Below are 144,179 nucleotides of genomic sequence, written 5' to 3' on the forward strand. Positions count from 1 at the left end.
GAAAAATGAGCACAAACAGAACTGGACAGACAGGAAAAGCCGCGAAAACATAGTGTATAACACTCTGTTTTTCGAGGGAATTCTTGAACTCTCAAGGGCAATTTGGCTCTTAAATCTTTGTCTAATGTGTAGATGGATGTTTTATGGTTAATTTGGAACAAGAAACTCGAATTTTGATGGAGGTTTGAAGGGAGAACGAAAGGTTTCAAAGAGGACACACAAACTGATTCTCAGTTTGTAAGTCGGTTTTGTCGAGGGTTTTTGAGAGGCAATTAGGGTTTGTTTCTGGAGTTTAAAGCTTGTGAATGACGGTTGTATGTATGGAGAACTTAGAGGAATCAATGTATGGTGAAGAGAGGGTATTTATAAGGAGTTAAGGTAGGGTTTTAGAGGGGAGAGGCAGACGGGCTCAGTTTGCACATAGCTGCTGTCCAGCAGCTTTTGTGAGGGTTTGAGAGGTTTTGTGAGGGGTTTTCTTGGTGGTTAAGCTAAGGTAATATGGGTAGGATACTAGGTTATGGGTTAGGGTTAATGGGCACGGGTTTTGGTGGTATTTGGAGCGGGTTTTGGGCTCGGGATTGAGCACGCAAAACAGGGGGGCTGCTTTGTGTATTCGGGCTGTTTGGGGAGTGTTTGGGACGGGATTTGGGCCGTGGTTAAGGGGGTTCGAACTGGGGTTTGATGGGTAGAGGCTTAGGTTGGTTAGTGTACTCGAGATTCGTGCCAACTCGTAAAGAAAACGGGCTCAAAAACCGAGCTATAATCGAGCTCCAAAACGCGTGTTTAAAACGAGTTTTTTTCGATTTTTAAATCGATTTTTCAAATCGATTAACACATTAAAATAAATGATTTTTCAAATCAAATACACTCATAAAATGATTTTTCAAATCAAATATTTATTTTATTTTTAATAAAATAAACTTGAGAAAATAAATTAAAAATAAAGTAAAATGAATTCACCTTAAAAAAGCTTTAATTTAAATATCATTTAAATTAATAAAATACTCCGTCGACAACGCTCATTCTACATCGTAAAACGAACCCAAATAATGACTATGACAACTAATAAATACATGTGTCCTATCATCATCGGGTGTTTGTCGGGTTCTCTATAAATTCCAATATCGACGGACACGGGTATCTACAGAGCCTCCACTTTGACTGAGTCTTGGACAAGGCGAAAGTCAAAGTACACCCCAGGTCCCTCTCGACCTGAGGATTCTGCGGGTCGTTTATAGTCCATTAGACTTGCGTATATAAGCTCGCCAGCCATAAGAAGAGATCATACCTGAAACTTCGCTGGGGATTGACTCTTGCTTTTGTTGTGTCAAAATATCGTTATTGGTCGTCGACCCATAAAGTGCATATGTGGTGGATTGAGCCTTATCCTTAGGCGCCTACGTATCCGTTTCTGACGGAATCAAACCCGCGTCGTAGTTCGGCAACTGCTGACACATGCCCAAAGTTTATCATCTACTGGCGTATGTCCAAAATTCATCATCTGCCGACATTTGCCCAAAATTTATCATCTCTTGGCGCTTGTCCGAATGGGACGGGACTTTCCAAGGAGGTTGCCGCCGCTTTCATCATTTGCTTTCAGCTACGGAATTCTTCCATTTCATACTCTTGTATTGAATTGAATTCTGAGTGGATGTCATCCTTTTCATCTTGATAATGGTCTCTGAAGCCAACGGCAGAGCCCCGATTTTATAATGGCTCTAAAGTCGAAGACTTTAGAGCCTCCAGTTGAAGCATATCCTACTACATTTGAAACACAAAAACGTACTAGCAATAATCATCACATAAGCACATTTGGATCATCGATCCTAAAATTAGATCATTTGAAAGATTGGGTCATCGACCCGAAAATTGAATTTGAAAATTTCGAATAATTGGGTCATCGACCCAAATTTTGAATTTGACATCACTTGGAATGTTTGGGTCATCGACCCGAAATTTGAGTTTGAAAGACTGGGTCATCGACCCGAAATTTGAACATGTTGAAAATTTTGAATAATTGGGCTATCGACCCAAATTTTGAATTTGAAATGAATCACTTGGATGTTGGGTCGTCGACCCAAAATTTGATTTTGAACTTTGAGATTTGAACCTTGACTTGAAATTCGCAAAAAGTTTTTGATTGGATCATCTATCCCATAATTCGCAAAAAGTTTTTGATTGGATCATCTATCCCATAATTCGCAAAAAGTTTTTGAAATTTCGGAATTCTGAAATCTTTGGCATTTTGAAATCGAACCTTGACGGGTGAGCAGGAAATACGACTCAGACACTCTCTATGACCCGTAAACAAACGTGGGCGTAGCCCGCTACCGTAAAACAAAAAAGGAAAATAAAACCGTAAGTGTGCACGAGTTTAAATTCAATTATTGACTTGTTGGGGGTAGAAATGTAAATTGGCCATTCTGGCACCAAAAGATGGCAAATGGGAATCACAAGGCCATCGAACTTGAGACAGAGATATCGTATGGCATGGGCGTGATCCCAAGGGCACATGGGAATCAAGATCATTTGGCATTGACAAGGTGGATTAAACTCACGGAGCAACAATGTTGGCTTCGCCCAAACACTAAACACAAACTGATTTTATGAGAACACTTAGACATCACACATCACTCTTGTTGGGAACATTTTGTCACTCTTCTCCTCGCCTCCTTTCTTTTTAGCAAGTTTTCATCATTTTTTGCCACCGCCTTCTTTCTTTTCAGCGGGCTTTTACTAATTTTCTTCCACGCCTTCTTTCTTTTCAGCGGGTTTTTCATATTTTCTGTTCCCAACACAAACCTACATCTATATGACTGAGCATCTTTGCCTACACCGTTAGATAAAGCTCATTCCGAGACTTGACACTACTCATCTGAACTTATATCCTTATCCTAGCCTACATCGAGTGCTAAGACCGACCGACTCAAAAAAGGTGGCTTCATTTGGACTTGGTTAAGACCCGTAATAAACCGACAAGACGACAACTTGGTTGATGAGTGGATTGAATCCGTTATTCTGAAGGACTGCCTACGTATTCGCGTGGAGCGAAATCAAATCCGACGTAGTTCGATCATGGTGCATAAACATGGCATTTTGATTGTGTGTACACACTCGAAGGTTTCACCTAAGGTATCATGTCATATCCCATTCTAGCCTGTAAAGTACCGTTAAATCCCGTGTTTGGGGTTAGGTGTAAAAGGCTTGGATCTTTTGGGATGTGGAGCTTGGTAAAAATAGGTTTGCAAGGTAAACCGTCATTCTTGAAGGTTTGTTTTGTGGTGCTAAGGCCAAGGGCTATGGCTTATAACGTGGTTGGAAATGGTGTCTCAGGTTTGATGAACCTGAGTGCAAATGGGTCGGGAATCGATGTGGGTTCAAATTTCCATGTCTGGATCCTAAAGGCTTGGGTGTACTAACACAAACTGATTGATTCTCAGAATCCCTAACTATTCCCTCGTAAATGCCTCGGGACGGACTTAGGAGTATGGATAACTGCTGATGGTACTACTTGACCATTTTGACTTCGCCTTTGAACTTCGATCAACATTTTGACATTTCTTTTTCTTTTTTCTTTTCTTTTCTTCTTCTTTTCTTTTTTCATTTTTTTCTTTTGCTTTTTTTTCGTCCTTTTTTTTTCCTCATCTTTTCATTCTTTTTCATCTTTTTTTTTCTTCTCTTCTTGAAAATGGTCTTCTATTCATTCCCTTAGTCACAAATGGATACACCTTAAAAACTGGGCTTCGCCAACTAAATTGGGTTAGAATTAACAATTCCTTCTTAGAACGGGTTGATATCTTCTCTCTTCGAGAGGGGATGATTCTGTGGAAAAAGGCTTGCCTTCCATCATCGATATGGAAAACAAGGAGCTAGTCCGGGTTCGTCCTAGAATCATCTAAAAGCCTGTCATAAGCCTAGTTTTGATGGAGGTTTTCTACCGCCAGACATGGAATAGGTAAAGGAATCAAACACGGGATCCTAGTGTACCTTACATTTTGAAACGGGACATATTTCTACCCCAGGGATGCCTTTGAGTGTGTTGTGCATTTTATCGTGTTTTCGGAATGATTGAGGATTGGAAAAAAGACATATTTGGAAACGAAACTGCAACTTTTATTGGAATGAGAAATGCTTAACAGACTCGAAGGAACGATTCCTAGGACACACCCTAGGTCATCGCGGAACAAACGACTCGACTTCAGGAAAAGAAAGTCCTAGACTCGACTCGACTAAGATAAGAAAACAGATCCCGACTCATAATTTCAAATCTGGTCATGAGCTTTCCCTTGTTCAGCTATCAGCTTAGATGCTCGGCTCTGATCCTTGATCCCTTTGATAGTCTGCCTCCATCCCGAGGTTGTCCTCTGAGGATCTACACCTGTGATGAAGTTTGGTGAATCGAATTGTCTTTTATTAACTTCGTTAACGAGAGGAGTACATTCTAGAGCAAGACTCCCGACTTGAATTTCATTCTTCGGGTTTGGCAAGAATTCAAAGCAATCCACAAATATTTTCCCGATAAACACCCCTTTCAAGTGACATGGGCGGATAAGATGGGAATAATCGACATTGTCTTCGACAGAAACAAAGTTGGTGTGATCGCCAAATGGATTGGTGATGTTATTGGGTTTAACAGTTGGGATCGGGAGTGTTCCATTCTCAATCAAGTCTTGGATTTCGTGCTTCAGTCGATAGCACCTTTCAGTATCATGGCCTTTCCCTTGATGAAAGGCACAATAGGCATTTGGTTTATACCATTTACCTTGTTGCTCAGCGGGTGGGTCCGGAGTTGGACCAATAGGCTTCAGCTTTCCTTGGGCTATGAGCCTTTGGAGAGCGTATGTATAAGTGCATCCGATATCGGTGAATGCCCTAGGTGTTTGGCGCCGCGACTTCTTCGATTGCCCTTTCTAAGAGATTGATGGCTTCATCAATATGGGTCATTGTTGGGGCCTTACCCTTAGACGATGAGGCCCCTTGGTACCCTTTCGGCTTTTCAGCCTCTGCCCTTATGACATCATCTTCTACCTTTATCCCGATTCTTATCAATTCTTTGAAAGAGCCAAAATTCTGGTATTTCAGAGAATTGCGGTAAATAGGTCGTAGATTCTTTACGAACTTATCTACCATTTCAACTTCATCAGGCTTCTTGGCTAATTTCACGCTTTCAGCGCGCCATCTTGCGAGGAATTCAGTAAAGCCCTCTTTTTCCTTCTGTGTCATTACCTCCAAAGTCCTTATGTTGGTTTGAATCTCGACATTGTCAGCATAGTGCTTACAGAACTCCACCGTAATATCTTCGAAAGTGGGGAAGTTCTTAAGGTCAATATTATAGAACCACGCCTTCGGGTGTTCATCCAGAGATTGGGCAAAAATTTCAGAGAGCATGTCAGCAGGTACTCCCTTCAGTGCTAAGTACACTTTATAGGCCTTAACATGGTGGACTGGATCTTCTGTGCCCTTAAACTTTGGGATATCAGTGAGTACCATGTTCGCGGGCAACTTATCCTGAATTGGGGCATAGGCCCTAGCATTTTCGTAATGGATGTTCTTCCCCTGAGAGAGTTTCAGACGGTCCTCAATGAACTTGAACCGTTTCTCTAGATCAGTCAAAGGTGGGGTAGATGAAGAGGAATCTTCACCCAGCTTGGATTCGATCACATCCATTCTGGCCATCATGAGGTTCACGGCCTCAGTGAGTTTGTTAACAGCATCTTCCATTGCTTGACGTCGGGTTTTTGGCGGCCTTTCTACAAGAAAACCCCGAACCGAGTCAATATTTAAAAGTAAGAGCCCCTGCACACTTAAGGACACGACACCAACTTGACTCAAGTCAAGACTCGACTTAAGACTGATTAACCAAAAGGTTCGACTCACGGTTGGATTTAGACCTCGATTTATTTCAGACTCGACAAGACGACATGACTCAAGTTGTCATAGCTCGATTCTAAACTGGACTCGGTGTGACTAAACCCGTGATTGGACTAACATAGCCCATAGGTTTAAGTGAAACGTCCTAAATGGCCTAGCTTGGACGTTTCTGTGGACTATCCTAGACCAATTGGTCGACCCACATGACTCGAAGCCCAAGAGGTGAGCTTGGGTGACCCAACAAGGTCGTGTTCTAGACTCTCGGGGCAAAACACGCCTAGCCTAACACGGCCAGGACCCGGACACAACTCGACGCATTTTATGCTTGGTTAAGGTTCGAGAAATATTTTGGATTGAATTTGAAAAAAAAACGAATAATTGATTTGAAAATGAGATTTGAAATGGGCAGCATGCCGGCTATAAAAGCTTATTTTTGGCCGAAATTTCTAGTCCTATTTGGGCAGCATTCCGCGTTTTTAAAACCATGCTACTTTGAAAGTAAGTTGTCCAAAAGTTCGGTTTTGAAATTGATATGGAAATTTTGAAAAGACTCGGAAAAAAACACCTTGCACATTGTCATTCTCATGTTATAAGGATGTATGCTCCTAGACATCTCTAAGTCTCGGCAAGTCTTCTACAAGACGGTCTATGCCCTCCATCCTTTTTGGGTCTTATAGAGCAAGGGCCTTTAGGTAGAGTACCTAGAAGAGCATCCCCACCATCAAGAACCACGACGAGGAGGAGCGGAAGCAAGCAATGTGCAAGTTCCTGGCATAGTGGGACGTCGCCCCCCACGCATCACAAAGAAACGCTGGGACGGCCCGGGAAAGTCCTTAAGGGTTTATGCATGAATCGTAGGACTATGAGTAATGTTTTACTTTCCAATACTTTCTTTTCAAGTTTCACCACGGAGGAAAAGACCCTAGAAACAAAGTGTAACTAGTACTCTTTTCCCCAGCGGAGTCGCCAAACTGTGGACAAGGCCCTCGGGAAATGCGTCCGCGGGATCCACACCAGGCATAATCGACTCGAGGATCTTTCGAATCGAATTAAGACAAATTAGAGTCGCCACCATGTTTTTTGGGAACTTGGAACCGTTCAAATCAGCTTTACACCTTTCATCGAAAAGCATAAAGCCAATCGACTACGAGTGATTAAAGATAAAGACTTGTACCCTATATCACTCGATTTGAATGACTCTCGTAATCCAATGGTATTTAGACGGATCCACAAACCATAGATCTTGAGTAAGGGGTAAGGGTACGTGTTAGGAAGCCCATAAGGACACCTAACCTCGCCCGTCAATAACGGCCTCTACTAAGTCAAGTATCGGATTTCAAACAAGATCATAGCTACTACCATATATGATATGCAAACATCGTTTTCAAAACCCTAGCATGTGAAGTTTCTATGTCGATTTAGATGCAACTAAACTAACTTTGTCAAAGTTGTAATTTAGCATGTGGGTTGATTGATCTAACAACATACAAAACAAAGCAAACAAGGCTTAGGGGGAATGGGGGAGCCGTTGGGATCTACCCTATTACAACCTAGGCATTTCATGCCGACACAACGATAAATTAAAGATATAACTCGATCTAACATACAACTCTATACACAAAACCAAACACGACACATTACACGGCCAATTCGGCCTAGGGAAACGTGCACAAGGGGGGGTGGCCCACGACTTACATGACTCACGGCCTTGGGTCACTCCTCGTGATGCGTGCTTTCGCTTAATCTTATCGAATTAGACATAGGGCTACGCACCAAAGCATGCATTAGCATAAATCGGGCCATGTTGCTTTAAACAACATGCGATTTACTACGCTCTCACATGCATTGGGGCTCAACCATCTAACCAAACAAGACTAAGGTTTTTTGAAGAAGTTTTGACTCGATAAAAGTAAAACAAACTTGAAAATTACAACTCGATGAACAAACTGTAAATTACAAGCTACGAAACGACAAAGAACAAATGATATAAAACAAACGAAACAAGAAGAGTCACGGCCACCCTCACGGCCTAAAGCCACGTCCACCCTAGTTCCTAGGTCAGATTCATTAGGTTAGATAGATTGCAAAGCGGTGCGGGATGTACATTAGAAAACGATGACAAAAGAGGTCAAAAAGCTTTGCCTAAAACCGGGTGCCCTACACGGCCTAAGGGGTCGAATTAGGTCACGTTCGCTAATTAATTTAACTCATCGAGTGTTAATAAAACGGTGCTAATCACGCACTCTTATTCTAGCGAGAAATTAGGTGAAAGAGAGAGATGCATTCAATTAAGTTACAGAATCGTTAGTTGATTTTAATGCTTGTGTCGAAGTCACCTAACGTGTCTAATTAGGTTATTAAATTGATCTAATGTCATCTAAATGAGTCATATGTTAACAATCAGAGGTCGAACTAATATGTGAATGGTCCTAGGGTATGTCGAATTGGACGAAACAAGAAAGGGGTCAAAAGCGAAGAGCGAAGTTAGAATTCGTTTTATTAATGCCCTACCTTGAACACGAGGATATGTAAATGAGACGGGGGTTACGACCGACTGATGTAGCGGATTTCTTTCCCATCTCAAGTCAACGCGGGTGTTCGTGGTGGTACTTTAACTCATACTCGGACTAAACTAGTTTCATAGTTAACGATAACGAACGATAAACAAAATAAAACGAAACAATAAAAAACAAACATAAAAAAACGAAATAAAAGGGAGAAAGAGGAGGATTTGATGCACCCTCAACCTAAATGTATCGTTGACACCGTCTTGGGTCGTAATCGATGGTAGATTTTATCTCGAGAGGCCGTCGTCGATGAAGAAACAAAGCAAACAACACGTTTTTTGCAAATCTGGAAAGCAAATTTCAAAATGCGATTTCTCTCTCGTTTCACGGTGAAAATTCGATTTAAAAGATGTTTTGAAAACTAGAAAGAGAGGAGAACAGAGATCTTAAAACAACCCTGCTCGTTTTGAGTTATTGGGCACGAAAAACGAGCACAAATAGAACTGGACAAACAGGAAAAGCCGCGAAAACAGAGTGTATAACACTCTGTTTTTCGAGGGAATTCGTGTACTCTCAAGGGCAATTTGGCTCCTAAATCTTTGTCTAATGTGTAGATGGATGTTGTATGGTTAATTTTGAACAAGAAACTCGAATTTTGATGGAGATTTGAAGGGAGAACGAAAGGTTTCAAAGAGGACACACAAACTGATTCTCAGTTTGTAAGTCGGTTTTGTCGAGGGTTTTTGAGAGGCAATTAGGGTTTGTTTCTGGAGTTTAAAGCTTGTGAATGACGGTTGTATGTATGAAGAACTTAGAGGAATCAATGTAGGGTGAAGAGAGGGTATTTATAAGGAGTTAAGGTAGGGTTTTAGAGGGGAGAGGCAGACGGGCTCAGTTTGCACATAGCTGCTGTCCAGCAGCTTTTGTGAGGGTTTGAGAGGTTTTGTGAGGGGTTTTCTTGGTGGTTAAGCTAAGGTAATATGGGTAGGATACTAGGGTATGGGTTAGGGTTAATGGGCATGGGTTTTGGTGGTATTTGGAGCGGGTTTTGGGCTCGGGATTGAGCACGCAAAACAGGGGGGCTGCTTTGTGTATGCGGGCTGTTTGGGGAGTGTTTGGGACGGGATTTGGGCCATGGTTAAGGGGGTTCGAACTGGGGTTGGATGGGTAGAGGCTTAGGTTGGTTAGTGTACTCGAGATTCGTGCCAACTCGTAAAGAAAACGGGCTCAAAAACCGAGCTATAATCGAGCTCCAAAACGCGTGTTTAAAACGAGTTTTTTTCGATTTTTAAATCGATTTTTCAAATCGATTAACACATTAAAATAAATGATTTTTCAAATCAAATACACTCATAAAATGATTTTTCAAATCAAATATTTATTTTATTTTCAATAAAATAAACTTGAGAAAATAAATTCAAAATAAAGTAAAATGAATTCACCTTAAAAAAGCTTTAATTTAAATATCATTTAAATTAATAAAATACTCCGTCGACAACGCTCATTCTACATCGTAAAACGAACCCAAATAATGACAATGACAACTAATAAATACATGTGTCCTATCATCATCGGGTGTTTGTCGGGTTCTCTATAAATTCCAATATCGACGGATACGGGTATCTACAGTGTGCCGAATAAATTGACGTATAAGAACTGTTTTTAATTAAGAGAGACTTGAAAATAGAAATGATGGTAGGCGGTTAGCTTTGACATGCGGTGGTGATGAGGATAATGAGAAGATATAGCTAAGGATCAAGTTTTAGTGAGTTACGAGGATGTAACATTTATTTTAAGAGGAGTAAGATGCGATAAAGAGAGTTTGATGGTTGTGCATGTTGTAGTAAATTGGAAGTAGAGTGTTGGTGTAGCAGAAAGAATGGATGTTTGTTGTTAAAAGGTCATGGCCGTGCTTGTAGTAGATCGATGTTTAGGAATGGAAGAATACTACGATAGTGTTGACAGTTGGATGATGATGTTTATGAGTTTGATAGTGTTGATAGTTGGATGATGATGTTTATCAGGGTGAGTAAACTTCGAGGACGAAGTTTCTTTTAAGGGTGGTAGAATGTAACATTCCGTTTGATGTTTTTGAGTGTCTTGATATTGGATTTTCTAGTGGATGATATGCTACGGAGCTAGCAACGTTTGTGGATGGTAGTTGGTAGTGTATGGAGTTACTGTCGAGAGAGACTATAATGTAGTTGATACGTTATCGTGAGCCGTGTTTTGGAGGTAGGCACAATTGGTGGAGTTGGTGTTAAGAGTTCATGTTTTATAGGTTGAGGTTTTGTTTTGAGTTCTTAGTTGCGTTGTTGTGTCTTAATCGAGTTAGCATGTTTGTTTTGAGTATGGGTTGAACTTCGGGGACGAAGTTCTTTTTTTAAGGAGGGAAGACTGTAATACTACGGTTTTCTATGTGTATGGGTACTCTATCGAGTGGGGCTTACTCTGTCGAGTAAGTATGTTTTTACGCAAAACAGTAGCTGACCTGATGGGTACTGGATCGAGTAAGTGTGACACTCGATCGAGTAAGGGGCACTCGATTGAGTAAGTGACTTACTCGATCGAGTAAGTGTGTCTTACAGGATTGTTTAGTCGGGTTTTGTTAATAATGCGAGAGTAATATAAAAAGTATTCCGTCACTTTGCTTAATCACCTTTAACATTCTAAAACCTTTCAAAGAGAAGAATAACAGTTACATACATCGTATCCATCGCATTGTTAACAAATACCAAGGCTAGGATCGTCGGATTATCTTGTTCTATATACCGTTGTGATCGGTGTGTTAAGGGTGAGCTTCTTGTATAATTTTTATATCGTTTCATTGATTTTAGTTGAAACTCTAATTGGGTAAATTGGGGGTTTTGGGAGTATTGTTCATGTTAGATTGTGATTGTATGATTGTGTGTTTATAGGAGGTGATTTCGTTGAAGAACGATTATGATTAGCTGATTGTGACGATCTTGGTGATTGCCTTTTCAGGTAGGGTTTCCCTACTCAATTCTGGCTACATAATATGTTGGTGATTGTTGTTGTGATTGTTGATTAATTATAATGTTGGATTGGTTTTGGTGATTGTTGATAGTATATTGTTGATTGGTTGTGTAACCGTCTGTGATCTTCGAAGTGCGTCCCTGGCTGAGTGGAGTCACTTGCGGGAGTAGCTTCACGCCCTTGATTCGCCCCTTGTGGTTCCCGTCACAAGGGGGATGTGCACATTAATGAACATGGGTTTATCGCTCGGATGAGATGAGCGGGGCTTGGGTTGGAACGGCTGCGGTTCCCCACTGGCGGCAAGGATTACCGGTTGCGATGGGTAATCTAGCAGGGCTACACACTCCAGTGTGTAGTCAGGTGTGTGGTTATGTGATGGAGTTTGGGTTGATTGAATTGGTTGTGGTATTGGTTTTTTGCAACTGTTTGTTTTTGTTTAATCAGTACTGACCCCGTTTAAATGTTTTAAAAACTGTGGTGATCCATTTGGGGGTGGTGAGCAGTTGTCTAGCAGGTATACTATGGATGCGCCCGGGATTAGCTGGGGATGGAGTTGCCACGAGTCTGATAGTAGTCTTCCGCTGTGTTGTCTTTATACTTTTGTTACCTCAGTTGTAGTTTGGTTGTAGAACAGTTGTACTTTACTTTACAGTTGGTTTTCTTATGTAATCACTTAAACATATTTATTAAAGTACGTTTTTTTATGGTCTATTTGATATACATTACCTCGGGTAACCGAGATGGTAGCATTCTCATGCTTTAAGGGGTCCTGGTAAGGCACTTGGAGTGTGGGGGTGTTACAAAGTCATTCTCGCCTAAACTCATACAAACATCCCGTCTTATATTCTAACCACCACTCAAACCACCACCACCACTAGCTTCCCACAACCACCACGAACCACCAGTTTCAACCCCTGCCCAAGTTGTGGTCTAGACAAGTCACAATAGGAGTCTAAAATCCTAGCTACACATCGTTTAGCACAACAATACAACCCTCGCGTTTTTCCGGCAGCCACTGCGCAAAACACCACCTCCGACCACCCATCCCCACCCATGGTGGTCGACTAATCACCCAGGTACCACCCTTACTAAGCCTAGGTCAGTCACGACTCAAATAGGGGTTTATAAACCATATAAAACATGTTAACTAACCACCCACAACAACCCTTTTATAGTCGGTCAAACACCCAACCCTGGCAGTCAACGACGGTAAAAACGGAGGTCCGGTCAAACCCTGGTGATCCACGGTCATGATGACGGTCTTCGTTCATTAAACGGTGGTCTAGTTTACGAGTTATAATAATTACAAAATAAATACATTATATTATAAGACGGTCTTACCTTTTATCGCTAATTGCTCTTCCGTCTTCTAAATCTCCTTCCTCTACTTTTATGAATTACTTTAAAGATTAATTATGTATTTATAGTCTAGGTTTAGGGAGTATATGAGGCCAATTAGGAAATTATTGCCTTATTCCGATTATTTTTAGGAATTACCATTTTATTATTATACTTATTATTTTATTATTAAATCCCGCTTCAAATCCCGGCTACTACTCATACTAAGCCTAATACGATCAGCCCATATCTATTTCAACGGTCCAAGGCTTAATTGGCTTTAAATTAAATTTTCGACTCGTTTTCTTACTTTATTATTTAATTAACGTCTTATTTGTATTTATTATTAGAAATGCCATTAATTAATTACTTAAATTACATACATTATTCTTATAAATTACTATTAAATTATGGGGTATTACAGAGTACCAGTCACTCGACCGAGTGGACCAGTTTTCAAAAACTTGAAATTTTTTGGAAGTGAGTCACTCGACCGAGTGGAGAGGGCACTCGACCGAGTGCCAATTTATGGGCTGTAAAATTTGTTAGAATTGTATTATTACTTAATTTTATCCCTTAAATTGGCTAATTTCACCATGTAAGTTATATTTTCTTTTCCTCTTATATTTCCCTATTTGATTTTGTTTAAATCTACGTTAATTCCTCCAATTTTGTCAATTAATTGCATGTTTTATTTGATTCATGATATTACTCATCTTTGTACATCATTTATGATGTAATATGAAATTTTTATGTATAATTTTACCCTATTTTTTTATGAACTCGAAAATATATGCCCTTGAGTCAATAATTTGAGTTTGTATTTGTTGCTTGCTTAATGGTTTAACTAGGGCTAAAGTTTGGTTGTTATTGTCAACCTTGTCGTACATTTGAAAATTTGTCTTGAAAATTTGATTCCAAGATCTTTAAAACTTTAATGTTCATTCCTAAATTTTGATTTTCCTGTTTGAAATTTGGTTTAATTAACTAAGGAGGCTACTATCCGGGTTGGTAAAGAAACATATCATCTTGAATCAAGATTTCATTTTAAAGATGTTGCCCAAAACCTTTTGAAATTTCATCTCAAATGAATAATTTTGATTTTGCTCTTAAATATGGATTAATTATTTCTCGGTACATAGTTCTTATTGATGTAGTATTGTGTTGATTCAAATGTTGTCTGACAATGTTAGCTATGGTCTTCAAATTTGAAAATTTTATTTTTAAGTTTTCTTAATTTAATTGAGTAATAAGACTTCAATTTTGTTAATAATGCTAAGCCTTAATTTGAGAATTTTATCTTAAAATTTTGTCAATTTTTTTAATATATATCATAGGTGTGTATGATTAAATTTTAAATCTTCGTACTTAAAACATGGTTTCCTTGTTTCGTAGTATTGCAATCTTTGTTAATAAAGACATGTGTTGTTTTGGTTATATATGTGTTAATGCTTAGTTTGCCTTGTGGGTTATATAGCCGTGATAAGTAAAGACGCGTAGGTATATATGGTTGTGTTGGAGAGGATGTAAACTGAGCGTGAGTCGATGGGCTATGAGGATAAAGAGTGCTAATAATGTGTGATGAGTGAGTGTTGTATCTTTAGATTTATGAATGGGAAACACGTGTTTTATTGGGATTAAGGCCAATTTGATTAATTGAGGTAAGTTTGAGTAAGTAGAGAGGTACATATACGATGTCGTGAGTAGTAACTCACGTGATGAATGAGAATGCTATTGATTGAAACCTTGAATGATGTGTTAGAGATTGAATTGGGTGTGTTTAAGTAGTAGTGTAAGTATTGCGAGTGAAGGAATAGTGAATGAAAATGAGTTGTTTATGAGTATATGTTGATAATGTAGAGTATAAAACTTAGAGAAATAAGGGCGTGACATGGTTATTGGCTTTAGAGGAAGGAATCGTTCATCCTAGGGAATGAGATTATACGATCAAAGAAGTATTAGTTTGATGATCCAAAGTTATTGCTGTGTTTAGTGGGTTGAAAAGAAAAGTTGGGGTGTGACTTTGTGTATAATTTGTGTTGGAAATTGAGAGTATAAGAAAGCAACATTAGCTTGCGTGAGGTGTCTTGAATTGAGTAAAATGATTTGGTGAAGTAAATTCTGGATAATGAGTGATGTGTAATCTAGGTTGAATGTTTGAACTTATGGATATTGAACGAGGTATGAGTTGCGTGTTGAGAGATATTTTTGTTGGACATGACTTGGAAACTTTGGTGGATAGATAAATGAGATATATGATGATGATGGTTTAGTATTACCAAGTTTGGTTTTCGCAGTCATGAGAGTAAGAGTGTGATACTTAAGGATTCAATCATATTGTGAAGTATTTGATCATACGTGTTATAGAGTGTAATCGTTTAATTTTAGTAGGTGTATTATAAGTGTGAAGGTGATTGTGTGGGAATCTGACCCTATGAGTGGTAATAGATATGTTGTTGTAAAGTTGCCTCCCAATCGTAAAGTAAAGCGTCCGTGGTATACATCACGATCTTGTCGTAGTGTCCATTTGGGTTTTGATGTTGATATTCCTTGAGAGTAATGAGTGGTTAGGGCCATGTCCATGAGATAGTATAAGTGTCTGGCTACCGATGTCACTATTGTGGTTGTTGGTGATGGTATTGTGATACCGTCACCGGGTATAGGGGGATACAATGCTTGTGAAACGGATTTTTAAATGTTATGTTGTATCATGTTTTGTTTTAGTTGGGTTATAATAATGGCCATAAGGTCGTGAGTTGTTCTAACATGTTTGTTTAAAGGTGTATTAATCACCATCGGAGTCTATTAGCATTTGTGTGCTGAAATAGGAAAGTTTGGAAACAAGTTGAGAATAAAAATATTCTGTCCCAGTTGACTGTGGACACGGGGGGCCCACGGGGTCGCTTGGGAAGACAAGCGTTTGCATTTGTGGAGTCGCCATTAATTTATTGTGGAAAATTGGAAACCGTTCGTAACCTTCGCATCATGTCAAGACACAAAGTAGTGACATAGACACTAAAAACTAGTTACCCTTAGCGTTCTATGTCTAGAATGACACTCGTGGATGCAAATGAACACGGATGTTCACACGGATCTGGAGTAAGGGGTGAGGGTACGTATTAGGAAGTTCTTTTGATCGAACACCTAATCCCGCTCGCCTCGATAGCGGCCTCTACTAATGATTAGTGAAATTATCTATACTCGCTATGCTGTCGATTATATGCATGCAATGCAATATCCAATAAATTAGTCCTAGCATGTGAGAATTAACGAAGTTGGTGAACATGTAATTTAGCATACATTAGGTCAAAGTAGGGATTTAAGGTGGATTACATGCGAAAGCAAACCAACGATAATAAAGAGCACAATAAACAACATACGATAATTAAAATTACAATAATTACATTGGCTTAATGATTGACGTTGAAAATACGTTTAGAACGGATAATTTGAGAAAAGAAAAGAAAAAAAATTAGAGTTAGACAAACGGAGAGGTTAGTGGTGATATTACGATTAATAGTCGATTAATCTGTAACACTAATAAAATAGGTCAAAGCAAGAACGGAAGTTTAGAGACAGAAATCACTCCGGAACAGGGGCAGCAGTGTTGCGTCCCTTGGAAGAGGCGCAGTGGTCACTGCGTCTGTTCCTGAGGTGAGTTCTGGCTGTGAAGCCGAAACTGCATATTGTTAATGTTCATTTGGTGATTTTAATGATCGATTATTAATAATGACTCAAGTAGAAGCGATTTAACAGATTATTTACATGTGAATTGGTCATAAAAGCAATAAAGAAACGAGTTTAAACGAACTTAAATTAATTTGAACGAATTAAAGTGAATTATAAACTAATTACAAAGTAAATAGGTTTATTCATTCAAATTAATGAGGTTAGATGATGATAAATAGATGAAATATACAAAAGTCGAATTCCAGAGACTTGATATGAACGAATCGAATCTCTAAAATACGGGTTTTTTTTAATGACGAAAACCCGCAAATATTGACTACTTGGGATTTAAGTCGGAAATTAAAGGCTGATAAATTATTAAGAACATGTTAGAATTATTATATATGGATACAATACGAATAAAATATGAAAAGACGAATAAACGAGATGAATCAACAAAGAACAAAGTAAGAAGAAGAAAGGCAGAAACTACGGCAGCCTCAGGAAGAGGCGCAGCCGATGCTGCGACTCTTCGAAGGGGCATAGCAGTTGTTGCGTTTCTTCTCGACGTCTGTCCACTGTTAGTTCGTGAAAATAGGTTTGATAAACGGGTTTTATAAATCGGTTTTAAACATGTTTTCGACGTAAATCTTTGAATAATTTATACAATAATAAAACATGATATTTACACCCTCAGACTTACATGTTTGACGAAACGAGATTAACTAAGTTAACGATTAGTGATTCCTCGACTCGAATGTATGATGAAAGTGTCCTCGTAAGAGGAATTAAATTAAATTGATTTGATTAATGGAAGTGGAGTTGATCAAATTGGTCGGTCATGCAAAACGAGACTGGTACTCAGAAGGATCCGAGCTTACGTGGTCAAAAGTTCAAGCACGTAGACGTCAATAAGCAAAGAGCGCGGTCTTAAAATGCAAAGGGAGAAGAGAAGGGCGGACACTCGCGTGAGAAATATGAGGAACGAAGGTCCCTATTTATACTAATCACACGGAGGAATTAGGGTTACGGTAAAACTTTGGAAAAAAATCTCGAAAAGATTTGAAAATGAAGACGGGTTTTGACCCGGACTCCAAATGAACTCTAATTACTGTCAAAACGACCGAAATGGTGCGTAGATGACGACCAAGGGGTAGACATAAGTATTTGAGCTATCACATGACGATAAACTTACGAATTGTCATAAATCGTTCAGTGTACCTAACATGCGGCCCAATCATCACCGGGTGGTTTGCGGGAGGTGCAGAAATGAGGTATCTACAGAGCCCCCACTTTTACTGAGGCTTGGACAAGGCGAAATTCAAAGTATAGCCATCAGGTCAATCGAAGATTACAACCTGACGGGACTATGGCGACACGAGGCGAGGCGGCTCAAGGGGTCTAAGTCAAGGACCTGTCATCGGGAACATTTTAGAGTATGTCGACTATCGAGGAGGGTCTTTTAAAGTCCATTAGACTACGTGAGGAAGCTCGCCAGCCATAAGAAGAAATCATACCTGAGACTTCTTTCTGTGTCGAACTCTGAGGGGAAATACGTAATATTGAGGGGTAGCAGGACGCCGGTAGAAACTGCTGGGTGAAATCTGCTTGCGTCGTCTCAAGCGAAATACGGCAAAGAAAACTTGAGGTTGAATCTGCTTGCATCGGTCTCAAGCGAACACCATATCTCGAGAAGAACAATTGGCTGTCATGAACTCTCGTTTGGAAAATAATCGAGGCGTGTCAAAACACCGTCAGAGAAAACCCGCTCGTTGTTACTAGCAAAGTCTTGATAAAGTACTGTAACAATTCACAGTCTGCTCGATGGTAAGGTACTGCGACAATTGACAGTCTTCTCGAAGGTACGGGTCCGGACAAAGAATAAATATCAAACGGACCAAATGCACGATATATGGTGTTGGAGAAGAGGCGCACCAAAGATGGGCCCACGAATAACGAACTTGTAACGAATTTTTGAAAATTGAACTGGAGGTAAGCTGAGGAAGAGGCGCAGCAAGAGCTGCGACTCTTGGAAGAGGCGCAGCACCTGTTGCGTCCTTTCCTGGGTTCGTCTCTGTTTGAGTAAAAACTCGACAGAACCCGTGTTTATTCAATATAATAAAACACAAATTCTCTTAAATCTCTCTCAAATTCCAACGACATTACGCCAAAACTTAATCAAAATCTTGCATTAATCATGACTAATCGAGGTATGTGTCTCATTCTTGCTTAAACATCCGTATTTTGCTTAATTTGGACTGAAAAAATTAGGGTTTTCAACCCAATTAATTCGAAAATTTGGGGAATTTCCCCCAAATGGATTTGCCTTGTGAAATTGATATTAGAAATGGATAATTGGTAGTTTAAGGAATGTAACCATGTATTCTTTTTGAATTTTCATTGAGCATTGAGCATTTGAGTAGAATTGAGACAGTTTCTCAGCTGTTTCGAAAATTTCTTCGAAAATAGCCTTAGGATTGTCCATTTGTGATGAAATTTTGTATTTGGGATCCTTGTGTGATGGGTAAACTTCCTACCATCTCGGATTTTTGATTTGTAACGGCCTTTTCAGGACACTTTTCTAGGGCATAATCGCCGTTATAGCGAAATGCTGCCGAAATTTCGACTCAAACCCATTACTAGGCTCAAACTTAGACTTAAATTGACCCATTTTACCATATGAGCGATCGGGTTTCGAAAGAAATGGCCAAATATGGCGGGAAAAGACCATATTCGGAGCTTGAAAGGCTTGGAATTCACTTTGACCGAGGCTCGCCGACATTTGACGAGGCCTAATTTGCTCTAATTTTGCAGGTGACGTTACTTCTACGTCAAGGAGGGCTCCCATGGACGTGGACACCAACTTCGACCCTTCTCTTACTTTTGAGGAGGTGTTTGAGGAGGCGTTTGCTGAGCAGGCTGCTGATGAGGAGGCTGCTGAGGAGGAGGTCCCGAGGCAGGCCAATGTCGGACGAGGCGGTTAGCAGCTAGCGAGGGCACCTTAGTGGGCAGAGAAATGGGATGGTCACCATCTTATTTGGGCAGCGGAGAGTCACATGTCTTACAGGACAGTGAAGAGTTTGGTAAGTCACGAGCTTGTCATTCTCTCATCGTCTTTCTTTATTCATTTCTCGTTTTATTTCTCTTTCGCTTTGAGCTAAAGATAGCTTTGCATATAATCAATACAGAAGGTCGGGAACTTGAGGTCTTTCTTTGGCTACACGACGATGATGGAGGCCTATGGGAAGCCGTCGGAGGAGGAGTAGGCCATCATCGAGCTTGGAGCTTTCGGAGCCTTGGTGGGAGCGTGGAGGGAGATCAAGGAAAGGAAGCTTCAGGCTAACCTTTGCCTGATACGAGCTTTCCTTGATCGGTACTGGGACACGACCTCGACCTTTCACATGCTTTTTGGCGAGGTCAGGGTCACGTTGGAGGACTACGACATGATTTCTGGTCTGCCGTGTGGAGAGGAGGTTGTGGTGTGGTCGTCGATGGCCATGAGGGTGGACTCGTCTGAGGCCAGGAGGCTAATTGGTTGGAACTTGGTGGCGAGTGCTGCTACGGTTCCCGGGTTAATGCCGAGCACTTATGTCAGGGATTATTTTGCGGGTAAGACCCCGGCGTTGGTGACGATGGATGGGATGGAGGTGGCTCCTCCTCCATGTACTGCGGAGCAGAGAGCCTGCATGTGGCTCTGGTCATTTTTGTCTTCACTCTACCTTGAAGACAAGAGGGAGAGGCTGTCGACGAAGCTTCTTCCTTTCCTTTCTGACTTGAGTGACCTAGGTCGTTGGGACTGGGTCAGTCCTGGCTTTGCGGTCCTCACACGCTACATGAGGGCTATGGTTCGTCCTGTGCTGCTGGAGAAGGAGACTTCTCCTGCTACTGTCGGCCCTGGACTGTTGTCGGAGGTATGAACCTTCATTTTATATCATGAAAATTTTTTCTTCTTCTTTTTATCGAATCGTGAAAGATCGCCATCGATTGTCTTGCTTTGCAGGCGTGGGTGTACTCCTACTTTCTGGGTTTCGTGACCAACAGGAAGGAGCCTGGACCGAGGGCTTACCCAGTTGTGCGGGACTGGGTGATGTGTCGTAAGAAGAGCCAACGTTCTTCTTACGATGTCTGTCGACGGGGTGTGAATGCATTGAAACTGAGTGACGTAAGTATTTTTGACGACTTTTTATTCATTTGTTTATTCATTGCTTCTTAGAAGCGATCATAAGAATGACCTCTTACTCGCTTGTCTTACTGGGTGCCCAGGCGTTAGGTGGACTACCCCGACGCCCCTCCTTTTCTGGCTGAGCTCCTTTGACCTAGGAGTTCGAGTTGGTTGCTACTGAGGACGTCTCTGGGTCCAGTGTGGTATCTGGGTGAGCGTTTGACTCGTCAGTGCTCTCGTGATGCCTTCACGGTTCCCAGCGATCCTCCTCAGACGATGTTTAGGGAGCCTTCTGACGCTAAGAGGGAGGCTGACCTGGCAGACGTCGGTGACAGTGCTCTTCTCCTTCCTATTGAGGAGTACTCTCTGTTTGTTCGCTAGAGGTTGGCGTACTGGCCGATCATGGTAAGTGCTTCATTTTCCCTTTTTGAATTGACTTGACAACATGATAAACGATCATCGAATAAAGACTTCATTTGAATTATGCAGGATGTTGAGGAGGCGGGCGTCGAGCCCTCGGCATACCCCGAAACCCTTGAGTACACTGACGCGGCGGGGATGACGACGATCTCCGAGCTCCGTGACTTCGGCGAGGCGGTGACAGATGCTGGCCTGGAGGAGTGGCAGCATTTGGTTCGGAGGGTAAGCCCCGGATTCAGTTTAGCTTTTGTTGTTTTATAAGAATACATTTGTCCATTTCATTGAAAATCTTTGTTTATTGAAATGCAGGTGGCTCTGTCTCGGCATGTGGCGTTATGGAGGATGGCCAACCGGCTGCAGGTGTAGGGAAATATCCGTAAAATTCCCTTAAATTTTAGGACTATAACGCAATTTTAACATGTGATTATTGTCATAAACGAAAAATACAAGAGAAACGATAAAGGTATAAGAATCAACCTTGGGTCCTTTGAATTTCGGCCTAAGAACAGAAATCAAAATAGATTTCCTCCTAATCGTTGCACCCAAGATCGTCTGAGACTATGCCCCTTGTGCTAGAAATTACTCTCTAATTGCCTTGCAATATTGAGAGAGTTTTTGTGAGGTTTTCGATGAGATAGAATTTCAGAGAAAATTGCCCCGAAACCCTATTTTTTGTGCAAATGACAAAAAAATTAGGTTAAAAAGGAGAGAAGCTCTCCTTTTGTTCCTCTCGGTTGGCCGTGGGTTTGCTTAGGGAGGGAGTGGGCTTTCCACTTCCTCCTTATTAAACTCGTGGTCCGACTCGTGTCGCTAAAATGTATATGACGGGTTTTAATTATAAATCGTCATCCGTCATCGGATATTAAAATATCAACTAGTAACATGACTCAGTCGATATATTAATACTTGTCCGACAATGACAATATTGTATAATTAATTAATTCAATATACATTAATTAAATATAACCGTTTAAATTTAATTTATAAATTAACCGCTTAATTCGCCTTAGCCATTATTATTTAATCCGTATTAAATAAATATCTCAACATCGCGTTTGACTAATTATTAGTCAATAACTCCGACTAACTGTTTAGTCAAATTAGGCATCAACATGACTGTATTTTCATACCGTCACATCTCTCAAACGTATCCTATAGGTGTGACTTTTAGGGACCAGTTGATCACCGCCATCAGTATGACAATAACGTCAAACTTATCTAGCAAGCCAACCGTTATTGATAAACGTGGACCAACTGATAAAAATACAAAAGTATACCCTTTGATCCTTTTAGAGATTTATATGTCATTGCACTAACTGTGGAGGACACCAGCCCCAACAAGCTCCCACTTGTCCGTACAAGTGTACGTGCAATAACGTTATCCGCACTAACTGGAGGACACCGGCTCCAACAAACTCCCACTTGTCCGTACAAGTGTATGTGCGATAACCGATTCTCATATCCATTTAAAATTTCTCCCACTCAATGTAAAACAATTTGCAGATCCGGATCCGCAAAGGTCGTATTTTACAATCGATCTGTATCAAGAGTGGTTTCCCCGACTAGAGAGTAACTTAACTGATAAAACGAATTCGTATTCGAGCATGGCCATGCATTTCGATTCTGACTCCTCGAGTGGCCCTTAGAAATATCGAGTACCTGATAAAGGCTGAATATTTCCTTCAACTCGACTCCTGCCGATCTAAGCACAGCATGAAATGACCCAGAAAAAAACTACTTGGCCCCCTGTTACGGATGACCGTGAGAAACAAACCAAAGTCACCCAAATACTGCCTTAATCTCAAGAGACAGTCGATAGTCAAAAGAATCGACTCTTAGGATCACCATGGAGGTCCTATCCACGACCTGGCACCGAATGTTATAAAACATTTAGGACTCCACGTCGTTGTCACAATTGTGTCCTACGAGATATCCGTATAACTCGCCTCTGTGATTGGTCAGTCAACCGTTTGACTTATGGCTCGTTGAACCCACCATCAACCAACGTCACAAAATAATTGCCAGAGTTATCAGCTCACGTGGGCAATTAAGGACCAAAAAAAAAATATAATGTTTGTTCAGTTCACTTTGTGGTGTTCAAAATTGTCGTACAAATCCACATGAAAAACAAAATATATAAATATCAAAACGATGATGTCGTATAGAGTACACAAGAAAATGAATCTAATACATAAAAGAGTACTACAACTCAGGAACACGTTTAATTCCCATGGAATTAACATGCCCTTCATGCTTATCTTGTCGTAATGGTTTAGTGAGAGGATCTGCTATGTTATCATCTGTAGCAATCTTTTCTATCACTACCTCGTTTTGCTCCACGTAATCTCGGATGAGATGAGCTTTCCGTTGTACATGTCTAGACTTGTTGTAACACCCCCATTTATTTAAGGGCCTGAACTAGGACTCCTCAGATAAATGACGGTGTTACCATCTCGGAAACCCGAGGCAGTAGATAACAAAGGAAAGAAACACAGTACTTTATTAAAATGTTTATAGTGAGATTACAACTGGAATTAAAACAAAGCTTCCAAAAATATGACCAAAAGATAAGTCTGACAAAACTCTTAATAAGACTAAGGTGGACTAGGCACTAAGTCAGTCATCCAAGCTCTCTCCTCCCGGCCAGCTCCCATCAGTCTCTGAAATACCTGTCAATCTGCTCCCCAATAATTGGATCATCACAGGCGTACACGAATACACAGGGTCAGCCGCGAAGCTGAGTAGGGAAAACAATGCAACAATAAAATATGATATGCATGCTCCTCCGTCACCTCCATCTCCATCTCAACTCATATCTCATATCTCATATCTCATACCCCGGACAACCCAGCCATACCGATCCCCGGTAGACTATATATATCGACCGTAGCGCGATCCGCCGGCAACTTGTTGAGGACACCAGGGCAAGTCTGCAGAACCCGCCCCGGGCCTTATCACAACTCCCATCGTATCTCAACATCGTCACTCCTACACCATCCTCCAACTCCAATGCATATGAAATGCTCAACAGTAATAATGCAACATAATATGTATATTAATGAATGAAATCATGCCAGCTACCGAATGTTGTGATAACATACTCAACACGATCAATTCAGTCAATCACCTTCCCGTATATGAATCATAACGTAAATCAACAATCCACGAATCAAGTCAACACAATTCAACAACAACGATAATAGGTCAAGTGTATTTCCCTACCTCAAAGTGCCAGCAAATCCAATTAAGTAGTTCAAGCAGTCCAGAAAATAGAGCAACGAATCTGATTATCGATCCTTCACGAATCCGTCACCTAAAACAATTATAATATTTATAATTACTACCTACTAAATATAGAAATCTCCCAAATAGAAGCTTCCCCGAAATACAATCCCGACACCAAACTTATGCCCATCTGATAACTAAAATAACCCGATTAGTATCTGACCCAACTTCCCAAAATAGAAGGTTACTAAAGTAGAATTTCTTAAAATGGAAACTTTCCCGATATAGTAACTTTTCTCCTTTAACAAACCCGACTCAAAACCCGACTTGAATTATTTTAAAAGACTCGGGAATTTAAATTAAATAACTAATATGACAAATAAGATATTGAACGAATTAAACGTTTTAAGAAAACCCGAATCAAACATTTGAACAACTCACAACCCGACTTAAACTCGTCTTTAATTATTTAAATAACTCGGAAACAAATTAATTAATTAAGAATACGATAACTTAAATAATAAAGAAACGAATCAAACCCGCTAAGTAACACGCCCCAACCACGGTTTCCAACCCGTTTCCCGACTCCACACGCCACCTAACCACCGTGACAACCACCAGCCATGTCCCCCACTTCGACCCAGCCACCAACAACCACCACCAGCCTGGTCGACTGCCGCCGGCGAGTCGAACCAGGGCTGTCATTGCCGCCTTAGCAGGTGTTACCGCCACTAACAGCCCCCTTTTTCAACCCCATAGCCGCCACTGTTATCAACCGAACACTATTCTATCCCCACCATTCTTCCCGCCGCCAACCCACGCACACAGACACCATAGCACCACCGTTTCGACCTCCCCCTAGTCCACGGTGGCGCCACCCCAAAACTACCCGTCTAAATCTGCCTGAAACCCGTATATAAAAACCCGATTGACTACCCTTGTCGCTGCCGCCTTTCACAGCCACCATCACCACCCAAAACCTCCCTAACCACCACCACTACACTCGTCCCTTTCCACCCAATTCCCTTACCCCATCAACAACCACCAGCCTCACCTCTCTAAGACACGAAACAACCAACAAAACTGACAGAAAGTGAAAATCGAGAAGAAGGGTTGTGTTCTTACCTTTTTCTGCCACCACTACCGCCGCCAGAGCCGCCTATGAGCGTCGACAAACGCCCCTATCTCTTCCCTGCTGTGCCGTTAATGCCCACGCCCTCTCTCTCTCTCTCTCTCGAATTGCGTGAAGATTGGGATTGATGTTGCTGAAATGAGGGTGGCGGGTGAGGGAGTAGGGTTTTCTAGAGTTAGGGTAAACTTAGGTTAGAATTAGATTAAATGGTAAATGGGTCTAGTAAATGGGTCATGGGTAACTTGATTGGGTAAGCTAACGTGACCTCGTTCAGATAAACCCGTCTCAACAAATTTACGACTCGATCTTACGATATCATCACGACTAAACAATTAACTGGACTCAACAATTAACCCAACTTAATAGTAATATAAAATGTATAATAACTAATATATAATAATATTCGTTTAATCGATTATATAAAATACGGGGTATTACACTTGTTGCTAGACTTAGGCTCCTTAGCCTGAAGATGGCACCTCTATTGTCGCAATAGATGGTGATCGGGTCATTCGAACTAGGCACAACAGATAGTCCTTGTAAGAATTGACGCATCCATATCGCTTCCTTTGCAGCTTCAGACGCGGCATAGTACTCGGACTCAGTCGTAGAATCTGCTGTAACACTTTGTTTGGAACTCTTCCGGTGATCGCAGCGCCATTAAGAGTAAAAACGAATCCAGACTGAGATTTCGAGTCATCTCGATCCGTTTGGAAGCTAGCATCTGCGTAACCGGTTGCGCATAGCTTTTGATCGCCTCCATAAGTCAATGCCCAATCTTTAGTCCTCCGTAGGTACTTAAGAATGTTTTTTTGACCATCCAATGTGATTCACCCGGATCTTTGTTGGAATCGACTTGTCATACTCAATGCATATGCCACGTCCGGACGTGTGCATATCATGGCATACATGATTGATCCTATAGCCGAGGCATAAGGAATCCGTGTCATGCGCTCTTTCTCTTCCGGTGTCTCTGGTGCCCGAGACTTGCTCAAATGCACCCCTGGAGCCATAGGAAGAAACCCCTTTTTGGAGTTAGTCATGCTAAATCTCTCTAGAATCTTGTCTATATAAGACTCCTGACTGAGAGATAACATCCGACGTGATCTATCTCGATAGATAAGGATGCCCAAAATTCTTTGTGCCTCACCCAGATCTTTCATCTGGAAATGGTTCTTCAACCATACTTTTACCGAAGTTAAGAGAGGTATGGCATTCCCAATCAGGAGTATGTCATCGACATACAATATTAGGAAGACAATCTTGATCCCACTCGACTTGATATATAGATATGGTTCCTCGACCGATCGAGTAAATCCATCTTCTTTTATCACTTGGTCGAAACGATGATTCCAACTCCGAGAAGCTTGCTTAAGTCCATAAATGGAACGCTTAAGCTTGCACACTTTCTTAGGATGTTCAGGATCGATGAAACCTTCGGGTTGTACCATGTACAACTCTTCCTCCAAATAACCGTTTAAGAAGGCGGTTTTCACATCCATCTGCCAAATTTCATAGTCATGAAAAGCGGCAATCGCTAAGATAATCCGAATGGAACGCAGCATGACTACGGGTGCAAAAATTTCATCGTAGTGCAAGCCTGGCACTTGGGTGAAACCTTTAGCAACTAGTCGTGCTTTATAGATATCTTGTTGACCTTACATAGAATGCTTTATCTTGTAAAGCCATTTGCATTGAAGGGGACAAACCTTAGCAGGTAAGTCAACAAGATCTCATACGTTGTTCTCATACATGGAGTCCATCTCGGATTGCATGGCCTCAAGCCATAGCTTTGAGTCGGAACTAGTCATGGCACCTTTATAGGTTGAGGGTTCACTACTCGTTAAGAGCAGAATGTCATCTATGTCATGTTCCTCGACCATACCAATGTATCTGTCCGGAGGAATAGAGACTCTTCCCGACCTCCTAGGTTCCTCAGGAATATTAACCGCAGCCGGGATTGAAGGAACTGGTTCCTCCAATGGTTGCTCGGTATTTGGTTCTGGAATCTCCGATAGCTCGAAGGTTCTATTACTCTTCGCGTTCTCGAGAAATTCCTTCGCTAAGAATGTCGTACTAGCCGCAACAAATACACGTTGTTCGGTCGGCGAATAGAAGTAATGACCAAGTGTTCCTTTAGGATAACCTATAAAGTATGTCTTGACCGATCGCGGGCCGAGCTTATCCTCGTGTCTCCACTTGACATAAGCCTCACAGCCCCAAACCCGTATAAAGGACAAGTTAGGGACCGTTCCCTTCCATATTTCATATGGAGTCTTGTCAACATGACTTTAGACGGACTTGTTAAGTATTAGAGCAAAGCGGTGACGAGAAGAGCATAACCCCATAATGAATCAGGCAACACGGTGTGACTCATCATGGATCGAACCATATCAAGTAGTGTTCGATTTCTCCGTTCGGACACACCATTCAACTGAAGTGTTCCAGGTGGAGTTAACTGTGTAAGACAATCCCACAGTCCTTAAGGTGTTGATCAAACTCGTGTGAAAGATACTCGCCACCAAGGTCTGATCGTAGTGTTTTAATCTTTCTACCCAGTTGGTTCTGTACCCGATTCTGGTATTCTTTGAATTTCTCAAAGGACTCACTTTTATGCTTCATCAAGTAGACATAGCCATATCTACTTAAATCGTCCGTGAAAGTGATGAAATACCTATAGCCTTCTCGTGCGGTGATTGACATAGGTCCACACACATCCGTATGTATGAGTCCTAATAGGTCAGCAGCGCGCATTCCAACACCTTTGAAGGAAATTCGAGTCATCTTACCGATGAGACATGATTCACACGTGCCAAATGATTGAAAATCAAAGGCCGAGATAGCTCCATTCTGTATGAGCTGTTTAACGCGTTTCTCATTAATGTGTCCCATACGGCAGGGCCATAGATACGTTTGATCTTTGTCACCAACCTTTAACTTCTTATTCATTACGTGCAATATTTCGGTGGTCTGATCTAAAACATAAATTCCGTTCATGGAGACTGCCTTGCCATAAATCATATCGTGTAATGAGAAAATGCAACTATTATTCTCTATTACAAATGAAAAACCAAGTTTGTCAAGTGCGAAACGAAATAATGTTTTTAGAAAGACTGGTACATAATAGCGATTATATAAAAATAACTCAAATCCGCTAGGAAGTCTGGATCACATATGTTCCCCTCGAGACGACAGCGACCACTCGTGCTCCATTCCCGACACGCAGGTCCACCTCACCCTTTACGAGGGGTTCGATGTTTCGGAGGCCCTACACATGATTGCACAGATGAGAACCACAACCAGTATCTAGTACCCAAGTTCCGTAACTTGCGTGGTTAATCTCAATCATATGAATAAAAGAAGAAGAAGAAGAAGACATACCAACAGGATTAACGCGACCTGCTTTTATGTCCTCATGGTATACAGGACATGTACGCCTCCAATGCCCAGTCTTGTGGCAATGATGACATTCCATGTTACCAGTCTTGCTCTTTGTCGCGCCTGATGAGGTGCTCGACTCACCAGGCCCACTCTTACCTGATCCCGACTTCTTAAACTTCGGTTTACCTCCGCTAGGTCCGCTCGAGCTTTGCCCTTACCCTTGCCCTTGTTTGACACAACGAGAACATCTTGTTTGTGCTCCCACTAAACTTCATGTCCTTCTCGGTGCATACGAGAAGGGAGTGTAGTGCGTGAGGACTTTTCTTCAAATCATTCATATAGTAATTGGCTCTAAAGAGCGCAAAACCATCGTGGAGTGAATGAAGCATGCGGTCAATCACGATGTTCTCACTGATCTTACAATCAAGTGCCTCCCGTTTCTCGACATTCTCAATCATCGAGAATGTGTGGGCTAATGAGTTGGCCCTTCTCGGAGTTTCGCCTCAAAGAAGCGACGGGTATGCTCATAGGTCACGATTCTCGGTGCTTTCGAGAATTCCTTAGTGAGCGTGGTGAAAATCTTGTTCGCACCTTGGGCTATGAAGCGTTTCTGCAAATTGGATTCCATTGCAAAAATGAGTACGTTTTTAATCGCACCCGCTTCCATGACGAAATCGCTATACGTGGCGATCTCGTTAGCTCGGCCGTGGGGCCTGGGTTTGGCTGGATGGGCTCGGTCATTTTCGAGCTTCCCGTCGCAATGGCAAGCATTCCGTAATGCCGCGTCCCGATCCGCGAAGTTTGATCCATCATTCTTCAGTCGAGTAGACTGATTCATCTGATTCATGAAGATCCGAAGCCAGGACTCACGGTCCAATGTGGCACTTGGCATTGGGTCGTCAGCACGGCCAACCATTATGTTATAAGCAGTTTAAATGATCGTGATCTACACTGAAAAAGAAAGGAAAAACAAAACGAAATAAGCAACTCATCGTGGTGATTTAAGTCTATTTAAAATTCATTTTTAACGTGTAGACTCATTGCACTTCTATAATCGATCTACCTCAAGAATTATACAAATGATCCCAAGACTCAATTTCCGTAAATTGATAAGCCAACTGTTTAGCTAGTTCTACCGTTAGAACTCTTGGTCGATAGATTTCCGTAAATCCTATCTATAGTCCACCATAATCACAGGATCGTACGAGTGACCATAGTGTTGAGATAAAATAGGTCAATCAGTTCCAACTTACTCGACGTAGAAGGGGTCATATTATGCCTACCGACGAAGAAAGGATTCATTGGAGTTTGACCTATAAAGACTATTCTCAATTTTTGGTTATACGAGGAAGATCCCATCAACTTAGTTTCAATTCATTTTAAGTGAACGAAAACTAGCATTACGTGAATGAATTAATTTAGGTGATGGCTTATAATAACGTTTGACATCTGTATGTCATAGAAAACTAACGCGTGACCTCTAAATAAGTCAGTTTTCATGCAAATATTAGGTGGTTTGGTTTTAGGCGGAAAATGATGCAAACTATCGTTACGATAAAATAAATAAAAGAATGCAAAACGTAAATAAAAGTCCTAGTGTGGCCTATCCTAGTAAAAAGAACATAATACAACTTTGGAATCCACCGTTGGACCCGAGAAGTTTGTCTTGATGTTCCATCTTTGTCCATGCAGCGGGAGTGAGCATCCGATCTCCATCTTTGGTCTTCTCAAAATTGCAATTTAAAATTTACAAAATATAAACCTATTTACATTCTAAATTAAAACTGTAATTACAAAGAAAAATCAAAACGGAGATGCGAGATCTCAAAATACAACCAAGACCGTGTTCCATCATTACGGTAACACGTTCTACTAAGGCCACACTAAGTTACAACCGTTTGTAAAATTAAATACGAAATAAAAACATTCATGGCATTCAAAAATAACGATAAATAAAAATGCATCAACTAAAACAAATTTATTCGTGACATAATTCCGTAATTATGTTAAATTTATCCAAACCACCTTTTAACGATTAAAATTATGTGACAAAACCGCTTCTATCAACTTAATTTTAATCCCTTACAATCCGTTACTTTAAATTGCTTTAAAATAACTAAATGGAACGTGAGTGAACCGTTTCACTATCAAGCGAATGTACAAAATCCGTATTATGCACATGATATGGCCGAAAAAAAATAAAACACGAAAATTTGTTTTTTTTCTTCTTTCATGGCTGAACCGTGACAAAACATCAAAAATTTTTTTTTTTTTTTTCAGCTGCTCAAAACCGTGAGCATCAACAATCAACCAAAATCAATTTGATAGAAAAAACCAATTGCAATTTAAACCTAATCCGTATAGAATTGAATCTACAATTGATAAAACTTTAACATATTGCAATGAAAAATCGATTACAAAAACAATATGCAAAGACAAAACGAAAGCAAAGCGAGACTATCGTCTGATCAGCAGTAAGCCGTGTGGCACGGCTTCCAATGCAAAAAAATAAAAACAGCCGTGTAAAATAAATTCGGCCGCACGGTTTTTTAATGCAAAATTACATCGATTCAAATCGTTTTATGAAAATCACAATGAAAAATTTACGTGGCCTCGCTCTAATACCACTTGTAGGGAAATATCCGTAAAATTCCCTTAAATTTTAGGACTATAAAGCAATTTTAACATGTGATTATTGTCATAAACGAAAAATACAAGAGAAACGATAAAGGTATAAGAATCAACCTTGGGTCCTTTAAATTTTGGCCTAAGAACAGAAATCAAAATAGATTTCCTCCTAATCGTTGCACCCAAGATCGTCTGAGACTATGCCTCTTGTGCTAGAAATTACTCTCTAATTGCCTTGCAATATTGAGAGAGTTTTTGTGAGGTTTTCGATGAGAGATCTAGAATTTCAGAGAAAATGGCCCCGAAACCCTAATTTTTGTGCAAATGACAAAAAAATTAGGTCAAAAAGGAGAGAAGCTCTCCTTTTGTTCCTCTCGGTTGGCCGTGGGTTTGCTTAGGGAGGGAGTGGGCTTTCCACTTCCTCCTTATTAAACACGTGGTCCGACTCGTGTCGCTAAAATGTATATGACGGGTTTTAATTATAAATCGTCATCCGTCATCGGATATTAAAATATCAACTAGTAACATGACTCAGTCGATATATTAATACTTGTCCGACAATGACAATATTGTATAATTAATTAATTCAATATACATTAATTAAATATAACCGTTTAAATTTAATTTACGAATTAACCGCTTAATTCGCCTTAGCCATTATTATTTAATTCGTATTAAATAAATATCTCAACATCGCGTTTGACTAATTATTAGTCAATAACTCCGACTAACTGTTTAGTCAAATTAGGCATCAACATGACTGTATTTTCATACCGTCACATCTCTCAAACGTATCCTATAGGTGTGAGTTTTAGGGACCAGTTGATCACCGCCATCAGTATGACAATAACGTCAAACTTATCTAGCAAGCCAACCGTTATTGATAAACGTGGACCAACTGATAAAAAAACAAAAGTATACCCTTTGATCCTTTTAGAGATTTATATGTCATTGCACTAACTGTGGAGGACACCAGCCCCAACAAACTCCCACTTGTCCGTACAAGTGTACGTGCAATAACGTTATCCGCACTAACTGGAGGACACAGGCTCCAAAAGCAGGTTACTGCCATCAAGGCACTTGCCGGCGGCCGAGGACGATAGGTATGAACCTTTCATTTACTTTACTTCGAATTTTGTTGTAATTTTCTCACATTTTGTTTGTAATGATTGAAATGAGGCATTTCTTTGTCACTTGCAAAGGGAACGCGATCTGGAGTGGGAGCTGGCACAGTCCCTAGAGGAGACGGCTCACCTGTTGAGGGAGTTGGAGGTCAAGGACGCTGAGATCGCTGCTCTCGAGGCTAGGGTCACCGAGCAAGGTGGCGACCAAGAGTAGTCGTTTTTGTTTTTTGTTGTCGTCGGCGGTGTTGTATATATTTGGTACATTTAGGACTTCATTTTGTTTTTTTCGACTTGTTTTAGGCAATAACCCCGAGTTGCATGTACATATAGCATTTTGATTGTATATATAATGGCCTGAGTGCCTTTGCTGCTGGGTTGTCTGTTTGTTCCTGCAAGTTAGCTTAGAACAGGTTTGGTAGATGACGGTTTACGCCGTCATACTGCCGAAATTTACATAGAATTACACATAAACACATATTGTACATATGGCTTAAATTAGCGCAAAACGAGGAAAAGACCTAAGAAATGCAAAAAACTACCCAAAAATGAGCGGGAAGTGATGAAAACGCCAAAAAAATGATCGAACGGTAGGGAGGGCTACCCCCTAAAAAAATGAAAAAAGAAATGTATAAGTTTGGAATGGAATGTGAAACGGGGAGTGAAATGATTCCCCAAAAAAATAAAATAATATGAAATGGGTAAGTGTGCTTATGTGGCAAAAATGTTGATTTCGTCTCGACAAGCGTGCCCGAAAAATTAGGAAACATAAAATATGGCAATTTGACGGAGTTACCAAAATAATATCCTATAGGAATAGGAAATAATAAGCAAAAGGAATTAGGAGAGATCCTACGCGGAAAAATCACAGAGATCCTCTGAGGAAGAGGTGTAGCACGAGCTGCGATCCTTCGAAGAGGCGCATCAGGTGTTTCGCCATTTCCCCCGTGTCTTTAGTTCTGACAGAATTTAGGAAACAACTTTTAGTATAAATATAGACGTCGAGGGAGCTTTTATTCACATAATTCCTCTAACCTTCTTCCATCTATTATATAAAACCCTCCTATATTCATAGAAGAAAATTCACAAATTATGGATGCCTTTGAAAACCGTCTCAAAGATTGGACAAATGAATTTACAAACGTTGAGAAGCATGACATGGGTGCTTTTAATTTAGGGTCGATTTTGAGTCTCAAATTGGTGAAGGTTTTGAAACCATTCTTGGATGCTTGTCTCGAATATTGGGACCCTAATTTCCACGTGTTTTCCTTCCCTGGAGGTGATATCTGTCCTTTTCCCGAGGAAATTGCTGCAATTGGAGGATGGGATCCAGAAAATATGCCTGCCATACCCTCTAGCTCTCAAGGGTATAAAAGCAAGTTTAGAGATTTGCTTGGACTGACTAAAGCTGAGGTTGACCGTCTTGTGACCTCAAAAGGAGTCCGTATGCTCGATTTATAAACAGGGAAGACCCTTTTATCTCTTACATGGCGAGGCATAGGGCATTCGGGTTTTGCCTACTTCATGGTTATGTCCTCCAAGGGCATGTTGATAAGGAAATGAGAGGAGATCCTCGTTACTTGAACTTGGTGGAACAGATGGAGCTGGGCAGGAGCCCTGCGTGTCTGTGCTTAGGAGAGACCATTTTGGGGCTGGATAATAGGAAAGCCAACCGCGAGCTCCCTTACTTGGGAAGTCCTACCATTTTGCAGGTAAGAACCTTTTTCTCTTTTTTTTTCGATTTTTTTTTTTTTTTTTTTTTTTTTTTATATTAATTCCCGTCCTTCTGGTAGGTTTGGCTCATGGAGCGTCTACGATTGATCGAGCCCCCAGTTAACGTGGCAGGATATCATGCTCGGTCGATTGCAATGAGGACCAGGCTCTACATGGTGGACTTCGCTCGGGTTTGCAACTATTGGGAGAACAAGTTGAAGAACAAAGGTGGTCCTTTGATCAGATGGGTTGTGCCATGGTGGAATCTCAAGTCAGTCACTGGAGTGTCAACCTTAGATCCTACTCGGTCAGTTCGCATTCCCGGCTTGGAATTCATGATATGCATCTTCCCGGAGAGATTGATGAGGCAGGAGGGCTTGAAACAGAAGATTCCTAAGCTTGATACTGTTCCTCAGATTGCATTGGCACATACTACTGAGAGTAGTAGAGAGTGGGCTCTCAAGTGGGCTCAGAGGAACATGTGGTTAATACATCCTTCTGTTGAGCCCGTTGACTACAAGATTCCTGATGTAGCAAAGGAGAACCAAAAGTATTTGACTGAGGGGGAGGAAGAGGTTGGATTCTGAGTCGCTCACCCATCGAAGAATCCGAAGACTGCTCATGGTGCAGAGATGGTGGTTGATCCAAATGGTAAGGCTAGACCGCGAGAGAGACCTTTGATGATCAGGTCTGAGATAGCACAGGAGCGCCCGACTCGTGGTCGAGATAAGAAGTATGATAAAAATGACAAAGGCAAAGGAAAGATGGAAGAGTAGCCTAAGTCGTAGTATTATTATTTATTATTATTGTTTGTAGTAAGTGGTGGGGTTTTTTGAATCCTAGCCTATTCGTTTTTTCAGCATTTTTATATTATGTGGCGTACTATTGATATTTATGGAAGAAATGAATAAAAGATTAATTAGTTATGAAACTATTGTGATTTTCCCTTATTATTCTTGTCGAATTTCAAATGAAATGCAAATGTCCTTCTATTTACATTTAAAATAGTGGGTTGTATCCTGTGAAGATTGCCTGCTTATTCATTAAAAAAATGAAATCAAACCCTTGCGCGTAGTTCAAGTAAATGTAAAAGAATAATTATTCTAAGCAAGAGCTTGTAGCGAACTAGGAAATGAGCAAGAGCTTTACTTACTCGTAAAATGCAATCTAATTTATTTGATGATATGAGGATGACGAATTGTCAGAATGGAAGAGTAACGTGACATAAGCTTTATTTCAGCAGGCCATGGGCCGTTTTATTTCGTGTCACATGAGCGGCACGTGGGTCTTACGCGAGGCGCATTTCTGTCCTATTCTAGGCATAATATCGTTTTAGTTGGTCGAGGTTAGTTGGGTTGTCAAACTCATTGCCATCTAGGTTTATGATCCTAACCGCACCCCCGGGAGTATGGACTTGACCAAGAATGGTCCGGCCCTGTTGGGTTTGAACTTTCCTCGCGGGTCGACAGGTAGAAGAGCTCTAACTGACTTGAGGACTAGGTCTCCTTCTTTGATGTTTCTAGGCTTAACCCTTTTGTTGAAGGCTTGTTTGATACGTACCTGATATGTTTGCACATTATGTAATGGACGAAATCTACGTTCATCTAAGAGGATGAGTTCTTCATACCTATCTTTCTTCCAATCGGCTTCTAGAATTTGGCTTTCGAGCAGAATGCGTAAGGATGGGATCTCTAGTTTAACTGGTTGTACAACTTCTATGCCGTAAGTCAAATAGGAAGGAGTAGCCTCAGTGGGCGTCCTAACGGATATGCGATAATCCCATGAGGCGAATGGTATCTTACTGGGCCAATCGCGATAATTATCGATCATTTTTTTTAGGATTGTGACGACATTCTTATTGGTTGCCTCCACCGCGCCAAAAGTTTGTGGTCTGTATGGCGAAGAATTGTGGTGTTTGATTTTGTACTTGGCTAGAAATTGTTCAGTCTCAGCCTGGAAATATGATCCATTGTCACTGATGATCTCATGTGGGAAACCATATCGACAGATGAAATTGGTTTGTATGAACTTTGCCACGTTTTTGGCTGTGAGACTAGTGTAAGATGCCGCTTCTACCCATTTGGTGAAATAGTTGATCGCCACCAAAATGAAACAGTGACCTCCTGTTCCGGTTGGGGTGATATTCCTGATGATGTCGATTGCCCAAGCAGAAAATGGCCAAGGAGATGTCACGGTGTAGAGTAGTGAAGGAGGGACATGTTGCACATTCCCGAAGATTTGCCAATTGTGACAATGTCTGACATATTTGATGCAATCGAGTTCCATTGTGGTCCAGTAATATCCCTGACGTGCGATTTTCTTTGCCATCATTGGTCCACTCATGTGAGGGCCACATTCTCCATCATGAACTTATTCCATCACTTTTTGAGCCTGTGAATGATCAAGGATACGTAAAACTACACCAAGAGGTGTTCTTTTGTACAACTCTTCTTTCATGAGGAGATATTGAGAGGCGAGTAGGCGTATAGCACGTTGTCCTCTCTTATCCATATCCGGTGGATATGTACCATTGAGCATAAAGTTTAGAATGGCCTGAAACCAAGGCTCCCCTAGGTTTTCCTCCCCATCTGTAATTTGGTGCACGTATGCTGGTTCTGACCATCGTTCGATGCAAAAAGGCATTTCTACCATATTGTCTGGCATGTTAATCAGTGATGCAAGTTTTGCAAGAGCGTCTGCAAACTAATTTTCTTCTCGAGGTAGATGTAGGTAGGTCACTTGATCGAAGAATTGGACAACCTGATCTATCCTAGCCTGATAGGGTACTAGACTTTCACTTCGAATTTTCCAAGATCCCGTAATTTGGTTGATGATCAAGGATGAATCTCCGTGAACTCAAAGATTTTTGATGTCTAAACCTACTGCTGCTTGTAGCCCAATGAGGTAAGCTTCATATCCTGCTGCGTTATTTGTCACCTACGGGAGAAATGAGCAATACTCCTATCCCAAATCCTCTTAGGTTCGATGCTCCATCAAAATAAAGGTCCCAAGAGTCTACATTGGCTTGTAGTATATCTTCGTCTGGGAATGACCATGTGTCTACTGTTTGGGCGTCGTTGATGGGATTATCAGCGAAGAACTCGGCGACGGCGTGCCCCTTTATAACCTTCAGAGGTACGTATTTGAGATCGAACTCTGAGAGCATTAAGGTCCATCTAGCCAACCGTCCATTGAAAACGGGTTTTTCGAAGAGGTATTTCACAGGATCCATTTTGGAGTTTCGATATGAATCGACTTATGTATGTTTTCTTTAGCTTTTTGAAGATGGGTTCACAGATCATGGTAAGTTTTGATATGAATCGACTTATGTATTGCACCTTGCCTAAAAATCCCCTAACCTCCTTCTCTATCTGAGGTTGTGGCATTTCTATGAGAGCTTTGATTTTGGATGGGTTGATTTCTATTCCCCGTTGACTGACGACGTATCCCAGAAGCTTGCCTGACGTTACTCCGAATGCGCATTTCTAAGGATTGAGCCTCATGTTGTACTTTCGTAGTCTTAGGAAGAACTTGCGAAGGTTTTCAATGTGCCCCTTCCTATCTTTGGACTTAACAATCATATCTTCCACGTACACCTCTACTTCTTTATGCATCATGTCATGTAGGAGTCTAGTCGAAGTGCGTTGATACGTAGCTCCAGCATTGATTAACCCGAATGGCATAAAAGTATAATAATAGGTGCCCCCATTGAGTAACAAAGGCAGTCTTATGCATGTCTTCTATGGCCATTTTGATCTGATTATATCCTGCATATCCATCCATGAAGGATAACAACGCGTGATCTGCTGTATTGTCTACCAATATGTCGATATGTGGTAGAGGAAAATCGTCCTTGGGATTCGCTTTGTTTAATTCTCTGAAATCAACACAAACTCGGATTCTTCCATCCTTTTTAGGTACGGGTACTATGTTGGCCACCCAATCTGAATACTCGGAAACTTTGATGAACCCGGCTTTGAATTGTTTATTGACTTCTTCTTTGATCTTAAGAGCCCATTCGGTCCTCATCCAATGAAGCTTTTGCTTTACAGGTTTAAAACCTGGTTTGATTGGAATTCTGTGTTCTGCAATATCCCTATCGATCCGTGGCATGTCTTTGTAGGACCAAGCAAAAACGTCTTTGAACTCGTGTAGGAGGTCTATGAAACTGACCCTTTCGGTTGGGCTTAAGGTTGTCCCTATCCTAAATTCTTGGGGTTCTAGTTCATTTCCTACATTGATGGGTTCAGTGTTCTCTATAACTGGTGCCCCTTCCCTCTCTTGTAATATTTCTTTAGCTATATAGGGAGGTAGTCCGATTGAGTCTGGGTCAGGATCAACCTCATTATTATCGTAAATAGAATTGCATTCCGAATAACACAAAGAGTAAGCAGAATCTGATTTATTCATATTAAATTTTGAAAATAGTTGAAACAAAGAAGCCACCTGTTCAGTAGTGAGTGGCGGTAAAGGTATAGCTGTTGGGACATTTTCCAAGCTACTGTTACTACTTGATACTATGCTAGGAGAAACAAGGGGATTGGGAGTTACGACAGGAGGAGACTCTCTAGGGACTTCTCTAGACTCCGACTTTAATTCCGACTCCGACTCCGACTCTGACTCGAATTCGTTATCTTCGGATTCTCCTTTGAACATCTCTCCTTCTCTAGTGGTGAGTTTGAAGAGTTTTCCATGGTTGTTTGTCCATTTGATCGACTTTCTCCATCCTTTTTGTTGATTCGAACTGGTTTCGGTGATTAACGTGTAGATACCTTATCTCTGCACCTCTCGCAAACCACCCGGTGATGATTGGACCGCATGTTTGGTACGCGGAACGATTTGTGACAGTTCGTAAGTTTATCGTCAAGTGATTGCTCAAATATTAATGTCTACCTCTTAGTTGTCGTCTACGTGCCGATACGGTCGTTTTGACAGTAATTAGAGTACATTTGGAGTCCGGGCCTAAGACCGTCTTCATTTTCTGATAACAGTTAAATCCCGAGTCAGAATGTTCTGGAATGTTCCGGATATTTCTATTCCATATTTTTATAAATATTTCACAATCTTTATCCTTTGGTAAACAATTTCCCGTAATATTCATACAAGATATTAAGGAAAACCAAAATATTCCGTCCTACCATAACTTAAACACGGAAATCTTTCTTCCGCAGGAGGAAACCCCTTGGGAACAGACGCAGCAGGTGCTGCGCCTCTTCCAAGAGACGCAGTGACTGCTACGCCTCTTCCAAGAGACGCAGTGACTGCAGCGCCTCTTCCCAGGTCCTTTTCTGCGTGTTTTTCGTATCTTTTTTTTATATCTTTCCGAGATTCACTTCCAAAGACTCTTCAAAACCCTAATTCCTTCACGTGATTAGTATAAATAGGAGCCTTCGCTCCTCAAATTTCTCACGCGAGTGTCCGCTCTTCTCTTCTCCCTTTGCATTCTAGACCTTTGTTTTTACTTTTTGGCGTCTACGTGCTTGAACATTCGACCACGTAAGCTCGGATCCTTCTGAGTACCAGCCTCGTTTGCATGACCGACCAATTTGACCAACTCCACAATCAATCAACTTAATTAATCTAATCGTTTTCCTCTTACGAGGGCACTTTCATATTTGCATTATAGTTCGAGTCGAGCATCGCTAATCGATAACTTAGTCCTTCTCGTTTCGTCAAACATGTAAGTCTGAGGGTGTATAATCTCTTTTTTATTATTGTTCTTTACTTTTGTATCATCATTAATGTAAGGTTTATGTCGAAAATACTTATTGAAACCGATTTCTAAAACCGTGATTTAAAACCTCTTTTTACGGATTTCCAGAAGACAAACCGTCGAGAAAGGACGCAGCAATTGTTGTGCCTCTTCGAAGGAGCGCAGTTCCTGCTTCTTTCTTCTTCCTTCGTCCTCTGTAATTCGTTCGTCAAAATTTGTTTCGTTTGTTTCCTGTTAATTCTTTAACATAATAGCTTATCATCTCACATGTATATTATTTATCATTCATTCACATGTTTAATTCGTTATTAAATTCAAATTAAATCCCTTATAATCCGATATTTGCGGGTTTTCGTCATTAAATTCAATCCGGGTTGTAGGAATTCGATTTGTTCATGTCGGGTTTCTGGAATTCGATCCTTGATATATTTTCCATCTGTTATTCATGATATTCGTCATTAATTCATCATGTTTAGTCTATTTTGTTCACCTATGTCACTAATCAATCATTCTTCCATGTAAATAATTCGTTTGCATCCGTCTCATCCGTGTTTATTGCTTTTATGACCATCAATCACATGTAAATAACCTGATAATCACTTCTATCCGAGTATATATTATAAATCAATCATTAAATTAACCCACGAACATTAACGACTTGCAGTTCCGGCTTCACAGCCAGAACTCACCCTTGGAACAGACGCAGCATCTGCTGCGCCTCTTCCAAAGGGCGCAGTCCTGCTGCGCCTGTTCTAGGTTGAGTTCTGTATCTGAACTCCGTTGTTGCTTGACTTAGTTTAATTAGCTTATGTATTAATGGACTATTATCCGTATTGTCGCCTTAATTTCTGTTCGTTAATTCTTTCTTCTTTCTTTTCCCAAATTATCCGTTTTAAAGGTATTTTCGACATAAATCGCCAATCCCGATGTAATTATTGTAATTTATTATTATTGTAATTTTATTCCTTGTATTTTGTATCCTTTGTATGTTTTCACATGTAATTGAGCATTAAATCCTACTTTGACTCAATTGATTGTTAAGCTATGTGTCAACCGACTTAGTTAAAATCACATGCTAGGATTAAAACTTGGATGTTGCATTGCATGCATATAATCGACAATATATCAAGTATAGACAATTTCCCTAATCATTAGTAGAGGCCGCTATCGAGGCGGGCGGGATTAGGTGTTCGATCAAAAGAGCTTCCTAATAAGTACCCTCACCCCTTACTCCAGATCTCTGTGAACATCCGTGTTCATTGGCATCCACGAGAGTTATTCTAGACATAGAATGCTAAGGGTAACGATTTCTTAGTGTTCATTTCTCTACTTTGTGTCTTGATATGACACGAGGTATTCGAATGGTTCCAATTTCCCATAAAAATTGGTGGCTACTCCAACAAATGCAAACGCTTGTTCTCTCTCTCCCAAGCGCCCCCGTGTGCCCCCGCTATCCACAGTTTGGCGACTCCGCTGGGGATAATACACTTACGTGTAGCCAAGGGTGAAACTTGAACAAGGTTAGGGAATAGTTTGTACAAGACAATTGTCGGTTTTCATAACTCGGTCTTCCTAGACCGTTTCATTCGGCCTTCCTAGGCCCAACCCAACCCATTCGACCAATCGTCCCGTCTAAACGGTCCTAATTCTTATTTGGGCCTAAGGATGGATAGCGATTGACGTCATCCATACCATGATGCTCACTCTTGTTTGTATCAAGGGCCTTCACTACTTGAGGAAATGGACTAGGAATCGGCCTTACTCTTGTTTGGTACGAGCCTCTCCACAGACTTCGGGTTTGATGGTTCGGTATGGCAACACACCCTTTAAACCAAAACCCTTTTAAAAAGCACTCAGCATCCCGTTATAATGCTTTTATAAATGTTTGTACCTTACGTGATCACCATTTCTAAACGAAACCATGACGATTTTTGCAAAAATCAAAACCCTTTTTTAATCAAAATTTCGAAAAAGGCCATTCGATTAGCGCAAAACCCAGTCGAAACTCTGTCCGTTTTTCGAGTCAAAATTCGGGCCACAAGCCCATTTCAAAACCTCACTTTGAGTCCACTCCTACGACTACACTACAGTTGACTAGGATACACATTTTCCAACACTTTGTCCTTTCTTCAAAGCTCACTCAACACAAGTGGCACACACCCACTTCACGAGTCAAAACATTTCCACTTTTAGCAAGTGTGTTAGAATAATCGATCGTGTTTTGATTCGTCATCGATCTCTTATCCAGTTTCAAGATGCCTGGAACTAGCGACACGAACCTCAACCAACTTCATGATGGTAATGATCGAATCCTAGCCGCGCTAGCCCAAATCCAAGTTACTCAGGACCAAGTGTATGATCGCCTTGACACCATCGAGGGTCGGATCTACGCCGTAGAGGGGAGATTGCCTCCTCACGAAAGTGAAGTAGTAGGTGACTTCGCGAGTGAATCCAAGGACGAAAATCCTCCCATGGGACTAACTGTAGCTGAGAAAAGACTCCAATACTTAGAGAAGCAATTGATGTACCTTAAAGGGGATGAAATTTATAGGGAGAAAAATCGCAAGTATGAGGCCGTCAACTCCAAATTGCCAACCAACTTCAATATGACGGATATCCCTAAATTCAAGGGGCACGAAAACCCTTTGAACCACATTTGTGCCTTCAAGGATTACATGTCTATCAAAGGCATCAAACCCAAGATGTTCTTAAGGATCTTTCCTTCATCTCTTGACACCATCCCAAAACAATGGTTCTACTCTTTAGAACACAAGAAGATCGCTACTTGGGAAGATGCCACGATCGAATTTGCTAAGCAATACGCGGATAATGTTGAGATCCAAGTTAACATGCGCACTTGATGTGACCATAATTAGCGCACATTTAGTCCCCTAATTGAGCCTATTTTGCATACTATTATAGCATTTCATGGCCATTTTATCCGTCAAAACCTTCCTATTTGCTTTTCTATCGCATTTCATATGTTTTGTAGAAAAGGAGATAATAAGGCGGAAATTCCCGTCTTTCGTGCATATTTGGAAGCTTTTTGATGATATTGGATGGACTAGTATGAAGAGGAGGCAAGAATGATGGCCAAGTATGTAGGAATAAAGAGTTTATAGAAGGCTCATAAGGGTTAAAAGCAAGGATGACGAGAAGGAAGGCATTGCATGAAGAAATCGCTCGAAAACCGAACCAAGGGTTGCTCCTTTGGCTCTGAAAGTATGCTAGATGGAACGGCATCGAAAAATCAAGTGATCTAGGCTTTTGAATCACTCCAATAGGAGTCCGGATGAGAAAATAACGTCCGTTTTACGATCCGAGGTCAAACAAAGAAGCTGTTCGGGAATCCGCGCGTCCCGAGACAGAATCCGCTCGTCTCCTACAATCCGCTCGGATTGTCCACAATCCGCCCGTCTTCTGGCTAGGAAAAACAAGAAATTTCACTGTAAGAGAATCCGCCCGGATTCCCTACAATCCGCCCGGATTCCCCCTCACCAATCCGAGCGTCTTGCCCAAGGATCCGCTCGGATTCTTCAGCCCAAATCCGGCCGTCCCGACTCTAATCCGCTCGGATTCCTTTCCAGAGATTTTCGTGTTCTTCAAGCTCAAAGAAAGACGCCCTTCTCTCCAAAAATACCGGAGTCTCCTTGCTCAAATCTAAAAAGTGTAATTACTTATTTAGCCCTTAGTTAACCCTAATGCATCCCACCTAATTTCCACTATAAATACCCCATCTTTGTAATTAATCAAGCATGAACTTTTAGGGTAGAAAATCCTTCTTTAGATTAGATTAGGAGTAGATTAGAATAGATTACTCTTTAATCTTTCCACAAATTACACATTAATCTCTCTTTAATTATTGTTCAAGCTTATTATTCAAGTTTATTATTGGGTAATTGAAGATTATTGGGTTATTATTGGGAGATTGACAACCTTCCATCAATCAATCAAGTTTCTTCTATTATTCTTGCTTTATTATTTGGATCATCTTAAGTTGGTATAATTCCTTTACTCTTTAATCTTTATTGTTCATTTCTTCATTCTATTATCATGTTTATACTTGTTGTGATGATTGACACCATTAATGACATGTTTCCCATGATAATGAGTGAGTAGTTACTTAGCTAGGATTAGTGGGTAATTGGGGGAACCAAACATGGGATTGATTCATGCTTAATCTAACATGTTCACATGATTAAATTGCTTGCTTGTTGTGATGTCAACTTTATGCACATGTTGTGTTTGATGAAATGCCAAGCCTATGAATCCTTGCATTTACAACCATCTCTTATCTACTCAACTTGACTTGTAAGATATAAACCAACTCGAGTCTTGTTAGACCATGCATAGAATTTGATTAGGAGGAAAGTAGGTCGACTTGTAGGTGTTGTACAATCTAATCGATTCGGCTCCGGGACCCAACTCTTCCTAAGAACCGTAAGACATAACCCAACTCGGTTCCTCCACAACATTAATTGCTTGCAACCTTGTAAACATGTTTGTATGATCAACACCATGAATTCCCCCATGACCCCATGATATCCTAGCACTTTTAATCATTTGTTTACACCCTTCTTTTATTGTTTGCTTTACTTTGTTGCTTGCATTAGTCTAGAATACAACTACAAACCCAAACAAATCGTGACACTAGCATAAATTGAGATAGATAGACTAAGAACCCAAAGCACACCGTCCCATGGATCGACCTCGACTTACCGCTAACTAGTTGTATGTTGAGTATTATAAATGTGTTTGATTGGATGAGTGACGACATCGTTCCACGTCAAAATGGCGCCGTTGCCGGGGACGGTGCTATGTGATTAAGTTCTTACTTGTTTGTCTATTTTGATTTTGCTTTAACCTTGAGGAACTTGTTCCTCAAGGAATGTTTTTACCGTTTTCTTGTAGTTTCCTTGTTTGTAGTTATATCTTTGTCCTAGTTATGATGATGACCGAAGGCTTGGCACATGGAGTATGTGGTGGATCTTTTGAGTATGACTACCATGGGTATGGGGAGTTTTTGGAGCAAGTTGAAACAAACCTACCTTACAACTCATACAATGAAAGTCCTAACCACTACCCCAACTTTTCTTACCAAAGCCCCCACATCCAACATCCACAACAACCACCCTCCCAAAACCCACTTTACAATCAATGCCAAATGTCATCCTACAATGAACACCCATACCACCAAATTCCCATGTACCCACAACAAGAGAATGAGCATAATCTTGACATGCAAAGTGTGGTTCTCCAAATGTTAAGGTGCCAACAAAATCTCTTCATGAAAATGCTAGAAGAGAGCGAGCTAGGGACAATGTTCTCAAAAACATTGTTACTAATGGTGAGAAGTTGGCAAATCAAATTGCCCAAATGGAAGCCACCCAAATGCTAAATGAAGAAGAAGGGGAAAATAATGAGGGTGAAGAAGAATTTGGATGGCATTATGAAGCTACTCTTGTGAATCCCCCACCACCTCCTAAATTCATAAGTATTGAACACCCCATATTCCAACTTGTACCCAACTTTACAAACATTCATGATAGATGTGAATATGAAGATGTTACTTTTGAGGAAGGGGAGTGCTTGATTGATTATGGACCAAGAGTGGATGATGAATTGAAGCATGATGAAGTTGGGGTGGAGAGCAATGATGAATGTGAGTTGAAGGCCAATTATGAGACAAGCACTTTGTCTAAATTGTCTAATGAATCTAGCTCACACACTAGCCTTGCTTCTCCAATTTGGGATACCTATGATGATGATGAGGAAGACCTCCCACCACAATTTCCCTCTATGACCCATGTAGAGGAAGTGTGCTCCCTTGGCACTTATGGGAGTGAAGGTAAAACTTGGAAAGAAGAGGTTGATGAATTTGAACTTGCTATCTTTGGAGAATTGAGAGGCCAAGAGGAAGACTATGATGTTGGCACCTTTGATCATAGTTTGGAAGAAATTGAAGCTCTTTTCTTTGGAAATGGTTCAAGTTCTAAGGAGGGTCAAGAAGAAAGTGAAGAAAATGAGAGCATGAATGACCTCAATGATGAGAAGTTGACTCCTCCACATCTTATCCCTCAACTATCCCCTCATCAAAGAAATGAGAACTCTCCTTCTACTATTGAAGGATTGATGAATAAATGCTCTATCATCATAGAATTTGAAAGAGATGGTAAAAAGTGGAAGCCTCCGGATGAGAATGGGCAATACTTCATACATTGTATTGACAAGAATCATGGGCTTGTTGGTTTGAAGCATTGTAAGAAGCCAAGTGCCAAGGGCAAAACAAATGGGAGAGTATTTGGCAAGTTCTATTCCAAGCCAAGATGGGTAAACTACGTTTTGACATCACCAATCTCCTATTTATGCTTACATGAAGCCCATTCAAAAGCCTTTGACCGGTTGTTGAGAGCATTAAGCAACATGGACCACATCAATAATCATGGCAACAAGGAATGAGTTTGGTGGAGTCCTCCCTCAAACCACCATTTGTAAGATATCCTTTCCTTTCACTTTGCATTACATTTACACTTGTATTTAGTTATATACATATACATTTAGCTTGCATTTGTATTATATTTCATATTGCATTTACATTAGTTAGTTCATAGTATAGTTGCATTGTAATATAATTCATATAGATAATTGCATGTAGACTAGAATTCATGCATTGTCACTAATGGCCAAACCTATTCATTTCTACACTAGAAATAGTGTTTAAATCGGTTTGGGGAGGTTTGATCATAGGTGACCATAATTTACTAGAAATCATGCATCATATAGTATAGTTTAGATTGCATTCATTTGTTATATATGTCATATAGAATTGCATTTAGTTAGAGCATGCATTCATTCATATAATATCATTGCATTTGTACTTCAATTTCCATAAAATCAAAATTCCAAAAACATGTATTTCCTTTTTATTCCTACTCCTACATGTACATTGAGGACAATGTCCAAAATAAAGTGGGGGATGGGAATTTATATTCCAAAAATTCATAAAAATTGAAAAATTTCCAAAAATTCCAAAAATATGTTCTTTTAATTTCATAAAAACAAAACCCATAAAAATTTGAAAAATTTAAAAATCCAAAAACAAGTTCATTTCCTTTGTAGTGTAGACTTGTATATATTGTTTTGTATATATATTGTGTTTGTTCTATCCTTGTTCACATTGATTGACTACGCCACATCTGAGACATGAGGATATTGAAGACCGCATGGTATGATCTTTCCAATCTCCTTTTTCCTCTTTATGTTAATGACTATGTGGCTTTATTTTGATTGATGCGGTAAAAACAATGTGAACTTAGGACTTGCATTTAGTTTATATGGCATATTAGTTGGTAGAATCATTTGCATTAGGATGTATATATGTTAGTTGCATCATATGTTAGTTGCATCATATATGTTAGTTTCACAAATGCAACTAACATATATACATCCTAATGCAAATGATTCTACCAACTAATATGCCATATAAACTAAATGCAAGTCCTAAGTTCACATTGTTTTTACCGCATCAATCAAAATAAAGCCACATAGTCATTAACATAAAGAGGAAAAAGGAGATTGGAAAGATCATACCATGCGGTCTTCAATATCCTCATGTCTCAGATGTGGCGTAGTCAATCAATGTGAACAAGGATAGAACAAACACAATATATATACAAAACAATATATACAAGTCTACACTACAAAGGAAATGAACTTGTTTTTGGATTTTTAAATTTTTCAAATTTTTATGGGTTTTGTTTTTATGAAATTAAAAGAACATATTTTTGGAATTTTTGGAAATTTTTCAATTTTTATGAATTTTTGGAATATAAATTCCCATCCCCCACTTTATTTTGGACATTGTCCTCAATGTACATGTAGGAGTAGGAATAAAAAGGAAATACATGTTTTTGGAATTTTGATTTTATGGAAATTGAAGTACAAATGCAATGATATTATATGAATGAATGCATGCTCTAACTAAACGCAATTCTATATGACATATATAACAAATGAATGCAATCTAAACTATACTATATGATGCATGATTTCTAGTAAATTATGGTCACCTATGATCAAACCTCCCCAAACCGATTTAAACACTATTTCTAGTGTAGAAATGAATAGGTTTGGCCATTAGTGACAATGCATGAATTCTAGTCTACATGCAATTATCTATATGAATTATATTACAATGCAACTATACTATGAACTAACTAATGTAAATGCAATATGAAATATAATACAAATGCAAGCTAAATGTATATGTATATAACTAAATACAAGTGTAAATGTAATGCAAAGTGAAAGGAAAGGATATCTTACAAATGGTGGTTTGAGGGAGGACTCCACCAAACTCATTCCTTGTTGCCATGATTATTGATGTGGTCCATGTTGCTTAATGCTCTCAACAACCGGTCAAAGGCTTTTGAATGGGCTTCATGTAAGCATAAATAGGAGATTGGTGATGTCAAAACGTAGTTTACCCATCTTGGCTTGGAATAGAACTTGCCAAATACTCTCCCATTTGTTTTGCCCTTGGCACTTGGCTTCTTACAATGCTTCAAACCAACAAGCCCATGATTCTTGTCAATACAATGTATGAAGTATTGCCCATTCTCATCCGGAGGCTTCCACTTTTTACCATCTCTTTCAAATTCTATGATGATAGAGCATTTATTCATCAATCCTTCAATAGTAGAAGGAGAGTTCTCATTTCTTTGATGAGGGGATAGTTGAGGGATAAGATGTGGAGGAGTCAACTTCTCATCATTGAGGTCATTCATGCTCTCATTTTCTTCACTTTCTTCTTGACCCTCCTTAGAACTTGAACCATTTCCAAAGAAAAGAGCTTCAATTTCTTCCAAACTATGATCAAAGGTGCCAACATCATAGTCTTCCTCTTGGCCTCTCAATTCTCCAAAGATAGCAAGTTCAAATTCATCAACCTCTTCTTTCCAAGTTTTACCTTCACTCCCATAAGTGCCAGGGGAGCACACTTCCTCTACATGGGTCATAGAGGGAAATTGTGGTGGGAGGTCTTCCTCATCATCATCATAGGTATCCCAAATTGGAGAAGCAAGGCTAGTGTGTGAGCTAGATTCATTAGACAATTTAGACAAAGTGCTTGTCTCATAATTGGCCTTCAACTCACATTCATCATTGCTTTCCACCCCAACTTCATCATGCTTCAATTCATCATCCACTCTTGGTCCATAATCAATCAAGCACTCCCCTTCCTCAAAAGTAACATCTTCATATTCACATCTATCATGAATGTTTGTAAAGTTGGGTACAAGTTGGAATATGGGGTGTTCAATACTTATGAATTTAGGAGGTGGTGGGGAATTCACAAGAGTAGCTTCATAATGCCATCCAAATTCTTCTTCACCCTCATTATTTTCCCCTTCTTCTTCATTTAGCATTTGGGTGGCTTCCATTTGGGCAATTTGATTTGCCAACTTCTCACCATTAGTAACAATGTTTTTGAGAACATTGTCCCTAGCTCGCTCTCTTCTAGCATTTTCATGAAGAGATTTTGTTGGCACCTTAACATTTGGAGAACCACACTTTGCATGTCAAGATTATGCTCATTCTCTTGTTGTGGGTACATGGGAATTTGGTGGTATGGGTGTTCATTGTAGGATGACATTTGGCATTGATTGTAAAGTGGGTTTTGGGAGGGTGGTTGTTGTGGATGTTGGATGTGGGGGCTTTGGTAAGAAAAGTTGGGGTAGTGGTTAGGACTTTCATTGTATGAGTTGTAAGGTAGGTTTGTTTCAACTTGCTCCAAAAACTCCCCATACCCATGGTAGTCATACTCAAAAGATCCACCACATACTCCATGTGCCAAGCCTTCGGTCATCATCATAACTAGGACAAAGATATAACTACAAACAAGGAAACTACAAGAAAACGGTAAAAACAATCCTTGAGGAACAAGTTCCTCAAGGTTAAAGCAAAATCAAAATAGACAAACAAGTAAGAACTTAATCACATAGCAAACGGCGCCATTTTGACGTGGAACGATGTCGTCACTCATCCAATCAAACACATTTATAATACTCAACATACAACTAGTTAGCGGTAAGTCGAGGTCGATCCATGGGACGGTGTGCTTTGGGTTCTAAGTCTATCTATCTCAATTTATGCTAGTGTCACGATTTGTTTGGGTTTGTAGTTGTATTCTAGACTAATGCAAGCAACAAAGTAAAGCAAACAATAAAAGAAGGGTGTAAACAAATGATTAAAAGTGCTAGGATATCATGGGGTCATGGGGGAATTCATGGTGTTGATCATACAAACATGTTTACAAGGTTGCAAGCAATTAATGTTGTGGAGGAACCGAGTTGGGTTATGTCTTACGGTTCTTAGGAAGAGTTGGGTCCCGGAGCCGAATCGATTAGATTGTACAACACCTACAAGTCGACCTACTTTCCTCCTAATCAAATTCTATGCATGGTCTAACAAGACTCGAGTTGGTTTATATCTTACAAGTCAAGTTGAGTAGATAAGAGATGGTTGTAAATGCAAGGATTCATAGGCTTGGCATTTCATCAAACACAACATGTGCATAAAGTTGACATCACAACAAGCAAGCAATTTAATCATGTGAACATGTTAGATTAAGCATGAATCAATCCCATGTTTGGTTCCCCCAATTACCCACTAATCCTAGCTAAGTAACTACTCACTCATTATCATGGGAAACATGTCATTAATGGTGTCAATCAGCACTCTAGAGGTTCTTACCCAAAATGACAAAGAAGGATTCACCGAATTCCTAAGTAGATGGAGGAAGACTAGTACCCAACTAGTTGAACGCCCGGATGAGGCTACCCTCGTGGAGAAGTTCGTGGATAATCTCAAACCAATCTATGCCAATCATTTTGAGATACCAAAACATCAAGACTTTCAAAGACTTAACCGTACTAGGGACAAGGATTGAAGATGACATCCGTAAAGGGCTCTTGTCCAAAACGGTAGGTCGAGGATACTAAGGCTCAACAAGTCGTTCTTACGGCTCCACTAGCAAGACTGATGAAGTTAACCTTCTCGAGCCATCCAAGAAAAGTATCCCACCAAGGAAATTCACAAATCTTGGGGACACTTACTCCAACGCTCTAAAAAGGTTAATGAAACAAGGCAAACTCCAACCCATTGGACCTACTCCCGAACCCGAAAAGAAATCCAAATTCGGGACGAGAACTCATCGTGAGTACCATAGGGGCAAGGGCATGACACAGAAAAATGCTACAAATTGAAAAATGTGCTTCAAGACATGATTGAAGATGGTCGACTACCAATACCGCCGGGAGGTAAACCCAACAACACTCAGAACCCTCTTGGGATTCTAGTGATTACAAGTGACGAATCTACCTTAGATTGTTCACACCTCATTTCTCCAATTGAAGATGAGATCCATGCAATCGAGAGTGAGGGGTTCTACTCTACTATCTCCACTACCATTTCCGACTTCATCACATGGGCAAGGAGTGTGGATAGACAAGTTTGGAAATTAGAAAACGTGGTGACAACTTTACATAATCTCAATGCAACATCAAAGGAGCATGTGCCACTAATCTTCTCTCAAAACGCTACTATGCAAGAAATAATCACCGTGGTTGATAAACTAGTCTACCAAATCACACGACTAGAAGACGAAATCATGAGAATGAGGGAACTAACTACGATCAATGGAGTATGGGCCGATGATGATGAGGACGAGTACCTCATTGAAAACTCCCTAGCCAAGGAAATAGTCCAAAATGGTGAAGACCAAGATGTGGACCACCTAACTCGTTCAGGGCGTCCATTTCAAAGTACTACTCAAAATGGTCCAACCAACGTTGTCACACCAAATGATAACGAAGATGACTCCACTGACCATTTGCTCAAGCAATTACAGAAGACAAAGGCTGATCTTTCAGTCTGGCAATTAGTAGCAAGCTCATTCCCACATCGCCAAGCTTTACTGCAAGCTTTGGCCAAGCTAAATGTAGCACATAACTCGACGCCCGAAGATGTAGTCAACTTGGTCTTCCAAGAATCACCGAAGCTAAGTAATCCTATTACTTTCTCAGACGAAGATTTGCCACCTTTTGGCACTAGTCACAACTTGGCTCTTTACATCACTGTCATTTGTCTAAAGAAGAATGTGCCAATGACCTTGGTAGATGATGGCTCTGTAGTCAACGTCATACCCCTCAAAACAGTATACAAATTAGGCATGAAAGAGTCGGATTGGACCCCTACCAATCAAGTTGTTCGCGCATACGATGGTACACGACGAAAGGTAGTAGGACTTGTTAACCTAACCATAGCCACAGGGCCAATTGAGCGAAAGGTTAACTTCCAAATAGTGGACATTGAAGCTTCCTTCAACATACTCCTAGGAAGACCTTGGATTCACGCTTCCAAAGCGTTGACATCCACCCTTCATCAAAAGATCAAGATCCCACTAAATGGCAAAGTGGTGATGATCACTTCGTCATCCATCAAGGCAATAATCGAAAAGAAGTCGAACAATCAAGTCCTTGTAGACCCAGTGTATGAACTTGGGGGCTTCCAAAGGATAAGTGTCATAGAAAGCGAATTGACACCCTTATACTATGATCCCTACTCCAACTTGGTGGTCAACCACATACTCAAATCCCAGGCATACTTCCCGGGAATGCCTTTGAACCCTATTCGAAGAAACACCTTCGCACCATACAAGGAAGGCAACTCAAAGAGGATACCACTCGGACTAGGGTACAAACCCACTAAAGAAGAGGTTCTCGAGATGCTCGCTCAAGTTCAAAACCGTAAGTACGTAGGAGTCCAAATGCGACCCTATCTCCCTACCCTAAATGGGTACTTTCTTAAGGAAGGAAGTCTATAACTCTTTCACGGGTTTCCCGAGCCTTGGCATTATCTCAAGAGGAAGCTAGCCGAAATCAAGATCTTTCACGATTGCTACTTCATCCCTCCAGAAACGGTTCCTACCGTCAAAACCCGTCAATCACCTTGCTTAGACGAACAAGCTGTTAGTCTATTGTTCGGAGAAGATTGATTTGTTAGAGCCGCGCAGGATGAGATCATTACCATGATAGTTCAGGACGATCACTTCAACCGTACCGCGTTAATCACAGAAACCAACGCAAGTCAGCAGAAAGGGTGGAGAAAGTCAATCAAGTGGACCAACAATCAGGGAAGACTCTTCAAGCTCACCACTGGAGAAGGAGAGATGTTCAAAGGAGAACTAGAAGACGATGAATTCGAGTCGGAGTCGGAGTCAGAGTCGGAGTCTAGAGAGGTCACTAAGGAGTCACCTCCTGTCGTCATCCTCACTCCCTTTGTTTCTCCTAGTTTAGCCTCGAGTACTAACAGTAGTTCGGGAAATGTCCCAACCACTGTCCCTTTGCCGCCACTGACCGCAGATCAGATGGCTTCTTTGTTTCAACTTTTCTATAACTTTAATATGAATAAATCAGGTTCTGCTTACTCTTTGTGTTATCTTGAGTGCAATTCTGTTTACGATGATACTGAGGATGACCAAGACCCAGACTCAATCGAAATACCTCCCTACATAGCCAAAGAAATACTACAGGAAGGGGAAGAGGAACCAGTAATAGAGGACACCGAACCCATCAATATAGGAACCGAACTAGAACCCCAAGAACTTAGGATAGGGATTACCTTGAGCTCTACCGAAAGGGCAGATTTCATAGACCTCTTAAACGAGTTCAAAGATGTTTTCGCTTGGTCCTACAAAGATATGCCAGGGATCGACATGGATATTGCCGAACATAGAATCCCGATTAAGCCAGGTTTCAAACCTGTAAAACAGAAGCTTCGACGAATGAGAACGGAATGGGCTCTCAAGATTAAGGAAGAAGTTGATAAGCAATTCAAAGCCGGGTTCATCGAAGTTTCCGAGTATTCTGACTGGGTAGCCAACATAGTACCTGTACCCAAAATGGATGGGAGAATCCGTGTTTGTGTTGATTTTAGGGACTTAAACAAAGCAAGTCCTAAAGATGACTTCCCTCTACCACACATCGATATATTGGTGAACAATATTGCAGACCACGCATTACTATCCTTCATGGATGGATATGCGGGCTATAACCAAATCAAAATGGCCATAGAAGACATGCATAAGACAGCCTTCGTCACTCAATGGGGAACCTATTGTTATACGGTCATGCCGTTTGGATTGATCAACGCTGGAGCTACATATCAACGCACCGCAACTAAACTCTTATATGACATGATGCACAAAGAAGTTGAGGTATACGTAGACGACATGATTGTCAAGTCCAAGGATAGAGAGGGACATATTGCGAACCTTCGCAAATTTTTCGCAAGACTACGAAAGTACAACATGAGACTCAATCCTCAGAAGTGCGCATTCGGAGTAACGTCTGGCAAACTCCTGGGATACGTCGTTAGCCAACGAGGTATAGAGATAGACCCTTCCAAAATCAAGGCTCTGATCGAAATGCCGCAACCTCAAACAGAAAAAGAAGTCAGAGGATTCCTAGGGAAAGTGCAGTATATAAGTCGATTCATATCGAAACTCACCATGATTTGCGAGCCTATCTTCAAGAAGCTCAAGAAAACATACCACACCATGTGGGATGATGATTGTCAAAATGCGTTTGACCGAATCAAAGAGATGTTGGCTAAACCACCAGTGCTCATGCCACCTCAACGAGATCAACCTCTTGGTTTATACCTCACAGTAACTGAAACAGCCATGGGGGCCATGCTAGCTCAAACTGTAGGAAGTGAAGAAAGGGCTATCTACTACCTTAGTAAGAAGTTCTTGGAGTACGAGTTTAAATACTCACAACTTGAAAAGACATGCCTCACTCTTGTGTGGGCAATGAAGAAGCTACGCCATTACATGCTTAGCTACTCCGTCAAAATATACTCCAAAATGGATCCAGTCAAATACCTCTTCGAGAAACCCGTCCTCAATAGACGCCTAGCAAGATGGATTTTAATGATCTCAGAATTCGACCTCAAATACATGCCTCTGAAAGTTATAAAAGGTCGCGCCGTCGCCGAATTCTTCGCAGAAAATCCCATCAATGACGCACAAGCAATAAATACTTGGTCATTTCCGGACGAGGATATACTCCAAATTGACGTAGACTCCTGGGACCTTTACTTTGACGGAGCATCAAACTTAAGAGGATTTGGAATAGAAGTGTTGCTCATTTCTCCTGAAGGCGAGCATACACCAATCGCTGTCAAACTCGACTTCGAGGTAACAAATAACGCTGCAGAATACGAAGCTTGTCTCATTGGACTACAAGCGGCAGTGAGCTTAGGCATTAAAAACCTCCGAGTACATGGGGACTCATCCCTAATCATCAATCAAATTACAGGATCTTGGAAAACCGAAGCGAAAGCCTAGCGCCATATCAAGCTAAAATAGACCAAGTTGCCCAAGATCACGTGACATATCTACACCTACCTCGGGAAGAAAATCAATTTGCAGATGCTCTTGCAAAACTCGCATCTTTGATTAATATGCCAGATGACATGGTGGAAATGCCTTTGTGCATCGAACGACGGTCAGAGCCAGCTTATGTCCACCAATGCCTTTGTGCATCGAACCCTGGTTCCAAGCAATCCTGAATTTCAAGCTCAATGGTACCTATCCACCTAATATGGACAAGAGGGGACAACGTGCTATACGCCTACTAGCTTCCCAATACGTTCTCATGCAAGGAGAGTTATACAAAAGAACACCTTTTGGTGTAATCCTACGTTGCCTTGATCATTCACAGGCACGAAAAGTGATGGAAGAAGTCCACGATGGAGAATGTGGTCCTCACATGAGTGGGCCCATGATGGCAAAGAAAATCACACGTTTGGGGTATTATTGGACCACAATGGAATCTGATTGCATCAAATACATAAGACATTGCCACAATTTCCAAATCTTCGGGAATGTACAACACGTCCCTGTTGGAGTAGTGTCCTCCACAATGAGTGCGTTTACATAATAAATCTCGTAAAAGGAATATCAGGGATTTATTTATTTATTGTCAGCTGGTCATCGTTAATCGGTAATGATTGGCTGACTAGAGTTTGACATTACTGTCGTGTGACGGTGGTGATCAGCTGATCCCTTTAGGTCACACCTATAGGATGACGCCCAAATAGTATAAATTAATTGTTTGTATGAGATACGAGATAATTAATTCCTTGTATTATTTGACTCTTAGTTAATCACATAAATGTATTATTTGATGACGGGTTACGAACTCGGGACAAAGAGATTTATTATTTAATTATGAGATATTTAAATAATAAATGATTAGAATTTATTAATTAATTGTTAATTAATTAATTTTATACGATATGTGTATATGTTTTGAGGAAGAATCAATTAGCTATTATATTTTACAAGAGGTTGTAAAATTAGCTAAATGGGTTAATATTGACACATTGTATGTTGATAAAATAGTCTTATGATTACTTAATGGTTAAGTAGTTATTGGTAGTTAATTTGTATTATTTAAGTGTTAAATAATTAAATTAATATTTAATTATGTAAGATAATTAAATATAAGACTTATAAGCATTTGTGGGGCAAATGACGAAAACCGAAATGGACCAAATACAGTCCAATTGTTCCGGGTTTTTTAGAGGACTACATGTGTCCATGAAGTGGCAAATTCCACTTACTTTAGTTCGCCATAATAGGCTATAAATACCAATGTTATTCCACTAACTATGGGGTTGAAAACTTGTAGGAAAAACTTGGTTTTTGTTGTTTCGCATTTGACCGAATCCCTCCACTACCATAGACCATTTTTTTCGTTCTTATTTTTCTTCATCAACTTATATAAAACACATATAAATACCTACTAATAATATTACCAAAGTAATAATATTAATTAGTACATCAAATATACAAAAACAAGGTTACTACTACATTTACCTAGTTAGTATTTTTAGTAGTATTTTGGGTTAATCTTGGGTGCCACCAAAGGAGATTACCTATTTTGGTAATTGGTGTTGTTGGAGGATCATCCTTATTGCATTAATCACAAGAACAACATCAAGGAAGGAGTCCTTGAGTTGTGCCCATTTTGCCTTATAACAATGTAAGGAACTGTTGTCTTAAGCTGGTTTAAAACCATCTTTTATACATTTTATTTGCATGCATGTAGATTTAGACCACATTATATTAATTTGTAATTTTAATATCATAAGATGAGTATTAACATGGTCTAAATAACTAACAAGTGGTATCAGAGCATTGTTAAGTACATGCATGTTATCTTAAGACGATTTTAGTAATTTATGAGATAAATTAGTAAAATTGATATTATGTTACTAAAATTCGTTTTATCACATAATATAGTCTTGCATGTAAATAATCTGGTCATAGAATGATATGGGACGAAAATTTGATTTTTGTTAAATTTTTCCACTTTTTATTACTTTAATTGGCATAAAATTGAGTAAAAATGCATTAAAATTAATTAAGAGTGAATTAAATTGGGTTGCATGTTAATTTTATGCATATTTATTTATAAATAACCACATTCATGTTCTATTTATGAGAAAAATAGAAACTTTAAATTAATGTGATTAATTTAGGTTGTTTATTAATTTTTATTTGATAAAAATGGGTAAATAATGGTTATTTTGTAAATAAATATTGATTTAATTTTAGGGCTCGAAATTTCTGAATTTTTAGCTCCTGGAAATTGTTCCAAAATGTATAAAATTTTATTTTAAGTCATTTCAATTTTTATGGTTTGATTTAGAATTAAATCGTAAAAATTATCGCTTTACCGATTAAATTGTGAAATCTTTTTAAATAAATTTTAAAAACAAAAATTTTTACTTGCATGGCATTTTTGGTGTAAGACCAGAATGTTCATGGTTTTGAAATTTATTTTTCCAAGAATTTTATATTAAATGGAATTTTTGTATGATAATTGTGAATTATTATATCATTTTTTGTCACAATTGTGTTTTAATTCCCATATAAATTCAAGATAATTGTTGAGAATAATTATTTTGATATTAGACCAGATTAGTATGATGAGTAAGTCTTAAAATTGTTTTAAGAATTGATTATGAATTTTTATTGGTAAAAATTCCGTCAAAGCATGCTCAAATGATCGTTGTTGGTAAGTTAGACGATTTGGCATGTCATTTTCCATAATGCATTTTATTATTCATTTAGATGAATGGTTTTTAGAATTATAATTATGTAATTTTTCTTAATATGGCCATAGGTAGAAGTTGGTATTTCCCGAAATGTAAAGGAATATCGACTTGTTTTGTAATTAATTGCGATTTCGTATCGCCTAATTTGTAATTAATTAATAGTTTTTATTTTAATTTTATTAAAAGTTGTATAATAGGTTATTGTCATGTAATTTAATTATTAGTAATTAGATGAAGCATCTAAAGACGGAGTTTTCATGAAGACGGTGTTTTCGGAAAGGCGTTCCGAAATCCTAAAGAAGGAGGCCTATTTATGAAGACTCAAGGGACCAAGGAGTTGGTTTCCGAAGTGTAATAATTTTAGTTAATTAGATTAACTAGGTGGCCATATTAGGACTTGTTTGTTTTAATTCTTTTATGCATTCATGCCAAATCGTCACTACATGTTTTCTTTTTGTTGTTATCAATTTAATCGTCTAGCATTCACTAATTTTGTTCACTTAAAAGTGATAGACAATTAAATTGATAAGATCTCTCACATTTGTTTAAAATTGAGATTAAGCCTTACCAAATAATAGCACCTATGAATCCCTTCTTCATTAGAGGTAGGTTCGGATCACCGAGGTACACTCTTTTTACGTTGGGTAAGTAGGGTAATAAAAGTTATTACGCGTGAAAATTGGTTGGACTCAACGGGATAAATATGGGTTGAATCGGTCCACCGTGCCCATATTTATTCTGGGGCTAAAAGATAGATTTTAAGAAAATCCGTCAACCAAGAGTTCTAGTAGTAGAATCAGTCAAAGATATTGATTCACCAAATTTATATAAATATGGGTTGAATCGGTCCACCGTGCCCGTGTTTATATAAAATTGGATCTTGGAATCATTTATATAATTCAGTGGGAGATCATTATATAAATGGGAACTTGTTAAATAGTTTCACAAGTTAAATATATCTAGACGATAAATGTTAATCTTTCCTTTATTTCCTTTGTAGTAATCACGATGGCTTCTACTAGTGAAACCGCCACCATAGCTACGTTCTTTTTTATGGACAAATATGTATTAAAAGCCGACGGTAGTAATTTTGAAGATTGGGAAGAACAACTTCGATTAGCTGCCGCAGGTGATGGCAAATTACGTTACCTTGTCGATCCCTCTCCCCCTTCACCTAGTACTAGGGCCACTGCCGATGTAAGGGAAGCTTTTTCAAATTATCAAGAGGAATCCGCTGCAATAAAAAAATGTTTTGATTTTTTCAATGGATCCTGCTTTACAAAGGCTATGTGTCAAGTTTCGTGATGCACATGAAGTATTCTCGAGGCTTTCAACTATGTTTTCTCAAGCCCCGAGAATAATTCAGTATGCCACCGCTGTTCGTTTCTTTGAGGCTAACCTCAAAGATGGTCAACCTGTAAGTTCACACGTACTTAAAATGATTGAGTACGTGGATACTTTAGAGGGGTTGGGATGCAAGATCCCCGACGAACTTGTGGTGGACCGAGTGCTCCACTCTCTCTCGCACGTCAAGGGATTTACCCAATTTAGGGTAAATTACAATATGACGAACATGAGAAAGAGTTTACATGAGCTCCATTCTCTGCTTGTGCAAGCAGAGAAGGACATGGGATTGAGTGGGAGTACAAGGAAAGATGTGCTTGCGATTAATGTGAAGGGGAAGAAGCAGTTTAAGAGGAATGCAGGTAAGAAGCCCGTTCAGGTGGAGGGCAAAGGTAAAGCAATTGCGAATTGCTCTACCAAGCCAAAATCCATAAAGGGTAATCCTCTTAAAGATACTTGTAATTATTGTAATAACAAGGGACATTGGAGACGTAATTGTACAAAGTACCTGGATGACATAAAAGCTGGCATTGTGAAGCCAACATGTAATTTCTCAACCGAATCTTTTATGATAGACATAAATTATGCTTCAAATACAACTTGGGTATTAGATACTGGTTGTGGTTCTCATTTGTGCAATCATTTGCAGGGCCTAAAAAGCATAAGAAAGCTAAACAAAGGTGATGTCGATCTCCGAATGGGAAACGGGTCTAAAGTAGCTGCCGTCTCTGTAGGAACTTATGTATTTAGTTTAGCTTCGGGGTTGGAGTTACATCTTAATAATTGTTATTTTGTACCAACGCTATCTAGAAATATAATATCCGTATCTGTGTTAGACACAGAAGGGTTTTCCTTTGTAATTAAAGACAAGTGTTGTACTTTTTCCCTTAATGGGATTGTATATAGTCAAGCTATTTCAATCAATGGTATTTATATTCTAGATACTAGCAACGATGTTTATCATTTAGATATCAAAAGACTCAAAACAGGTGATCCCGATCAATCTTATTTATGGCATTGTCGCTTAGGACACATTAACGAGAAGCGCATTAAAAGACTAGTGTTGACTGGTGTAATTAAACCTTTTGATTTCGAATCATTTGGTACATGCGAATCTTGTCTTCTTGGCAAGATGACTCGTTCACCTTTTCTAGGAAAAGGATCTCGAGCTAGTGAGTTATTGGGTTTAATACATACCGATGTTTGTGGCCCAATGACAGTCACAGCTAGAGGTAATTATGACTATTTCATTACTTTTACCGATGACATGAGTAGATATGGATATATCTACTTAATGAGGTATAAAAGTGAAGCTTTTGATAAGTTCAAAGAGTTTCAGAATGAAGTAGAAAACCAATTAAATAAGAAGATTAAAGCATTACGATCAGATCGTGGTGGGGAATATTTAAGCAATGACTTTAAAGATCACCTTATAAACTACGGTATTGTATCTCAGTTAACTCCTCCTGGCACACCACAAATAAATGGTGTGGCTGAAAGGAGGAATCGAACTTTATTAGATATGGTTCGATCGATGATGAGTCAAACAGAGTTACCTAAGTCATTCTGGGGTTTTGCCATTTTATCTGTTGTACAATCACTTAATAAAAGTCCCACTAAAGCAACTGACAAAACTCCATATGAGATATGGAAAGGGAAAGTCCCGAATCTGCGATACATGAAAGTATGGGGTTGTGATGCTTATGTCAAGAGCAAGTCTAACGATAAGCTGCACCTCGTTCGAAAAGTGTATTTTTGTAGGCTACCCTAAGGAAACTTGTGGATATTACTTCTACAATAGTAACGAGAACAAAGTGTTTGTGGCTCGTGAAGCTGTCTTTCTAGAAAAAGAGTTTATTTCTAGAAGACAGAGTGGGAGAAAATTTGAACTTGACGAAGTTCAAGAGCCACAAACCGATATGACAATACATGAAGTCGTTCCTTCTACGTCCGAATCGGTTATTGTTCCTTCCGAACCTAGGAGGTCGAAAGGGTTACTCGCCACTGATAGATACCTTGGTATTATCGAGGAAGATGGTGACTATAAGGTTTTACTTTTAGAAAGTGATGAACCCAAGACCTATAAAGCGGCTATTATGAGTTCTGACTCTAAGCTATGGCTCGAAGCCATGCAATCCGAAATGGATTCCATGTACGATAATCAGGTATGGGACCTGGTTGACTTACCTAAAGATGTTCGACCTCTTCAGTGTAAGTGGATATTCAAGATTAAAATCGGCATGGATGGACATAAAGATGTCTACAAAGCTAGATTGGTTGCAAAAGGTTTCACTCAGGTTCATGGTTTACACTATGATGAAACTTTTGCACCATTAGCTATGCTTAGATCTGTTTTCGGACAATGTTAGCGATTGCGCATTTCATGATTATGAGATATGGCAAATGGATGTCAAAACCGCTTTCGAACGGGTTTCGGAAGAGGAAGTGTTCATGACATAACCCGAGGGTTTTGTGGATCCTAAAAATCCTAACAAAGTATGCAAACTTAAGAGATCCATTTATGGTCTTAAGCAAGCGTCAAGGAGTTGGAATCATCATTTTGATCATGTTATTAAACAGAATGGTTTTACTCGAAGTGTTGAGGAACCATGTTTATACATGAAGTTTAGTGGGAGTAAAGTTGTTTTCTTACTTCTTTATGTGGACGACATATTACTCATTGGGAATGATCTTGATATGCTTGCTTCGTTAAGAAGTGGTTGGGAAATCACTTCCAAATGAAAGATTTGGGAGAAGCTCAGCGCATCTTGGGTATCCGGATCTATAGGGATAGATCCAAAAGGATATTAGCATTGAGTCAAGAAGCCTATATCGATAAGATTCTTGACCGATTCAATATGAAAAACTCCAAGAGAGGTTTTCTACCTATGGGCAGTGTGATCACTTTGAGTATGTCACAGTGTCCTCACCGAGCCTAAGGATATTGAACGCATGAAATCGATTCCCTATGCTTCCGCTGTTGGATCGATCATGTATGCTATGATGAGTTCTCGTCCTGATGTCTCGTATGCTTTGAGTATGACGAGTCATTTTCAGAAAACTCCAGGTGAGAGTCACTGGATAGCCGTCAAGAATATTCTGAAGTACTTGAGAAGGACTAAAGATTCATTCTTAGTGTTTGGAGGAGAATCTGAATTACGTATAAGAGGTTATACGGATGCCAGTTTCCAAACCGATAGGGTTGATTTGAAATCACAGGCTGGTTTTGTTTTTTTGTTGAACGGAGGGGCGGTTTGATAGAGAAGTTTCAAAGAGTCTGTGACTACTGATTCTACAACGAAAGCTGAGTACATTGCAGCCTTTGAAGCTGCAAAGGAAGATGTTTGGATTAGGCAATTTTTAGAGGGACTGAAAGTAGTTCCGACCGCCGAGGATCCTATCACTTTGTATTGTGATAACAGTGGGGCTATTTTTCAAGCAAAAGAGCCGAAGTCTAGTAACAAGTCTAGACATGTACTTAGGAAATTTCATGTAATTAGAGATTTAATCGAAAGGAAAGAAATTACAGTTTGTAAGGTTGGGACAGCTGACAACATCGCTGATCCTTTCACCAAGCCATTGTCTCAAGCTAAACATAATAGTCATGTAGTTTCGATGGGGTTGAGACGAATGCCAGAACTGTTGTAAATTATATGATATGTAATAATCAAAATATTGTATTTATTATTTCATATATGATAAGTTGCATTTATCATTATATTCAGTTTTATGTCTGAATTTATATACTTTGTTTTCTCCAAATAGGTTGTAAAGACAACGTCGAACCCTATTAAGTGAACTGGATTAACATTGTAGTTTGTCCCTAGTTACTTAATGAGGTGACGTCTCGGAGTGACTAGATTGTAAGGCGATAGATGACAGGTTCGACTGTCATATGGTCATAGGGATGACTGGTCGATTACATAGGCATATTGTGAGACAATTTGTCGGACAGTGACCGTTTATAGAGTCCTTTTGTTGCTAGGTCATGGCGAGGACTTCTATTTATTCCTTCGAGTTAATTCTTTAGACTGGTGACTATTTGTCTGAGTTGGTACGGTTTTCCGGTGGCTTTGGTTTTTGTTCTAGGTCGCACCGTAAAAGGAGGCCGATGAGCATTTACTGGGTCATTGTGATCTGTATCGAATGAAGAAAATAGGTCAACAGGATTGTCCTTTTACGTCATATTTTATCTCAAGGCCACTCGAGGAGAGATGACTGTGAATGCGTGGCCATGCTCGGATGAGATCTATAGTAGATTATCCGGTTAGACAGTCATTCTCCTGATCGAGGAAACCACTTTATGATATGATCACGTGCAAGAACGACCTGAAAGACATCTTGCATTGAGTGGGAGATATTATTGGACAAGAGAATTGGTAACGCACACTTGTGTCAGACAAGTGGGAGATTGTTGGAGTAGTGTCCTCCACAATGAGTGCGTTTACATAATAAATCTCGTAAAAGGAATATCGGGGATTTATTTATTTATTTATTGTCGGTGGTCATCGTTAATCGGTAATGATTGGTGACTAGAGTTTGACATTACTTTGTCGTGTGACAATGCGGTGATCGGTGATCCCTTTAGGTCACACCTATAGGATGACGCCCAAATAGTATAAATTAATTGTTTGTATGAGATACGAGATAATTAATTCCTTGTATTATTTGACTCTTAGTTAGTCACATAAATGTATTATTTGATGACGGGTTACGAACTCGGGACAAAGAGATTTATTATTTAATTATGAGATATTTAAATAATAAATGATTAGAATTTATTAATTAATTGTTAATTAATTAATTTTATACGATATGTGTATATGTTTTGAGGAAGAATCAATTAACTATTATATTTTACAAGAGGTTGTAAAATTAGCTAAATGGGTTAATATTGACACATTGTATGTTGATAAAATAGTCTTATGATTACTCAATGGTTAAGTAGTTATTAATAGTTAATTTGTATTATTTAAGTGTTAAATAATTAAATTAATATTTAATTATGTAAGATAATTAAATATAAGACTTATAAGCATTTGTGGGGCAAATGACGAAAACCGAAATGGACCAAATACAGTCCAATTGTTCCGGGTTTTTTAGAGGACTACATGTGTCCATGAAGTGGCAAATTCCACTTACTTTTGTTCCCCATAATAGGCTATAAATACCCATGTTATTCCACTAACTATGGGGTTGAAAAATTGTAGGAAAAACTTTGTCTTTGTTGTTCTTCATTTGGCCGAATCCCTCCACTACCATAGACCATTTTTTTCCTTCTTATTTTTCTTCATCATCTTATATAAAACACATATAAATACCTACTAATAATATTATCAAAGTAATAATATTAATTAGTACATCAAATATACAAAAACAAGGTTACTACTACATTTACCTAGTTAGTATTTTTAGTAGTATTTTGGGTTAATCTTGGGTGCCACCAAAGGAGATTACCTATTTTGGTAATTGGTGTTGTTGGGGGATCATCCTTATTGCATTAAGCACAAGAACAACATCAAGGAAGGAGTCCTTGAGTTGTGCCCATTTTGCCTTATAACAATGGAAGGAACTTTTGTCTTAAGATGGTTTAAAACCATATTTTATACATTTTATTTGCATGCATGTAGATTTAGACCACATTATATTAATTTGTAATTTTAATATCATAAGATGAGTATTAACATGGTCTAAATAACTAACAGTCCCTCCTTCATCGCTCTATACGATGACATCTCCTTGGCCATTTTCTGCCTGGGGAATCGACATAATCGGGAAGATAACTCTAGCCGGAATAGGAGGTCACTGTTTCATCCTAGTGGCAATCGACTACTTCACAAAATGGGTAGAAGCGGCTTCCTACACTAGTCTCACGGCTAAAAACGTGGCAAAGTTCATACAAAACAACATCATCTGTCGATACGGTTGCCCACATGAGATCATTAGTGATAATGGATCACATTTCCAAGCTGAGACGAAGCAACTGCTAGCCAAGTACAAAATTAGGCATCACCACTCTTCACCCTAGAGACCTCAGACTAATGGCGCGGTAGAGGCGGCAAACAAAAACGTTGTCACAATTCTCAAGAAAATGATTGACAACTATCGAGATTGGTCGAGCAAGATACCCTTTGCTTTGTGGGGATATCGCACATCTGTTAGGACGCCCATTGGGGCTACTCTTTTCTATTTGACCTACGGCATGGAAGTTGTACAACCAGTTGAGCTAGAGATACCATCCTTGCGTATCTTACTCGAAAGTCAAATCCCAGAGGCCGATTGGAAGAGGGATAGATATGAAGAACTCATCCTCCTGGATGAACGTAGGCTACGCGCCTTGCATAATGTCCAAACATATCAAGAACATATCAAATAACCTTTCAACAAAAGGTTTAGGCGAAGAAACATCAAAGAAGGAGACTTAGTGCTCAAGTCGGTTAGAGCTCTTTTACCTGTTGACCCACGGGGAAAATTCAAACCTAATTGGGCCGGGCCATTCCTAGTCAAGTCCATACTTCTAGGGGGTGCGGTTAGGATCACAGACTTAGATGGGAATGAGTTTTCAAACCCAACAAACCTCGACCAACTAAAACGGTACTATGCCTAGAATAGGAACAAAAACGCGCCTCGCGTAACTTCACGTGTCGCTCTTGTGGCACTAAATAAACGGCCCCTGGCCAAGCTGAAATAAGCTAATGTCATCTTGCTCTTGCATTTTGACAATTTTGTCATCCTCATATCATCAAATAAACTAAACTGCACCTTCAGAGTAAGTAAAAAGCTCATGCTTATTTTCTAAGTTCATTACAAGATCTTGCTTAGAACAATTATTCTTTTACATTTACTCGAACTACGTGCAAGGGTTTGATTTCATTTTCTAAATGAATACGTAGGCAATCCTTCACGGGATACAACCCATTATTTTAAAATGTAAATAGAAGGGCATTTGCATTGCATTTGGAATTCGACAAGAATAATAAATAGAAAATCACAACAGGTTTCATAACCACTTAACCTTTTTTATTTCATTCACCTTCTAATAATAATAATACGTTACATAATAAAAGAAATAAAAATAGGCTAGGATTCTAAAAACCCTACCTTTTTATTACAATAATAATAATAATAATAAATAATAGCAAAGACTTGGGCTATTCTTCCATCTTCCCTTTGCGCTTGTCATTCTTATCATATTTCTTGTCACGACCTCGAGCCGGACGCTCTTGCGCCACTTCGGACCTAATCACCAACGGTCTTTCTCGAGGCCTAGACTTCCCATTTTTGTCAATCACTTTATCCACGACAGGAGAGGTCTTCGGTTGCTTCGAAGGATGAACAACTCGAAACCCGGCTTCCTCCTCTCCCTCAGTCAAATGCTTCTCTTTCTCCTTTTCCACCTCGCGCACCTTGTAGTCAACGGGCTCGCGCTTCCTCAATCTCTCGCGCTCTTCCGGAGTAGTTGCTTTCCTCCATCGCAAATAAGAATCCGACACCCATAAGGCATTAGCAGAAGAGTTCAAGAACCACACATTTCTTTGGGCCCACTTAATGGCCCACTCCCTTCGGCTCTCTGTAGTAAGCGCCACGGCAGTCTGTGGGACGGTATCGAGCTTTGGGATCATCTGCTTTAGTCCAACCTGTCTCATCAGCCTTTCCGGGAAGATGCACACCATAAATTCCAAGCCAGGAATGCGCACAGATCGAGTAGGATCCAAGGAAGACACTCAAGTGACAGATTTGAGGTGCCACCATGGTACAATCCACCTAATCAAGGGGCCATCATCACTCTTCAGTTTGTTCTCCCAATAATTGCAGACCCGGGTGAAGTCCACCATGTACAGCCTAGTCCTCATCGCAATCGAACGAGCATGATAAGAAGGAATATGAACTGGGGGCTCGATCAATCGAAGCCGTTCCATAAGCCAAACCTACCAAAAGTTAGACAACAAAAAAAAAACGAAAAAAAAAAAAAAAAAAAAAAAAAAAAAAAAAAAAAAAGAAAAAAAAAAAAGAGAAGGAAATGTTCTTTTGCCTACAGAATGACGGGACTTCCCAAATACGATAGGTCGCGGTTGGCTTTTCTATTATCCAAGCCCAACAGGATCTCTCCTAAGCATAAACAAGCTGGGCTTCTGCGCAGCTCCATTTGCTCAACAAGGCCCAGAAGACGGGGATCACCTCTCAAGTCTTCATCAACATGCCCTTGGAAGACATATACATGCAACAAGCAAAATCCAAATGCCCTTCGCCTAGCAACATAAGAAACGGTGGGGTCGGCCCTGTTAATGAATCGGTCAATGAAGTCCAACATTCGCACTCCCTTCGAGATCACTAGACGGTCCACCTCAAGTCTAGTCAACCCAAGCAAGTCTCTAAATTTGCTCTTATACCCTTGCGAAGTAGAAGGAATGGCAGGCAAGTATTCAGGGTCCCACCCACCAATCGCGGCAATTTCTTCAGGGAATGGGCAAATATCGCCTTTAGGGAACGCAAAAACATGGTAATTCGGGTCCCAATAATCAAGACAAGCATCCAAGAATGGTTTGGCAACCTTGATAAGCTTCAAACTCAACAATGATCCAAGATTATAGGCGCCCATATCATATTTCTCCACGTTTGAAAATTCGTTGATCCATTCTTTTACGCGAATCTCCAAAGTATTCATGATGAGGAATTATTTTGAGAATTTTATGTAATAAGACGAAGAAGCGACGGAAGAATTGTGTGAATAAGAGCTGTATCGACGTCTCTATTTATACTAATTTCTGTTTCCAAAAATTTGCCAGAACAGAACCACCTGGGAAGAGGCGCAGCACCTGCTGCGCCTCTTCAAAGGGACGCAGCTTATGCTGCGCCTCTTCCTCGGCTTGATTTCTGTGATTTTCCGCGTTGGATCTTTCCTAATTCCGTGATGAATAATTTCCTATTCCTACGGGTTATTATTTTCGCAAATACGTGGAAACTACCATATTTCGTGTTTCCTAATTCCGCGGGCACGCATTTCGAGACGACATCGACATTTTCGCCATTTTACCACACTTGCACATTTTCATTTTAGGAAATAATTTTCATTATAGTTCATTTTAGGAAATAAGTTTCATACTAATTTAATTCCTTTTTTTTCATTTCATTTCTAAACTTATAGGTTTCTATTTTTTATTTTTTTTAGGGGTAACCCTCCCTACCATCCGGTCATTTCCGGCAAATTTTTTGCAAATTTTTGCATTTTCACACTCCTTTGAGTCTTTCGTTTTGCGTTAATTTAGGTCATGTGTATATACAAATGTATGTTTTGCGTGATTTCTATGTAAATTTCGGCAGCGTGACGGCGTAAACCGTCATCTACCAAACCTGTTCAAGGCTAACCTGCAGATACAAGCAACACAACCCAGCAGCAAAGGCACTCGGGCCATCATATATACAACCAAAAAGGGAAATGTACAACAAACTGGGGGCTCGAGCCCCAAACAAAGTCCAAAATGTTCAAAATGAAGGACCAAAATGTACAAATGTGCAAAATACAACAAAACAAAACTACTGCCGGTCGCCCTCCAGCTCCGCAACTCTTCCCGCGAGAGCATCAATATCGGCGTCCCGAACCTCGAGCTCCCTCAACAAGCAAGCTGTCTCCTCTCGAGACTGAGCCAACTCTCGCTCCAGCTCGCGGCCCCCCTGCAAAACAACGAAATTGGCTCATGTCAATCATTTCCATCAATTACAAGAAAAGTTGGAAAATCAAAATTAAAAAAAAAAATGAGATAGGCACAAGGTTCATACCTGACGACCTCGACCGCCGACAAGTGCCTCGACGGCAGTAGCTCGCAGCAAGTTGGCCACCCTCCACAACGCCACGAACCGAGACGGCGCAACCTGCATTTTCAAAAGGAATTCTCGATAATTGAACAAGTTCAACCAAATGTGTTCTTACACAAAAATTAGGCAAATTAGAGGCTCACCCTCCGAATCAGATGCCGCCAATCGTCCAGGCCATCATCCGTCACAGCCACGTCAAAGTCACGCAGCTCGGAGATCGTCGTCCTCCCAGTCGCGTCAGTGTACTCGAGGGTCTCGGGGTACTCTGGGGGCTCGATGCCCACCGCCTCAACCTCCTGCAAAGTCAAATGTTTCTCATTAATCGATGATCCTTCATCGTAGTTTTAAAATCAAAAATCAAGAAGAATAAAAATGCTCACCACAACCGGCCAGTACGCCAACCTCCCGTAGAGGAACGCCGAGTAGTCCTCGCCAGGAAGAAGGAGGGCATCACCACCAACGCCAGCCAAGTCGGCCTCCCTCTCAGCCTCAGAAGGCTCCCTGAACATTGTCCTAGGAGGATCGATGGGAACCGTCAACACATCCCGAAAGCACTGACGAGCCAAGCGCTCGCCCAAGTACCACACAGGACCCATCGACGTCCTCAACAGCAGCCGGCTTGAACTCCTAGGCCGAAGAACCTCAGCCACAAAAGGAAGCGCTCCAGCGTACTCCGCCCAAGGCCTGGGCACCCACTGGGACAAGACAAACAAGGAATCATTCTTATGATCGAGTTAAAAAGCAATATAGAAGCAAATGAATATAAGTGAGATGTTTACGCTGTCTAGCTGAAGAGCGTTCACGTCCCGCCGGTAGACACCGTGAGAAGAACGCTTGCTCTTCATCCTGCACATGACCCAATCCCTCACCACGCGATAGGCCCTCTCCAGCGGCTCCGTCCTCTTGGGCGCGAGGCCCGGAAAATAAGAGTACACCCACGCCTGTAAAGCAAGATAGTCAATAATGATCTTTCATAATTTGATAAAGAAGAGAATTGATTTTAAGTCTCAATGAAGGTTCATACCTCCAACAGAAGTCCAGGACCGACAGCACTAGGAGAAGTCCCCTTCTCCATCAACTCCGGACAAACCATGGCCCTCATGAAGCGGATGAGGACCGCGAAACCAGCAGTGACCCAGTCCCAACGCCCTAGGGAGCTCAGGTCAGAAAGGAAGGGAAGAAGCTTCGTCGACAGCCTAAGCCACAAGCGGGCCCTCTACTCAGCAGTACAGGGAGGAGGAGCCGTCTCCCTCCCATCAATCGTCACCAGCGCCGGGATCTTTCCCGCAAAGTAGTCTCGAACGTAGGAGCTGGGTACCAAACCGGGCACTGTGACAGCCTTCGGCGATAAGTTCCAGCCGATCAACCTCCTAGCCTCGGCCGAGTCCACCCTCATGGCAGTCTCCGGCCACTCCACAGCCTCAGACCCACACGGCAGACCAGAAATCATGCCGTAGTCCTCCAGAGTGACTCCCACCTCACCAAAAGACATGTGAAAAGTAGAAGTTGTATCCCAGAATCGGTCCAACAAAGCGCGGACCAAGCTAAGGTTAGCCCGCAATTTTCTCCTCGCGATATCCCTCCAGGCCTGGACCAAGGCACCGAACGCTCCGCGCTCGATCATGGCGCGCTCCTCCGCCGACAGCCGCTCGTAGCACTCTATCGTTGTCGTGTAACCCGAGAAAGACCTGATGTTCCCGGCCTCCTATTGTGATTTGAAACAAAAAGCTAATTTATTTTTGAATAAAATTTGGATAAGATGTGAGCAATTGAAATGAATGAAAGGAGATGAGTGGTGAGTAATGAATTCAAAATTACCAAACTCTTCACCGTCCTGTAGGACAGGTGACCCTTTGCAGCCCACAGCAAGTGCCTGCTCTCCCAGGTCTCAGCCCACGCGGGTGCTCTCCTCAGCTGACGACCTCCTCGTCCAACGTTGGCCCGTCTCGGGGCCTCCTCCTCCTCAACAGCCTCCTCCTCATGGACCTCGTCCCCGGCAGCCATCACCGCAGCGGTGAAAGCCTGCTCCAAAGCCTCCTCAATCGCGGCAGAGTCTATCTCCATGGAACCTCTCCCAGAGGTAAAAGCCTCATCACCTGCAGCATTAAAAGTAAATTTAGGCCGCGTCACGTGACGACGAGGCTTAGTTAAGGGATTTTGGAGCCTTTGGAAGCCCTGAAATTGCTCTTTTCTCGCCATCTTTGGCCATATTCTCACAAACCCAATCACTCATGTGGTAATTAGGATCAAGTCAAGCCTAATTTGAAGCCTAATTCTGGGTTCGAGTCGAAATTTCGGCTGATTTCGTTATAACGGCGATTATGCCCTAAAAAGTGTCCTGAAAAATCTGTCACAAACGAAAATTCCGAGAGAATGGGAAGTTTACCCATCACCCAAGGATCCCAAATATCAAGTTTCATCGCAAATGGACAATCCTAAGGCTATTTTCGAAGCAATTTACGGTTTAGCTGTGAAACCGTCTCAAATTCACTCAAATGCTCAAAACTCAACGAAAATTCGAAACAAATACGTGGTTATGTTCCATATACTACCAATTATCCATTTCTAATGTCAATTTCACAAGGCAAATCCATTTGGGGGAAAAGCCAAAAATTTTCGAAATAATTGGGTTGAAAACCCTAATTTTTTCGATCTAAATTGAGCGAATATAGAAGATTAATGCAAGAATGGTACACATACCTCGATTAGTCATGATGAATGCAAGCTTTCGGATCAAACCTTGGCGGAAATGATTAAGATTTGAGAGAGAATTTGAAGAAATTGTGTTTCGAACAAATGATCCTAAACCCTCTGTTTATCGCGTTTTTACGCAGAAAATACACCCTTGGGAATAGACGCAGCAGGTGTTGCGCCTCTTCCATGAGACGCAGCTCTTTCTACGCCTCTTCCTAGCATTCCCTCCATACGAGTTTTCAAAAATTCGTTATGAGTTCGTTATTACTGGGCCCATCTTTGGTGCGCCTCATCCTCGTTGCTATCTTATCCTTTTGGTCCGTTTGACGATTATCTTTCGTTCCGGCCCGCATTTCTAAGCCAATAGCAGACTATTACACGTTATTTATTGCTTCCAAGACCTTGCTTATCACAACGAGCATTTATTCCTTCACAGGTGTTTCGACACGCCTTCATTATATTTCCCCAACGAGAGTAAGCGGATAGACTTTCCCTCTCGAGACACAGAGATTAATTCCCGATTATGTTCCCCAACGAGAGTAAGTGGATAGACTTTCCCTCTCGAGACATGGAGATCAACATCAGCCTCTATTTCTTCCGAAGTTTGTTTGAAGCTGAACACGTACAGATTTCTCCCAGTAGTTCCCGCCTGTGTCCTGCTACTCACAATATTTCTTGTATCCCCTCGGAGTGCGATAAAGATGTCTTTCTCCACAAGTTCCCAGACCGGAAGAGTTCCTACACTCGAGCCTTATTTACCCTTTAGTTTAAACTTATATTTGGGCCTCCTTCCCGCCGATGCTTTCCTTTAGGGCCCCATACCCTAGCACCAACCCTTATATATCTTTTAGGTCTTACCCTTAGCTCCTACGCTTACCCTTAGCTCCTACGCAACTCCAGAAACATCTCGAGAAAGAAGTCTCAGGTATGCTCTTTTCTTATGGCTGGCGAGCCTCCATACGTAGTCTAATGGACTTTAAACGACCCTCCCCGATAGTCGACAGACTCTAAAATGTTCCCGACGATAGGTCCTTGGCTCAGACCCCTTGAGCCGCCTCGCGTCGCCATAGTCGTCAGGTTGAAATCTTCGATTGACCTGATGGCTATACTTTGACTTTCGCCTTGTCCAAGCCTTAGTCAAAGTGGGGGCTCTATAGATACCTCATTTCTGCACCTCTCGCAAACCACCCGGTGATGATTGGGCCGTATGTTTGGTACGCGGAACGATTTGTGACAGTTCGTAAGTTTTATGTCAAGTGATTTCTCAAATACTAATGTCTACCTCTTAGTTGTCATCTACTTGTCGATACGGTCGTTTTGACAGTAATTAGAGTACATTTGGAGTCCGGGCCTAAGACCGTCTTCATTTTCTGATAACCTTTAAATCCCGAGTCAGAATGTTCTGGAATGTTCCAGATATTTCTATTCCATATTTTTATAAATATTTCACAATCTTTATCCTTTGGTAAACAATTTCCCGTAATATTCATACAAGATATTAAGGAAAACCAAAATATTTCGTCCTACCATAACTTAAACACGGAAATCTTTCTTCCGCAGGAGGAACCCCTTGGGAACAGACGCAGCAGGTGTTGCGCCTCTTCCAAGAGACGCAGTGACTGCTACGCCTCTTCCCAGGTCCTTTTCTGCGTGTTTTTCGTATCTTTTTTCTATATCTTTCCGAGATTCACTTTCAAAGACTCTCTGAAACCCTAATTCCTTCACATGATTAGTATAAATAGGAGCCTTCGCTCCTCATATTTCTCACGCGAGTGTCCGCCCTTCTCTTCTTCCTTTGCATTCTAGACCTTTGTTCTTACTTTTTGGCGTCTACGTGCTTGAACATTCGACCATGTAAGCTCGGATCCTTCTGAGTACCAGCCTCGTTTGCATGACCGACCAATTTGACCAACTCCACAATCAATCAACTTAATTAATCTAATCGTTTTCCTCTTACGAGGTCACTTTCATATTTGCATTATAGTTCGAGTCGAGCATTGCTAATCGATAACTTAGTCCTTCTCGTTTCGTCAAACATGTAAGTCTGAGGGTGTATAATCTCTTTTTTATTATTGTTCTTTACTTTTGTATCATCATTAATGTAAGGTTTATGTCGAAAATACTTATTAAAACCGATTTCTAAAACCGTGCTTTAAAACCTCTTTTTACGGATTTCCAGAAGACAAACCGTCGAGAAAGGATGCAACAATTGCTGCGCCTCTTCGAAGGAGCGCAGTTCCTGCTGCGCCTCTTCGTGAGGCTGCCGCAGTTCCTGCTTCCTTTCTTCTTCCTTCGTCCTCTGTAATTCGTTCGTCAAAATTTGTTTCGTTTGTTTCCTGTTAATTCTTTGACATAATAGCTTATCATCTCACATGTATATTATTTATCATTCATTCACATGTTTAATTCGTCATTAAATTCGACTTAAATCGCTTATAATCCGATATTTGCGGGTTTTTGTTATTAAATTCAATCCGGGTTGTAGGAATTCGATTTGTTCATGTCGAGTTTCTGGAATTCGATCCTTGATATATTTTCCATCTTTTATTCATGATATTCGTCATTAATTCGTCATTAATTCATCATGTTTAGTCTATTTTGTTCACCTATGTCACTAATCAATCATTCTTCCATGTAAATAATTCGTTTGCATCCGTCTCATCCGTGTTTATTGCTTTTATGACCATCAATCACATGTAAATAACCTGATAATCACTTCTATCCGAGTATATATTATAAATCAATCATTAAATTAACCCACGAACATTAACGACTTGCAGTTCCGGCTTCACAGCCAGAACTCACCCTTGGAACAGACGCAGCATCTGCTGCGCCTCTTCCAAAGGGCGCAGTCCTGCTGCGCCTATTCCAGGTTGAGTTCTGTCTCTGAACTCCGTTGTTGCTTGACTTAGTTTAATTAGCTTATGTATTAATGGACTATTATCCGTATTGTCGCCTTAATTTCTGTTCGTTAATTCTTTCTTCTTTCTTTTCCCAAATTATCCGTTTTAAAGGTATTTTCGACATAAATCGCCAATCCTGATGTAATTATTGTAATTTCTTATTATTGTAATTTTATTCCTTGTATTTTGTATCATTTGTATGTTTTCACATATAATTGAGCATTAAATCCTACTTCGACCCAATTGATTGTTAAGCTATGTGTCAACCGACTTAGTTAAAATCACATGCTAGGATTAAAACTTGGATGTTGCATTGCATGCATATAATCGACAATATATCAAGTATAGACAATTTCCCTAATCATTAGTAGAGGCCGCTATCGAGGCGGGCGGGATTAGGTGTTCGATCAAAAGAGCTTCCTAATACGTACCCTCACCCCTTACTCCAGATCTCTGTGAACATCCGTGTTCATTGGCATCCACGAGAGTCATTCTAGACATAGAATGCTAAGGGTAACGATTGCTTAGTGTTCATGTCTCAACTTTGTGTCTTCACATGACACGAGGTATTCGAATGGTTCCAATTTCCCATAAAAATTGGTGGCGACTCCAACAAATGCAAACGCTTGTTCTCTCTCTCCCAAGCACCCCCGTGGGCCCCCGCTGTCCACATAACGCTGCAGGGTTAAAATGGTCATCCTGAAGTATCATGGTAATGATCTCGTCCTGCGCAGCCCTAACAAATCGATCTTCTCCAAATAGAAGGCTAACAGCCTGTTCGTCTAAGCAAGATGCTTAACGAGTCTTGACGGCAGGAACCGTTTTCGATGGACTGAAGTAGCAATCGTGAAAGATCTCGATTCTAGCTAGTTTCCTTCCTTTATAGTGCCAAGGTTCGGGAAACCTATGAAAGTGTTTGTGACTCCCTTCTCTAACAAAGTATCCATTTAGAGTAGGGAGGTAGGGTCGCATTTGGATTCACACGTTCTTGCGGCTTTAAAACTGTGTGAGCATCTCTAAAGCTTCTTCTTTCATGGGTTTGTATCCCAATCCTAATGGTATCCTTTGAGAGTTTCCTTCTTTGTAAGGTGCAAAGGTATTTCTTCGGACATGATTCAGTGGTATTCCCAGGAAGTATCCCTGAGACTTGAGTATGTGGTTGACCACTAAATTGGAATATGCATTGAAGTATAAGGGTTCCAGTTCGCTTTCTACAAGGTTTATGCTATTGAAGCCCCCAAGTTCGAATACTGGATCTCTAAACACTTGGTTGCTTGACATCTTTTATATCACTGCCTTGATAGGTGGCGAAGTGATCGTCACTACTTTGCCATCTAGTGGGATCTTGATTTTCTGGTGGATGGTGGACGTTACTGCTGTGGAAGCGTGAATCCAAGGCCTTCCCAGAAGTATGTTGAATGATGCTTCGATATCCACTAATTGAAAGTTAACCTTTCGCTCAATCGGCCCTGTCGCTATGGTGAAGTTGACTAATCCTACTACTTTACGTCGCGTACCGTCGTATGCACGAACGCCTTGGTTCGTAGGGGTCTAATCCGACTCTTTCATGCCCAACTTATATGCCATTTTTAATGGTATGACATTGACTACAGAGCCATCATCCACCAAAGTCATTGGTACATTCTTTTTTAAGCAAATGACAGTAATGTATAGAGCCAGGTTGTGATTAGTGCCGAAAGGTGGTAAGTCCTCATCCGAGAAAGTAACTGGGTTACTTAGCTTAGTTGAATCTTGGAAGACCAAGTTGACTACGTCATCAGGTGTAGAGTTATGTGCCAAGTTTAATTTAGACAAGGCTTGCAGCAAAGCTTGGCGATGAGGGAATGAGCTTACAACTAGCTGCCAGACAAAAAGATTAGCCTATGTCTTCTGTAGTTGCTTCAGTAAGTGGTCGGTAGATGTATCTTCGCCATCATTTTGTGTAACGACGTTGGTGTTAGTAATTGGGCCATTGGCTATAGGACCGTTTTGAGAAATGTTTTGATATGGACGCCCTAAACGAGTAAGGTGCCCTATATCTTGGTCTTCGCTATTGTTGACTATGTCCTTACTAATTTTGACTAGGTATTGTTCGGTGAGGTATTCGTCTTCATCATCATCGGCCCATATGTTGTTGACTGTAGCAAGTTCTCTCAACCTGATGATTTCAGCTTCTAAGTGGAATATTTGATCGATTAGGCTATCAACCACGGTTACCACTTCTTGCATTGAAGAATTTTGAGAGAGGTTTAGTGGCATGCTCTCCTTAGGCATAGTGTTTGGATTGCGGAGGGATGCTACTACATCTTCCAGTTCCGAGACTTGTCTATTCACACTCCTTGCCCATGCAACAAAGTCTGCGATGGTAGGAGAAATGGTGGAATAACTCCCCTCATCTTCTAATGCATGGATCTTATCTTCGATTGGAGAAATGAGGTGCGAACAATCTAAGGTAGATTCATCGTTTTTAATCATCAGAACTCCAAGAGGATTCTGAGTATTGTTTGGCTTACCTCCAGGAGGTATGGGTAGGCGACCGTCTTCAATCATATCTTGAAGGACATGATTTAGCTTGTAACACTTTTCTGTATCGTGTCCCTTACCTCTATTATATTCGCAGTATGAATTTTCATCCCAGAACTAGGATTTCTTTTACGGATCAGGTGTAGGCCCTATGGGTTGGAGTTTACCTTGTTTCATCAACCTCTTCAAAGCATTGGAATACGTGTCACCAATGTTTGTGAACTTCCTTTGGGGGTTATTCGTCTTTGATGATTCAAGAAGGTTACCTCGTCAGTCTTGCTAGTAGAGCCATAGGAACGACTTGTTGAGCCTTGATATCCAAGACCTACCGTTTTGGACAAGAGTCCTTCACGGATGTCATCTTCAATTCTTGTCCCTAGCACAGTTAAGTCTTTGAAGGTCTTAATGTTTTGGTACCTCAAGTGATTTGCATAGATGGGTCTTAAGTTATCCACGAATTTTTCGACGAGGGTAGCTTTATCTGGACGCTCGAGAAGTTGTGTACTAGTCTTCCTCCACCTACTTAGGAAGTCGGTGAAGCCTTCTTTCTCATTTTGGGTAAGAACCTCTAGAGTGCGCATATTGACTTGGATTTCAGCATTATCCGCGTATTGCTTAGCGAACTCGATTGCGGCGTCATCCCATGTGGCTATCTTCTTATGCTCTAGAGAATAGAACCATTGCTTAGGAATGGTATCGATAGATGAAGGAAAGATCCTTAAGAACATCTCGGGTTTGATGCCTTTGATAGACATGTAGTCTTTGAAAGCACGAATGTGGTTCAAAGGGTTTTCATATCCCTTGAACTTCGGGATGTCAGTTATGTTGAAGATAGTTGGCAATTTGGCGCTTACGGCCTCATACTTGCGATTGTTTTCTCTATAGATATCATCTCCTTTGAGGTACATTAGTTGCTCTTCCAAGTATTGGAGTAGCTTTTCAGCTTCAGTAAGACCTACTGGAGGGTTGATTTCTGCTTGTCCAACATAGGGTGGAAGGTTATCATTCACAAATTCACTAGGAACTTCAACTTCTGTAGGAGGTGGCCTAGTTTCTACAGCAACAATTCGGCTCTCGATTGTATTGAGGCGATCATAAACTTGGTCTTGGCTTGTTTGGAGACGAGCGAGTGCAGCTAGGATTTGATCATTACCATTTCAGGGTTGACTGTTGGCGCTTGTGGTACTAGTTTCGGGCATCTTGGAAACTGGATAAGAGATCGACGACGAATCAAAACATGATCGACCACTCTAGAACACTTACTCAAAGAAAAGACTCGAATTGTGAAGTGAGAGTGTGCCACTTGTGTCAAGTAAGTTTTGAAAATGACAAAGTTTTGAAATGTTTATCCTAGTCAACTGTAGTGTAGTTGTAGGAGTGTTGACTCGAAGTGAGGTTTTGAAATGGGTTTTGAGGCCCTAATTTTGACTCGATATTTGGACAGAGGTTCGACTCATTTTGCGCTAATTTGGGCCATTTTTCGAAAATATTTATATTTTGAAAAAAGGTTTTCGATTTTACAAAATTCGTCATGGTTTGGTTTAGAAAATGGTGATCACGTATGATACAAGCATTCAAACAGGCATTATAACGGTATGCTGAGTGCATTTAAAGGGTTTTCGCTTAAAAGGGTGGATTGCCATACCGAACAATCAAACCCGGGTCTGTGGAGGGTTCCCGTACCAAACATGAGTAAGGCTGGTTCCTAGTCCATTCCCTCGAGTAGTGAAAGCCCTTGATACAAACAAGAGTAAGCATCATGGTATGGTTGACGTCAATCGATATCCATCCTTAGGCCCAGATAAGAATTTGGACCGTCCAGATGCAACGATTGGTCGAATGGGTTGCGTTGGGCCTAGGAAGGCCGAATAAAATGATCTAAGAATATCGAGTAATGAAAACCGACAACTGTCTCATATTAACTTATTCCTTAACCTTGTTCAAGTTTCATCCTTGGCAACACGTAAGTGTATTACTCCCCAGCGGAGTCGCCAAACTCGTGGACACGGAGGGGCCCACGGGGTCACTTGGGAAGACAAGCGTTTGCATTTATTGTGGAAAATTGGAAACCCTTCGAATACTTCGCGTCATGTCAAGACACAAAGTAGTGACATAGACACTAAGAACTCGTTACTCTTAGCGTTCTATGTCTAGAATGACTCTCGTGGATGCCAATGAACACGGATGTCCACAAAGATTAGGAGTAAGGGGTGAGGGTACGAATTAGGAAGTTCTTTTGATCGAACACCTAATCCCACCCGCCTCGATAGCGGCCTCTACTAATGATTAGGGAAATTATCTATACTCGATATGATGTCGATTATATGCATGCAATGCAACATCCAATAAATTAGTCCTAGCATGTGAGAATTAACTAAGTCGGTGAACATGTAATTTAGCATACATTTGGTCGAAGTAGGGATTTAAGGTGGATTACATGTGAAAGCAAACCAACGATAATAAAGAGCACAATAAACAACATACGATAATTAAAATTACAATAATTACATTGGCTTAATGATTTACGTCGAAAATACGTTTAAAACGGATAATTTGAGAAAAGAAAAGAAAAATAATTAGGGTTAGAAAATGGACAGGTTAGTGGTGATATTACGATTAATAGTCGATTAATACGTAAAACTAATAAACTACGTCAAACCAAAAACGGAAGTTCAGAGACAGAAATCACCCCGGAATAGGCGCAGCAGTGTTGCGTCTCTTGGAAGAGGCGCAGTGGTCACTACGTCTGTTCCTGAGGTGAGTTCTGGCTGTGAAGCCGGAACTGCATATTGTTAATGTTCATTGGTGATTTTAATGATCGATTATTAATATTTGACTCAAGTAAAAGTGATTTAACAGATTATTTACATGTGAATTGGTCATAAAAGCAATAAAGAAACGAGTTTAAACGAACTTAAATTAATTAGAACGAATTAAAGTGAATTATAAACTAATTACAAATTAAATAGGTTTATTCATGCAAATTAATGAGGTTAGATGATGATAAATAGATGAAATATACAAAAGGCGAATTCCAGAGATTTGATATGAACGAATCAAATCTCTAAAATCCGGGTTTGATTTTAATGACGAAAACCCGCAAATATTGACTACTTGGGATTTAAGTCGGAAATTAAATGGTGATAAATTATTAAGAATATGTTAGAATTATTATATACGGATAAAATACGAAGAAAATAAGAAAAGACGAATAAACGAGACGAATCAACAAAGAACAAAGGAAGAAGAAGAAAGGCAGAAACTGCGGTAGCCTCACGAAGAGACGCAATAGATGCTGCGACTTTTCGAAGGGGCGCAACAGTTGCTGAATTTCTTCTCGACGTCTATACTCTTTTAGTTCGTGAAAATAGGTTTGATAAACGGGTTTTGTAAATCGGTTTTAAACATGTTTTCGACATAAATCTTACAATAATTTATACAATAATAAAATACAATAATAAAACATGGGATTTACACCCTCAGACTTACATGTTTGACGAAACGAGATTAACTAAGTTAACGATTAGTGATTGCTTGACTCGAATGTATGATGAAAGTGCCCTCGTAAGAGGAATTAAATTAAATTGATTTGATTAATTGAAGTGGAGTTGGTCAAATTGGTCGGTCATGCGAAACGAGACTAGTACTCAGAAGGATCCGAGCTTACATGGTCGAAAGTTCAAGCACGTAGACGTCAATAAGAAAAGAGCGCGGTCTTAGAATGCAAAGGGAGAAGAGAAGGGCGGACACTCGCGTGAGAAATATGAGGAGCGAAGGTCCTTATTTATACTAATCACACGGAGGAATTAGGATTACGGTAAAACTTTTGAAAAAATATCGAAAACATTTGAAAATACGCAGAAAAGAGCTGAGGAAGAGGCGCAACAACCACGGCGACCCTTGGAAGAGGCGCAGCAGGTGCTGCGTCCTTTCCCCAGAGGTTTCCTCCTGCGGAAGAAAGATTTTCCGCGTTTATGTTATGGAATTGCGGTAGATCTCAACTTCCTTTTTGTTCAAATTATGATCTCGGGATATATTTTGCCAGAAGATGAAAACATTAAAATTATGAATAGAAATATCCGGAATATTCCAGAACATTCCGACTCGGCATTTTAAACGGTTTATTAGAAAATGAAGACGGTTTTTGACCCGGACTCCAAATGAACTCTAATTATTGTCAAAATGACCGTAATGGCACGTAGATGATGGCCAAGGGGTAGACACAAGTATTTAAGCTACCACTTGACGATAAACTTACGAACTGTCATAAATCGTTCCGTGTACCAAACATGCGGCCCAATCATCACCGGGTGGTTTGCGGGAGGTGCAAAATGAGGTATCTACAGTGACACTCCACCGAGTGCACCATGCACCCGACCGAGTGGCTTTCTACACTCGATTGAGTGGCATGCCTTGACCTTTATTTTGTTGATATTTGACCGAATATTGAGCACGTACCCTTATTTCACGGTTTACATTAGTTGATTTGTTCTTGAATGAACATGTTTACCTTAGATGGGTGATATTTGTGAATTATTTACGTTTGACTATATGGCGTGGTATTTTGCAAAGTAAATGGAAATTCTTGATTCGACATGGGTGGATTGACGACATTAATGATGTGATAACCTTGTTTGACGTGTGTTAATCGAAGTGAGTTCATTTCATTGCGTAAAAGTAAGATGGAAAATACAAGTTGTATGTTGCATAGTTATCATTTGCATAATTGTGGTCTTCCGTTGGAGCGAAAGTGTTGATGATAGATGGGAATGGATATGGATACCCATGTGTGATCAAATGGTGGATTTTACGCGGTATTTGCGTGGCATGATTTCCGAAAAGGGGAATGTTGATCATGTTTGAGTCACTTTGCGAGTAATTTTGCATTACTTGAATTTTATTTCCTGGAGTCCGCATATTCGTGATTGATGTGCATACATGTTAAGGTATAAGATTTGACGTGACATAGATACGTAATAATAATTGAATTATACCCCGTGATAGATACATATACATATAGCCAACATGAATTGGGAGTTGTTTGTAGGATTATAGATTGGAACCGTGGGCTTGACCTGACACTTGACTTTTGGGAGGCTTGTAGATGGGGGATTATATAAACAGAATTAGAACTACATGAGCCTTGATTACGGAATTGCATTGAGTGAGAGAAAGTATTGAACCCGGATCATAGTCATTTGTGGAATTTAGTAATGATCGTGCGAGAGCAAACTATGAGGTTTGATAATTGAACTTTGGGACGAAGTACTCTTTTAGGGGGAATGAATGTAACAATTCGGAAGTTTAGGAAAAAGGAAGTACGGAATGTGAGTAAGTAGTGAGAGTGGAACACCGAACTTTGGGAAGAGAGTGCACATGAGATTTGAGGGAATAGCCGGAAAGGGAAGAGTAAGGTGAAACTTCGGGGACGAATTTTATTTTAAGGGGGAAAGATTGTAATACTCCGTATTTTATAATTATATAAAATATTATGTCATTCTTTATGTGGGTTATTTATGAGACACAATAATAATATAATAATAATAATAATAGGTTGCAACGATAATAATAATACGTAATACGATACATGTATAATATACGTATACTATACTCACCTTATATACTTCTACCTCACCTTATATATACCCTACCTTATCCATCCCAACCCTTATCCTTTTGTAATCTCACAAAATCCACCACCCATCTTAAGAGAGAAAAGAGGAGATGAGAGGAAGAGAAAAGAAAAGGGAGATTTTACCTTTCCGCCTCGATATCGTAAGGTAAACCGTCTTAAACTAGCATTTATATTATTTAATTAATACCGTTGACCCGCCTCGACCTCGACCGACCTTGACCCGTCATTTGACCACCGTTGACCGCCCAAAAAGGGGTTTGACCGTGACTTTTATGGGGTTAAATTGTTGTTATAGCTTTTTTGTGCGATCGTCATAAGACGGATTTTTGACCCACATTTCGTGACTGTATTGTGCTGACCTTGGGTGGGTTTTGTCAAGGGTTGAGTGGGGGTTGTAGTGGTGGTCTTAGGTCGTGGAATGGATGGCATTTGGGTGGTGTAAAACGGGTCCAAAAGGAGCCATACGGGTTGGATAGTTTTGTGGTGTTTGTTGTTGTTCTTGTCGTCGAATGTGGTTGCTGTGGTTGTCATTGTTGGGCTCGAATGGTGGTGGTTAGGTTGTGGGGCTGTGTCGTGAGCACCGTAGTGGTGGTGGCTGCATTGGTGGTTGTTTCGTGGTGTTTAGAGGGAGGGTGTTGTGTGTGTTATAGTGGTGGATGTCGTGTGTTGTTGGTGGCCGTGGGGTGATGACCGTGGACCACCATGGCTGGTGGTGGTGGCCCACGGTGGCAGCAGCCAGTGGTGATGGTTGTGGTGGTGGTTGGCCGTAGTTGTAAGGTCGTTTTCGCGAGTTTTAGGTAGCGTGTTTAAGACGGGTTTTAAATAGCTTCAGACGAGTTTTATTTAATTCATTAATTCGTATTTAATTTAATTAGATTAGTTAGTAATTAAATATATTTAATTATTATATTTAGGTGACGGTTTTTGTGGAAGATTATTATTAGCCGGATTGCTTACGAACTATGCTAAAAGGTAGGTTAATCTTACTTAGTTTTAATATATTTAAATAATCAAGTGAGTCGTATTTTAATTGTCATTGCATTATAACATGATATTGGTTAATTGCATTGAATGAGTCGGTAATTGTCATGTTGTACGGTATCTTGCATTTTTTGTATTGTCTTGTATGTCGGAGGAATTGGTGGTTTACTTGTTGTTATGGAGACGTGAGGCGGTCGGGAGACCGTCTCACGCTCGGGTCGTCTCTTGGAGCTTCCCACTCCAAGAGGGATGTGCACATTAATTACTTGAGTTATGGAGAGACTCGTGTGGTTGAGACACTACGTCTGGCAGGGGATCCGGTTGGCTTCCGGATCCGGTACGCCTGGGCGTGTCCCGGTACCTGTTTGTGGTTCTTGGTATGTCTAGGCGTGTCGCGGTATCAGTGTGGTTGTCGGTATGTCTGGGCGTGTCCCGGTACCTTGGTGGTGGTCATTTGATAGTTTGTCATCCATATCATAGTCATATTGCATATTAACACACTCGAGTCTGTCATACTTTATTTATTGAAACTGACGTTTGTGTGTCTGTTTAAATGTCACCTATTTCCGGGGTGACTTGTGTTGATCCATATGATTTTTTCGGTCATCTGGGGAGTAGGTTAAGTACAGGTTTTGCTCGTTGACGTGATCGGGATTTGGGATGAGCCTTGATGACATCCGAGTCGAGTATAGTTGGCTAGAAGAGTACACTAGTCACGAGTTGTATTCTTTCATTTATTCATTCATGGTTATGTAATTAACTAAACTTATCATTATATTTAATTGTTTCTTGATTGTATATCCGATTTACCGCATCGGGAACGCGAGATGGTAACATCTCCTAATTACCTTGGCCGGGTAAGAAGGAGGTGTTATAAAATGATCCAAAACGCAAGTACTAAGTCATATTAATGTTATATGCATAAAAATAGAGTTTTGTTGGTTACAACCATTCTTAATAAATAAAGAAATTTGCAAAATAGTATTTCTTAATCAAAATAGTACTAATTAAAGTGTCTTAGCCATTAACCCGAAATTGACCCGAAACTTGAAATGACCTGACCTGACCCGACCCGAAATGTATGATAGACCCGAAATGACGCGACGCAAACTAACCCGACGCGATTGACCCATTTGTCACCTCTACCTACAATGGTACCAGAGCGATTATTGCGTAGTATTATTCAAATCGACTTGAATATTGCCTCATAATTGGTTATGAGAGATTCAATTGATATGATGAATATGATTGTATGTAGATCCATTAGAAACATGTTTACGGTAGTTTCAATTTGCGAATTATTATTGTAAATTAAGAAATTGATTTTTGATAAACTTTAATTTTGAATAAGTGTATAATATGTCCTAAAACCATTTTCTAAAAACCCTAAGATGCTTGTTTCTATTGATGAGTCCTAATATGATTAGGGCAAGACTCATGTAAATATGGATGAAGGGACGAACAATGAACAAGGAAAATGACTCAGAATTGAGTAATACATGACAGATGAGATCAGTCCGGCCAGGCACGGTCTTGATCCGAGCCGACACGGCACAAATCCAGGCAGGCAAGGATTAATCCAAGAAGACAAGGTTTATCTGGGCAGGCAAGGATTAATCCGGACAGGCGAGATTTTTATTCGGCCAAGCAAAGATTTGATTTGGACCGACTAGGAGCCAATCTGTCCGAATAAGCATTGAATCCGCCTGTTTGTTGTGTGTATGTTCTGCCTTGTTTTCTTGGTTTGAAAAACGTCCAATGTTCATTGATCGTTATGTTTTGACTAAGGGGTTAAGAGTTGTTGTAACAATTATGAATCAATTTGGGTTTTATTATGATGATGAATTGTTTTAACACTTATGAATTAGTTTAGGATTTATTTTGTATCTCGAAGGTCGGGAAATGTTCTTTCGGGTCAGGAAAATGAGAAGATTCTCAATTAAATGACAATTATGAATTGTATCTTGTTTATAAATTAAATTATGAGTCTTTTAAAATTTTATTCTATTTAGTACTTTCTATGACAAATTTTTCATCTTGACATGTGATGTATGGCTAGAACGGATAGGTCCCCTTGTAGTTGACCTATTGCCGTGATTATGACCCATTGTATTTTATCCCTCGTAAATATTAAGCATTTCCTTTCCATTGTTGACGATTATAATAAGTTTTCATCGTTGGTTAAAGTGACTGCCAAAACAGTGCTTTGCCGATTATGTAAATTAAGTAGATGTGTAACAGTTTGCATCGTTGGTTAAAGTGATTGCCAAAGCAGTGCTTTGCCGATTATGTGAATTGATTTGTTACTCATACGGTGCAATTTGGTTCGCTTAGCATGGCTATCAATTCGGACTTGGGCTTTGAGGTAAGGAGTTGGTGTCATATGATGACTAACCGACAAACCGAGAGTTACATGGAGATATAATTGGCATGGTGATGTCTACCTTGGCATTTGTGTTTGGGCGATGAGCCAAAGCTCACTTAAATCACAAAGTATTTCGGATCTTGGTATATTGTTCATGTATGAGGGCTACATGCTCAATTTATCATCTTAAATTGTTTATGATTAATTATTAATTATCGTTTTATTTTGCATATCATTTAGTATGTAATTTTGTCATAATTATCACATTCTTGTAAAGACGAGTTTGAACTGTTTACATTTATTGATGGTATCTTGAGAATTGTTCTCAGTACTAGAGAAAAGATTTTTCTTAAGTAAGGGAATTTCTTACAAACTATAACTAATATTAACATGCAGTTTGGACTGTATGACTAGATTTATGGAGATGACTAATGTACTAAGTATTTCAATCATCTAAAATAAGGAAAATGTTCTCGTTAAGTGAGAAAAGTAAGCTAAGATGGTCCGATAAGTCCATATGTCATTTAATGACATGATTATACTGATAATCTGAAATGATTGGATACTTCTTGTGCTAATTACATTAGCAACTGAAATTGTTTTAGTTATGCCTCAAGTTAAAGTGAGTTTATTATGAATGAAACATGTAACTTAATTATCTTTCTCAGCAAATAACATGAGATGTTGAAGACAATTGAATGTCGTATCTAGAAGTCTAATCAATATAAATATATATTTGAGGCTTTTTTCGAGCGACGTGGTAGTCTCCAACTTTTTTAAAACACTTAATTAAATTTTAAAATTAATTACTTACAATTTTTCTATTAGAATTAGGAAATCATTAATAATTTACAATTTTCCTATTAGAATTAGAAAATTACTATTTAATATTTGTGCACTTATTATTTTAAAAAATATTTTTTCCAACTTTTCTATTAGGATTAAAATATTATTTCTTAATATTCGTGTTTATTTATATATTTGAAACCTTCGATGTACTATAGAGCATTTGAATGAAGGAGTGCACACACATAAAAAAAATATTTTGCGAAATATCGGTGTTGCTAATGGAAATAAAATAATTTTCAGCTCTAAAATCAAATTCACACAAAAATAACGTAGTGATACATAATATATATAAAAAGAAAACATAATCAATCAAGAAAATTCGGTTGAACGAGGATCAATCTCATTTCTCTCCTTTTCACGATGCTTGAATTACAGTCATATACCGGTAATTTGATTAGAATTTTTTCTGGATTTTGATGAATTTGGGGAAAGTTATTAATGTAAGAAGATCAGATGAAGATTAACAAACAAGGGGAAAAAACCAGAGAAAATAGAAAAGAAATAAACCTCACATAGTCACATGTTGGATAATCTGTGATATCGGAAAAATTATGGGATTAGTTTAGTACAAGTTAAATAATGTCCAAATTCGGATTTTTTCCAGTTAAACATTAGGTTGGATTAATATGAGAAAAGGGGCTTAATTTGGATTATTCTCATGAAATTACCTCTAAAAATAAACTGAGTAACAAGAATATTTTGATGATGAAAAAAGAGCACATTAAACTCATTGTCAGAAATATTTAAAGAGACATTGACAATAATAAAGATATGAAGCACATGGTTGAGGTGGGGAGGATAGGTCCAAAAAGAAGGGATCTAAGTGGCTTAAGGGTATACTACATGACTGCATCTATATTAGTCGTTTATCATACTTTAAATTCAAATATCAAAGGAAAAGAGGCGTGTACATATGTTGTATGTAATACATGCAATGTTAAACGAATTAAAATATAAATGGATTATCATTTTTTGTTTTGTTTTACCAATTAACCCTCTCCAAACAACTATCTACGGAAAAAAATGTGCTATCCAATAAGTGTTGATTAGTTTAGCATTAACTACTATCTAAGCAATATTTATTGTCAATCAAATATGTTAGCATTAAAATTAATCTATAGTCCCTCTTTACATAATAAAGGCTAAAACATCCTTACGCATTTTACATTTGTTTAGACAATTACTTTAGAATCCGTGCAACTCACGTGCATCATACTAGTATTAATGATTTTTGAGTTTATTAAAAAGAAGATTTGAGATATTGACTTAGCTGGTATTAAAGGTAAGGGAAAGGACAATCGTTGTCAGACCAAACCCGAGACAACTTTTTAAAAGGGTACGTATATAATTCTCGTCATTAATGTAATGATATCATTGTAAGGGTAGCTTCTAGAAGTGTCTAGAAGATCTACAAATGCAATTGAAGTATGACTTCAAGCGTGTATGTTATGGAGGTAAGTGTCACTATTTTTCTGCTATAATGGTATGAGATACCAAATGTATCTATTACATTGTGAATGTAACTAGTCACTAAGGTAGAATAATATCTAAAGTGAAATGATTTTAACTATGATATTAACAATTGTTGTTATTTCATATGTAAAAATGGTTCACTAATCTTGCCTTATTGCTTCATACTAAAATTGAATAAAGGTTATTCATGTACATGTCATGTTCAAGGTAGGTTATTCTTATTCATGTTTGTACATGGACTGATTTTAGGAAGAACAAATTTTGTTCTAAGACCTTGTCAGAAGATCAGGTACAGTGAGGCTAACCAAGTTTTTAGGCCTTACATTCTTAGTTATGAACAATATTATCCATGACATAATGACTATTAGAGTTCAAGTTATACGACCCAGTTCTCACCCATTTATGGCAGTGTCCTTAAATCATTAAACATGAAATTCATAAGATATGTCACTTTTGTTTAGATGATAAAGGGACTTAAGAGGTCTCTTACTGATTTTAGTGGGAGTATGTCTGACTTGTTTGATCACACATATACAAATATGCTTGAGTTCAGTATGTCTTTTTGCTAAGGGAGAAATTCAGTTGAAAGTATAAGATCAACGTAAGAAGTTGATTTAGTACCGTTCAATCTGGAGGAGACTGAGAAAATTTGGACTTAATGCATCTGATCATCTCTGTAACACCCCCATTTATTTAAGGGCCTGAACTAGGACTCCTCAGATAAATGACGGTGTTACCATCTCGGAAACCCGAGGCAGTAGATAACAAAGGAAAGAAACACAGTACTTTATTAAAATGTTTATAGTGAGATTACAACTGGAATTTAAACAAAGCCTCCAAGAATATGACCAAAAGATAAAGTCTGATAAAACTACTAATAAGACTAAGGTGGGCTAGGCACTAAGTCAGTCATCCAAGCTCTCTTCCCGGCCAGCTCCCATCAGTCTCTGAAATACCTGTCAAAATGCTCCCCAATAATTGGATCATCACAGGCGTACACGAATACACAGGGTCAGCCGCGAAGCTGAGTAGGGAAAACAATGAAACAATAAAATATGATATGCATGCTCCTCCGTCACCTCCATCTCCATCTCAACTCATATCTCATATCTCATACCCCGGACAACCCAGCCATACCGATCCCCGGTAGACTATATATATCGATCGTAGCCGATCCGCCATTTCCTTGTTGAGGACACCAGGGCAAGTCCTGCAGAACCCGCCTGGGCCTTATCACAACTCACATCGTATCTCAACATCGTCACTCCTACACCATCCTCCAACTCCAATGCATATGAGATGCTCAACATAATTAAATGCAACACAATATACATATATATAAATCACTGAACTGATAAATCAAAAATCATGCCGGTTACTCGATGTTGTGATATCATACTCAATACGATCAATTCAGTCAATCATCTTCCCATATATGAATCATAACGTAAATCAACAACCACGAATCAAGTCAACACAATTAAACAACAACGATAATAAGTCAAGTGTATTTCCCTTCACTCAAAGTGCCAGCAATCCAAGTAAGCAATTCAAGCAGTCCAGAACATAAAGCAACGAATTTGATTAACGATCCTTCACGAATCCGTCACCTAAAACAATTATAGTATTTATAATTACTAACTACTAAATATAGAAATCTCCCAAAATAGAAGCTTTCCCGAAATGGTAACTTTTCTATTAAACCCGTCTCTAGTTAATAAACTATTATTAATTATTATTTTATTTTAAATAACTCGGAACTTAAACCAAAATGATAAATAAAGGATTAACGAATTATGCGATTTAAGAAAAAACCCGAATCAACATTTGAACAACTCAACACCCGACTCAAAACCCGTCTTTAATTATTTTAATCAACTCGGGAATTAAATTAATTAATTAATAATACGACCGATTAACGAATTATAACGATTAAACTAATAAAAAACCCGTTTCAAAACAAACACAACCCGTCCACAACCACCGTCCCTTCACTCGCATCCCCACGCCCCCACGCGCCACCTCTCCACCGTGACAACCACCAGGCATGCTGCCCACTTCGACCCCACCACCAACAATTACCACCACTGTCGATCATTCGCCGGCGAGTAGAACCAGGGCTGGCATTTGGCCTGATTCACCGCCAAGCCTCACCAACCGCCCACTGTCCTTGACTCACCACCACCGCAACACTCACCAAACCCCTGTCAAACCACCACGGCTCTGCTCGCCGTCAGCCCACGCACTCAGAAACAGTGGCACCACCGTCTCGACCTCCCCCTAGTCCACGGTGGCGCCACCCCAAACCTACCCATCTAAACCCGTCTGAAAACCACTACATAAACCCGTTTCTACCCCCTTGTCGATGTCGCCCTTCACAGCCACCACTACCGCCTAAAACCACCCCAACAACCACCACCCCACTCGACCCTTACCACCCTACTCCCTTACCCTGCTAACAACCACCAGCAACACCTCCCTAAGCCACGAAACAACACCCAAAAACCCGACATCAAAGCTAAAATAGAGGAGATGGGTTGAATGCTTACCTTTCCGCCACCACAACAGCCACCACGGCCACCCACGGTCGTCGACAATTGCCCCTAGCTCTTCCTTGCTGCGCCGCCAACACCCCAAGCTCACTCTCTCTCTCGTTTTGCGTGAAAGCTGGTGTTTGGTGTTGGTGAAGAAAGGAGGCGGGTTGAGGGAGTAAGGAATGAAGGAGGCGGGTTGGTTAGGGTATCATTAGGGTTAGGGTTAGGGTTTAGTTGGGCTTAGGGTTAAATGGGCTGAACAGTTAATGGGCCAACTCAGATGGGTTAGCTCATAATTCGAATTCTTATTAACCCGTCACAATTAACTTATATCAATACAACGCGGGTTAAGTAAAATAACTTAACGAAATTATCGACTCAATATTAACTTGACTTAATTAGTAATATAATATGTATAATAATTAATATATAATAATATCCGTTTAATTGGTTATATAAAAATACGGGGTATTACAGTCTTCCCCCCTTAAAATGAACTTCGTCCCGAAGTTCGCTCCCATACTCAAACGTCAGAAGGGTATTGTATATCGTACATATGGACGTCACGCATTTCTAACACGGTCAACACACACTTTTGACACATCAATTAAACATAACAAACACGAAATGTTACATTCTGCCCTCCTAAAAATAAACTTCGTCCCGAAGTTTAACTCGTCTTTACTTAACCCAACTAACTACAACTAATAACTACCTGGGGACACAATTGTATAACAACTAAATAATCACTTGAGAACACCGTCCTTTTCCATCTAAATTCCGATCTCAAACTCAAATAACTCGATAACCATGGTTACACAGAACCGTAAACATAATTCAGCTCATAGGCTAACGCATAACTCAATACCAGTAGTTTAACTACACTCCCCTTTTACCCACCAACCAACTAAAGAAGTAGGAACAAAACATATAGAACTCATTTGCAAAGGTACCCCACAACTACACATCGACTTGGTCAAAACTACAATCTACAAGCAAGTGCAATTAAGCATTAAGATTTTACAATCCTACCCGACTAGAAACATGGTTACGTCCTCGTAACCTTTTTTCCATTTTCATATACATATGCAACAAAATCATTATCAACCACATGTGACAGGAAAGAACATATGATAAAAGATTGCGCATTATCATTAAGGTCGAAACAAGGTTTTATTATGGGATTAACTGATTGTCAACAAGTAACATTTATTACTAGCTCGTGCTTAACTTAAAAACGCTACATCAAACTAAAAGGACAATAAGAAAGGAACCAAGGTTTACACGGTTTCACAACTAAACAAATTTGATGATCAATTATAGACTATGAACGAGTGAGAGCAAAATCAACAAAACAATTTAAGAACTTCTCACATTTGTAAACATATCACAGAAAATAGATCTACCACTGCTATCCCTCACAATCACAGGATCTTATTGACATGTCCGTACAACCATTTACTCACTCATTGGTTTAAGTCACGAATTAGGCCGATGAATTTAAGCAATCAACAACATACTCATCATTCATATTTTAAATTATCAAAATTGTTTGCACGATATCAATTCTGAAAACATGTTTCCCAATAAAAGTAACAACATATGATCTATGACAACGACAACATTACTTCCATATCCCTCATGTGTTTTAACATCTTAGCAACCATATCATTCAATTGTGTCCAACCACTTAGTATAATTTATTTTCAGCAAAACAAAAGATATTGTATAAATAGTTTAAACCTTTACATTTGCCATCCTATACTTTGTAGAACACTAGCTATGATAAAAAAAAAATTAGCAACTTGAACAATTTCTCTGATTTGCATGATTGAATAATTAGGCAACTCGTAGGCTCAATCAAATGTAACTATAACGACTATCATTTAAACCAATGCATATCATGTGAATCATCAAAGGGTTATCCTATTATAATTGTCAACATAGTTATCATAACAATCTTTATTATAATATAATTGATAGTAATGACTCGAGAATATAGATATGCCAATTGTCGTGTTATATCAAACAGTTTCCTTTATATCACACCCATACAATTGCAAGAATCACTTTAGCATTTTGTGACATTGTAATAACGAACATATTCAATAAGAAATAACAACACTGTTTATTATCATGTTATAGGTTTAGGTTCAACTGAAATAATTTATTGCAATGAAAGTACTAAGTATAACTATAGGCACACAAATTCGCATAGAAGACATTAGAACTCAGATGACATCCTACACGTGTGAACATTTAGACACAATCATTACTACCACCCATGTGTAAACATTTAAACATAACAATTATAATTATTCATGCGTGTATATTAGAACAATCAAATTAACTGTAACGCCATCAACTTTACCAAGATATGACAATATAGTTTTATATTTATATATATCCGACCACTATGCAAATATGATGAACACGCCAGAAATATTGCAACATGCCAAATGTATATAACGTATGCAAACAACTGGACTCGTATAAACATTTCACCCTCGATTAAGAATCAAATTAAGCTATCCTATTTTTCTCATACTATCATGCCAACAGTGTTATCAACTAAGTTTTAAATTTTGTCACTTGTTAAGATACATAATTACCGGACATGCGTGCTACTATCATCATATAAGGACATTATAAATTCACAATACTAAGGCTCATGAATTAACCAACAATCGTATGAAAATTCAACATAGAACACACATTTTACAAGTCATGATTCACGTTGTAACTTTCAAAGATCACGAATAAATAACCGTTCGATTAAAACTTGATTCATATTATTTTTATAAAACACGGGGAGTTAAAAACACAGGGGAAAAAGAATTAGGTCTAAAGCACAAGAATTTCATTTTTAAAGAATTTTACAACTCAGTTGGTCCAAACAAACATGTGACAGCAGTTGGTCCAAAACTTGGGTCAGTTTGCAAAATTTACCGTTTAATATAGAGACATCAAAATTTTTTCGTGGCTTATCAATTTGAAAACATATGCGACTCTTTTGATCGATGGAGTTGTAATTATGTAAAAATTATTAATACAATTTAAATGAGGATTTTCACAAAATCGTTGGTCGAACATCACTGCACAGGAACTTCCTAACCACAGCCCACTAGATATTTATTACTCCTAATCCGTATATCATATAAGCATGAAACGAACGCCAAATGAATACTAACTCCCAAGGCTATCTCTCATAAAATTTTCATCCATAGGCAATAAACAGAAAAGAAATGGTAGTAAGGTCAATTAAAGAGTACAATCAAACAAAACAAGTTTCAGCACTACGTCGTTCATTTTCTATGTCCCAAACTCTTACAACCATACTATCGATACTAACTCATCCTAACTTAAATATCACACTGTGTAATTCGTAACACCTACCCCATAGAATCCTTTCGCCTCTCGATCTACTCCTTACATCTAAATCACGATTGCTATGACTATAAACATGCAATTCAAAAAGTGTTTCTAATTACTGTCACAAGACTATACTAGCATGGCTTTGGGATCACATAACCGCATATTACTAGACAAAATAGTACTATCAGCACATCATTCAACATCCACCTAGGTAACTATCATCGACTCGCAATTATTTTCATGCTCACGTCTAACACAACACTTCATTGATTATTAACCTGAACTCGAAATTTTATTTCTCATTTCGACAACATTATATGATCACGTCATCATTCACACAAAATACTTACCGTAGCGTTGTCCTGCAGATTGGTTAGAATATATGGGTCTCAAGGTATACATCAACTCGATTATGCAATAATCAATGTATCAATCAGTTAATACTTAGGCAACGATATTTGAATTTCATGTTCAACCTCAAGCAACTTTTCTACCCTTTTCTCTCATATACACTCAGGGTTTCCGGGTCAAACTGAGAGGGCCGCTGGTTCGGTGTGAGGGGGCCCCTAACTCATACCGTACCTTAGTGTGCTCCTAACAGTTCTACCCCGGGGTTCATTTTATTTAGACACTTCCTATGTTCATTAGGTTCATTGGTTAAGGCCTGAGGATCGTTCGCTCTGATACCACTTTGTAACACCCCCATTTATTTAAGGGCCTGAACTAGGACTCCTCAGATAAATGACGGTGTTACCATCTCGGAAACCCGAGGCAGTAGATAACAAAGGAAAGAAACACAGTACTTTATTAAAATGTTTATAGTGAGATTACAACTGGAATTTAAACAAAGCCTCCAAGAATATGACCAAAAGATAAAGTCTGATAAAACTACTAATAAGACTAAGGTGGGCTAGGCACTAAGTCAGTCATCCAAGCTCTCTTCCCGGCCAGCTCCCATTAGTCTCTGAAATACCTGTCAATCTGCTCCCCAATAATTGGATCATCACAGGCGTACACGAATACATAGGGTCGGCCTCGAAGCTGAGTAGGGAAAACAATGAAACAATAAAATATGATATGCATGCTCCTCCGTCACCTCCATCTCCATCTCAACTCATATCTCATATCTCATACCCCGGACAACCCAGCCATACCGATCCCCGGTAGACTATATATATCGACCGTAGCCGATCGCACTCCTTGTTGAGGACACCAAGGCAAGTCCTGCAGAACCCGCCTGGCCCTTATCACAACTCACATCGTATCTCAACATCGTCACTCCTACACCATCCTCCAACTCCAATGCATATGAGATGCTCAACATAATTAAATGCAACACAATATACATATATATAAATCACTGAACTGATAAATCAAAAATCATGCCGGTTACTCGATGTTGTGATATCATACTCAATACGATCAATTCAGTCAATCACCTTCCCATATATGAATCATAACGTAAATCAACAACCACGAATCAAGTCAACACAATTAAACAACAACGATAATAAGTCAAGTGTATTTCCCTACCTCAAAGTGCCAGCAATCCAAGTAAGCAGTTCAAGCAGTCCAGAACATAAAGCAACGAATTTGATTAACGATCCTTCACGAATCCGTCACCTAAAACAATTATAGTATTTATAATTACTAACTACTAAATATAGAAATCTCCCAAAATAGAAGCTTTCCCGAAATGGTAACTTTTCTATTAAACCCGTCTCTAGTTAATTAACTATTATTAATTATTATTTTATTTTAAATAACTCGGAACTTAAACCAAAACGATAAATAAAGGATTAACGAATTATGCGATTTAAGAAAAAACCCGAATCAACATTTGAACAACTCAACACCCGACTCAAAACCCGTCTTTAATTATTTTAATCAACTCGGGAATTAAATTAATTAATTAATAATACGACCGATTAACGAATTATAACGATTAAACTAATAAAAAACCCGTTTCAAAACAAACACAACCCGTCCACAACCACCGTCCCTTCACTCGCATCCCCACGCCCCCACGCGCCACCTCTCCACCGTGACAACCACCAGGAATGCTGCCCACTTCGACCCCACCACCAACAACCACCACCAGCCTGGTCAACTGCCGCCGGCGAGTCGAACCAGGGCTGGCATTTGGCCTGGTTCACCGCCAAGCCTCACCAACCGCCCACTGTCCTTGACTCACCACCACCGCAACACTCACCAAACCCCTGTCAAACCACCACGGCTCTGCTCGCCGTCAGCCCACGCACTCAGAAACAGTGGCACCACCGTCTCGACCTCCCCCTAGTCCACGGTGGCGCCACCCCAAACCTACCCATCTAAACCCGTCTGAAAACCACTACATAAACCCGTTTCTACCCCCTTGTCGATGCCGCCCTTCACAGCCACCACTACCGCATAAAACCACCCCAACAACCACCACCCCACTCGACCCTTACCACCGTACTCCCTTACCCTGCTAACAACCACCAGCAACACCTCCCTAAGCCACGAAACAACACCCAAAAACCCGACATCAAAGCTAAAACAGAGGAGATGGGTTGAATGCTTACCTTTCCGCCACCACAACAGCCACCACGGCCACCCACGGCCGTCGACAATTGCCCCTAGCTCTTCCTTGCTGCGCCGCCAACACCCCAAGCTCACTCTCTCTCTCTCGTTTTGCGTGAAAGCTGGTGTTTGGTGTTGGTGAAGAAAGGAGGCGGGTTGAGGGAGTAAGGAATGAGGGAGGCGGGTTGGTTAGGGTATCATTAGGGTTAGGGTTAGGGTTTAGTTGGGCTTAGGGTTAAATGGGCTGAACAGTTAATGGGCCAACTCAGATGGGTTAGCTCATAATTCGAATTCTTATTAACCCGTCACAATTAACTTATATCGATACAACGCGGGTTAAGTAAAATAACTTAACGAAATTATCGACTCAATATTAACTCGACTTAATTAGTAATATAATATGTATAATAATTAATATATAATAATATCCGTTTAATTGGTTATATAAAAATACGGGGTATTACAATCTCAGAGATAAATGATATCGTTTCAAATTACCTCGAATCTATGTGATTTGGTTCAGTCTCTGATGATCACATAGATCTTAATGATTCTTTTAAAGGCCAATATTGCACTATAATGTCTGCGTACATGATTAATGAAAGTGTCCATCTCAAGTCGGTCGAAAAGATATCATATCTGATACGCATTGGAAGTATTCCTAAACTGTCTTTTCTTAAGATTTGAGACTTTGAAAGTTTTAAGAAAATGTTTCTTGAAAGTTAGTCTCGATTCTGACATATGCTTTTGTGGGGGTATCCTTAAGAAGGATATTAATTCAACAACCCATCTCATAAACAAACACTACTACAAATATAGGCAATAACAACGCCCCGTGTACAACGTATATTAACTCAAAAACGTAATAACGTTGTTAATGGGATTATTTTTTTTTCGCGGTATTCAGTGAAAAGTAATAACAACGGTTACAAGAAAAAGAACCGTTGTAATTACTTATAACAACGGTTAGGTAAATAAGAACCATTATCACTAATGAAGTAATAACAACGGTTTAACGCATAATCCGTAATAACGTTGTTATTTGGGTTATTTTATTTTTGCGTAAATCGGTGAGAAATAATAAAAACGGTTAATTTATGCAACCGTTGTCAATACTAATAACAACGGATATATAACTAAAAACCGTTGTCATTAATGAAAGTAATAACAACGGTTTCTTTGTTAGAACCGTTGTCAATAGTCTTGACAATGGGTAATGATATATAAAACCGTTGTCAATGCATTCAGTATATAGAAAAACAAAAACAAACACCAGAATACCACACGAACACAAACACAAACACACAAACAACAGCACACTCTCCCTCACTGACGACACTCTCCCTCGCCGTCAATACTCTCCGTTGCCATCGCTCTGTCATATCCGTCACTGTTGTCGTCGCTTTCGTCGTCTCTTTCTCATCGTCTCTTTCTCTTTATCATCAGGTATATCTCTAAATATTTTATATTTTTGTTTTGGTTTGTTTGATGTTGCTGATTATTTGTTTGATGGGTATAATTTTATAGTTGTTTTTGTTTGTTTTTCCTCAATAGTTGTTTATTTTTCCTCTGTCATCTTTAACTGTTGTCGTCATCTCTTTCTCATCATCTCTCTCTCATCGTTTATGCATGTCTTTATTTAGCCTACGTTTTATCTGTTCTTTCTCTTTATTTAGATATGGTTTTAGGATTATTCTAATTATTGTGGTGGAGATGATTCTTTAGTGTATTTTTCTGCGTTTATTAGTTTGCTTATTTGATTAAATATATGTGAAAGCAAATGAAGAACATAAAAAACAAGCTAGGCTACTTTTCCATACCCATTAGCCTTAATAAACATATATCTTATGAATGTAGATATATGGCTCGAACTTGCATGACTGATGCAAATAAGAGTGACCCCAACTACAAGTATGGTTTAGCTGAATTTTATGAATTCGTTTTGAAAAATTTGAAAGATTCTTCTAGTATTCCATGCCCTTGTGAAAGATGTGGTAATATTAGGTATATGGCCTTTCCGAACGTTAAAATTCACTTAGAAAAGCATAGTTTTAGTTTATCCTATACCCGTTGGATTTTTCATGGGGAATCATTAGAGGAAGAGGATAGTTTTGAAGAAGATGATGATGAGGGGATAGGTGCGGAACACGAAAGGCTGAGTGATGCCCAGTTTGTTGAGTTGGAAGCAGACATTGGTTGTAACACCCCCTTCTTACCCAGCCAAGGTAATTGGGAGATGTTACCTTCTCGGTTTCCCGGGGCAGTGAATCGAAGATACAATAAAGACACATTTACTATAATGACAGGTTTATTGATTACAATCCATTAACTAATGAATAAAATACAACTAATGGTTGCCATACTCATCTAACTAACTATACTCGTCTTGTGACTCATCAAGCTCGTCCCGTCTCCCGCGTACTATCAAAACTATCTTTACCTAACATGCTCCCCATATGACCAAAGGATATCATATGGATCTACACAGGCCACCCTAAAAGAGACAAGTGACAATTACTGATACCGTCGTTTAAGTACCAAAAATAAATACCTAAATCAACTAACAGAAGCTAGTGGAAGTAGGGTCGATCTCCACAGGGAGATGGGAAAATGTCTGCTAAACTAAGTCCGTCTGAATAACTGTTTCTTGGGGGTTTTAGTAGTTTGTTCTAATCTATGAAGATTAGAATAAAGAGAAATAGAGAAGAAGGTTGATGAATATCAAGTAAAGAGAAAAAGCTAAGACAGTCGGTTCACCATGATTCTTCATAAATCTGATCTAGAGTCTTAGGTCAATGCAACTCGATCTACATGGTAGTGAAAAGGTCCTTCCAATCCGCTATTCTCCCTAAAACAATTCTAACTTAGCTTCCGCCCTTATTAGTCTGTTCTAATGATCACTGCAGGCCTTACCTATTTCAATCTTTCGGTCCAGGTTAAGGCATACTGAGGTAATTATCTAATTGCATCGACTCAAATAGACAAGAACAATTAACTGCAGTGATTAACAACATAGATCTAATTCGCACTAAATCCTAATTACCTATTCATAATTCCCTTAAAATCATGGCTCCCCTATGACCTAGCAAAAAGGGTTTTAGCTATGCACGATTATTGAACAAACAACAATAATACATAAACTATAAGTGCTAAACATAATATAAGAGCAATAAAGCAAAAGTAATTAATTAATTGAAAGAAGAGAATACCGATTTCAAGGAGGAGCAATCAAGAATTAGGTATTTGTGTAAAGTTTTAAGAGAAAGAGAAAGAGAAAGAGAAAGAGAGAAGTCGAAGTAGGAGAGAAGAGAGAGAGATATTATAACTGCCGTCATTCTTATTTATTCCTAATTACAAAAGGAAATCTCGAGAATAACTCAAGATCCGCATAAAAGACCAAAGTTATCGATCGAGTGAAATGAAACCACTCGATCGAGAATAAAACTTGACAAACAGTTCGATCGAGTGAACAGGGTGCTCGATCGAAGACTTCAGTGGACGGTAATGTCGATCGAGTAAAGGCAGAGCTCGATCAAGGACTTCCAAGACAGACCAAAGTAGACTATTCGGGGGCATTTGTAGCGAGATGCCTATAAATAACATAGAAATGCGTGTAAAAATGAGGTAAAAACCTTATATAAAATACACGCATCAAATCTCCCCAAACCAAACCTTTGCTTGTCCCCAAGAAAACTATGAATGCAACTAAAGACAACTAACGAAACGGGACCAACTTATCAGCTACAATTTGTCCAACCAAACCAATTTAATGCAATAATTAACAAAGCGGCGATAAGTGAGTGCAAACGAGTTAAATCAATGCTCTAAACTATTGGAACCGTCGACCTTGCAAGACTAAAAAATATCGGACTCTCACGGGTCGCTCATCACACAAATAAAGCACAAGGTGAGTATATTAGTGAGAGGTAGAGAGAAATAGAGACACTCAGGTAACTTGACCTATAAGAACATGCATGCAATCTAACGTGAATAAAGTCTCTACAACCGTACATATGTATTCCAACCAACTAATGACCAAAACACATGCCCAGGACTTACATTTGGGTAAGTGAGGTAATGGGTAAGAAGGGGCTAAAATAAATTTGGAGATATGGAGTTAATAGCCAAGCTAGCAACAACGGATCCAAATTTAGAAACACTTCCCAACCTCATACTCAATATATATCAATGTACAACAGTGCCAATTTGCAACACACAAACTCACTAATCATAACATCGTCAACTCCCCAATAAATACAAATATAACATGGGAGCGGAAATCCCAACATATTCTATTTTGGCTCATGATTTTTTCATAGTCTTTCTTTTTTTTTTTTTCATATTTCTTTGCGCAATTTTCTTCTTTTCATTCTTTTTTTTTTCATTCCCTTCGATATTTTCACCAACTTCTCAAACCATATATAACCATATTGCATTGGAACATTCCCAATGGCTACTATTTCTAGCTCAGCTAGGGTAGGCAGAATTATAGATTGTAGCTATACGGGACAAAACAGGCAATTTGGCTATGTGGAGCTCATGGGTAAAATGACATAAAGGGAATTGCCTCTCCTAACATGTGCCACCAACCACAGACCCGAATGCATTTAGGTATTTAGTAAACTGAATTCATACTTATGCAATTCGATGTTACATGCCTTATAGAGAGTACTACTCACATCCTATATGAAACTGGTCATGAATGTCACCAGTTTATCAAGCTCTAAACCTTAAAATGTAAATGTAGCTTGCCAATAAAAGAGTCAAGTCTATTCATTCAGATAAATTTGAAACAAAACCTTGTAGATTATGAACATTACCATGCCAACAAAATGTTAAGAATAAACAAGGCAAAGGTAAAAGACTCAAAGTAGCATAAAGTTCAACGTTCCGACTCAATCTACAAGCAGAATTAAACGTGCAATGCATGTGAAAATAAACGTGCAAACAGAAATGCAATAAAACAGCATACAGACACAGATATGGATGCATATCTCTCCAAACCAAACCGTACAATGCCCTCATTGTACTAAAAATAGGGAAAGGAATGCAAACTGAAGAGAAAAGGAGAGCGGAGGTCGGAACACTTACAAAATAGGCCAGAAAAAGGGACCTCCCCAAACCGACCATGAACATGGGAGGTCGCAAGTGGCTCATCAATATAGTAGCAAGCGAGATATACCAAGCAGATTTGATCGATGAGGCAGAAGGGCTCGATCGAGTAGATTAGGTGTCAGACGTTCTAGATCGAAGGGAAGAGGTTCTCGATCGAGAAGGTGGATTTTGCAGGCATTCGATCGAAAAGAGCAAGTGTTCGATCGAAAGGATTAAGCGGCAAAAATGTTCGACCGAGTAGAATGAAGCCCTCGATCGAATAATTCCCGTGTGAGTCCTACAAACGCAACATAGACACTACAGAACTAACATAACGACTAAAATGTTCAGCGATTGTTTGAAAAACTAGAGTATAAGCACACAAAACAATTCAAAAAGTTCAAACAAAATTATAATAAAACAAGCCGGGTTGCCTCCCGGATAGCAAAGGTTTAAGAGGTCCCGCACGACCTTCTGGCTTCAATTATCTGGCGTATCGGGGATGTCGAAGTAGAGAAATTCAACTCTGCAATTCACATCATTTGCCTCGTGGTAATAAGGGATTTATCTGTATGCATCCCTTTAAATTTAAGGACTATAACGAATTATAACATGAAGAAACTAGTCATAAAATAAATTGCATAAACAAAATTGTAAAGGATTAAGAAATAACCTTCGGTCCTAGCAAATACGGCCTAAGAAAAATATCAAAGTTGATATTCGCCTATCAGTTGCACCCAAGACGATATGAGAAATGCCCTTTGATTATGCTAGAATCGATCCAAAATTACCAGATTAATTTTAGGTTTTTTTTGTGTTTTTCCGATGAGAGGAGGCAAGGTTGAGTTAGGGTAAAAATTAGGTTAGAATGAATTCATCCATCTCACCCTCTTAAACCGTGAATGAGGGTGGATTAGGGTGGATTTTTTATCCTCTAATTTCCGGCCCAATTACCGAAACAATAAGGAGTCTTTAATTCCTTATTTTCGGTTTCCAAAAATGTAAAAATGTGTTAAATATCAATTGTCATCTAGTGAGGATCGAACCCATGACCTCTTGGTTTGAGTACCCTCACTATTACCACTATGACACATTCATTTTGTTGATATTAAATATAACCGATTACATTTAATTACGAATTAACATATTAATTCGTCCAAGCTAACATTACATATATTTAATTAAATATAACTTATTATATTCAATTTATGAATTGACAGTTAATTCGTCTCAACTAATATTATTTAATCTTCATTAAATAATTGTCTCATCAACACATTGACTAACTGTTTAGTCATATAAGGCATCAATGTGATTATATTTCTATAACCACATCTCTCAAACACATCCTATAAGTGTGACCTTTAGGGACCAGTTGATCACCGCCATCTGTATGATAATAACGTCAAACTCTCTAGCAAGCCAACCGTTATTAGGTAATCGTTAATCAACTGATTAAATATACGAAGTATACCCTTGTGAACCTTTAAGAGATTTACAAATTTTATCACACTAATTTGTGGAGGACACAAGCTCCAACAAGCTCCCACTTGTCCTCACAAGTGTATGTGCGATAACCGATTCTCATATCCTAAAATTTCTCCCACTCCATGTAAAATAATTTGCAAATTCGTATTCACAAAGGTCGTATTTTACAAGTGATCATCATCAAGAGTGGTTTCCCCGACTAGAGAGTAACTTAACTGATAAACGAATCATCATTCGAGCATGGCCATGCATTTCAGTTACAACTCGTCGAGTGGCCCTGAGAAATAACTATACCTGATAAAGGTTGGATATTTTCCTCAATTCGAATCCTGCAGATGTAAGCACAGTATGAAATGACCCAGAAAAAATCTACTTAGCCTCCAGTTACGGCAGACCGTGAGAAAGAAACCAAAGTCACCCAAAAACTGCCTTAATCTCAAGAGACAGTCGATAGTCAAAAGAATCGACTCTAGGAACACAATGGATGTCCTATCCAAGACCTGGCACCGAATGTTTTTAAACATTTAGGACTCCATTACTTTGTCACAAAAATTTGTCCTACGAGGTATCGTTATAATCTCGCATTTGTGATCGATCAGTCAACAGTTTGACTTATGGCTCGTTGAACCTACCATCAATCGGTGCACAATATAATAGTCAGAGTTATCAGTTCTTGTAGGCGATTATGGACCAAAACAAAATATAATGTAATTCAGTTCACTTTGTGGCGTTCAAAGTTGTCAGTACAATCCACATGAAAAACAAAATATTATTATAAAACGATGAAGTTATAAATAGTATATGAAAAAGATAATGTATCAAATCCATTATCGACTACTAAAACTCAGGAACACGTTTAATTCCCATGGAAATAACGTGCCCTTCATGCTTATCAAAATTCAACGGTTTAGTGAGAGGGTCCGCGATGTTATCATCCGTCGCAATCTTGTGAATCACTATATCTTCTTGCTCCACGTAATCACGGATCAGGTGAGCTTTCCGATGTACATGTCTAGATTTGTTGCTAGACTTTGGCTCCTTAGCCTGGAAGATGGCACCTCTATTGTCACAATAGATGGTGATCGGGTCATTCGAACTAGGAACTATCGTAAGTCCTTGTAAGAATTCACGCATCCATATCGCTTCCTTAGCTGCTTCCGAAGCGGCATAGTACTCGGATTCAGTGGTAAAATCTACTACAACACTTTGTTTGGAACTCTTCCAGCTGACCGCGGCACCATTAAGAGTGAAGACGAACCCGGACTGAGATTTTGAATCACCTCGATCCGTTTGGAAGCTAGCATTTGCGTAACCGATTGCGCATAGCTTAGTATCGCCTCCATAAGTCAATACCCTATCCTTAGTCCTCCGTAGGTACTTGAGGATATTTTTAACAGCTATCCAGTGTGTTTCACCTGGATTCTTTTGGTACCGACTCGTCATACTCAATGCATATGCCACGTGCGGGCGTGTGCATATCATGGCATACATGATTGATCCTATTGCAGATGCATAAGGAACACGACTCATGCGCTCAATCCCTTCAGGCGTCGTGGGTGACTGAGACTTGCTCAACTGCATCCCAGACGTCATTGGAAGGTTCCCCTTCTTGGAGTTGATCATGCTGAACTTCTCAAGAATCTTATCCTAATAAGACTCCTGACTAAGTGGTAACGTCCGTCGTGATCTATCTCGGTAGATACGGATTCCCAAAATGCGTCGTGCCTCACCCAGATCTTTCATCTGGAAATGGTTCTTCAACCATTCTTTAACCGAAGATAGGAGAGGAATGTCATTCCCAATCAGGAGTATGTCATCGACATACAATATCAAGAATACAATCTTGCTCCCACTCGACTTGATGTATAAGCATGGTTCTTCGACCGATCGAGTGAAACCATACTCTTTTATCACCTGGTCGAATCGATGATTCCAACTCCGAGAAGCTTGCTTAAGTTCATAAATGGAACGCTTAAGCTTGCATACTTTCTTAGGATGTTCAGGATCTATGAAACCTTCGGGTTGCACCATGTACAACTCTTCCTCCAAATAACCGTTTAAGAAGGCAGTTTTCACATCCATTTGCCAAATTTCATAATCATGAAAAGCGGCAATCGCTAAGATTATCCGAATGGAACGTAGCATGACTACAGGTGCAAAAATATCATCATAATGCAATCCGTGCACTTGAGTGAAAACTTTTGCCACTAGTCGTGCCTTATAGGTATCTGGTTGCGCGTCTACAGAACGCTTTATTTTGTAAAGCCATTTGCACTGTAGAGGTTTTACCTTATTAGGTAAATCAACTAGATCCCATACGTCATTCTCATACATGGAGTCCATCTCGGATTGCATGGCTTCGAGCCATAGCTTTGTGTCGGAATAGGCCATAGCACCTTTATAGGTAGTGGGTTCATTACTCCTTAGGAGTAAAACGTCATTCTCCTCGACCATACCAATGTATCTGTCCGGAGGATGAGAGACTCTGCCAGACCTCCTAGGTTCCTCAGGAATATTAATCGTATCATCAGTTGGAGGAACAACTTCCTCCATCTGTTCCTCGGTTGTTGGTTCTGTAATCTCCGACAGCTCGAAGGTTCTATTACTCGTCTTGTTCTCGAGAAATTCTTTCTCTAAGAACGTCGCAATAGCCGCAACAAAAACTCGATGTTCGGTTGGCGAATAGAAGTAATGACCAAATGTTCCTTTTGGATAACCTATAAAGTATGTCTTGACCGATCGCGGGCCGAGCTTATCCTCGTGTCTCCACTTGACATAAGCCTCGCAGCCCCAAACCCGAATAAAGGACAAGTTAGGGACCGTTCTCTTCCACATTTTACATGGAGTCTTGTCGACAGCTTTAGTCGTACTTCGGTTAAGTATAAGAGCAGCTAACAAAAGAGCAAAACCCCATAATGAATCAGGCACTACCGTGTGACTCATCATGGATCGAACCATATCAAGTAAGGTTCGATTTCTCCGTTCGGACACACCATTTAATTGAGGTGTTCCAGGTGAGTTAACTGTAGAACGATTCCACAGTCTTTAAGGTGTTGATCAAACTCATTTGAAAGATATTCGCCACCCCGATCTGAACGGAGTGCTTTAACCTTTCTACCTAGTTGGTTCTCAACCCTGTTCTGGTATTCCTTGAATTTCTCAAAGGACTCACTTTTATGTTTCATTAAGTAGACATATCCGTATCTACTCAAATCGTCCGTGAAAGTGATAAAATATGTATAGCCATCTCTAGCGGTAATTGACATAGGTCCACAAACAGCAGTATGTATGAGTCCTAATAGGTCACTAGCGCGCATTCCAACACCTTTGAAGGAAATTCGAGTCATTTTGCCAATGAGACATGATTCACACGTGCCATATGTAGAAAATTTGAATGCGGGAATAGTCCCATTATCGACGAGTTTCTTTACGCGTTTCTCATTTATGTGTCCCATTCGACAATGCCATAGATAGGTTTGATCTTTGTCACCAACCTTTAACTTCTTATTATTCATGTGTAATACTTCCGTGGTTTGATCTCAAATGTAAATTCCATTCATGGAAACTACTTTACCATAAATCATTTCATTGAAAGAGAAAATACAGCTATTATCCTTTTTTGAAAATGCAAAACCGTCTTTAGCAAGTACGGAAATAGAAATAATGTTCTTAGACAAACTGGGTACATAGTAACAGTTATTTAAAAATAACTCAAAACCACTAGGGAGTTGGATTACATATGTTCCCTCCGAGACAGAAGCAACTCGTGCTCCATTCCCGACTCGCAGGTCCACATCACCTTTTTCGAGAGGTATGATGTTCATTAGGCCCTGCAAATGATTACACAGATGAGAACCACAACCACTATCAAGTACCCAAGTTCCGAAACTTGCATGGTTAATCTCAATCATATGAATATAAGATGACATACCAACAGGAACGACGCGGCCTGCTTTGATGTCCTCACGGTAGACGGGACAGTTCCTCCTCTAATGTCCAGTCTTGTGACAATGGTGGCACTCAATGTCACCGCCCTTGCTCTTTGCCTTGCCCTGTGAGCCACTGGTCTCACCGGGCCCACTCTTACCGTTTTTTGGCCTTTTAAACTTTGGCTTACCTACAGCTAGGTCGCCATGAACCTTGCCCTTACCTTTACCCTTGTTGGAAATCGTGAGAACATCATGCTTCATGCTCCCACTCAATTTCATATCCTTCTAGGTCTGTACGAGAAGGGAGTATAGCTCATGAGGACTCTTTTTCAAGTCATTCATGTAGTAGTTCGCCCTGAAAAGGACAAAACCATCATGAAGAGAATGAAGCATTCGGTCAATGACAATGCTCTCACTGATTTTGCAATCAAGTGCCTCCAGCTTCTCGACATTCTCAATCATGTGAAGAATGTGTGGGCTAACCGGTTGGCCCTTCTGGAGTTTCGCATCAAAGAAGCGACAGGTATGCTCATATGTAACGATTCTCGGTGCTTTTGAGAACTCGTTAGTGAGCGTGGTGAAAATCTTGTTCGTACCTTAGGCAATGAAGCGTCTCTGCAAATTGGTTTCCATTGCAAAGATGAGTACGTTCTTTATCGCACCCGCTTCCATATCGAAGTCACTATAAGCGAGTGACTCGTTGACTCCTGCATTGGGGCCTGGGTTTACCGGTATTGGCTCAGTTAAGTACCTGAGCTTACCGTCAGCAATGGCAGCATTCCGTAGTGCTGCCTCCCAGTACGCAAAGTTGGACCCGTCGTTTTTCAGACGTGTGAACTGATTCATCTGGTCCAATGAATATTTTCAGCCAGGACTCGCGTCCAAGTGTGTCACTAGGCATTTGGATTGCGTTATTTCCAGACATTTTGTTGTAAAAGTGAAATAAAGGTGTTCTACACTGCGAAAAGAAGAATAAATTATAAGCAGGTGCATCGATTTTAATTTAAGTCTAATGATCTAATGTCATAACGCGAAGACTCAAAACATTTATACAATTGACCTTCCTCAAGAATTATATAAATGATCCCAAGACTCAATTATCTGTAAATTGATAAGCTAACCTTTTAGCTAATTCTACCGTTAGAATTCTTGGTCGATAAATTTCTGTAAATTCTATCTTTTGTCCATCATAATCACGAGAAACTCTTCGGACTATAATGTTGAGATAAACTAAGTCAACACAAACTACTTACCCAACGTAGAAGGGGTCATATTATGCCAACCGATGAATAAGGGATTCATAGTTGTTTGCCCTCATAAAGATTAATCTCAATTTCCGTTTTAGAGGAAGATCCCATCAACTTTATTTTAATTCATTTTAAGTGAACTAATATCTAGCATGCGTGAATGATTAAACTAAGATGATGGCTTAATAAACATGTGACATCTGTATGTCTATGAAAACTAACATACAACCTATATGTGTCAATTTTCATGCATTTTAGTAGGTGGTTTGGTTTTAGGCGGAATATGATGCATAAACTATCATTTGAATGAAAAGCAATAGGAATGAAAAACGTAAAAGCAATAATAAAGTCCTAGTGTGGCCTATCCTATCAAAATGAACATTAAATACAAGTTTGAAATCCATCCTTGGACCCGAGAAGCTTGTCTTGATGTTCCATCTTGATCCATGTAGCGGGAGTGAGCTCCAATCTCCATCTTTAGTCTTCTTTGAAAATTACAATAAATAAATTTACATGATAAACCTATTTATTACATTCTAATTTCAAAACCCAATACTAAAGGAAAAATAAAGGAGATTCGAGATCTCATAATTACATAAAAAAATCATGTTTCCTTCATTACGAAAACATAATTTGACTAAAGCCACACTAAGTATTACAAATTACAACCAATTGCAAAAAAAATACGTAAATAAATTCATTCAACGATTCATTCAACAAAAATAAAATGCATCAACTAAAAATAAATTAAACATACATGACACAATTCCTTAATTATGTTGATTAATTTTATCCAAACCACCTATTTAAATCAAATTAAGTGACAATTCCTCAATTAACCACATTAAATTTAATCTTAATTCATATTAAACTTGTAATATGAATTTAATCCATCAATATTTTAAACTGTTTTAAAATAATTTGGTATCTTAAAATTGTGAACCGTTTCACAACAATTAATCATACATTGTAAAGGTAATGTATAATTAATATTGGCCAAAACAAACAAAAACAAAATCCTTTTTTTTTATATGTCTCGGCTAATCAAGGAAAAAACAAAACAAGTTTTTTTTTTCGGCAATAACAGCAAAAACAAAAAAAACCAGCCCTTTTCTTATTTTGTACACGGTTTTATCTGTAAAAACCGAAACAAGACAATTTTTTTTTTTTTTAAATCTGTCCTCTGTGAACAGTAACCGCGTGAACAGTAACAGGAAAAAAAAAAAGTTTCTTTTCTCGGATGCTTTTCAAATCGGCATGAACAAAAACAGCCGCAAAAAAACTTTAATCGGTTTTTCAGGAAAAACCGAAAGAAGAAAAAAAAAACAGAATTTTTTTAAAAAAAAAAAATTACTGTTCATCCGTAAACAGTACAGAAACAGAAACAAAAAAATTCCACGGCGAAAAAAATTCCAGCCGATTATATTTTTTCGCAAACCCTAATTATTGTTTACAAACAATTTTATGAAAATCATCAAAATTAAAATTTGTGGCCTTGGCTCTGATACCACTTGTGGGATTTATTTGTATGCATCCCTTTAAATTTAAGGACAATAACGAATTATAACATGATGAAACTAGTCATAAAATAAATTGCATAAAAAAAATTGTAAAGGATTAAGAAATAACCTTCGGTCCTAGCAAATACGGCCTAAGAACAATATCAAAGTTGATATTCGCCTATCAGTTGCACCCAAGACGATATGAGAAATGCCCTTTGATTATGCTAGAATCGATCCAAAATTACCAGATTAATTTTAGGTTTTTTTTGTGTTTTTCCGATGAGAGGAGGTAAGGTTGAGTTAGGGTAAAAATTAGGTTAGAATGAATTCACCCATCTCACCCTCTTAAACCATGTATGAGGGTGGATTAGGGTGGATTTTTTATCCTCTAATTTCCGCCCCAATTACCGAAACAATAAGGAGTTTTTAATTCCTTATTTTCGGTTTCCACAAATGTAAAAATGTGTTAAATATAAAATGTCATCTAGTGAGGATCGAACCCATGACCTCTTGGTTTGACTACCCTTACTATTACCTCTATGACACATTCATCTTGTTGATATTAAATATAACCGATTACATTTAATTACGAATTAACATATTAATTCGTCCAAGCTAACATTACATACATTTAATTAAATATAACTTATTATATTCAATTTACGAATTGACAGTTAATTCGTCTCAACTAATATTATTTAATCTTCATTAAATAATTCTCTCATCAACACATTGACTAACTGTTTAGTCATATAAGGCATCAATGTGATTATATTTCTATAACCACATCTCTCAAACACATCCTATAGGTGTGACCTTTAGGGACCAGTTGATCACCGCCATCTGTATGATAATAACGTCAAACTTTCTTGCAAGCCAACAGTTATTAGGTAATCGTTAATCAACTGATTAAATATACAAAGTATACCCTTTTGAACCTTTATGAGATTTACAAATGTTATCACACTAATTTGTGGAGGACACAAGCTGCAACAGGTAATGCTTTACATATTGGCCATTGACTTTGAACCTGTTGCCCTCAGAACTTTCTAATTCAACGGACCCAAATTTGGTGACACCTGTCACCGTATAAGGGCCGCTATACCTGGACTTCAGCTTGCCAGGAAATAAGCGTAGCCGGGCATTGAACAACAACACTTTCTGCCCGAAATGGAATTCTCGAGGCATGATCCGTTTGTCGTGCCATCTCTTCGTTTTCTCTTTATAAATGCGCGAGCTATCATAGGCATTTAGCCTAAACGTTTCCAGCTCATCTAGCTGCAATAAACCATTCTGACCACATGGCTTAGGATTATAGTTCAACTCACGTATAGCCCACCAAGCCTTACACTCCAACTCAGCTGGTAAATAACATGACTTACCATAAACCAACCGATATGGTGATGCACCAATCGGTGTTTTAAAGGCAGTCTGATAAGCCCATAATGTGTCATCTAATTTATGACTCCAATCCTTCCGTGATTTAGAAACTACTTTAGCCAAAATCTCTTTTAGTTCCCTATTAGAGACCTCGACCTGCCCACTAGTTTGGGGATGATACCCCAATCCACGACGATGTTGGACACTAAATTTAGACAATATAGAAGGGAGTTTTCTTTTCTTTAAAATGCATTCCCCCGTTACTAATGATGACTCTAGGGACACCAAATCGGAGAAAAATAATCTTTTTAAACATCTTAATCACGGTCTTGGCATCACAGTTAGGTGAAGCAATTGCTTCCACCCACTTAGACACATAATCTACAGCTACAAGATATACCTGTTACCTTTGCTAGACGGGAAGGGTCCTTGGAAATCAATGCCCCAGACATCAAAAACCTCGACCTCTAAGATGCCATTTTGTGGCATCTCATGTCCCTTAGAAATATTCCCAGAGCGTTGGCAAGCATCACAAGCTGAAACAAACACTTTAGCATCGACAAATAAAGTAGGCAAGTAAAAACCAGATTGAAGTACCTTAGCCACGGTACGCGACGGACCGTGGTGACCACCATAAGAGGATGAATGACAGCCTTCTAGGATTGCCTTGGTCTCCCACTGTAGAATACACCGTCTGTAGAGACCGTCTGCACACTCCTTAAATAGATAAGGATCATCCCAGAAATACTGCTTAGCGTTATAGAGAAAGCGCTTATTCTGCTGATAAGAGAGGTCGGGTGGCAGCTTGCCACTGATAACATAGTTAGCCAAATCTGCATACCATTGATCATGGTTAGTATTAACTAGAACAACAAATAAGGAATCATCAGGAAAAGAATCATCAATATGTAATGAATCCTCTTCCTCCTGCTGCGATAATCGCGACAAATGATCATCTACTACATTCTCTGCACCCTTCTTATCTTTGATCTGTAGATTAAATTCCTGGAGAAGAAGTATCCATCTCAGCAATCGTGGTTTAGCTTCCTTCTTAGCAAGAAGGTGTCTCAGTGCTGCATGGTCCGTAAAAACAGTGACTTCTGACCCTATCAGATAAAAACGAAATTTCTCCAACGCATAAACCACAGCTAACAGCTCCTTCTCAATAGTGGTGTACTTCACTTGAGCCTCATCCAGAGTGCGGCTCGCATAGTAGATTGCATTCAGGGCTTTGTCTTTCTGCTAGCCTAACACCGCTCCTAGTGCATAGTCGCTAGCATCGCACATTATTTCAAACGACAACTCCCAGTTAGGGGGCTGAATAATCGGTGCTAAAATCAAGGCCTGCTTCAACCTTTTAAAAGCAGAAAGACACTCATCACTAAATGTGAAGGGGGCATCCTTAAGCAACAGCTGTGTAAGTGGTTTAGCAATTTTTGAAAAATCCTTGATGAACCGGCGATAAAAGTCAGCTTGATCAAGGAAACTCCTAACTCCTTTAATATTAGCAGGAGGTGGCAATTGGTGAATTACTTGCACTTTTGCTTTATCAACTTCAATGCCTCAATTAGAAACTAAGTGCCCTAAGACAACTCCCTCGTTGACCATGAAATGGCACTTCTCCCAGTTAAGCACAAGATTAACCTTAATGCAGCGCTGCAACACTTTATCAAGGTTAGACAGACAATTAGCAAAATCACTTCCATAGACACTAAAATCGTCCATAAAGACTTCCATAATAGACTCTATATACTCAGAAAATATCCCCATCATGCACCTTTGAAAGGTGGCAGGGGCATTACACAAACCAAAAGGCATCCTGCGATAAGCAAAAACACCCTGAGGGCAAGTAAAAGTAGTCTTTTCCTGATCGTCTGGATGAATAGGGATCTGAAAGAACCCTGACTATCCATCTAGATAACAGAAAAACTTATGAGAAGCTAACCTTTCTACCATCTGATCGATGAAGGGAATGGGATAGTGATCTTTCTTTGTGGCGGCATTTAGCTGTCTGTAGTCTATGAACATCCGCCAACCAGTTACTACTCTAGTAGGTATCAATTCGTTCTTATCATTCTTGACCACAGTAGTCCCTTATTTCTTAGGAACCACCTGAATTGGACTCACCCACATAGAATTACCAACAGAGTAGATAATACCTGCATCAAGTAGCTTCATTACCTCTGCCATCACAACGTCCTGCATCTTCTGGTTCAATCAGTGCTTATACGGTCTTCAAGGCTTGTGACCTTATTCCAACTCTATTCTGTGCATACAAATATCAGGACTGATGCCCTTAATGTCATCCAATGAATAACCCATTGCTTTCCTATTTTTCTTATGGACAGCTAACAAAGCGGTCAGCTGATGATCATCCAAATTAGCACTAACAATGATTGGATATTGCTCTGTATCGTCTAAAAACGCATATTTAAGATGGGAAAGAAGAGCCTTACGCTCGGGTACCTTTACCTCAATAGCACAGAGAGTATTTATCATTTGTTCGACTCTCTCTCCTTCAGCGTCGGTGAGTTCACGCTCATCTAATGCAGCTTCAAGCAAATCCAACACAGCATCATTGTTCTCTAGGTTATCTGTACACTCATCTAACAGAATCAAAGCTTCTAGTGGATCCTTTATAAAGTAATCCAACCAGAATTCATAAACAGACTCATCAACAATATCAACTGAATAACAAGTATCCTCTATCATTGGACGAGCGAGTGTACTAGGTAAACTAAAAGTGATCTCATCATCCCCTACTGCAAGAGTCAAACGCCCTTGTTTGACATCAATAATGGCCCCAGCTGTACATAAGAATGGTCTTCCTAGTATAATTGGGGTCCGTGTATCCTCAGCTATATCTAAGACAATGAAGTCCACTGTTATAAAGAACTTGTCTACTTTAACAGGCACGTCCTCTAGGATACCTAAAGGTCGTCTAACAGATCTATCAACCATCTGTAAGGTAATGTTAGGCATTTTAAGGTGACCCATATTAAGTTTCTTGCAGACAGAGAAAGGCATGACACTGACACTGGCTCCTAAATCATAGAGAGCCCTTTCTATGACTTCCGTTCCCTATAGTACAGGTAATAGAGAAAGTACCCTGGTCTTTCATTTTTGGTGGAGCTTTGTTAAGAAGCAAATTACTAGACTCTTCCATAAAGGCAACAATCTCGAATTCACTAAGCTCTCTCTTACGCGTCAAAATGTCTTTCATAAATTTTGTGTAAGTATATACCTGGGTAATAAGTTCCATAAAGGGGACGGTTACCTGAAGGTTCTTGACTACGTCCACGAATTTACCATACTATCGCTCGACCTTATCATCCTTTAGACGTCCTGGATAGGGAATCCTGGTAACAGTAAGCGGGTCTGCGACTTTCCCTTTACCTTTATCAGAACACGGCATCTTTGCAGCAGGAAAAGATGACACGGTAGCGGAATTAAGCTTTGAAACAGAACTTCCGCTGGCACAGGCATTCGATCGAGCACTATCCCCACTCGATCGAACATTTTCCTCAGACAAATTCCTCGATCGAGGAATGCATAGCTCTCGATCGAGGAATGTATAGCTCTCGATCGAGAACGTCAGTTTGAGCTTCTTTCGATCGAACAACGGGAGTATTCGATCGAGTACTTTCGGAGGACATATCACTCGATCGAGAGGAATTAGCATTTGATCGAGCTATTTGATGATGCTCAGCAGAGACATCTTCAATTAACTCCTCCAAAATAATTTCCGGGATCTCATCAGCGGTTATATCATCATCTTCCGACATTTTTGGCCCATCATAGGTAAGAACGCTTCGGAGATTTATGGCATTGATTGGGTCACATTGAGGTGGGTGATTCACTTGTCTTTACTCGGATGTAAGTCGCGCAACTTGGTCTTGCAACTCTTCTATAGCGTTGTCGTCTTTGTTTGACTTCCTTTCAAGCTGAAGTGCTAAATTCATTACAAAAGACTTCAACTCTGCAAGTTCTACAATTGTAGAAGGTAAATTAACTTGTTGTGGCACTAGTTTAGAAGGACTAGAGGCACTCGTCCTGGTCAAGTCTTTATATAGTTTAGAGAACGGCACGCACTACTTGAATTGTTGATAAGCACGGACTTGCTCTACATCCGCCATGCAAGTAATAGGATCGTGTCCCTCAGTACCGCATCTACCACAAATTACCTCTTGCTCAATTATGGCACAGACTGGTTCAGGTGCGCCTGAAGGTTGTTCAATCTCCGAATTTTCTAACCTCCCACTAGGACTTTCCACTGCAGCTACTAAAGACTCGCTCATTCGTCTACCTTCTCTAGGATTTCTATATTCAGCTACATGAATGGCCATTTCATCAATGAGTCGCCATCCCTTATCATCTTCAACATTTTTCTGGAATCTCCCATTGGCTGCATTATCCAACACGGCTCTTTGATCATCATACAACCCATTATAGAATTGGGTGCATAAGAACCATCGCTGGAAACCATGGTGAGGTACAGAGCAAACTAACTTCTTGAACCTAGTCCAAGCTTCATTTAAATATTCGGTGGCCAACTGAGTAAAAGTGGTGATTGGGCCCCTCAACAGATTGGTGCGCTGTGGTGAAAAATACCTTCTGTAGAAGGCTAAGGCTAGGGAATTCCAGTCAGTAACGCCGACAGCTTCCCTATACAAGTCTCTCAACCACTCACGGGCATCATCAGTCAAGGAAAAAGGAAAAAGGACTCCCTTGACCCTATCCTGTGTCACCCCAGCAGGTAATGGATGGTAGAGCAATACTCCGTAAACAGCTTTATATGCTTACATTGATCCTCGCCAGGTACCCCCTCGAAGAGATTTCTCTCAACTAGCTGTATATAAGACGGATGGATCCCAAAGGTTCCTCCATCAGTAGTGGGCAGCAGAAAACCTTTAGGCAAGTAATCCACCGTAGGTTCTGAGTGACAGGCGATGTTTGGCATCTTGGCAAGCAGAGCTGATAGGCGGGCAGGTACGACGATTTCCTCTTCTAGGACAGATTTCCTGCAAAACTATTAAAGCACTAGACAAATATGAGATCAGTCTCAAGGAATAAATTCCTTGAGACGAGAGATAAACTTAAATAAAGCAAAAAAATTACGCTACCTCCCCGGCAACGACGCCAAAATTTGATACCGTCGTTTTAGTACCAAAAATAAATACCTAAGTCAACTAACAGAAGCTAGTGGAAGTAGGGTCGATCTCCACAGGGAGATGGGAAAATGTCTGCTAAACTAAGTCCGTCTGAATAGCTGTTTCTTGGGAGTTTTAGTAGTTTGTTCTAATCTATGGAGATTAAGAGAAAGATAGAATAAAGAAAAATAGAGAAGAAGGTTGATGAATATCAAGTAAAGAGAACAGCTAAGACAGTCGGTTCACCATGATTCTTCAGAAATCTGATCTAGAGTCTTATGTCAATGCAACTCGATCTACAGGGTTGTGAAAAGGTCTTCCGGTCTGCTATTCGCCCTAAAGCAATTCCAACTTAGCTTCCGCCCTCATTAGATTGTTCTAATGTTCAGTGCAGGTCTTACCTATTCCAATATTCCGATCCAGGTCAAGGCATACCGAGGTTAATTATCTAATTGTGTCGACTCAAGTAAACAAGAACAATTAATTGCACTGATTAACAACATAGATCTAATTCGAAATAAATCCTAATTACCTATTCATAATTCCCTTAAATTCATGGCTCCTCTATGTCCTAACAAAAAGGGTTTTAGCTATGCATGATTATTGAACAAACTACAATAATACATAAACTATAAGAGCTAAACATAATATAAGAGCAATAAAGCAAAAGTAATTAATTAATTGAAAGAAAAGAATACCAATTACAAGGAGGAGCAATCAAGAATTAGGTATTTGTGGGAAATATCGGTATACTTCATCAAGAAATTAGGATTATAACGAAATTATAATTATGAAATTGCTAGTCATAAACGAAATTGCATAATCAAAAAGGAATAGAGATTATAATCAACCTGCGGTCCTAGCAATTAGGCCTAAGAACAAATATCGAGATCGATATTCTCCTAATCGTTGCACCCAAAATGCTTCAAGAAATGCCTCTCCTTTTGCTAGAATGAGATCCCTAATTTCTAATGATTTTAGGGTTTTTTGTGATGAGAGATTTAGGTCAAAAAGGAAGAGAGAAAAATGATTCCCTCCTCTCCTCTTAAAACCGTCCAAGGGAGTGAATTAGGGAAGATATTTTTCTTCCTCTTTTTCTCCTTTTTTCGGTTTTGACCAACCACCAAAAATAAGGAGAAAATCTTCTTATTTTTGGCTGTTATCAAAATGTATAAAATGTGTATTATTTATCAATTATCATTTATGTCCTCCCGTATTAATAAGTCCACACACAACAGTTTGTAGCTGATTTATTAATACCGGTCTGTCATCATTTATTATGACAATTTCGTATAATATATACATTAACTATAAATATCGCATATTTATAATTTGCTTATTAAATATAACCGTTTACGTTTAATTACGAATTAACATCTTAATTCGTTTAAGCTAACATTATATACATTAATTAAATATAACAGTTTATATTCAATTTACGAATTAACAATTAATTCGTCTCAGCTAATATTATTTAATTGTATTAAATAACCGTCTCATCATCACATTGACTAACCTTTTTGTCAAATACATGGACTAACCGTTTAGTTATATAAGGCATCAATGTGATTATATTTACATATAATCACATCTCTTAAACACATCCTTTAGGTGTGACTTTTAAGGACCAGTTGATCACCGCCATCAGTATGATAATAACGTCAAACTTCTAGCAAGCCAACCGTTATTAATAAACGTTAATCAACTGATAAAATACTAAGTATACCCTGTGAACCTATAAGAGATTTATATACGTTATCACACTAACTGTGGAGGACACTACCTCCAACAATCTCCCACTTGTCCTCACAAGTGTATGTGTGATAACTGATTCTCATATCCTAAAGTTTTCTCGACTAGAGAGTAAGTTAACTGATAAACGAATCATCATTCGAGCATGGCCATGCATTTCCGTGACAACTCCTCGAGTGGCCCTGAGAAATGACTAAACCTGATAAAGGTTGGATATTTTCTTCAACTCGAATCCTGCAGATATAAGCACAGTATGAAATGACCCAGTAAAAATCTGCTTAGCCTCCTGTTACGGTGGACCATGAGAAAGAAACCAAAGTCACCCAAAAACTGTCTTAATCTCAAGAGACAGTCGATAGTCAAAAGAATCGACTCTAGGAACACAATGGATGTACAATCCACGACCTAGCACCGAATGTTTTTAAACATTTAAGACTCCATTACGTTGTCACAAATTCCTACGACGTATCGTTATAACTCGCATCTGTGATCGATCAGCCAACTGTTTGACTTATGGCTCGTTGAACCCACCATAAATCAACTTCACAATATAATAGCCGGAGTTATTAGCTCATGTAGGTGATTACGGACAAAAACAAATATAATGTAATTCAGTTCACTTTGTGGCGTTCAATGTTGTCGTACAATCCACATGAAAAACAAAATATGAAATAATACGATGAAGTTATAAATAGCATATGAAAAGAAAATGTATCGAATTCATAAGCAACTAGTACAACTCAGGAACACGTTTAATTCCCATGGAAATAACGTGCCCTTCATGCTTATCATATTTCAATGGTTTAGTGAGAGGGTCCGCGATGTTGTCATCCGAAGAAATCTTGTCAATCACTATCTCCTCTTGCTCCACGTAATCACGGATCAGGTGAGCCTTCCGATGTACATGTCTAGACTTGTTGCTAGACTTAGGCTCCTTGGCCTGGAAGATGGCACCTCTATTGACACAATAGATGGTGATTGGGTCATTCGAACTAGGAACTATGGTTAGTCCTTGTAGGAATTGACGCAATCCATATAGCTTCCTTTGCTGCTCCTGAAGCGGCATAGTACTCGGATTCAGTAGTAGAATCTGCTACAACTTTCTGTTTGGAACTCTTCCAGCTAACTGCAGCACCATTAAGAGTAAAGACGAATCCAGACTGAGATTTCGAATCATCTCAATCTGTTTGGAAGCTAGCATCTGCGTAACCGATTCCACATAGCTTAGTATCACCTCCATAAGTCAATACCCAATCCTTAGTCCTCCGTAGGTACTTAAGGATGTTTTTAACAGCCATCCAGTGCATTTCACCAGGATTGCCTTGGTACCGACTCGTCATACTCAATGCATATGCCACGTCTGGACGTGTGCATATCATGACATACATGATTGATCCTATGGCTGATGCATAAGGAACACGACTCATGCATTCAACCCCTCCAGGTGTCTTGGGTGACTGATACTTGCTCAAATTCATCCCAGACGTCATTGGAAGGTTCCCCTTCTTGGAGTTGGTCATGCTGAACCTTTCAAGAATCTTATCTAAATAAGACTCCTGACTCAGTTATAACATCCGTCGTGATCTATCTCGATAGATACGGATTCCCAATATGCGTTTTGCCTCACCCAGATCTTTCATCTGGAAATGGTTCTTCAACCATCCTTTTACCGAAGATAAGAGTAGAATGTCGTTCCCAATCAAGAGTATGTCATCGACATACAATATCAAGAAAAAAATCTTGCTCCCACTCGACTTGATATATAAGCATGGTTCCTCGACCGATCGAGTGAAACCATACTCTTTTATCACCTGGTCGAAACGATGATTCCAACTCCGAGAAGCTTGCTTATGTCCATAAATGGAACGTTTAAGCTTGCACACTTTCTTCTCAGGATCTATGAAACCTTCGGGTTGTACCATGTACAACTCCTCCTCCAAATAACCGTTTAAGAAGGCGGTTTTCACATCCATTTGCCAAATTTCATAGTCATGAAAAGCGGCAATCGCTAAGATTATCCGAATAGAACGTAGCATAACTACGGGTGCTAAAATTTCATCATAATGCAATCCGTGCACTTGAGTGAAACCTTTTGCCACTAGTCATGCTTTATAGGTATCTGATTGCCCGTCTTTAGATCGCTTTATTTTGTAAAGCCATTTGCACTGAAGAGGTCTTACCTTGTTAGGTAAATCAACAAGATCACATACGTAATTCTCATACATGGAGTCCATCTCGGATTGCATGGCTTCAAGCCATAGCTTAGAGTCAAAACAGGTCATGGCACCTTTATAGGTAGCGGGTTCATTACTCTCTAGGAGTAAACCGTCATTTTCCTCGACCATACCAATGTATCTATCTGGAGGATTAGAGACTCTACCTGACCTCCTAAGTTCCTGAGGAATGTTAACCGTATCATTAGTTGAAGGAACATCTTCCTCCATCTGTTCCTCGGTTGTTGGTTCTTGAATCTCCGACAGCTCGAAGGTTCTATTACTTGACTTGTTCTCGAGAAATTCTTTCTCTAAGAATTTCGCACTAGCCGCAACAAAAACTCGATGTTCGGTAGGCGAAAAGAAGTAATGACCAAACATTCCTTTTGGATAACCAATAAAGTATGTCTTGATCAAACGCGGGCCGAGCTTATCCTCGTGTCTCCACTTGACATAAGCCTCGCAGCCCCAAACCCGAATAAAGGACAAGTTAGGGACCGTTCCCTTCCATATTTAATATGGAGTCTAGTCGACAGCTTTAGACGGACTTCGGTTAAGTATAACAGCAGCTGACAAAAGAGCAAAGCCCCATAATGAATCAGGTACTACCGTGTGACTCATCATGGATCGAACCATATCAAGTAGTGTTCGATTTCTCTATTCGGACGCACCATTTAATTGAGGTGTTCCAGGTGGAGTTAACTGTAAAACTATTCCACAGTCTTTAAGGTGTTGATCAAACTCATTTGAAAGATATTCGCCACCTCAATCTGAACGGAGTGCTTTAACCTTTCTACCCAGTTGGTTCTCAACCTTATTCTGGTATTCTTTGAAATTTTCAAAGGACTCACTTTTATGCTTCATTAAGTAGACATATCCGTATCTATTCAAATCATCCGTGAACGTGATTAAATATCTATAGCCATCTCTTGAGGTGATTGACATAGGTCCACATACATCAGTATGTATGAGTCCTAATAGGTCATTAGCGCGCATTCCAACACCTTTGAAGGAAATTCGAGTCATTTTGCCGATAAGACATGATTCACACGTGCCAAACGATGAGAAATCAAAAGTGGGGATAGTCTCTTTCTCAATGAGTTTCTTTACACGTTTTTCATTTATGTGTCCCATTCGACAATGCCATAGATAAGTTTGATCTTTGTCACCAACCTTTAATTTCTTATTATTCACATGTAATATATCTGCCGTTTGATCTAAGATATAAATTTCATTCATGGAAACTGCTTTGCCATAAACCATTTCATTAAAAGAGAAAATACAGCTATTGTCCTTTATTGAAAATGAAAAACCGTCTTTATCAAGTACGGAAACAGAAATAATATTCTTAGATAAACTGGGTACATAGTAACAGTTATATAAATATAACTAAAAACCACTAGGGAGCTGGATTACGTATGTTCCCATTGAGACTGCAGCAACTCGTGCTCCATTCCCGACTCGTAGGTCCACATCATCCTTTGCGAGAGGTTTGATGTTTTTTAGGCCCTGCAAATGATTACACGGATGAGAACCACAACCAGTATCAAGTACCCAAGTTCCAAAACTTGCATGGTTAATCTCAATCATATGAATATAAGATGACATACCAACAGGAGTGACGCGGCCTGCTTTTATGTCCTCACGATACACGGGACAGTTCCTCCTGCAATGTTCAGTCTTGTGACAATGGTGGCATTCAACGTTACCCTCCTTGCTCTTTGCCTTGCCTTGTGAGCCACTAGTCTCACCTGGCCCACTCTTACCGTTTCCTGACTTTTTAAACTTTGGCTTTCCTACAGTTAGGTCGCCGTGAGCTTTGCCCTTACCCTTATTCTTGTTGGAAATCATGAGAACATCTTGCTTCATGCTCCCACTCAATTTCATATCCTTCTCGGTCTGTACGAGAAGTGAGTGTAGCTCATGAGGACTTTTCTTCATGTCATTCATGTAGTAATTTGCCCTGAAAAGGGCAAAATCATCATGAAGTGAATGAAGGATACGGTCAATGACTATGCTCTCACTGATTTTGCAATCAAGTGCCTCCAGTTTCTCGACATTCTCAATCATGTTAAGAATGTGTGGGCTAACCGGTTAGCCCTTCTGGAGTTTCGCATCAAAGAAGCGTCAGGTATGCTCATAAGTAACGATTCTCGGTGCTTTTGAGAACTCATTAGTGAGCGTGGTGAAAATCTTGTTTGCACCTTGGGCAATGAAGCGTCTTTGCAAATTGGTTTCCATTGCAAAAATGAGTACGTTCTTTATCGCACCCGCTTCCATGACGAAGTCACTATAAGCAAGTGACTCGTTAGCTCTTGCATTGGAGCCTGGATTTGGCGGTATTGGCTCAGTTAAGTACTTGAGCTTACCGTCAGCAACGATAGCATTCCTTAATGATGCCTCCCAGTCCGCAAAGTTGGACCCGTCATTCTTCACTCAGGTGGACTGATTCATTTAGTCCATGAAAGTTTTAAGCCAGGACTTGCGTGCAAGTGTGGCACTTGGCATAGGGATATCATTATTTCCAGCCATTTGTTGTAAGCAGTATTATCAATATAAAACGAATTCTACACTGCGAAAAGAAGAATAAAAACATAATAAGCATACTCATCGTTATGATCTATGTCTAATGCAAAACTGTTATAAGCGAAGACTCAAGCATTTATACAATTGACCTCCCTTAAGAATTATATAAATGATCCCAAGACTCAATTATCTGTAAATTGATAAGCCAGCCGCTTGGCTAATTCTACTGTTAGACTTCTTGGTTGATAAATTTCTGTATATTCTATCTTTAGTCCATCATAATCACGAGAAACTATTCGGATTATAATGTTGAGGTAAAATAAGTCAACACAAACAACTTACCCAACGTAGAAGGGGTCACATGGAGAGTAAGGTCCTATATGCCTACCGACGAATAAGGGATTCATAGTTGTTTGCCCTTATAAAGACTAGTCTCAATTTTAGTTATAGAGGAAGATCCCATCAACTTAATTTTAATTCATTTTAAGTGAACTAATATCTAGCATGCGAGAATGAATAAATTAAGATGATGGCTTAAAAAGTGTGACATCTTTATGTCCATGATAACTAACATTCAATCTATATGAGTCAATTTTCATGCATATTAGTAGGTGGTTTAGTTTAGGCGGAATATGATGCACTAATTATCATGCGATGAAAAGCAACATGAAAGGAAAAACGTAAAAAAAAAAAAAAAAAAAAAAAAAACAAAGTCCTAGTGTGGCCTATCTACCAAAATGAACATAAATACAACTTTGGAATCCTTCCTAGGACCCGAGAAGCTAGTCTTGATGTTCCATCTTGGTCCATGTAGTGGGAGTGAGCAATCCAATCTCCATCTTTAGTCTTCTCAAAATTACAATAAAATTACAAAATAAACCTATTTACATTCTCGTGCTTTTGGTTGAAAATGAGATCGAGGTTGTAAATCATTGATCCAAAATAGGTTGATCATTTTCTTTTACCAACGATTTAAGTTGACACTAATGTGTTCACTTAATAAGGTAAATAGAGAAATCTTTGAAGAAGTTCAAAAAGTTCTAGGAATTACGATTTAGTCGTGATGGGATTATCAAAGTGAAAACTTTGATATAAGCCAAAGGAAATGTGATATAGTATCACAAATTAATCTCTCTTAGCACGCATTATGGGATAATGTGTGGATTGGATAAAGAAATCAAACGCTATTCGATATGGTTTGGACCTTAATCAAGTTACTTTGAATTACTTGATCCTTTTGGGGATTTTATCATATTGTCTAAATTATTTTTCCACTAAATCTAAAACGATTCATATGAGATATGAAATGGTAGGGTACTATGATTGTAAGTTTTCACAAGAAACAAATGCTCATTTTTTCTTACAATAATCACGAGTAAAACGGGTTTGTGGCTCGTGAACCTGTCTTTCTAGAATACAAGTTTATTTCTAGAAGACAGAGTGGGAGAAAATATTCAAGAGCCACAAAAGAATTGTGTCAAAAATTGTATAAAAATTGTATGTCGCAAGAAACTGTATTTTCTTGGCTACCTGATGTTGTTTCTTCGAAACCTAGGAGGTTGAACTCATCACTTGTTGAAGATGATGAATTCATGTTACTTTTAAGAAAGTAAAAAGCTTACAACTTACAAAGAAATTGTTTGATTCAAGTTACTTCTGGAAACTAATGAACATATGACTTACATGAGAGTGTTTAAGTCACAACTCAATACAAGGCTTAGAGCTATGAAAATCCGAAATAAATTCCAAGTGGAATTGTTGGATATCAAGGAGAGATATCAAAGATTGATTAGTTGCAAAGTGTTGTACACTATTCGGATCTTCTTAGGAATTGTATTTCATTATGATGAGATATATAGCGAGTGAATCTAAAACCCACTTCTTCATAGAAGGAATGTATTCGATACATGTTATGAGTTTTGTAGATTCTTACAATCCTAAGATAATGTGAAACTTAAGAGAGGGTCTTAAGTAGGACATCAATGAGTTGGAATCAAAGTTTTGATCATGTTATAAAACTTTTCTCGATAAGTCGAGAAGTTGTGTTTATACATGAAGTTTAGTGGGAGTTACGGAAATTTTAATTAGTCTTATGTGTGGATGACATATTGATCATTGAGAATGATTTAAGACTTTTGGAGTAATATAATACATCTTTAATATCAAGATTTATGGAGATAAATCCACATGATATTATCGTCAAATAAGAAGTCTTATGTTGATAAAATTCATGACTAGTTCAATCAAGTTGAACATATTTGATTGATTCCATTTGCTTCCGCTGCCGGATCAATTAAATGTGTAATGATGTATAACACTTCATATACTTTGAGTATGATGAATTGTTTCAAATCGAATTTAAGTAATAGTTACCGAATCGCCATATTGATTATTCTTAAGTTCTTGAAGAAGCATTAAAGATGCAAAGTTAAGTGTTTTTACAATTCACAAATTTGTGTAAGGGCTTACACTAATGACTGTTGAGATTGTATAAGGTTTCGGACAAAAACCGTATTCAAAACACCTAAAGATGGTTAAGGAACCATTGTGTCTATGTTATTTAAGAAATAGATTTGCTGGAATCGTTCTAGGCAATAAAGAACAATGAAAGATATTTACAACGGAAATTGAGTACACTTGCAATAATGAGATGTGCAAGAAGGATGAGTCTCGCACACTGTGAAAACAGTGGGAGCTATTCTAAGGCTTGAGGGCCTATGTCTAGATTGGATCTAGACACGTACTCAGAAAGTTTTGTAATGCAAATGTATACATTACAAAGGAAAACGAGTATGTAGTAAGGTTGAGTAAGGTACAAGAAGTTGATAAAACCTACTAACCAAAGCCTTCTCATAGGCTTAACATGATGAGTCATGTCATTTCAATTGGATTGAGATGAACAACTACATACATGATCAAATTGGATTATAAAAATATGAAGTAGTAATCAGGTATTGACTATTCATATGTGATAATCACATTTGTCGTTCGAGTTTTTAAATCTAAAAACTCCTTTTATACTTTGTTACATCCAAACGGGTTGTAGAGACAATATTGAACCCCGTTAAAGTGAACACGGATTAACATGGTATTTGCCCATAGTCACTTGTATGAGGTGACGTCTCGAAGTGACTAGAGTGTGATGCGATTGATGGCAAGTTCAAGTGCCATAGAGTCATATGAGATGACTAGTCGATCACATAGGTAGACTGTTAGGAACATTCTGTCGGGCAGTGATCGCTTATAGAGTTCTGGCAAATTTATAAAGCCTGGTCGTGGCGAGAGCTATCACTACTACAAATCAAGGCAACTACAACGCCCCTTTAACAACGATTATTCACGAAAATCACAATAGACGTTGTAGAATGTATGGCGCGAATTTTACTAAACTTAATTACAACGGGTATGGTAATAAAAACCGTTGTTATTAGTTTTAACAACGGGTCACACATGCACAACCGTTGTTAATAATTTGGCGCAAAATTGGCGCAAAGTTAGTGAAAAGTAATCACAACGGTTACTTTTGTAACCCGTTGTTAAAACATATTTGACAACGGGTGTTTTTTACAACCGTTGTTAAAACATATTTGACAACGGTTGTTGTTTAATAACCGTTGTCAATACCTTCCATACTATAAACCACACAAACACAAGTCTCTGCTGTACCACAAAACACAACCCTTAATACACAAACACAAACACAAACACAGCAGACAAACACAAACACAAAACACACACTTTCTCATCGTCTCTTTCTCTCTTTCTCATCGTCGCTTTATCTTCTCGCCGTCACTGTTGATTTCATCGTTTCTTACGTTCTGTATTTATCAGGTAAATCTCGCCGTCACTGTTAGTTTCATCGTCATTATTTTCTTTTTCAAATTATTTCTTTTGCATGTATGTGTTTTTATTGACCATTATGTTATTTGTTTAAGTATTGTTCGCATAATTAGTTAGTAAAATAATGAAGAAGCAAGATAAACATAATTAATATATATATATATATATATATATATATATATATATATATATATATATATATATATATATATTTATTTATAAATACATAAATTAAAAAAAAAATTACATTAATGAAAATGCAATTCTTATATTTTCATATAGGATCTTATTCTCCTCTATCATATCGTTCCTCTCCTCCATGGCTATTTGGAGGTTCCGTTTGCCAGATTGCTATATCGTCATATAGCCGCAATCGCTCGCTCCGTCAAGCCATCTTCTTTGGCGTCCTTCAGTACGGATCGAGCATCCGCAAGGTAGCTCTTGAAAGTTTCCTCAATATGGAGCAACCGGCGGATGAAACTGTTGTTGTTCTCGATCATAGTAAGAGTCTTAAGGATGAAATCATTCATTTTGTTGGAGTTTGGAGTTTGTTTTGAAAAATTAAGTAGGGTTATTTATTTGGAGTTTGTTTTAGCAGTTAGGGTTTGGAGATGTATATATTGAGATAATGGAAATGTTAGTTGAGATAATGCAATGTATTTATACTAAGCAATGTGTGGGTTGAGTTGTTTTTTAATTAATATATATGTTAGGAAGTTGTGCCATGCATAATCATCATCATATCTCTCAATGCTGCTTCAAATCTTATTACTAACCCTTCTCATTCCATATTGTCCGTTCATATGCACAGTGATGTCAGTAATAATGCATGCATCGGAATTATAACGGGCCGTAATTATGCATGCATCTAGTAAGATTTAATTTAATTTTTTTTTATTTTTTAGGAACAAACAACAACGGTTATTTACAAACAACCCGTTGTCTTTAGTTATAACAACGGTTTTGTATTTTAAAACCCGTTGTTATAATTTTCCCCCCAAAATTGAGTCACACTTTCCACAACGGGTTTTTATACTTAAAACCGTTGTTAATATTTTTAACAACGGTTTCCTTAAGAAAACCAATCGTTGTTAAAACCTTTTACAACGGACGCTTTAACAACGTCCGCTTTTTTATATAACAACGGTTTTTGACCGTTGTTATAGCCTGTATTTGTAGTAGTGTATTATAGTATTCTAATGAGTCGATTCTTTTGACTAAATACTGTTTGCCTAAGGTGGCACGGTTTCAGATTAACTTTGATTTATGTTACTACGACCTTCGTAAATGGGGTCAAATGGGCATATTTTGGGTTATGATGGTTGTGCCTAGGCGAAGGGAATAGTGCAATAGGAATTGTCCACCCCCTCGAGGAGTAATGAACTGGAAATGCGTGGCCACGCTCGGAAGGTATCTATGGTAGATAATTCCGGTCAAATCAGTTACTCTCCAGATCGAGGAAACCACTCTCGATATGATCACTTGCAAGTACGACCTGAAAGACACCTTGCATTGAGTGGGAGATAGTAATAAGACAAGAGAATTGGTGACGAACACTTGTCGAGGACAAGTGGGAGATTGTTGGAGTGTCCCCGACAATAATGCGATCACAATTGTCAATCATGATGATCACATGTTTAAATCTCATTTTTAAGAATATGTAAGGGATTATTCATTTTATAGTCAACTGATCAACATTAATCGGTAACGATTGGCTTGCTAGAGTTTGACGTTACTGTCGTGGGACGGTGGTGGTCAGTTGATCCCTTAAGGTCACACCTAAATGATGATGCCCTAATCTGTAAAGTTGATTAATTGTATGATGATACAAGTTAATCAATTCCTTAAAATTGAACAATTCAATTTGTGAGAGAGACTATTGATATCTTATTATAATGGGATTAAATAAGATTTATTTTAGTAATTGAAATATTTTATTACTAAAATTGTTTATTGTTTGTGAAACAATAGAGATGATAATGAATGGTTAATTATAATTACAAGATGTTGTGAATTATAATTAAATGACCCATTTTATTTATGTGCTCAAGTATTACTAGTCAATTTATTGTATGTAATTTAATTAATTCATAAAATGATATTTATGTGATAAATATGCATTAAATTAATTAATAACATGTATCATACTACATGTGACATATTGTGTGACAAATGACAAATTGACAAAAATAAAATGGTAGTCCATTTTAAGTAAATGGACCAAAATGAAGAGGGTTAGTGGATGGTGGTGTTTTATTTTAATAAGCTAAAACAAACATCATCATAACACTACTTACCTAGCCTTACATGCCTAAGGTTTTGATAGGAACAAAAGGGAAAAGGGAAGGACCATATATTGGTCTCCCAACCTCCCAAAACCGTGACCCCTTCAATATACTAGAGATTTTGTTCTCTACCTATTAAACTCATGCATGTTCATTCATACACATGCATAACTTTTCTCTCTCTCACATTATTGTTCATCTTTCTCTAAAAAACTTGAGAAATGATGATCCAAGTTGTTCAATCACATTACTAATATTATTAATGTAATATATGAGTATTAGTAATCAATTTTAAGTTAACTACTAAACAAATATCTAGCACATATTATTTAGTAGAGATAAGGGATAATCTTGGGTGCAATCAAGAGGAGTGGCTTCTATACTTGAAGTCCTTGGAGGATCATCCTATTACTCATCATAGCTTAAGAACAAGTGAAGGTAGGAGACCTTACTTGTGTTGGAATATGTGTCCTCCGACAATAATGCGATCACGACTGTTGATCATGATGATCACATGTTTAAGTCTCATTATATAGAATACAATTGGGAAGTAATATTGTTACTGTCAACTGGTCAACATATATCGGTAATGATTGGCTGACTAGAGTTTGACATTACTGTCGTGCGACGGTGGTGATCGATTGACCCCTAGGTCATACCTATAGGGCAACACTCTTAATTGATTATTTAATTAATCGTATAATGTTACGAGTTAATTAAATTACTTGAAAATTGACGGACGATTTTGGAAGAAAAATTTACGTATCAAATTGAAATGTGATTAAATGAGATACGGTCTGAGTAATTGAATTGTATGATTACTCGGATGAAATAATTGTTTAATGTAACAATTAAATTTGAATGAATTGTTATAAATACAATCGGTTGTAATTTATAAATGGTAAAATATTTTGGCACAAGTAATTATGAAATTACTAAGTCAATTTTTGTATGTGACGTATTTTTATTAATACGTTGATTTTTAATATGTTAAAAATACATAACAAATTTATATCACATATGACATGTGACATATTGACAATTGACAAAAATAATATGGAATCCATATTATCAAGTGGGCCGAAAATTAGAGGGTTTTTGAGCTAATTTTATGTTGATTGTAATTAGTGGAAGGCATGATGATTACACTAGTCACTAGCCATGCAAGCCTATTGTTCATTGTGAAGAACAATTTTTCCATGCATTGGCTCTCATAAAGCCCTCCTCTTACACGGTTTTGAGAAGACAAAAACCTATGATGGTTTTTCCATAATTTTTACCTAATAATATACAAAAGGTTGTAAAATATTTTTATTCATTCACTCATCCAAAATACAATTTCTAGAGAGAACTAAATCCTCCTCTTCTTCTCTCTAAAAACCGAAATATTTAAGAGTTTATAAATATTTTTGGTTCAATTTTCTACTAATTAATATTATACTAGTTCTTGTAATATTAATTAAATTAAGAGAAAGCTTTGGGTATTAATCCTAAGGAGAGATCCTATACTTTGATCTTTGTTCTTCCATAAGGGAAAGCTCAAGAACAAGAGAGAAAGGTGATCTCTCTTGTGCCCATTAAACCGAAATCACCAATGTAAGGACATGATTTCTCCTCTATTTTTATATTGTTTGCATGCATAAAATCCGCATTTAATTTTATGACAAATTAATTTCGACATATATGAGTATGTTAGTATGTATATGAATCTACATTTCCTTCAATCGGTATCAAGAGCCACGGTTGTTTGCATGCAAATCGGTTAAAAGTTTTTCCGAGTTATAAGAATAACATATAAAACTTGTAAAATTTGTGTTATTATGAGATATCACGAAATTAATCCATACATGTTAATATTTCTGGTCCTAAAATGTTTTAGGATATTTTGGTTAATTTTACGGATTTTTATTGTTCATAATTTACAATAATGGCATTTAAATGTGATTTTATGAGTAAAAATGTCATTTTTGGTCTAAAATTAGCTATACTTCGAATTTTCAGTTGGTTTTTGGATATGTTGTCACATATATTATTTTGAGATAACCTGTAAATTTTCATAATTTTTGGACTTGTTATGCTCGAAAAATGAATTTTTCATTATTAAATTCGGATTTAGGTGAAAAATAGGTTAATATGAGTTAAATTTCGAATCTTGTCATAGAAAATTAATATGTTGTCACATGCAATTTTACAAGATGTGTGTAAAATAATTGGCTATAAATAAGTCTTTTTGCATGATTTATGAATTTTTGAAAAAAAATAGCATAAATAGTGACATTATTAGTAAAAAATTAATAAAACATAATCTATGACTTAGGAAAAACGTCTAATGTTGCATTTTATTATCTTTTTCAGATCTAAAATTGAAAATTTAATGAAAATAATTTTTCCATGTTTTTATGATTATTTTATTAAAAATCGATAAACCGCAACATTGTTTTTCCGGAAAATTTCGAAATTTTTAACCTAAGATTTTGAACATTATGAGTGTCATGGAATTTTTCCAGAATGTTCATGAGTTTAAATTTCAAATTTTGAATTTATTTGAAATTGTGTGATTTATTTGAAGTTTATGGCTTATTTTTGTAATTTTTGGTCCATTTATGAACAATTTTATAAAATAAGGGTTAATTATGGTCAAATTAATAGTGAAGACTAAATTTTGAGTCCTAAGAGGTTAGGGTAATTAACTTATGCATAAATATGAGTTTATGTATTTTTGTGATTATAAAATGTTGAAATCACGCAAATCCGTAAAAACCGAGTAATATACGATATTGGCTAATTAAAGGCGATTTAGCATAAAATTGAGCATGTTCATACATATTATAATGCTGCATTTTCTTTATGATTGTCATAATTTTAATTTATGTAATTTTGAATTATGTAATTTTACTTAGTATGGCCTTAGATTTTAATTGGTATTTCCCGAAATATATGGGAATACCGATTCGGTTGTAATTTTTATTGTGATCTCGTATCACCGTTTTGTAATTTAATAGATTTATTTTATTTTAGTTAAAAATGTATAATAGGAAATTATGTAATTTGTTATGTAATTTTATTCATTCCGGAGTTCCAAAAGACGGATTTCTTCAAGATGGCGATACATAAAGACGGTGTTACCTCTAGATGCGTGCCACAACCGAAGTTCAAGGGACCAATGGAGTTGGTTTCCGAATATGTAATAGTTAAATAGTTTTTCTATTTTAGGAATGGTCATACTAGGATTTATTTATCTTTATGCTTGCATTTTATTTTATGTCACATGCATCGCTAAATCGCCATAACTAAAACATGCATCTTTATTTTATCGAGTTTATCGACCGTGTCAATTAGAATTATCGTAGTTCACCGCTTTAGTTCACTTAAAACGTGATAGATAATAAATTGACATGACCTCTCGCTAAAACAAACAATTGAGACATATCCTTACCAAATAGTAGAAACCATGAAAACCTATTTCGCGAGGGAGTGCACTCGGCCCTACCGGGGTACAAACCTTGTTACGTAGGGGAAGTGGGTGATGAGTGTTAATCCACCGAGTTCATGTTAATGAGGGTTTCATCGGCCATACCGTGCCCAAGTTGATGTGGATTTGGATAATGGACACATTTATTCGAAATTTGGATTGAGCTCAACGGAAGTATTCGCGACCGTAGTTGCATGTGTTCCGGGCTATAGATAATTATTAGAGTAATTTTATCGACCAAGAGTTCTAGAAGTAGAATCGATTAAAACGTTAATCCACCGAGTTATATTGATAAAGGTTTCATCGGCCATACCGTGCCTAAGTCGATATGAATTTGGGTCTTGGAATCATTTATCTAGTTGGGTAGAGGTCACTAGAAAAATGCATAAAACTTGTTTAAATCATACATTTTACAAGTATTATTAAAACGACATTTGTTTTACTCCTTATATATTTTTGTAGACCACTTCTTTTTCATAACAAATGGCAACATCAACACCAACTCCTAATGCTACACCACTCGCTAGTTCATCTTGGCTCCGATCCTTTATGGATCGATGTAAACTTGAAAAGAATGGGTCAAATTTCTCCGAATGGGATGCCCAACTCAAATTAGCCGCCGAAGGTGACGACAAGCTTCGTTACCTTACCGAGGCCTCTCCACCCGAACCCTCCACTAGGTCCACCGCGGCCACTAGGGAAGCATATGAGGCTTACCAAAAGGAGTCCGCCGCAATGAAAAATGTCTTAATATTTGCGATGGAGGCGGACCTCCAAAGGAGAGCCTTTAAAATGGGCAATGCTAATGAGATTTACTCCAAACTTGTGACCATGTTTTCACAAACTCCGCGGATCGTCCAATATGAGGCGGCCGCGGCATTCTTTGATCTCGACTTCAAAGAGGGCCAAAAGGTTAGCCCTCATGTGCTCAAACTCATGGAGCTTGTCGAGACCTTGAAAATTCAAAAGGTTGAAATCCCCAAAGAACTCATCGTAGATAGGATTCTACACTCCTTGTCCAAAGTCAAGGCATATGTGCAATTCCGGGTGAATTTGAACATGCAAGACAAGGACGTGTCTCTTGAGGAGTTGCACAAGTTACTTGTGCAAGCCGAGAGGGACATGGGGTTAAATGTGAACCCTCCCAAGGATGTGCTTAACATAAGAACTAAGAGTAAGGGGAAGTTCAAGAAGAATGGGAGAAAGGGCAAGAAGCAAGCTCCCACATTCACCAAAGCTAAGTCTTGTGAAGCTAGCACCTCCAAAGTCAAGAAGGGTCCTCTTGATAAGTGCCATTATTGTAATGGCATGGGACATTGGAAAAGAAATTGTTCCAAATACCTTGGTGATATCAAAGCTGGAAAGATCACTCCAGTAGGTAAATGACTAACCTTCTTTTATGTTTCTAATTCAACTATGGTATTATGATGCAAAGTTGTGATAATGTATCTCCCTTTTTATTGTAAATAGGGCCTCCACCAAGCAAAGACAAGGGAAAGGAAAAGCAAGCATAAGAACCCATGGAGAAGCTAAGGATAGCTTTTATGGAGCTTTGTTTTTCCATTGTCTTAATTTAAGTTGTGTTTTGGATTTTAGAACTTTAAGTTTCCGTGTTCGACATGGAAAAGTATTTGGGATAATGAGTTGTATTTTAGATGATGGTGACTTGGTTTGCAACCCAAGTCACCCATTTTATCATTTATCCTTTTATGTTCTAAAATTCATCTTTAAATGCTTGCACTTTGAAACATAAGATTAGTCACTTAAAGTGATCTAATAGACAAATATAATGACGGGTTTCATTATATGTCCACATGCTTAAGGCTTGTGTATGATCATTTATAAAGCGATTTTGAGTCTATGAACTCTCATAAAGGAATGTCAATCACCAAGTACACATATGATATCAATAACTATTAGTCTATCTATGAGATAGATTTCCTTATACTTCAACATCATTAATTTGTGTCTCATATGCTATCTTTGAATATATAGTGTATTTATTCTAAAGATAGAGTGGGAGAAATATGAGGACACAACACACAAGACAAGATAAAATTGTGTACTTGTGTAAGTGAAGATCTTCGCAAGAGAAAATGATTTGAATGAAGGTATATCTATTTACATAGTATGCCGAATAGATGAGATCTATGGTCTCAAGTTAGTTCGATATGACTAAAGAGACCAAGTGCAGTTATCATAAGAGATTATTCTCAAGATAACTACACGAGGAGACCAAAAGAAAGTTTTGGAAGAAAAATGACTAATGTAAAGTCTTAACAAGTTTTTTGACTTAGTTTATGAAATATTTGACCAATAGTTTCAACCTTGAGATTTACTTAAGAGCCTAAATGAATCAAAGTAACATACTAGTTATGATCGAGTTGCAAAGATTGATATACAGATATCTTCAATGGCCAAAGTTTTAACCACGCAAATGTCATTGCTTAACCTCCCTATGAAATGGTTAAACCTCCTTCCAAAAGGGTATTTGCGAAGGACGTATTCTAGATATTGTTTATATTTGAATAATGACATTACTACACATCATTATGACATGAGTGTGTTGGAGATTTAAAATATCTTTCCGTAAGGTTAAGATGAGACCACTTCAAAATAGGTATTTTGAAGGGATATGATGGGAACATATATGGTTCTATCTTAATAACTTGGCAATGCAATTTATACTTCAATTCTTGAATAAATTTCGATTGAGAAGTCAATTTCGAAATGTGTAGAATTGAGTGGGAGTTAGGAAGTTCTCATGTGAAGACATGGAATTTAGTGGGAGCTATCATCCTTTGAATATTTACGACTCATCACTCATTAAAGAATGACGAGCTAATACCTTCTTTCATAAAGAAGCCTTTGAGTTTTCAATTCTGGATGAAAATGGACAATGATGAATACAATTACATCAAGGGATGTTGGATTAGTATTAAGGGATACACATCGTATCAACATTCACATAGGTTATTCATATAGATGAAAATGGAATTACCATTAGCAGTCATGGTCGTTCATTGAATCTATGAACGGTTGATCTCATGATTATTAGTAACTAATGTTTCCGCCATTAGAATAATCATGTACATGTCCAATTATAAATCATATGCATAAGAGCATGATGATTGATTTGTAAGCCATAATAGAAACGTCATGAATTCTCAAGTAGAATCCGATGAGCGATTTCGGTGTTTGACGGAATACTCCATTATGTGATAAGAGGTTGCACATATTATAGAAAGTCCGAGCACATGTGAGGATTTATGAGAATCCCAAATCTTTCAAGCCTAGAAAGAGAAATAAGAAGTTTTTGGAAAGATGCTTAGTTGAATAAGAAGTTATTCAAAAATCAATCTTTCCTAGTTAAGCTAGGACTTGTGAGAAGTACTAAGCTAATAATCTTGAAAAATTGTTACAAGATTCTACAAAACATATACCTAGTGCATTGTGTGTGGATGGAGTACTTGATCAGTACAAGTTATATCATTCATCACAAATTCGTTCGCTATGTGATAGTCGATAAGAAAGTTCTTTCAAGATTAAAGAACCGAAACCAAGGTCGGGAACCTTGATGTGTACTTGGTAAGATTCATGCTATGATAGAGAACTTGAATATGAAGGAAATTGCAAGTGTAAGAAGTTTGAACACATGGACACATGGGATGTTAAACTTCTGTTGCAATCAATAAGTGTTTACACTGATGATATACATCACAAGGTTGTAATATGATATTGACTACCCGAGTGTGATGTCGACATTTGTCGTTTGAGTTATTATTAACTCACCTTGTACATTGTTATATCCAAACGGGTTGTAGAGACAATTGAACCCCGTTAAAGTGAACATGGATTAACATTGTTTTTGCCCATAGTTACTTATATGAGGTGACGTCTAGAAGTGACTAGAGTGTGATGCGATTGATGGCAAGTTCAAGTGCCATAAAGTCATGTGAGATGACTAGTCGATCACATAGGCAGACTGTTAGGAACATTTTGTCGGGCCTAATGACCGCTTAAAGAGTTCTGGCAAATTTATATAGCCTGGTCGTGGCGAGAGCTACTATAGTATTCAAATGAGTCGATTCTTTTGACTAAAGACTATTCTCCTAAGATGGCACGTTTTGCATTAACTTTGATTTGTGTTACTACGACCTTCGTAAATGGGGTCAAATGGGCATATTTTGGGTTATGATGGTGTGGCTAGTCGAAGGGAATGAGTGCGATAGGAATTGTCCATCCCTAGTCAGGGTTATAACAATATCTCAGGGCCACTCGAGGAGTAATGAACTGGAAATGTGTGGCCACGCTCGGAAGGTATCCAGAGTGGATAAATCCGGTCAATCGGTTATTCTCCGATCGAGGAAACCACTCTCGATATGATCACTTGCAAGTACGACCTGAAAGACACCTTGCATTGAGTGGGAGATAGTAATAGGACAAGAGAATTGGTGACGCACACTTGTCGAGGACAAGTGGGAGATTGTTGGAATATGTGTCCTCCGACAATAATGCGATCACGACTGTTGATCATGATGATCACATGTTTAAGTCTCATTATATAGAATACAATTGGGAAGTAATATTGTTTCGTCAACCTGGTCAACATATATCGGTAATGATTGGTCGACTAGAGTTTGACATTAGTGTCGTGCGACGGTGGTGATCAGTTGACCCCCTAGGTCATACCTATAGGGCAACACTCTTAATTGATTATTTAATTAATCGTATAATGTTACGAGTTAATTAAATTACTTGAAAATTGACGGATGATTTTTGGAAGAAAAAATTACGTATCAAATTGAAATGTGATTAAATGAGATACGGTCTGAGTAATTGAATTGTATGATTACTCGGATGAAATAATTGTTTAATGTAACAATTAAATTTGAATGAATTGTTATAAATACAATCGGTTGTAATTTATAAATGGTAAAATATTTTGGCACAAGTAATTATGAAATTACTAAGTCGATTTTTGTATGTGACGTATTTTTATTAATACGTTGATTTTTAATATGTTAAAAATACATAACAAATTTATATCACATATGACATGTGACATATTGACAATTGACAAAAATAATATGGAATCCATATTATCAAGTGGGCCGAAAATTAGAGGGTTTTTGAGCTAATTATATGTTGATTGTAATTAGTGGAAGGCATGATGATTACACTAGTCACTAGCCATGCAAGCCTATTGTTCATTGTGAAGAACAATTTTTCCATGCATTGGCTCTCCTAAAGCCCTCCTCTTACACGGTTTTGAGAAGACAAAAACCTATGATGGTTTTTCCATAATTTTTACCTAATAATATACAAAAGGTTGTAAAATATTTTTATTCATTCACTCATCCAAAATAAAATTTCTAGAGAGAACTAAATCCTTCTCTTCTTCTCTCTAAAAACCGAAATATTTAAGAGTTTATAAATATTTTTGGTTCAATTTTCTACTAATTAATATTATACTAGTTCTTGTAATATTAATTAAATTAAGAGAAAGCTTTGGGTATTAATCCTAAGGAGAGATCCTATACTTGGATCTTTGTTCTTCCATAAGGGAAAGCTCAAGAACAAGAGAGAAAGGTGATCTCTCTTGTGCCCATTAAACCGAAATCACCAATGTAAGGACATGATTTCTCCTCTATTTTTATATTGTTTGCATGCATAAAATCCGCATTTAATTTTATGACCAATTAATTTCGACATATATGAGTATGTTAGTATGTATATGAATCTACATTTCCTTCAACTTGTGCCCATGAACCGAAATATTCAATGTAAGGAACCGGTTTTCATCTACACTTATTTATATGTTTTGCATGCATAAGATCCTTATGTTTTTATGACTAAAATTTTAAACTAAAATATGTGATATTTAAAATATGATTCAAAGAGACTCAAGGTTATAGGAAGGTTTCTCATTCTCACAAATCTCATTTTCATCATAGTTTTCCTCAATGAATTTTTGAAATGTGGTTTTTATCGCTTCTATACCTTCCTTGGCACTTTCAAATATGTCATGTATAGTTTGCTTGAGACAATGAATGGTCATGAACTCAACAAATTCTCAAAATTCCTCACAACTCATCTCACATATCCTACCACCACTCAAGTGAAAAGCCAAGTTGCAGGTTTCAAGGTTCATGCCATTATAAACAACACAACATGCTTCATAATTCGAAAGAGTAAAACCATGATGCCAAGCATGAGTCATATAATCTTCAAATCTTGCAACATATTTATCAAATGATTCATTTTCATATTGCCAAAAAGTGAATGTAGACATGATAAACATATGAAATAGAATAAGTACAATAAAACTCAAGAAAAAGAAGCACAAGTAAAACTAGACAAAAGAACAATTCAAATAAACAACACCGTCCCCGGCAACGACGCCATTTTGATGAGAGTGTCGTTGAGGCTCTCAATCAAACACATTTATAATTCTCAACAAACAACTAGTTAGTGGTAAGTGAGGTCGTTCCATGAGATGGTGGTTACTCAAATTATTCAATCTAATTATGGTTGTGCTTGGGTTTGTCATAATTCTAATGGGTTGATGATTCTAATCTAATAAAAGCAATAAACAAGTAACAAAAGGAAAGATGTAAACAAATGACTAAAAATGCTAGGATATCATGGGTTCATAAGGAAATTATGGGAGTTGATCATACAAACATGTTCTCAATTATAAGCAAGCAATTATTGTTGTAAAGGAACCGAGTTGGTTTATGTCTTACGGTTCTTATGAAGAGTTGGGTCCCGGTGCCGAATCGATTAGATTGTACAACACCTACAAGTCGACTTACTTTTCCCCTAATTACTTCTATGCATGGTTTAACAATACTCGAGTTTGTTTATATCTTACAAGTCAAGTTGAATAGATAAGAGATGGTTGTAAATGCAAGGATTCATAGGCTTAGCATTTCATCAAACATAACATGTGCATAGGTTGATATCACAACAAGCAAGCAAATTAATTATGTGAACATATTAGATTAAGCATGAATCAACCCCCATGTTGGTTTCCCTAATTACCCATTAATCCTAGCTAAGAGACTACTCACTCATTATCAAGTTTAGCATGCTAACAAGGTTGTCAACCATATTAACAAGGCAAAACATGATGAACAAGTAAGAAATATTAACAATAATTAAAACAAGGATTAAGAGAATTATACCTATGGAGATTCCAAAATAATAATGCAAAGAATAATAGAAGTACTTGATGATTGATGGAAGGTTGTCAATCTCCCAATAAACCCAAATAATCTTCTAATTACCCAATAATAAACTTGAATTACTCAATAATAAACTTGAACAATAATTAAGGAAAGATTAATGTGTGATTTGTGGAAAGATTAAAGAGTAATCTATTCTAATCTACTCCTAATGAAAGCTTAACCTAATCTAAAGAAGGATTGATTTAATCTAATGAAAACTTGATTGTTTGATTATTACAAGTGGGGTATATATAGTAGAGCATCATTAGGTTAAGCAAGGGTAAAATAGTAAATTAACAATGTTAATTGTTGGGTAGGGAATCGCTCCTCTCAAAAAAAGATGGGGGTCTCCTTTTTGCTAGTCTTTCAAAAATATGCGCGGATCATGGTTCACGTAGCAAGGAAGAACTTCCTGTCCGGGAATACGCTCGTCCCGAGCGGAAAACGAGCATCCAGAGCTTCAACCCGAGCGGGTTGAAATTGACCCGAGCGGGTTCATCAGTATCCTGCTCCAGATAGGCTTGACCCGCGCGGGTTGAGCTGCTATTCCCTTTCTTTTTGCTTTTAAGCCTAAGATGCCTCTATATACTTTTTATTTCTTCTTCCTTGGTCATTATTCTTGCCTCCTCTTCATACTTAGTCCATCAAATATCGTCAACAAGCTTCCAAATATGCATGAAAGACGGGAATTTCCACCTTATTATCTCCTTTCCTACAAAACATATAAAATGCACTAGGAAAGCAAAATAGAAAGCATTTGACGGATAAAATGGTCATGAAATGTTATAAAAGTATGCAAAATAGGTTTAATTAGGGGACTAAATGTGCGCAAATAATGTTCACATTATCTTTATGAAGACTCAAGAAACATTCTCAACATGGGATCAAATGGTATGTTCACCGAAGTTGACAATAATCAAACTTGGAACAAGATTGAGGAAATGGCGGTCCATAATTCACAATATAGTAGACCTCGCAAGGCTACTAGAGGAGGAAAGCATGAAGTGGACTCTATTACTCAATTGGGTGCTCAACTTAGTGCTCATATTGATACCATTAACTTGAAGTTTGAAAAAGCTATGGCTAAACTTGAAGAAGCCTCAAAATCACCAAAGCATCATGTTAATGCCATGGTAGCATCTTCATCAATCCCAAGTCGCATATGTGAGAATTGTGGAACTTTGGGACATGACCAAGGTGAATGTAGGCGAACAAATGAACAAGTGAATGCTTTTCAAGCATACAAGAGTGGTACCTCTTATTCCAATTATTACAATGAAAACACCAAATTCCACCCAAATCTCTCATACAAAAGCCAAAATGTTCAAAACCCTCAACAAACATACACCCCACCTCCCATGAGAAACAAAAATCAAAGACCCTTTTTCAACCAAAACCAAGGTTACCAAAATCAAACTACATACAATCAACAAAATGACCAAGGTTTTGATGTTTAAAAAGCGGTCCTCCAAATGTAAAAGAATCAACAACAGTTTTTCACTCAAATGCAAAAAGATAGCCATGCAAAGGACATCACCATCAACAACATCCTAGCCCACACAAAAATGTTGGAAACTCAATTGACCCAACTAGCATCTTCAAACTCTCAAAGACAAAAAAAAGGCAATTACCACCTCAAGGTAATCCCCCTAGACATGAAACGGTTAGTTCCATTCACTTGAGGAATGGTACGAGATATGAAGGACCAAAGAAGCAAGTTGAGGATGAAGTTGTGGAAGCTAGTGACAAAGAAGAAGTTGTGCAAAAATCTAAGGAAGGAGAACCAACAAAAGAAGAAGTTTCAAAGAAAAGTGAAGAGAAGGTCAAGGAGAAAGAGCCCAATGTGATTAGACTTCCATTCCAAAGTCGTCAAGCTAAGCCTAAGTTTGATGACCAACTTGGAAAATTTATGGAAATTGTGAAGAATTTGGAAGTCTCGATTCCTTTCACGGAATTAATCAATCACGTGCCGGCCTATGCAAAGTACATGAAGGACATCCTTACGAAAAAGAAGTCGATCCGGAAACTTGAAACTATCACCTTCACTAAGGTGAATAGTGCAATCCTTCAAGGGCGTTCACCTTCGAAACTTAAAGACCCGGGAAGCTTCTCAATACCGTGTACCATTGGCGACACCACGATCAATAAGGCTTTGTGTGATCTAGGAGCAAGCGTGAGTGTTATGCCGTATTCGGTTAGTAAAACGCTAGGGATGGGAGAGCTTAAATGTACCAACATCACACTCCAAATGGCCGATAGATCGACGAAGACATCGTTAGGGATATGGGAAGATGTTCCTATGAAAATCGGCAAATTCTTCATCCCGGTGGACTTTGTCATTGTTGACAGAGAAGAAGACTCCAATATTCCGATCATCCTTGGTAGACCTTTCTTTCACACCACGGGTGCGGTGATAGATGTGAAGCTCGGAGAGCTTACTCTAGAAGTGGGAGACGAGACCATAACTTTCAATCTTGATAAGACCATGAGAGCTCGCCGTTTGCATGAACCATGCTTTATGGTTGATCACTATAGCCGGAAGGGTGATAGGAAGAAGTCGAAATTCCAATGGAAAAAGAAAGTTGATGATGCTCCATCAAAAGAGCAAGGGAATAGCAACAATGAGAGCTTGAAAAGCTCACCCATGACAAGTGAAGAGGATGGCCTCATTGGCCAAGACAAGAAAGAAGGAGAGTTGTCTCTATCAACTCAAGAAATTTTTAATGATCAAGTCGACGAAGTTTCCGGTCTTTGGGATGATGAATTCGAAGGGATATTCAATCCCTATATTGGTAATGCTATGAACCAAGACCATCATGGACAACAACAAGTGCAAAGATCTATTGAGGACCTCTATCATGACAATGAACAAGCTTTCGACTACTTCTTTAAGGCGTTGAGTAACATCAACAACACCTTGAACATGCCCCCTTGACATCTCACATTGGATGAGAGTTTGGTGGAGTCCTCCCTAAACCACCATTTGTAAATATTCTAACTCCCTAACTTGCATTTCAATTTTTACAATGCATTCTTTGTCATTTTTGGATTTATATTTTTGTGCCTTGATCAAGATATTCATCATTTTTGAGAAAAGTGAGGGAGGGACTTATGATTTTATTGATGTGTAGTGCTTTGACTTAGTGTGGGGATAGCAATTGCCTAGGCTATTCATGCCTTTATAGTGCCCCTACAATGAAGAACACGAGCATTGAAGAATGAAAATGATACGGGTTATGCAGTAGCCACGGATGGACCTGAATCCGTGTGGACAAGGAGGAATCCGAGCGGCCAAAAGGAGAATCCGCTCGTCCTGAAGAATCCGAGCGTCCTATGTCACCAGACGCTCGTCTGGCAGAGCTGTAGAATTCAAAAAAATGGTCTGTCACAGAATCCGAGCGTCCCAACTGAGAATCCGCTCGTCTGATTCTGGACGCTCGTCTTACAGCAAAGACGCTCGTCTTTCTGCTGTTGAGATTTAAAGAATCACCATGTAACAGAATTCGAGCGTCCGTGCAGGAAGACGCTCGTCTCAAATCGAAGAATCCGCTCGTCTTTGCTGAAAGACGCTCGTCCTGTGGCATCATTTCCTGAGGCAATATGCAAAGGATCTGAGCGTCCCAGCCCTTAGTGCGCTCGTCCCCGATGCTATTTCAAAATTAACGGGTCTTTTAAAACCCTCTTTTCCTCATTCATTTTCATTTCTTCTACATTCAAACAATACCCACTACCCAAAAACCCGAATCCTCTACATCAACAAAACCAAATTTCCTCAACCAAATTCAACAAAATCAAATCCAAACTTCCCCACAACAAAACTTAATCACTCATTTTGCAACAACAGTTGATTTAAACACAAAAATCTTCAACTTTTGAGTCGATTTTTAAGATACAAAGCAACATTCTTTCATCTTAAATCGATTTAGGCATAACTAAAAATTGGAGATTTCAA

This window comes from Silene latifolia, unplaced genomic scaffold (assembly GCF_048544455.1).
Source record: "Silene latifolia isolate original U9 population unplaced genomic scaffold, ASM4854445v1 scaffold_197, whole genome shotgun sequence".
Taxonomy (NCBI): Eukaryota; Viridiplantae; Streptophyta; class Magnoliopsida; order Caryophyllales; family Caryophyllaceae; genus Silene; species Silene latifolia.